General features: G+C 44.3%; 1 protein-coding gene across 2 annotated transcripts; it reads right to left on the minus strand.

The window, feature by feature from the left end:
• Positions 1 to 55,552: 55,552 nt before the first annotated feature.
• SLC6A15 (solute carrier family 6 member 15) lies at positions 55,553 to 117,824 on the minus strand. 2 transcript variants are annotated; one of them, XM_073556992.1, is made up of 12 exons: positions 117,710 to 117,824; positions 107,500 to 107,963; positions 106,663 to 106,820; positions 93,620 to 93,746; positions 92,274 to 92,455; positions 89,845 to 89,955; positions 74,066 to 74,307; positions 73,786 to 73,978; positions 66,448 to 66,640; positions 64,369 to 64,528; positions 60,583 to 60,745; positions 55,553 to 59,864 (listed from the first exon to the last, which is right to left on the minus strand). In XM_073556992.1, exons 2-12 carry the CDS (start codon positions 107,786 to 107,788, stop codon positions 59,487 to 59,489), a joined length of 2,196 nt encoding a protein of 731 aa, XP_073413093.1. In that variant the 5' UTR covers positions 107,789 to 107,963; positions 117,710 to 117,824; the 3' UTR covers positions 55,553 to 59,486. The 2 variants fall into 2 exon arrangements, with proteins under 2 accessions (XP_073413093.1, XP_073413094.1); XM_073556993.1 differs by lacking the exon at positions 117,710 to 117,824 and adding an exon at positions 110,422 to 110,789.
• Positions 117,825 to 144,179: the final 26,355 nt, after the last annotated feature.

A 144,179-nucleotide genomic window follows, 5' to 3' on the forward strand; every position in this document is an offset into this window, starting at 1 on the left:
ATAAAACCTTAAAGAAAAAGAACAAGGATTCTGCGGACATTTGTCTGTGCTCAGATCCCCAAGGGACCCTGTATCCTGATCAGGCTCCAGTCCCGCAGGTGGGTGAAGAATTGCACACATGCCGCATCAACACCAAGACACACTCCAAAGTTGTAGTATCGGGGCGCCCGGGTGCTGAAGAGTTAAGGCCCCCATTATACTAACTTCTCCAGCTGTACAATAATTGCTCACCCCCAGTCCCTGTTTTAAACACTCCTCCAACCTTCTGGCCATTTTTCCCCCAGCACAGCTGCACCCTCCCCATTCATGTGCAAACCCTAATTTCTACATAAATTCATGTACCACTTATTCACCTCCCCAATCTCCTGTAGTTTCTTTGATGTGGTACAGGCAGTATTTCAGAAAATATTACCTTTTGAGAAAGCATCTTTAAGAATCTTCCTCCAAAGTGCACCCGGACTACTGGGTTCTCACCCTACTCTCAAAGTAATTTGGCAGCCTGATCAACCATGTGCCAAATTCAAGCACCAGGAAGACACACAATTTGTCGATCTTTGTCTTTCTGACAGATTGCCCTATCTGTTCGCCTTATAATAGAGTTCCCCACTATCAGCACCTGTATGTCTTGCCCTGCACTCCTTTTCCCCTCCATACCGAAGCAAACACTCGCCTGATTTTCAAAGGACATGTCTTGCTGCGGCAGTGCAACTCCTGTACGGACACCCCCTCGTTTGCCAACTTGGCAAACTTCTTGGGATGTGCCAGATTAAGACTAGCCTCCCTGACATTCTTCCTTCTACACTGCCTTCTGTCACCCAGCTAGCCATCTCACTGTCCGAAAGCTCCATAACATGGTCCTCTACCCCAGCGAGCACCTGTTCAGTGAGCAGCAAACTGGTAATTAATACAAGTTACTCCCTTCTAAGCTCCCTGAATCCAAAGTCACTGATTCACAAGTCACAGGCTTAAGTCAATTCTCACTTAAAATTAAAACAAATCACACTTGCAAATTCAGTCACACTTGAGAAAAAAATGATTTATATAGTTACCTTTTTGTTTAGCTGTAATACAATTTACAACTCACTGCAATGTCTGCAAGGACATGTTTGTAATCTGATATTGGTGCTTACTCTGCACTATCAAGTTAAATGGATGCAACAATCTCAGATATTTATGTGTAACATTAGTGCCATCTATCTGGACTCAATTGTATTGCTTTATTAGCATATAAGAAGAAAAATGTAAAAGTTCCTCTATGTGTTAATGATCATAAAAATTCCATAGCAGGGTGAATTATCTTCTACGTGATACACTATGGAATTAATAAATTCAACTCTCCTGTTTAAAGGGAATCTGACAAGACGATTTCACTACTGAAACAAATCGTATGGTTGTATAAGTCCTAGTAAAGCAATAATGTCAGATTACTACAGCTATACCACTAGTTCCAGAAGTAAAATACTCTTGACAAGTTCCCTCACGTTACACTAAAGCTGAAAGTCAAATAATTTTGTGAATTTGTTTCACGTCAAAGAAAAGTACAGTATTATGTGAGCATAGAACCAATATAATGTGCTTATTGGATATCTTGCTATATTTTTGTGAAATATTGAAAAACATACTGTAGGTCTGGCCAAAGCAACAGCTAGAGTTGAGACTAGTTCAGCCTCTGCCCCTGTTGGCTTTACCCCTCGCTGCTGCAAATGATTGACAGGCTTCCCCCTATGTACACGCAAGGGAGACACCTGTCAATCGCCTCTAGCAGAGCTGGTAAGAGCCAGTAACTCTGGCTATGGTCCCCATCAAGATCTTCTATCTATGCTTTCTCTGCGATGAGAGAGTGTTACAGAGAAAAATATACATAACTGGAATACTGCATCCAGCCTCTGATTAATGCTGCATGCAGTTTGGGCAACATAAATTAGATGACAGTTTCCTTCAATATTTCCCTACTGAGTTTACAGATAACATCTGATCACAGATAATGGACACTGCATTCCAAGGCTATATTGGAGCCTCAGAAGCCATGAAAAATGGGATTTGGGCATATTCAACTTTAATAAAGTAGACAGAGTGACTCTGTGCTCTGACTTCATTATCGTCAGTTCCCGCCTTTTTGATATGGGCACAAAAGTGTGTTTGGCTTCATTAAAGTCCATGGCATCATCAGCAGGTACGCCTGAATCCTAGTTTTCAGGGCTTCAGAGGGAAGCAATGACACAGCCATTGATGTGTGGCAAAAACAATATGTGAACATAGTCTAATTGTCTGGCCAATTCCATGGTCCTTAGGTGGAAATGTTAGATTTCCAGTAAGAGCAATAGTTGACTCACTGAGCTCTTTCAGTTTTGAAATGACCTCTAGTCTGAAACCATAAACTTTACTTCAACTTTAGTATCTAAAAAAGAGGGTCTAGTTCAGTGTGAGGTGGGGGGGACTAAAATACACTACATTTATGAATGAGGTACATCAGCGTTTAGGAGCAAATTAATGGTCTATACTAAAATAGAAAATAATCAGTACAGCTTATAAAATACATAATTTTCCAATATGTTTACCTCTTTGAGACAAAGCCTGTTTTCACCTTAAAGGGAATCTGTCACATATTTTTTGCCAAATAGGATGCGACCACCGCCATCAGGGGCTTATCTACAGCATTCTGTAGATGACGTCCTCTTCTTTGCTTCCCGTCGCGGCTCCGGCGCAGGCGCACTGCTCTGCCCTGTTGAGGACAGAGCAGAGTACTGCAGTTCACAGGCACCAGACCCCTCTGACCTCTCCAGGCGCCTGCGCACTGCAGTACTCTGCTCTGCCCTCGACAGAGCAGAGCAGTGCGCTTGCACCGGAGCCATGACGGGAAGCTAAGAAGAGAATGTCATCGCTAGAAGATGGGAGGCGTCAGACCGGACCCTGACACCCATCGGACCCAGACTGAACCCGGACCGCCCCTTGGTGAGTATAATATAGCTTGTTTTGCTACTCTTTCAGGTTACATCGGGGGCTTATCTACAGCGGTGGCCGCTTCTTGTATACGAAAAAATAGGTGACAGATTTCCTTTAAAGACCAGGTCAATTTTTAAAATTCTCACCACAGTCACTTTATGAGGTCATAACTCTGGAACAAACTTCAATGGATCCCCGTGATTCTGAAACTATTTTCTCGAGACATATTGTGCTTTATGATAGTGGCAAAATTTATTTGATACAACTTGCGTTTATTTGTGAAAGAAATAAAAATTTGGCAAAAATGTTGAAAATATCGCAATTTTCAAACTTTTAATTTTTATGCCCTTAAATCAGAGAGTCATATAGCACAAAATAGTTAACAAATAACATTTCACACTTGTCTACTTTATATCAGCACCATTTTTGAAACATAATTTTTTTGTTAGGAAGTTATAAGAGTTTAAAGTTGACCTGCGATTTTTCCTTTTTACAGCAAAATTTGCAAAACTATTTTTTTAGGGATCACCTCACACTTGAAGTCTTTATAGACTGCCCAAGCGCAACGCACCTGCACAGTCTGGACCCAGAGTGACACATCCCCCACAGAGTGAACGCATCCTCCCAGGAAATCGCCGTATGCGTAAACACTGAACGCATACTGCGATCTCCGCAACACCTTACCGAACCTGGTGAGGCTGTTGCCGGTGGGGTCTTGCGTCTTCAGGTGATGCCTGGAAGTGGGCGTGTTATAGCGCCGGAGTCGGCGCCTGCGCAGTTCACGCTTACCGCCACCATTTTCTTGAAGACACACTGCAGTGTGTCTTCAAGAACATGGCGGCGGAAAGCGAGGACTGAGCAGGCACCGAGTCCGGCACCACAACACGCCCACTCCAGACATGAATTGGCGCAAGTGCAGTCTGCGCTTACCGCCGCCATTTTCTTGAAGACACACTGCAGTGTGTCTTCGAGAACATGGCAGCGGAAAGCAATGACTGCGCAGGCGCCGAGTCCAGCACCACAACACGCCCAGAATAGGACAGCGCTGGAAACAGGGAAGAAAGGTGAGTATAAATGGTTTTTTTAATGTGTGCAGTTTAATAGGGGTTAGGGGGATCATTCATATCAGGATTGGGGGGGTGAGGAGACCATGCATACCACGAAAGAGGGGTGGGGGACCATGCATACCAGGAAAGGGGGGTGAGGGGACCATGCATATTAGGATAGGGGAGTGAGAGGACCATGGATACCAGGATTGGGGGGTGAGGGGACCATGCATATCAGGATTGGGGGGTGATGGGACCAAGCATACCAGGATTGGGGGGTGAGCGGGCCATGCATACCAGGATAGGGGGGTGAGTGGATCATGCATACCACGATTGGGAGGTGAGAGGACCATGCATACCAGGATTGGGGGGTGAGAGGACCATGCATACCAGGATTGGGGGGTGAGAGGACCATGTATACCAGGATTGGTGGGTGAGAGGACCATGCATACCAGGATTGGGGGGTGAGGGCACCATGCATACCAGGATTAGGGGGGTGAGGGCACCATGCATACCAGGATTGGCGGGTGATGGCACCATGCATACCACGATAGTGATGAGGGGGTGCCATGCATACCAGGATTGGGGGTTGAGGGAACCATGAATACCAGTATATGGATAAGGGGGTACCATGCATACCAGGATAGGGATGAGGGGTGCAGCACAAACCAGGATGGGAGACCATATAAAAATATTGGAGAAAGAGAAACCAATCACTAACTAAAATGTTTCTATACTAATGCACAAAGCATGGGCAACAAACAAGGAGAACTAGAAGTACTAACACAGGAAAAGAAATATGATGTCATTGGAATCACTGAAACTTGGTGGGACAATACACATGACTGGAATACAAGACTAGAAGGATACAACTTATTTGCAAGAAACAGACTTGATAAACGAGGAGGAGTTGTCGCATTGTATGTTAGAAATGCGTATATCTGCACAGAGATTGAAGCTTCAGAGACTGGGAGTTCTGTGGAAACTGTTTGGGTAAGAATACAAGGACAGAACAATGGAAAGGACACCATTGTAGGCATTTACTACAGGCCACCTGTGCAAGCTGAAGATATGGATGAACTCTTTATGCATCAAATGGCCAAGTTCTCCAAAAAATATGACATAGTTGTCATGGGAGATTTCAACTATCCAGACATTTGTTGGGAATCTCTCTCAGGCAAAACTAACAGGTCAAGGAAATTCTTATCCTCTCTTGCTGACAACTTTATCTTCCAAAAGGTAGGGGAGAAAACAAGGGGAACTGCTACCTTGGATCTAATCCTTATAAACAGGGAGGAAATGGTTGAGGAGGTAAAAGTGGCAGGGACCCTAGGAGGTAGCGACCATGCTATTTTAGAATTTTGGATAACTAAAGGAGGAAGACCTGTGAAGACTCAGACGTCAAGGTTAGATTTCAGAAAGGCAGATTTTAAGGGATTCAGAAAGAGAATTGGAGGGATCCAATGGCTGGATATCCTTAAAGACAAAAATGTCCAGGAAGGATGGGAAATCTTGAAAAATGAAATTCTCAAAGCACAATTGTTAACAATTCCAAAGAGAGGGAAGAATAGGAAGCATTTAAGGAAGCCAGGATGGATGAACACAGAACTTAAGCACATGCTAAAAAGGAAGAAAAAAATGTTTATAAAATGGAAAGAGGGAGGCATATCGAAAGAAGAATATAATGCTGTCTGCAGAACCTGCAGGGCACAAATCAGATTACTAAAGCTGACAATGAATTGAGGCTTGCAAGAGATGTCAAAAGCAATAATAAAGGATTTTGGGGATATGTCAAAAGTAAAAGAAAAGTCAAAGATGCTATAGGATTTTTACAGGATGAAAATGATGAAATGGTAAGACAGGATGTTGAGAAGGCTGAACTTTTAAATTCCTATTTTGCATCTGTTTTCTCTCAGAAAGGAAATGTAACATCAACTGTTCTTCACTATCCTATTAAGGGAATAGAAGAATCCAGGATATCTATAAACAGAAAGATAGTGAGGAAACACTTAGCTAACCTAAATGAATTCAAGTCTCCAGGTCCAGGTGAATTACACCCCAGAGTACTGAAGGAGATAGCAGAAGAAATTTTTGAACCACTCTCCATATTCTTTGAAAATTCTTGGAGAACAGGAGAAGTCCCAGAAGACTGGAGAAGAGCAAATGTTGTTCCTATCTTCAAAAAGGGGAAGAAGGTGGACCCAGGCAACTATAGGCCAGTGAGTCTGACTTCTATACCAGGAAAGATCTTTGAACAAATAATTAAACAACATGTATGTCAGTACCTGGATAACAATGAAGTGATTAAACAGAGTCAGCATGGGTTTGTAACTAATAAGTCATGTCAGACTAACTTAATTTCCTTCTATGATGGAATCACTGATTGGGTGGATCAAGGAAATTCTGTAAATATCGTATATCTTGACTTCAGCAAAGCATTTGACAAAGTATCTCATACAATCCTTATTGAAAAAATGACTAAGTATGGAATGGACAAGGCAACTGTTAGGTGGATTCATAACTGGCTTAGTGATTGGACCCAAAGAGTGGTCGTAAATGGCTGCACATCCAGTTGGAAGAATGTTTCAAGTGGGGTACCACAGGGCTCTGTCCTGGGCCCTGTATTGTTCAACATCTTTATCAATGATTTAGATGAAGGAATTGAGGGTAAACTGATTAAATTTGCTGATGACACAAAGCTAGGAGGGATAGCTAATACTAGAGAAGAGAGAGAGAGGATTCAAAAAGATATAAATAAACTGGAGAAGTGGGCAGCAACTAACAGAATGGTTTTTAACAGGGAAAAATGCAAAGTACTACATCTGGGCAATAAAAATGAAAAAAGCATATACTCAATGGGAGGAATAGGGCTAAGCAACAGCACATGTGAAAAAGACTTGGGTATACTAATAGATCACAGACTGAATATGAGTCAACAGTGTGATGCAGCAGCAAAAAAGGCAAATGCGATTCTAGGATGTATTAACAGAAGCATACAGTCTAGATCACGTGAAGTCATTATTTCCCTCTACTCCTCTTTGGTCAGACCTCATCTGGAATATTGTGTCCAGTTTTGGGCACCACATTTTAAAAAAGACATCAACAAACTGGAGCAAGTTCAGAAAAGAGCGACCAGAATGGTGACCGGTCTGCAAACCATGTCTCATGAGGAAAGGTTGGAGGATTTGGGAATGTTTAGTTTGCAAAAGAGAAGACTGAGAGGAGACTTAATAGCTGTCTACAAATATCTAAAGGGCTGTCACATTGTAGAAGGGTCAACTTTATTCTCATTTGCACAAGGAAAGACTAGAAGCAATGGGATGAAACTGAATGGGAGGAGACACAGATTAGATATTAGAAAAAACTTTTTGACAGTTAGAGTGATCAATGAGTGGAACAGGCTGCCACGAGAAGTGGTGAGTTCTCCTTCAATGGAAGTCTTCAAACAGAGGCTGGACAGACATCTGACTGGGATGATTTAGCGAATCCTGCTTTGAGCAGGGGGTTGGACCAGATGGCCCAGGAGGTTCCTTCCAACTCTACGATTCTATGATATGCCAATAAAAATGCCCACCACCCAGGTGTAGAATGGGTTCATAGCTAGTATATATATATATATATATATATATACAGTATATATATATATATATGTGTGTGTGTTACTGACATATATATAGATATACACCTATTCTAACATGTCAGTGTGATTTTACTGTATAGCCGCATATGAATTACCAGCTTTTCAAAGGACACAGGTCCGTAAAAATCGGACAGCACTCGCATGGTGCGAGTGCTGTCCGATTTTTTTCTCACACCCATTGACTTGCATTGGCGAGTCTCATCTGAGAATCGCAGCAATACGCAGCATGCTGCAATTTTTTTCTCTGTCCGATTTCAGCTGAGAATAAAATTACAAATGAGATGTCACCCAATCAATAACATGGGTCCGAGTGCGATCCGATTTTTTATCGGATTGCACTCGTCCGTATTTCTCGCCAGTGAGTATGAGCCCTAACTCTAAATAAATTTTCCTTTTATTCAAGTCATCTGTGAAGATCGGATCTTTGCTGGATTTGCCATATCAACAAAGTAAGCCAAAGAAATGAGTTATTAGGAGAAAGATGTCTAACTTCTACCAAGTCTATTACATAGCATGGACCTTTGCGATAAATGTCTTCAGACAGCCTGGACTAAGTTTATATTATTAAGCAAGATTCTTATGTCAGGTTTTTTTTTTCTCATGTGAAAAACTCCGTATTTCCTTCAATGAGCTGGATTCATTTTTTATTCATGTCTCAGTTTTTACAATCCTTACTGCGTCGATTTTTCTGCTTTGCAAAAAAAATTTAGACACTTCTATGAAAATACAGACAGCACATTGATGACTGCCGCCGTGTGCTGTCCATATTTTTTCCATTACCATGGAATGATGAGTTTAAATTTTGCAGACAGTTGGTCAGCCAAAAAAAGTAACAGGTGAAAAGGCACATTTACTTTAAAGGGGTCTGGATTTATCTGCAAAAATAAAGGCTGTCACATGTATCAAAAAAATCTGATGTGTGGAATAACTCATTAGACAGCATTAGTAAATGTGAGACCTTGTGACCGGTAAAGGTGTACCAAATTCCAGAATTACCTTACACCCACTTAATAAAACAAGCAGAAACATAATATAACTAATGGCCAAGGCATGTGGGATACCTGGAGTACAAGTCCTGTACGGCCGGTTGCTCTGTCAATATGTTATACTGAATAATTATCTATGCCCGTATGTATAAAACCCAATGCCTAGGCAATTCACTGACTTTACCCAGGAATTAATAGTGTACACATTGTGTACTCTGGGAACAGTTTTGACATTTGCCAGAAATGCATATTTTCAGAGACAACCAGCTGTTGCCATTTGTGGGTTCTAAGCAGTACTTAGGTCATTCACTTGATGATTCCAAAGATTTTAATAATAGTTTCCCCTCAATTTAAATCTGTGTGCGTTTTGTACAGAAAATATTGAAACGAGTTAATTTTTGGAAATGGCACGATCATATTTTATTAAAAAATAAATAAATAAAAAATTAACTAAAAGAAAATGACCTCAAAGTCTGACTACACTATTAACACCCCTGAGAGCATGTAACTTAATTCTCCATGATTTACAGATGAAGTGCGTTTTTACCCTAACACAAAACACATTAAAGATGTTGTATGGGCCATGTACATAGAAAAGGAACTAGTTACATGGCAGACATTGTTGGACATCTGCCTCAATAATAGTCAGTTCATCAGTATCCTGTGATAAACAGTTAGAGGGGACTTTCGCATGCCTGCAACCTTTAATGGGTCTGTTTAAGACTTACATATTGATTGAATTTTCTGGGCACAAGAATAATGTTTTGCTGCCCCTATAGTGATCCCAGCAAATCCCCACTAGTCTTCTGCTGAGCACATCTGGGATGTCATTCCTCAGTAATTGCAAAGACATCCATAAATAACCTCATTGATTCCATTCCATGCTAAGGCATAAATGCATGTACATGGTGCTCATACTCGTTACTGATTAAATCATGATCCTGTGATTACATGGTGCTCATACTCGTTACTGATTAAAACATGATCCTGTGATTTCCATAATTCCATGACTTTTCCTTTTTTGTGTACAGGGTGCCCTGTAGGTATCTATATTGGGGAAACCATGCAAAAACTACAAACCAGGATGAATCTACACAGGCACACAATTAAGAACGAGCTGGACACACCGGTGGGAAAACATTTCTATGGACCTGGACACTGCATGACGGATTTAAAAGCCTTAAAAATAAAAAGGTCATTTTAAAGACAACAAAAAGATAATAATTTGGTAACACAATCTGATAAGGATGTTCAAATCTTTGACAATTGGACTCAATTTAACACCTGGATTTATGACTCACTACATGGACACAACTCACACCACCAGACAGACTCCAGATATCTAGTAGAACATTCCCACTGCCTCTCCATTTGTAAAAAAATATCCCTAATTTGATTTCCTTGGCTTATCTTTAGGAGGCATCACTCCTGCCACCTGATGAAGAAATGTCCTGTTGTAATATCTCTTAAATGCGCGCTTATATTTTTAATTCATTTGTAAACCTGTCTAAAGAAAAAAAAAAACTGTGCCTTGAAAGCTTGCAAATATATTTTTGCCTGGTTAGGCAATAAAGGTGTCACTCCTAAATTACTTTTGTCATCATTGGACATAAAAGTATTTACATCAACCTTCTTGGTGCTATAATTTCAGTGTTCAGTAGTATATATTTCAGCAACATCTACCTTCTTTTCTTTTGAGTTACAGGAGAGTAAATGTCAACTCTTCCTATATGAGCACCCAAAAAATTGTCCTTGAAAATAGAAACACAGTCCTTGTAAAGAGATGTATACAGTCCTTTTCTGGAAATCGATCAGTCCATAGCTGACAGTGAACAACTCTGCAACTGCTTAGATGCCCTTACTCCAACAGAAAGGGGTGTAATAGGAGCAACAAAAATAAAGTAGGTATAAAAATAAACCCTTCGTGACTTGGAGATCAAGGCTAATATGGCCCAAAGCGGGGGTAGTAGGGGCAATCATGTCACTCATTGACTCATTCCTATGGGACTGAGGAAGTTTCTGTGGCAGTTTCCTATTTTTGTGGCTTCTGTTGAGATTTTGATCTACTTCATGGCTGGTCCTGGTATCCTGGTATCAAGTGGTACCACTTGAACTTGATGTGCTCCTACCATGTACACTGCCATCACTAGACTATGTGCCACCTTGATAGTGTTTGGTCCAAATGTTGGGGTGGCTGCTGTATGGCTTATGTTCCTTGCAGTTAACTTTTCTCTGGTCAGTATTTGCCATAGCTGAGTCTTCCTGATTTGCGTCAATAATAATGCAATAACAGACTCTCATCTGCAGGCCACAGATGAATGTCTTTCACTTAAAATACTATTCTTTAAACACATTCATATTCCCAATAGAGAACATGGAATATAATACAGGAAATGAATTAAAAACCATGTGAGATAATTGAAGACTTATTTTAAATATTGAAATAAGCCAGAAGTCATATTGAAGTATCGATGGAAAATTGCCAACAGGATATACTAGGATAGCAATTTATGCATCATGTTTTATGTAAATGCTGTCAAAATGCTAGATTTACAGGTTAACAACAGATTGTTCCTTTGAACGTCCTGTACTCAGAATAATAATTGTCCTGTGGAAATATGTAAAGGAAATGGAGACAGAGGGGATAGAATAATTGCAACATGTCTGATCTAAATTCAAGCAGACAATAATCTTACACTATGACTATCTTACCATACATCTCACCTTAGGTAAACCCAATATTGTGGAAATTTATTTTATAGAATATTGTACATTCTATAAAGAATGTCCAATGGCAGAATTTATATTCACAACTTTGAAACAAACATTTACTAATTACCGGACTTCTAGGCTAACAAAACATACACACACATATTATACAGATAAATATAGACAAAAAAAAAACAATAAAAAAGAAGGCCTCTATCTCTAATAGATGCAAATTATATACAAAATCATCAAGTTAAAGTGATGAAAGAAATAAACAGAAAAATGGAAAAAAAACATCCAGCTATTGGAGAACTACAGTATATAAGGTTGGGACAGTTAAAAAAATGGATTATTGAAGAATAGAGGGAAATCCAATTCAAGATCATGCACAGTATCATCTATCTAAGCATCCAGAGTAGCGTTCAAGGATTAAAAGCCTAAAAAACTGATTTTCCCTAAATGAGAAGAAAAGGAAAGGGATGTATTTCATAGTCTATAAGAATGTAATCACCAAGATATCCCTTGTTTCATTGAGAAATGGGTTACTTCTAGTAATAAAACAGAAGCAGAATGGTCTTGCTGAAGCAGTAGAATCAGTCCAATAGAAGGGATTCTCTCATTCCTCCTATTACACAACTTCTACGTGAAGACATATTAAGTTAAGTGGGTAGTATGTCTAGAGCAATAATTAGCCCGAATAAATGAAGAAAAGTTTTGAGATAAATGAATAGCATTTGCTTATAGTACAGTGGGGAAAAAAAGTATTTAGTTAGCCACCAATTGTGCAAGTTCTCCCACTTAAAAAGATGAGAGAGGCCTGTAAGTAACATCATAGGTAGACAACAACTATGAGAGTCAAAATAAGAAGACAAATGCAGAAAATCACCTTGTCTGATTTGGCAAGATTTATTTTGCAAATAATGGTGGCAAATAAGTATTTGGTCATTAACAAAAGTTCATAACAATATTTTGTTATATATCCTTTGTTGGCAATGACAGAGGTCAAACATTTTCTGTAAGTTTTCACAAGGTTTCCACACACTGTTGGTGGTATGTTGGCCCATTCCTCCATGCAGATCTCCTCTAGAGCAGTGATGTTTTGGGCCTGTCACTGGGCAACACAGACTTTCAAATCCCTCTAAAGGTTTTCTATAGCGGTTGAGCTCTGGAGACTGGCTAGGCCACTCCAGGACCTTCATATGATTCTTACGAAGCCACTGCTTCATTGCCCTGACAGGGGTGCTTGGGATTATTATCATGCTGAAAGACCCATCCACATTTCATCTTCAATGTCCTTGCTGATAGAGGGAGGTTTGCACTCAAAATCTTATGATAAATGGACCCATTCATTCTTTCATGTACACGGATCAGTTGTCCTGTCCTTGTCCTTTGCAGAGAAACAGCCCCAAAGCTTGATGTTGCCACCCCCATGCTTCTCAGTAGGTATGGAGTTCTTTGGATGCAACTCAGCATTCTGTCTTCTCCAAACACGACAAGCTTTGTTTCTACCGAACAGTTCTACTTAGGTTTCATCAGACATTCTCCTAATACTCTCCTGGATAATCCAAATACTCTCTAGCAAACATCAGACTTGTACTGGGTTAAGCAGGGGGACACGTCTGGCACTGCAGGATCTGAGTCCCTGGTGGCGTAGTGTATTACTGATGGTATCCTTTGTTACGGTGGTCCCAGGTCATTCACTAGGTCCTCCATGTGGTTCTAGGAATTTTGGTCACCGTTCTTGTTATCATTTTTACCCCACAGGGTGAGATCTTGCATGCAGTCCCAGATCAAGGGAGATTTTCAGTGGTCTTGTATGTCTTCCATTTTCGTATTATTGCTCCCTCAGTTGCTTTCATCACACCAAGCTGCTTGCCTATTGCAGATTCAGTCTTCCCAGCCTTGTGCAGGGCTACAATTTTGTTTCTCGTGTCCTTCGACAGCTCTTTGGTCTTCACCATAGTGGAGTTTGGAGTGTGACTGTTTGAGGTTGTGGCAGGTGTCTTTTATACTGATAACAAGTTCAACCAGGTGCCATTACTACAGGTAATGAGTGGAGGACAGAGGAGCCTCTTAAAGAAGAAGTTACAGGTCTGTGAGATCCAGAAATCTTGCATGTTTTTAGGTGACCAAATACTTATTTTCTACCATAATTTGAAAAATTAATCTAGCCAAATCAGACAAGGTGATTTTCTGGATTTGCTTTCTTATTTTGACTCTCATAGGTGTGGTCTACCTATGATGTCAATTACAGGCCTCACTCATTTTTTTAAGTGGGAGAACTTACACAATTGGTAGCTGACTAAATACTTTTTTTCCCCAGTGTATATTGTCCAAAATTGTTTTTCTATGAATATTTAGGATTTTTTTCAGTTGATGTCACCACCTTGTACCCGCTTTGCTGAGCACCACAGAGCTTCAGAAAACACGTTACAGAGACTGAAGCAGCAGGGATACGAGGAGAAATGATTATTTATTTTAAATCAATGAGAACATTGCTAGGACCCAATATATTGTTTGGAATGCTATGGGGATGCATTATACTTTTCAGAGGACTATGTGGGGCCCATAATACTGTATGGAAATCAATTTGGGTACATCATACTGTATGGGGGACAATTTGGGCCCATTATACTCTATGGAAGGCAATGTGGGCTCATTATACTGTATGGAAGGCAATTTGGGGTGGCGTGTGTACATTCAAAAATTCGCTGGGAAAATAGCACTTGCCAATCATCCGCAACCATAACCGCATGCATGCGTTTGCATGCGTTTTTGCATGCGTTTGCGGTTGTGGACGATACGTTGCGTACTCAACTGCAAATGTGAACCTAGCCTAAGACAGCTGTCTTTAATGCAGGTAGCGAGTTGATTAGGAGCATCTAACAGGTCTGTAGGAGCAAGAACTCTTAATGGTTAGTAGGGAATCAAATACTTATTTCTCGCTGCAAAATGAGAATAAATTTATGTAATTCATATAATGTGATTTTCTGTTTTTTATTTTTGATATTCTATCTCTCAATGTTAAAATTATCCTACTCTGAAAATTAAAGACTGTTCATGTCTTTGTCAGTGGGCAAACTTACGAAATCAGCAAGGGATCAATTATACTTTATGTGTGCAAGGTCTGTGTAAGGCGTCGGGTCTCTTCCCCTGCACAGGAGGAATCCCCAGCCTTGCCTTCTGCGGTCTCCCATTCATTCCGGCCGCAGAGGAGGCCGCTCAGCAAGACGTCGATACCGGCGTCTTGCTCAGCCTGGTGCTGTCGGCTTGGTTGCTACTGCCACCCCTGGTTCAGCCTTAGCAATCCACAATTGCCAGCAACAAGCAACTCCTGGGACTAATTCCTTCTTTCGGTCAACTGAGCATGCCCGTGGGACGACTTCTTATTGGAGGTCGGAGGTCACATGCTCAGGTCCTGTTGATGCACCGATTGGTTCACTAGGAAGGTCCCGAAAGGCTGCAACTATAAAAGGTTAGCATGGCCACCCGGCTATGCACTATTATAGGAAACAATTACAGACCATGTGGAGTGAGTGTTGCATGCATGTATGAATGTCTTTGGTGAATGACTCATTAAGAAACCCTTACCATTGGTACACATGTGTTGTGTAGCCTTGCCTGTTAGCGCCCAGGCTGAGGTGCAGGTAGGAGGCAGAGTCTGAGACTAGCATCAGCTCCAAGTGGTGGCTTGTCTGCATGCCACAGTGCATTTGGTCGGCACTCCACGGTCACCAACGCTCATTAGTGGCGTCCGCAGGTGCGACGCCGCATGCTTATTAGGTCTAGAGGGACTCTGACTCCGTGCCCGTGGAGCAGAGTTCTGTGACCATATACTGAGCACTCACCTTGCCAAGCTCTGTGAGCTTTAACATTTATGTTCGGCTCTGTGAAGTAACAGAGTTCGCCCCTGTACACACCGGGTGATGTTAACCTGCGTGTGTTCCTCTTTTATACCGCCACATAGCGTCCGCTATTACCGATCACCAGTTTACCACCTCTGCACGGTGGACCCCGGGCTGCGAACGCACCTTATCACCATCTTTTATTATTTGGTGCGTTCCTCCAGCCCTAACAGTCTGTCTGGGGTCCATCATACTGTGTTGAGGGCTGTGTCTGGGCCATAATACTATTTGTAAGGCTATGTGGGGTCTATTATATGGTGTGCAGGGCTATGTGAGGGGTTATTATACTGTTTGTAGAGCTATTTGGGGGCTATTATGCTGTTTGGAGGCTGAGGGCAATTATACAGCATGAAAAGTTGTGTTGGGGCCATTATACTGTATGGAGTGCTGTGTGGGGGTTACAGTTGGGGCATTATACCATGTTGGGGTCACCATACTTTGCATGGGTGGTTGATGGGGGTACAGTAGAGTCATTTCACTGTGCATGTGGAGGGTACTGTGGAGGAATTCACTGTGAGGGTATCATACTGTGTTTTGGGGGTACATTTTTGTTGGCATCATTATGGGGACAATAAAAAAATGTAGGGGCTTCAATTGGATGAAAATCACTCTGTAAGGGCTACAAAGTAGTGATCCCACTGAATCTATATATATATACATATATTTTTTTTTTGGGGGGGTGGAGATGAAGTTGAGGGGACAAATTGAAACTTCTTCTATGGGGGGGTCTTATGATTTGTATGCATGCCCCTGGGGGAAGCTGTAGCATTTGATGTATTGACACCTTCATTGTTATAAAAAAACATATTTCTGGTTTTGGACCTAGCTTTATTGAAGGCCGTTTTATGGTAATCCTTTTAACATAGTCTGACACAGATGACAGCGTTCTTCCGGAGGAAGACTGTGTCAATGGAGCAGATATTTCTAGTACATGTTTGGCATTTGTTAGGTAAATAATTGTACCTTTATGTGATTGGTTCATAGAAGTTTGAAAAAGGATTTCTAAGGGTGTTGTGCTACTCCTGAAACGTGTTAGTTTTAATTATCTCACCAAGTATTCACTTGTTTTAATGGATTTTGAATAAAGGTTTTTCTATGTTTGGTTGTGCCAAAAATTTCCACTGAACTCTTGTAATTTGGCTGCATATCACCAACAGGTTATGGCACCCACTGGAATATGATTCTCAGTATCTACTCACAAGCGTTGTGAGCTCATTTTTCCCTTTTGTACCTATAGGAATGACAGCAGAGCTCAAAATATCAATAGAATTTGTCTTTTCCTTACAAAAATTGCAGACAAATGGAGAATCAAATTGTAATTAAAAGTCCACTGAGGTAAACATGCTAAATTTAAAATGAAGCAAATAACTCTTAATAAATTTTGGCACATCTTTGCTGTCTTCGAAGGGCATAAAGATCAGTCCTGGTTCTGGTACACCAATGTGTACATGTCTTTATATACTAAGGAAGGAAATAATGAAAGCTGCTTTATTACGAATACAAGCTAAACCACACACACACACATTTGTATTTTAATTCTTTTATAATAAGATAATCCTTTAATCGTCCCACCATGGGGAAATTCAGAGCATTACAGCAGCAAGGCAGGAACAAGTACAGATACAGATGCATAAAGGCATTACATTGACAGTAGGTAGGTACATATACGAAAAAAAAAAAAAAAAGATATAACCAGACTATCACAACTTTGGATCTATCAGTTCACTGTTTGGGTCGTTCTCCATTTTGGACAGTGCTGGTTATACAGCCTAACTGCAGAAGGAAGGAAGGACTTTCGATAGCGCTCCCTCTCACATTTAGGATGAAGTAGCCAGTCACTGACAGTACTGCACATCTTTGTCACGGTCTCATGCATGGGATGGGAATCATTCTGCACCATGTAGCTCACCTTGGCCTGTATCCTCCTGTCGCCTACTTCCTGAACTGGATCAAGGGGGCATCCCAGGACAGAGCTGGCCCTTCTAATCAGTTTGTTCAGCCTATTCCTGTCCCTGGTTGATATGCCACTACCCCAGCACGCCACACCAAAGAAGATGACTGATGCCACAACAGAGTTGAAGAAGGATGCAAGGAGTGCCCCTCTAACTCCGAAGGCTCTCAGCCTTCTGAACAGATAAAGCCTACTGTGGCCCTTCCTGTACACTGCATCCAAGTGATGGGCCCAGTCAAGCTTATTATTGAGGATCACACCAAGGTACTTATAGGTGTCGACTATCTCAATGTCATTTCCCTGAATGTTCACCACTACTGGTGGATTTTTTCCCTTGCGAAAGTCCACCACCAATTCCTTGGTCTTCCCGGAATTAATCCTAAGGTGGTTCCTCTGACACCACTCCACAAAAGCTTGGTTAGTATCTCTGTACTCTCTTTCATCTCCTCCTGTGATGAGGCCTACTATTGCAGAGTCATCAGAATACTTCTGCAAGTAGCAGCTAGATGAGTTGCACTTAAAATCCGCAGTGTACAGTGTGAAGAGAAAAGGGGCAAGAACTGTACCTTGAGGTATATATATAATGCTATATGTAATGTTTTTATTTCAGGAACTGGTTATTCATAAAATAAGACATGACATTATATGCAATATATAGTCATACATATCTTTCGTCACAAGATGGAGCATGTTGATTTTAAAAAAAAAAGATAGTTGGATTACAGCGACATCTAGTGAGAAATCAGGGTATTAAATATGTAAGGTGTGTGCAGCATTCATTTGTTGAAAATTACAGTTATTTTTCTACTTCTCAGGGGCCTTTTTTTCTGAAGAAAGATGTAAAAAAAATTGTAAATCCACCAGTTTATTTCTGTTTTACTCTCGTTATCCTAATTACATAATATTTTTATTATACAATTGATACCAAATATTATGTGATTGCTTTGGACATGTTTAATATTGTAGATTCTATTTGTTGCGAAAAATTTTATTCCATTTTTTTATTATACTTTCTTTTAACTTTTTTATTTTTTTGCATAATATAAAAATTAAGGCATTAAATGGGTCCATATTTGATACTATTAAACAGCAGTTACCCTAAGGCCGGGATCACATTACCGTGTGTGATGCGAGAAATACATGCAGCCGCAGCTCCGGTCATGAGAGCCTGCGGCAGCGTCGGGTGTTGATGTGAGAGACTTGTGCGAGTTTCTCGCATCACACACAGTAGTGTGATCCCGGCCTAAGGCAGAGAGTACATATTTTTCTCATACTGATCAAAGGGAATCTGTCGCCACATTGGACCTATCTAAACTATTAATATGGGCATACTGGTTATAGACTACTGAGAAAAGCCATACCTGTGTCTCTCATATCAGATGCCTTTTTGTTGACAAATTATCTTTTGTCCGTTTATGTAAATGACCTTTTCCTGACAATGTACTGGACTCAGCCCGGAAGATAACTCGGCCTCAGCACTTCATTTCCATATACCTCACCTCCGATCACCGTCGCCTCGCTGTGATGTTGGGCGCTTAAAAGGAAATCTCACACGTGCGCATTACTGTTCTTTGCTCCACAGTCTTCCACCCTTCTATGGGCACAAGCATCAAGTGCCTTCTGTGCAGGTGCTGTTCCCATAGTCCCCTGTGTGATTAGATGCGCATGCCAGAGAACACTAGGAACGGCACCTGTACAGAAGGCATTTTATGCCTGTGCCCATGGAGGGGAGAAGTGGCGGAAGACTGCTGGGGAAAAAGAAGCAAGCAGTAAGGCAACCTCATAAGATTGCTGGGACATCGGCTGCTTGAGAGGCAGTCTATAACCTGTTTGCCCATATTCATAGTTTAGATAGGTCAAATGTGGTGACAGATTCCCTTTAACCCCTTAACAACCAACGGTATTTTTGGTTTTGCATTTTCATTTTTCACTCCCCTTCTTCCCAGAGCCATAAATTTTTTATTTTTTGGTCAATATGGCCATATGAGGGTTTTGTTTTTGTGGGACAAGTTGTACTTTTGAATGACACAATTGTATTTAGCATGTCATGCAGTCGAAAACGGGAAAAAAATTCCAAGTGAGGTGAAATTGCAAAAAAAAGTTCAATCCCACACTTGTTTTTTGTTTTGCTTTTTTTACTAGGTTCACTAAATGATAAAACTGACCTGCCATTATGATTCTCCAGTTCATTACGAATTCATAGACAACAAACATGTCTAGGTTCTTTTTTATCTAAGTGGTGAAAAAAAATTCCAAACATCGTTAAAAAAAGTTGCGCCATTTTCTGATACCCGTAGCGTCTCCATTTTTCGTGATCTCGAGTTGGGTGAGGGCTTATTCTTTGTGCTCCGAGCTGACGTTTTTATTGATACCATTTTGGTATTAATGCAATGTTGCGACGACCAAAAAAATGTAAGTCTGGCGTTTTGACTTTTTTTCTCGCTACGCCATTTAACAACTCTGTTAATCCTTTTTCTAATTGATAGATCAGGCAATTCTGAAAGCAGCGATACCAAATATGTGTATGTTTTATTTTTTTACTGTTTTATTTTGAATTGGGAGAAGGGGGGTGATTTGAACTTTTATATTTTTTTATTGTTTTTCATATTTTTAAAAACATTTTATTCACTTTTGGTATGCTTCAATAGTCTCCATGGGAGACAAGAAGCTGCCATAACCCAATCAACTCTGTTGCATACAGGCGATGATCAGATCACCTGCATATAGCAGAGTTGCTGACTTGCTATGAGCGCAGACCAACATCTGGAAGGAGTTTGTATGTTCTCCCCGTGCTTGTGTGAGTTTCTTCCGGGTACTCCGGTTTCCTCCCGCATTCCAAAGACATACTGATAGGGAATTTAGATGGTGAGCCCCATAAGGGACAGTGATGATAATGTGTGCAAACTGTAAAGCGCTGCGGAATATGTTAGCACTATATAAAAATAAAAATTATTATTATTATCAGGGGTATAAGAGACCGGACGCCGCCCTGCTCGGCACATTCAGCTCTGGATTGAGATAGTGTAGGGAGAGCTGCTGCCAAGATAGGGTCAGAATTGGGGATTTATTAGTTAGTGTGGGGTCTACCATCCTAAACTACTCAAATCCAGCTAAACCAACAGCCCTTCTAAGGACTAATTCTGGAGTATATAGGTTCCAGTGTAAGGTAGGCAGGGTAGTGTATGTCGCTCTATACACATCAGTGCAAGGCCTGCAGGCACTGTATGTGTGTATATAGATCATTGCATACATCAAGCGGGTCCATTCCCTTCCTGTGTTCTGGTGCTGCTGCTGGTACCTGTAGGATATGTTGGCCCTATATAGCTAGCCCCAGGTGTAATTGGAATACAGACCACACATTTTTTGGTGTGGTATCTCTGTGCTAGCTCATATCTGTGTGTGCTCAAAGTTTGGCCAGTTTAGGCCGGTTTTCTTTTTTTGTCCTCGGTAAAACTGTACTTATATACAGCACTATTTAGCAAAAGAAACAAAAAACACATTTGTTGTAGTGATATCTCCATGCCAGCACATATCTGTGCGTGCTCAAAGTTTGGCCAGTTTACGGCAGTTTTCTTTTTTTGTCCTGGCTGTGACTGTACTTAAATACAGCAGCATTTAGTCAAAAAATAAAAAAAATACAGGCCACACATTTGTCGTAGTGGTATCTCCGTGACGGCTCATATCTGTGTGTGCTCAAAGTTTGGCCAGTTTAGGCCGGTTTTCTTTTTTTGTCCTGGGTGAAAATGTACTTATATACAGCACTATTTAGCAAAAGAAACAAAAAGACACATTTGTCATAGTGGTATTTCCATGCTAGCTCATATCTGAGCGTGTTCAAAGTTTGGATAGTTTACGGCGGTTTTCTTTTTTTGTCCTGTGTGAAACTGTACTTATATACTGCACTATTTAGCCAAAAAAAGAATAAAAAAAACACATTTGTTGTAGTGGTATCGCCGTGCAAGCTCATATCTGTGCATGCTCAAAGTTTGGATAGTTTACGGAGGTTTTCTTTTTCGTCATGGCTGTCACTTTACTTACATACAGCAGTATTTAGCAAAAAATTTAAAAAATACAGGCCACACATTTTTCAGTGTGGTATCGCCATGACAGCTGATATCTGTGCATGCTCAAAGTTTGGCCAGTTTTAGGCCAGTTTTCCTTTTTTGGCCTTGGTGTCACTGTACTTATATACAGCAGTAGTTAGCAAAAAAATAAAAAAAATACAGGCCACACATTTGTCTTGGTGGTATCTCCATGCAGCTAATATCTGTGCGTGCTCAATGTTTGCCCAGTTTACAGCAGTTTTCTTTTTTGTCCTGGGTGTCACAGTACTGATATACAGCACTATTTAGCAAAAAAAAAAAAAAGAAACAAAAAAACACATTTGTCGCAGTGTTATCTCCGTGCCAGCTCATATCTGTGCCTGCTCAAAGTTTGGCCAGTTTAGACCAGTTTACCTTTTTGTCATGGGTGTCACAGTACTTAGATACAGCACTAGTTAGCCCCCCCAAAAAACAGGACACACATTTGTCGTAGTGGTATCACCATGCCAGCTGATATCTGTGCGTGCTCAGAGCTTGGCCAGTTTAGGCCGGTTTTGCCTTTTTGGCCTGGGTGTCACTGTACTTATATGCAGCAGTAGTTAGTAGAGTTGAGCGACTTTTGGTTTTTTAGGGTCGCGTTTCGTGAAACCCGACTTTTCCAAAAGTCGGGTCGAGCAAGATCGTCCGATTATAGGGAAAAGTCGGGGTCGTCCCGAAACACGAAACCCAATGTAAGTCAATGGGGAATAAAAGTCGGCAGTGAGAGGAGGACAGGAAACACACCTACAGTGCCCATTTGAATGCCAAAAGCATCAATTCTTCTTTCTTAAGCTTGTCAACCTTAATTAACTTCATAATACAAGTTACGCACTGAAAAATGGGGGTTATTTGGCTAAAGTTGTGGGGGGGGGAGGGCTGGCTGCAGGTTTTCATGTGCCCTGGGCGAAAGAGCGCCCCTTTAGCACATACCACAACTCATCATGCTCCGATACGGCAGATAAATAGCGGTATAGTACAATGAAAAATACCTCACTTTTTACATCTCATGACGAGGCCCATCTATTTCTCCATACAGAATCATTGGTCCCATATAATGTTTGAAACAGTATATGATGAGCTCCACATAATGCTACAGTATATGTTGGTCCCCATGGATGAAGCTCCACTGTCTTATGGGCCCAAATAATGCTCCAAACATAATGGGCCCCATTTCTAATGCTCTAGTGTATAATGGGCCCTGTAAATGCTGCTCCAGTGTCTGATGTCCACCTTTGGAATGTTCCAGTGTATGGTGGGCCCCATCTATCATTCTCCAGAGTATAGTGCTCCCCAAAAATTGCTGTCCCAACATTGAAAACAATCAAATAAGTCTCCTCGCTAGGGAATCCCTGTACTTGTCTGGACAGGTGCTGTAGCTTGCTTAACAGCTCGCCAGCCGTTCTCACGCCCAGTATGGATTACACGTGATTGCACAAAGGTGAGAAAGGGTACCGTATCCCCAGATAACATGTATGGATAGCGTACACATTCAAAATATATGTCTATACAGCATGAGACAGGCTCAGACGGTGTTAGGCCCAGTATGGATTGCACGTGATTGCACAAAGGTTAGAAAGGGTACCGTATCCCTGGATAACATGTATGGATAGCGTACACATTCAAAATATATGTCTCAGGAGGCAGGCTCAGACGGTGTTAGGCCCAGTATGGATTGCACGTGATTGCACAAAGGTTAGAAAGGGTACCGTATCCCTGGATAACATGTATGGATAGCGTACACATTCAAAATATATGTCTATACAGCATGAGGCAGGCTCAGACGGTGTTAGGCCCAGTATGGATTGCACGTGATTGCACAAAGGTTAGAAAGGGTACAGTATCCCTGGATAACATGTATGGATAGCGTACACATTCAAAATATATATCTCAGAAGGCAGGCTCAGACGGTGTTAGGCCCAGTATGGATTGCACGTGATTGCACAAAGGTTAGAAAGGGTACCGTATCCCTGGATAACATGTATGGATAGCGTACACATTCAAAATATATGTCTCAGGAGGCAGGCTCAGACGGTGTTAGGCCCAGTATGGATTGCACGTGATTGCACAAAGGTTAGAAAGGGTACCATATCCCTGGATAACATGTATGGATAGCGTACACATTCAAAATATATGTCTATACAGCATGAGGCAGGCTCAGACGGTGTTAGGCCCAGTATGGATTGCACGTGATTGCACAAAGGTTAGAAAGGGTACCGTATCCCTGGATAACATGTATGGATAGCGTACACATTCAAAATATATGTCTATACAGCATGAGGCAGGCTCAGACGGTGTTAGGCCCAGTATGGATTGCACGTGATTGCACAAAGGTTAGAAAGGGTACCGTATCCCTGGATAACATGTATGGATAGCGTACACATTCAAAATATATGTCTCAGGAGGCAGGCTCAGACAGTGTTAGGCCCAGTATGGATTGCACGTGATTGCACAAAGGTTAGAAAGGGTACCGTATCCCTGGATAACATGTATGGATAGCGTACACATTCAAAATATATGTCTATACAGCATGAGGCAGGCTCAGACGGTGTTAGGCCCAGTATGGATTGCACGTGATTGCACAAAGGTTAGAAAGGGTACCGTATCCCTGGATAACATGTATGGATAGCGTACACATTCAAAATATATGTCTATACAGCATGAGGCAGGCTCAGACGGTGTTAGGCCCAGTATGGATTGCACGTGATTGCACAAAGGTTAGAAAGGGTACCGTATCCCTGGATAACATGTATGGATAGCGTACACATTCAAAATATATGTCTCAGGAGGCAGGCTCAAACGGTGTTAGGCCCAGTATGGATTGCACGTGATTGCACAAAGGTTAGAAAGGGTACCGTATCCCTGGATAACATGTATGGATAGCGTACACATTCAAAATATATGTCTCAGGAGGCAGGCTCAGACGGTGTTAGGCCCAGTATGGATTGCACGTGATTGCACAAAGGTTAGAAAGGGTACCGTATCCCCGGATAACATGTATGGATAGCGTATACATTCAAAATATATGTCTCAGGAGGCAGGCTCAGACGGTGTCAGGCACAGTATGGATTTGACGGCCCAGATTACACAGCGGAGGAGCAGGGAGAGGTAAAGATTGCAAATGCTGGGGCCCTGCCCAAGCAAGGGGGGCCCACTCGTGGGCGTTGGTACTGGCACTGGGCCCCTCATAGTACAGTGGTGTGTCTGACGGCGGGTGTGCACCACCACCGTCAGAGACACTTGATTGCACTATGAGGGACCCTGTGCCAGTGCCCGCGCCCAAGAGTCGGCCTACCCACCTGTCCAGGGCAACGGCACTCGTACGGTGTCGTGCGCTAGGTGGTGACCCCGGCCATGGGGGGGGAGGCAGCACAGTTAGGGAGTTTTAGAAAGTGGCATATGTTGATGTTGGACATTCAGCTGATGCAAAAGGCGAAATAGGTGAAGTACCAGGAAGAGGTGGACCAAAGCAAGCCATTTTTCTGTCACCCTATGTGTCATCAGGGGAAGGTGGGACAAAATCCTTGGAAACCCATGCGTGGTTCATTTTAATGAAGGTTAGATCATCCACATTTTGGGTTGACAGACGGGTCCTTTTTTCTGTCAGGATTGATCCAGCTGCACTGAAGACTCTTTCCGATAGCACACTTGCAGCTGGGCAAGCGAGCTCCTGTAAGGCATATTGGGCCAATTCAGGCCAGGTGTCCAGTTTAGCGGCCCAATAGTCAAAGGGGAATGACCTGTGTGGGAGAACATCGATATGGGAGGAAAAGTAGTTTGTAACCATAGTTGACAACTGCTGTCTCCTGTCACTTTCCATCGATGCAGTATTACCAGTTGTGTGAGCGGTATTTGAAAAATCAGTCCACAACATTGTCATGAAACCCCTGTCTCCAACGCCACTTCTGCTGTGTGCACCACGAACACCTCTGCCAAGCTGCCCCCGGCCCGTACGGCTCGTGTGAGAACCATCACCGCTGCTGTGTGCTGGGAATGCCTCAAGCAACCGATTTACCAGAGTTGCTTGTTTATTAGCCAATATTAGGTCAAGGTTCTCCTGTGGCATGATGTTTTGTAATTTGCCTTTATAGCGTGGATCCAGGATGCTGGCCAACCAGTAGTCGTCATCGTTCATCATTTTGGCAATGCGGAGGTCCCTTTTTAGGATCCGCAAGGCATAATCTGACATGTGGGCCAATGTTCCCGGTGTCAATGATGCACTGCGAGTGCTGGGTGGAGGAGCACTTTCTGGCTAATCCACATCCCTCTAGTCACGCACAAACCCTGTACCAGACCTTGCCATGCCAACATTTTCACTTGCCCCACGAGATGCATCCTCCTCCCCTAAGTAATCATCCCCATCATCCTCCTCCTCCTCCTCCTCTTCTTCCTCCACCACGTCCAGGAGAGGTCCCTGAGCAGACAATGGCTGAATGTCATCAAGGATTCCCTCCTCCTCTTCCTCCTCATCAACATTGGCTGCAGACGCCTGCTCCTTAAGGTGCGTCAAAGTTTGCATGAGCAGACGCATAAGTGGGATGCTCATGCTTAGGATGGCGTCGTCTGCGCTTACCAGCCGTGTGCATTCCTCAAAACACTGAAGGACTTTACAAAGGTCTTTCAGCTTCGACCACTGCACACCTGTCAACTCCATGTCTGCTCTCAAAGTGCCTGGCCGTGTATCCTCCCACAAATGCATTATGGCCTGCCTCTGCTCGCACAGCTGCTCCACCATGTGCAGGGTGGAGTTCCACCTTGTTGCAATGTCGATAATGAGGCGGTGGTTGGAAGGGGGAGCAATCGCTGCAGCTTCTGCATACGAACGGAGTGTACAGGCGACCGGCGGATGTGCGCGCACAGTCTTCGCACCTTCTGGAGCAGGGCTGTTAACTCCGGATAATTTTTGAGGAAGCACTGCACCACCAGGTTCAAGGTGTGAGCCAAGCAAGGTATGTGGCTGAGTTTTGAAAGGGCTATGGCTGCCACAAAATTACGGCCGTTATCACTAACTACCTTGCCTGCCTCAAGATGTACACTGCCCAGCCATGACTCAGTTTGTCGCTTCAAGTACTCGGCCAGCACCTCGGCGGTGTGTCTGTCGCCCAAACACATCATCTGCAACACAGCCTGCTGACGCTTTCCACTAGCTGCTCGATAGGGGGACACATCGTGTGCAACAGTGGCAGCTGCAGATGGAGTGCTCGTACGACTGCGCTCTGTGGACGAGCTTTCGCTTCTGGAGGAGGAGGAGGAGGAGGAGGGTCGAACGCCTACAGCCAACTGTTTCCTATACCGTGGGCTAGGCAGCACTGTCCCACCACCGCTGTCCCCTGTGGACCCTGCATCCACCACATTAACCCAGTGCGCAGTGATGGACACGTAACGGCCCTGGCCATGCCGACTGGACCATGCATCAGTTGTGAGGTGCACCTTTCCACTCACTGACTGCTTGAGTGCATGGACAATGCGGTCTTTCACATGATGGTGGAGGGCTGGGATGGCTTTGCGAGAGAAGAAGTGGCGACTGGGTAGGTCATAGCGTGGTACTGCATAGGCCATGAGTTCGCGGAAAGCTGTGCTTTCCACCAACCGAAAGGGCATCATCTCAAACGAGATTAGTTTGGCAATCAGGGCGTTCAAACCCAGTGTTCGCGGATGAGAGACTGAGTACTTTCTTGACCTACTCATAGTGTCTGGGAGGGTGAGCTGGACTTGAGAGCTGCATATGGTGGAAGTAGCGGTGGACAGGGCGGACTGAGAGAGGGTTGATGATGGTGATGGAGTTGGTGTTCTTTCTGATGGCCTAGAATCAGTCTTTCGTTGATATAACAGTGGGATTCCCTGACTGCTGTGGTCTTGCAACGACACCTCAAAATTTGCTGCTGTGCTAACCGGTGGGCTTACAGTGGGGGAAACAATGTAGCGTTGCTGACTACCTTCGTTGTGATCAGTTGCACATGTGGCACTTGAGGTTTGGTGTTGTGTCCACGCTTGCAAGTGCATGCTGGTTAAATGTCTAAGCATGCAACTGGTATTCAAATTTTTCAGATTTTTCCCTCGGCTAAAGGTCTTTGCGCACTTCTTACAGATAACCTTGGCCTGATCATGAGGATTTTGTTCAAAAAAGTGCCACACTGCACTCTTCCTACTTTGGCAGACATTTTGCGGCCTAGCACGCTGTGATCTTTTGACCCTCTGGACAAGCTGTCCAGCAACTCTTTTGATGTTTGGAACCTGTCTTTGGAGTGCTCCGGGCCTGCCAGATAACAGCTGTTGCGATGTCGATGTCTGCTGTGGATGCTCCTCATCTGAGCTATTGGAAGCAGCACCCTCTTCCCCCAATGGATGCCAATCTGGGTCAACAACTGGGTCATCCATCACCTCCTCTTCTATGTCATGTGCACCTTCCTCTGTGTCACCGTGTATGGTGGTATAGTGTGCGGGAAGGGGCACCTGAGTCTCATCAGGGTCAGAATCTGGCTCTGTACACTGCGAGGACAATGTAGTGCTCTGAGTGAATGTACCAGCAGAATCATCCATCAGCGGCTGTGCATCAGTGCACTCCATGTCAGATTCATCTTGGCCTGGGTAATTCACCATTTGACTTGATAATCCAGGCATGGTATGTGAAAACAGCTCCATGGAGTAATCAGTAGTATGGCCTGCGTCATCCTTCAATCTTGGTTGGGGTGAAGGACACAAGGAAAGGTGTGGTTCATGAACATGAGCCTCCAATGACGACTCAGTGCTTTTACTTTTTACAACTGAAGAAGAGGAGGCGATAGAGCTGGAGGCTGAGTCAGCAATGTAAGACAAAACTTTTTCCTGATGCTCTGGCTTTAAAAGCGGTTTGCCAACTCCTAGAAAACTAAGCATTCGAGGCCTTATGTAGCCAGACGATGATGCAGGGTCAGCACCTCCTGCATTCGGTCCTATTTTGCTCTTGCCACTACCATCAGATCCACCACCAACACCATCATTACCAGCTGCCAACCCCCGCCCAATTCCACGGCCTTTTCCACCAGCCTTCCTCATTTTTGGTAGAAATGTAGACAAAATCCAACAAACTATATAGTAATGTAAAACAAGGTACAAGGTGTCTATAGGACAGGGGAGATTTTGAATTTCTGCACACACTTGTGGACAGTGGACACTTTTGGATTGTGTGAGACCCACTGATATCTGAGCGCTATGTGACAGGCTCGATGGCACAGCTGTGACAAAAGTGACTAGAGGATAAGGGAGATTTTGAATCTCTGCACACACTTTTGGACACTGGACACTTTTGGATTGTGTGAGGCCCACTGATATCTGAGCGCTATGTGACAGGCTCGATGGCACAGCTGTGACAAAAGTGACTAGAGGATAAGGGAGATTTTGAATCTCTGCACACACTTTTGGACACTGGACACTTTTGGATTGTGTGAGGCCCACTGATATCTGAGCGCTATGTGACAGGCTCGATGGCACAGCTGTGACAAAAGTGACTAGAGGATAAGGGAGATTTTGAATCTCTGCACACACTTTTGGACACTGGACACTTTTGGATTGTGTGAGGCCCACTGATATCTGAGCGCTATGTGACAGGCTCGATGGCACAGCTGTGACAAAAGTGACTAGAGGATGAGGGAGATTTTGAATTTCTGCACACACTTTTGGACAGTGGACACTTTTGGATTGTGTGAGGCCCACTGATATCTGAGCGCTATGTGACAGGCTCGATGGCACAGCTGTGACAAAAGTGACTAGAGGATAAGGGAGATTTTGAATTTCTGCACACACTTGTGGACAGTGGACACTTTTGGATTGTGTGAGGCCCACTAATATCTGAGCGCTATGTGACAGGCTCGATGGCACAGCTGTGACAAAAGTGACTAGAGGATAAGGGAGATTTTGAATTTCTGCACACACTTGTGGACAGTGGACACTTTTGGATTGTGTGAGGCCCACTGATATCTGAGCGCTATGTGACAGGCTCGATGGCACAGCTGTGACAAAAGTGACTAGAGGATAAGGGAGATTTTGAATCTCTGCACACACTTTTGGACACTGGACACTTTTGGATTGTGTGAGGCCCACTGATATCTGAGCGCTATGTGACAGGCTCGATGGCACAGCTGTGACAAAAGTGACTAGAGGATAAGGGAGATTTTGAATCTCTGCACACACTTTTGGACACTGGATACTTTTGGATTGTGTGAGGCCCACTGATATCTGAGCGCTATGTGACAGGCTCGATGGCACAGCTGTGACAAAAGTGACTAGAGGATAAGGGAGATTTTGAATCTCTGCACACACTTTTGGACACTGGACACTTTTGGATTGTGTGATGCCCACTGATATCTGAGCGCTATGTGACAGGCTCGATGGCACAGCTGTGACAAAAGTGACTAGAGGATAAGGGAGATTTTGAATTTCTGCACACACTTGTGGACAGTGGACACTTTTGGATTGTGTGAGGCCCACTGATATCTGAGCGCTATGTGACAGGCTCGATGGCACAGCTGTGACAAAAGTGACTAGAGGATAAGGGAGATTTTGAATCTCTGCACACACTTTTGGACACTGGACACTTTTGGATTGTGTGAGGCCCAATGAATATCTGAGCGCTATGTGACAGGCTCGATGGCACAGCTGTGACAAAAGTGACTAGAGGATAAGGGAGATTTTGAATCTCTGCACACACTTTTGGACACTGGACACTTTTGGATTGTGTGAGGCCCACTGATATCTGAGCGCTATGTGACAGGCTCGATGGCACAGCTGTGACAAAAGTGACTAGAGGATAAGGGAGATTTTGAATCTCTGCACACACTTTTGGACACTGGACACTTTTGGATTGTGTGAGGCCCACTGATATCTGAGCGCTATGTGACAGGCTCGATGGCACAGCTGTGACAAAAGTGACTAGAGGATAAGGGAGATTTTGAATCTCTGCACACACTTTTGGACACTGGACACTTTTGGATTGTGTGAGGCCAACTGATATCTGAGTGCTATGTGACAGGCTCGATGGCACAGCTGTGACAAAAGTGACTAGAGGATAAGGGAGATTTTGAATTTCTGCACACACTTGTGGACAGTGGACACTTTTGGATTGTGTGACGCCCACTGATATCTGAGCGCTATGTGACAGGCTCGATGGCACAGCTGTGACAAAAGTGACTAGAGGATAAGGGAGATTTTGAATCTCTGCACACACTTTTGGACACTGGACACTTTTGGATTGTGTGAGGCCCAATGAATATCTGAGCGCTATGTGACAGGCTCGATGGCACAGCTGTGACAAAAGTGACTAGAGGATAAGGGAGATTTTGAATTTCTGCACACACTTGTGGACAGTGGACACTTTTGGATTGTGTGAGGCCCACTGATATCTGAGCGCTATGTGACAGGCTCGATGGCACAGCTGTGACAAAAGTGACTAGAGGATAAGGGAGATTTTGAATTTCTGCACACACTTGTGGACAGTGGACACTTTTGGATTGTGTGAGGCCCACTGATATCTGAGCACTATGTGACAGGCTCGATGGCACAGCTGTGACAAAAGTGACTAGAGGATAAGGGAGATTTTGAATCTCTGCACACACTTTTGGACACTGGACACTTTTGGATTGTGTGAGGCCCACTGATATCTGAGCGCTATGTGACAGGCTCGATGGCACAGCTGTGACAAAAGTGACTAGAGGATAAGGGAGATTTTGAATCTCTGCACACACTTTTGGACACTGGACACTTTTGGATTGTGTGAGGCCCACTGATATCTGAGCGCTATGTGACAGGCTCGATGGCACAGCTGTGACAAAAGTGTCTAGAGGATAAGGGAGATTTTGAATCTCTGCACACACTTTTGGACACTGGATACTTTTGGATTGTGTGAGGCCCACTGATATCTGAGCGCTATGTGACAGGCTCGATGGCACAGCTGTGACAAAAGTGACTAGAGGATAAGGGAGATTTTGAATCTCTGCACACACTTTTGGACACTGGACACTTTTGGATTGTGTGAGGCCCACTGATATCTGAGCGCTATGTGACAGGCTCGATGGCACAGCTGTGACAAAAGTGACTAGAGGATAAGGGAGATTTTGAATTTCTGCACACACTTTTGGACACTGGACACTTTTGGATTGTGTGAGGCCCACTGATATCTGAGCGCTATGTGACAGGCTCGATGGCACAGCTGTGACAAAAGTGACTAGAGGATAAGGGAGATTTTGAATCTCTGCACACACTTTTGGACACTGGACACTTTTGGATTGTGTGAGGCCCAATGAATATCTGAGCGCTATGTGACAGGTTCGATGGCACAGCTGTGACAAAAGTGACTAGAGGATAAGGGAGATTTTGAATCTCTGCACACACTTTTGGACACTGGACACTTTTGGATTGTGTGAGGCCCACTGATATCTGAGCGCTATGTGACAGGCTCGATGGCACAGCTGTGACAAAAGTGACTAGAGGATAAGGGAGATTTTGAATCTCTGCACACACTTTTGGACACTGGACACTTTTGGATTGTGTGAGGCCCACTGATATCTGAGCGCTATGTGACAGGCTCGATGGCACAGCTGTGACAAAAGTGACTAGAGGATAAGGGAGATTTTGAATCTCTGCACACACTTTTGGACACTGGACACTTTTGGATTGTGTGAGGCCCACTGATATCTGAGTGCTATGTGACAGGCTCGATGGCACAGCTGTGACAAAAGTGACTAGAGGATAAGGGAGATTTTGAATTTCTGCACACACTTGTGGACAGTGGACACTTTTGGATTGTGTGACGCCCACTGATATCTGAGCGCTATGTGACAGGCTCGATGGCACAGCTGTGACAAAAGTGACTAGAGGATAAGGGAGATTTTGAATCTCTGCACACACTTTTGGACACTGGACACTTTTGGATTGTGTGAGGCCCAATGAATATCTGAGCGCTATGTGACAGGCTCGATGGCACAGCTGTGACAAAAGTGACTAGAGGATAAGGGAGATTTTGAATTTCTGCACACACTTGTGGACAGTGGACACTTTTGGATTGTGTGAGGCCCACTGATATCTGAGCGCTATGTGACAGGCTCGATGGCACAGCTGTGACAAAAGTGACTAGAGGATAAGGGAGATTTTGAATTTCTGCACACACTTGTGGACAGTGGACACTTTTGGATTGTGTGAGGCCCACTGATATCTGAGCGCTATGTGACAGGCTCGATGGCACAGCTGTGACAAAAGTGACTAGAGGATAAGGGAGATTTTGAATCTCTGCACACACTTTTGGACACTGGACACTTTTGGATTGTGTGAGGCCCACTGATATCTGAGCGCTATGTGACAGGCTCGATGGCACAGCTGTGACAAAAGTGACTAGAGGATAAGGGAGATTTTGAATCTCTGCACACACTTTTGGACACTGGACACTTTTGGATTGTGTGAGGCCCACTGATATCTGAGCGCTATGTGACAGGCTCGATGGCACAGCTGTGACAAAAGTGACTAGAGGATAAGGGAGATTTTGAATTTCTGCACACACTTGTGGACAGTGGACACTTTTGGATTGTGTGAGGCCCACTGATATCTGAGCGCTATGTGACAGGCTCGATGGCACAGCTGTGACAAAAGTGACTAGAGGATAAGGGAGATTTTGAATTTCTGCACACACTTGTGGACAGTGGACACTTTTGGATTGTGTGAGGCCCACTGATATCTGAGCGCTATGTGACAGGCTCGATGGCACAGCTGTGACAAAAGTGACTAGAGGATAAGGGAGATTTTGAATTTCTGCACACACTTGTGGACAGTGGACACTTTTGGATTGTGTGAGGCCCACTGATATCTGAGCGCTATGTGACAGGCTCGATGGCACAGCTGTGACAAAAGTGACTAGAGGATAAGGGAGATTTTGAATCTCTGCACACACTTTTGGACACTGGACACTTTTGGATTGTGTGAGGCCCAATGAATATCTGAGCGCTATGTGACAGGCTCGATGGCACAGCTGTGACAAAAGTGACTAGAGGATAAGGGAGATTGGATTGCTTTTAAAAAAGCAGTTTGCGGAGCAGTGGGTAAACAGCAATGCCAGCCTGTCAGGAAGCCTTAAAAGGCAGCCCAACAACCAACACCACTGATACACCACTATATAGCCTCCCCTTGCACTGCACACACAGTGACTGGTGTGTTGTGCAGGCCAAATTGCTAGCAGCAGAAGCAGTTTTTTTTTCTTCTCAGCAGGACAAAAAAAAAAAATTGGGATTGCTTTTAAAAAAGCAGTTTGCGGAGCAGTGGGTAAACAGCAATGCAGGAATGTCAGGAAGCCTTAGAAGGCAGTCCAACAACCAACACCATTGATACACCACTATATAGCCTCCCCTTGCACTGCACACACAGTGACTGGTGTGTTGTGCAGGCCAAATCGCTAGCAGCAGAAGCAGTTTTTTTGTCTTCTTCCCTGCCTAACGCTCTCCCTACAGAATCAGCAGCAACCTCTCCCTATACTAAGATTGGCAGAAGTAAGATGGCGGTCGGTGTGCACGCCCTTTTATACCCCCTGTGACGCCCACCAAAGCAAGCCAATCACTTGCATGCCCTTCTGAAAGATGGTGGTGACCCGTGCCTATGTCATCACGTTGCCCACAGTGTCCGTGGATCCTGATTGGCTGAAAAAGAGCGCAAAACAAACTTTTGAAACGCGACTTTGGCGCGTAAGTCGCCGACCTCGCGGCCGACCTCATCCTAGGGTCGGGTTTCGTTTCATGAAACCCGACTTTGCCAAAAGTCGGCGACTTTTGAATTTTTTCGACCCGTTTCGCTCAACTCTAGTAGTTAGCAAAAAAATTTAAAAAATGCAGTCCCCACATTTATAGGTGTGGTATCTCTGTGCCAGTGGATATCTGTGCGTGCTCAAAGATTGCCCACTTTAAGCCAAAACATTGTGTTTTTTTGCAGTCTGTTCACGTGCTTATTAAATCTGATAAGGCAAAAAACATTTTTACCTAAGGTCCAGATAGGTAAAAGTGTGGTTTTCAAGTATCACATACAAGTTGCCTCCCAAATCACCTTTTTGTAGTGAACGTGTATAATATTCTAGTCATTTACAATGGGCAAGGTGCATGGCAAGGGACAGGGAAGTGGACATGATGGTGATGGTGCAGGCCGAGGCAGTGGGCAAGCTGAAATTGGCCCACCAAAAACACCCACATCTTCTCGCTGGACCTTAGTGTCTGAATTCTTAGGGAAGACAGCACTACTGAAGTCTGAGCAGTGTGAAAAGGTTCTTGGTTGGATAGCGGATAATACTTCCAGTTACTTATCTACCAGCACCCTGTCTTCAACACGGTCAAGTAACAGTAGCCGTGAATCTGGACCGCATATTCCGGACCCTGATCTTTCTTCCTCCCACCATGCTGAGTACCCTGAGACAACTGTTCCCACACTCGGACACTCAGAAGAGCTGTTCAGTTTTCCATTTGGAGATTCGTGCCTCTCGCCCGTCCACTTAAATCGGGTCAAGATAATATTCCACGTAGCGATGCACAAATCTTTGAGCAGGCACGGTCACAAGAGGTGGACGATGATGAAACACAATTGCCGTAAAGTCAGGAGGAGGACCAGGGTGGGGAAGTGGAAGATTAGGTGGTGGATGATCTAGTAACAGACCCATCCTGGCAGGAAGACATGCAGAGCAAGAACAGCAGCACACAGGGAGAGGTAGGCATTGCACCACTTCAGGCAGGAAGAAGCAGTGTGGTGGCTGCAGACAGAAGGCGTGCAACCGTTCCCCGCAACACCAACCTAAAGGAAGTTGCCAGTCCAACTGTTAGGTCTTCCCGAGTCTGGTTATTTTTTAAAGACTCTGCCGATAACCCCAAACAGGCCATTTGCAATACCTGTCATGCCAGCATCAGCAGGGGTAGCAAAACGACGAGCCTTACCACCACCGGCATGATCAGGCACATGACAGCAATACCCGACTTTGTGGGCCCAACCCCATGCTGCAGGAACAGTGTCTGTGGGTGACACCACAGCTTCTTCCAGTGTTGTGTGTGCAAGCCAATTCCCTGTCCACGGTGCATGCGTAGATGCCTCCGGCCCTGCACCTTCTGTTGCCCACAGTCAAATAGCACCGTCCACGTCCTTGTCCCAGCACAGCCATCAGTTGTCCATATCCCAGTCATTTGAAGGTAAGCAGAAAAATGCAGCCAACGCCCCACAGGCCACAGTAATTGTGATGGTGTGATATGGATATCATTTTGTGTATATTGCTATTTCACTAATTTGCATAGTGTTAATCTTGATGCCTTGTATGTCTGCAGCCTGACTTTTATCTATGACTCTTGATGACCCCCTGTAGTGTCATAATCCCCCAGGCACCTTTTGTCATGTCTGGGAGGCCTGAAAACCGGCCCCCAACCTGTTTTGACTCCCTGGACATAGTGAGGGGGGCTGGGGAGGATAGGGGTTGGGCAAGTCAGTTGCTGTGTGCAGAGCATGGTGTGAAGACAGGACTTCTGAGAGAAAGAAGAATATATGGAACATGTTATCACTGTCAGCTGGATTTTGGACTCTCATCTCCCTGGACATGTTATACTGTTACTGAACTGAATTCAGATTCTGGACTATCTTATCCTTTGTGTGGTGGACTGAATATGGACCTTTCATATTTTTGCCTAAATAAATGTCTTGGAATTGTTCACTCTCCTCTTGCTCTGTTGATTGTGTGATACCAGAGAAGGACCCCGTGACAACTGGTGGCAGCGGTGGGATCAACAGAGCGTCACCCAATGGAGAACCACCCACAGAGTGAGTACAGAAATTGGACTCTATGCAGTTTACAGGAGAGAGCCAGAGACCTGGGCCTGAACTACCAGGGACTGACTAAAGAGGCCTTAATCGATCTACTGGTGGGTGCTAGCCCGGCCACCTCCTCCCAGATGTCTGAAGGACGAGCACTGGAGACAGGGATCCCCATCCAGAAAAGCCAGTGGTTGGTGTGGTATGAAGAAGAGATGGCGGTTCTGGGCCCCAGCGTCTCTCAGGAGTACAAGGAGGAGGCTGCCCGCCGGGCACAGCAGAGACAGGAAGCAATGGAGCTTGAAAAAGGGAGTAACGCAATGTGGAATGTAACCCCAACAATCCGGGAGCCTGTACGGATCACCCGGACAGAGTTTAAGCCAGTTGATGAGGCTTCTGGAGATGTGGAGGGGTTCTTCAAAGACTTTGAGCAGCAGTGTGCTGTGATGGAGGTGCCCCACTCTAGCTGGATGCGTTTGTTAGTGGGGCTCCTGAACGGAAGCTTGGCGGAGGCTTACCGAACCATTGATGCACTGCGGAATCGGGATTATAACATTGTAAAGCGGACTATCCTGGATTACCATGCTATCACCCCAGACTCATATAGGGCCAAGTTCCGAGACCTCCCATGCACCACGGGGGGATCGTTTAGGATGTATGCACATAAGATGTCCGAGGCATGTTGGAGATGGCTGGAAGCAGAAAGTGCCTTTACTGTGGAAGATGTTATACAGGCGTTCCTTATAGAACAATTTCTTGCCAAGTGCCCTGCAGAGGTACGGGAATGGGTCTGGGAGCGCACGCCGTGTACCGTGGATAGAGCTGCAGCCCTGGCCGATGAAGCCCTTACTATCCGGCCGCAATGGAGGAGGCTTCTGGACAATGAACCACGGCTTGCTCCCACGCCCCGTCCCCCTCAGATTATATCTGCCCTTCCACCTAGTCGCAAGCCGCTGACTATCACGCCTTCCAATCCTGGGCCCCAACAGTTCCGACCACGACCTGGGGGTATCACAGAGAGGAGATGTTATGTGTGTGGGCAACCTGGACATTTGCAGTTTGGATGTCCCTCAAGGATTCGGAGGGAGCCCCGCGCAGCCCCACCTCGTCCAGTGCATCTGGTACACTCCATCCCGCCTGAGAAAGAGCTACCACCATCCCCACCAGAGTGGACCACCGACCACGGCACCATAGATACTCCTCCTGGAGTGTACGGACTTCGGCCTCTGTCCTTTGGCTACCCAGAGCAATGGCAACGCCACCTGCAGGAGGTCTTAATTGATGGATACAAAGTGTCAGGATTTAGAGACATGGGGGCATTTCTGACTATCGCTGACACCCGTGTGGTTCGACCCGACGCAATTCACCAGGGTGCAGGAATTCCCATTGTCTTGGCGGGGGGTGTCCGCAAATATATACAGCGAGCTCTGGTGCGTTTGGATTATGGTTTTGGGGAAAAACTGTGCTGGATTGGAGTTATGGGAGGAATTCCTGCAGATATCCTCCTTGGGAACGACATTGGGGAGTTACAGTGTCATTTTGTGGGAGCAGTCACCCGACTACAGGCCCTTCAAGCACCACAACATTCGGACCCCACTGAGGAGTAATCTGTTTGGCCAGAAGGTCCGTGGGCCTCTCACTCTTCTGAAAGAACAATTGTAGGGAGATATCGCAGACATTGGAATGCCCATCATTCTCTACATTCTAGAGTTCAGAAATCGTCTCTCCCAGCTAGTGGCTAATGATCAACAGCAAATGGCCCAGTCCAGTCAAGAAACCTGGTATGACCGTAATGCCAGGACCCGGGAATTTATGGAAGGACATCAAGTGCTTATAATTATTGCAACCCCTGCCACTGTACAAGGAACTATAAATGATTGAGCAATGTGGACTATAGTGAGCAGGCCAGAGGTCTGTGTAGACCTCATGGCGTGCTCACTTATTATGAGGGGGGAGAGGTTGTGATGGTGTGATATGGATATCATTTTGTGTATATTGCTATTTCACTGATTTGCATAGTGTTAATCTTGATGCCTTGTATGTCTGCAGCCTGACTTTTATCTATGACTCTTGATGACCCCCTGTAGTGTCATAATCCCCCAGGCACCTTTTGTCAAGTCTGGGAGGCCTGAAAACCGGCCCCCAACCTGTTTTGACTCCCTGGACATAATGAGGGGGGCTGGGGAGGATAGGGGTTGGGCAAGTCAGTTGCTGTGTGCAGAGCATGGTGTGAAGACAGGACTTCTGAGAGAAAGAAGAATATATGGAACATGTTATCACTGTCAGCTGGATTTTGGACTCTCATCTCCCTGGACATGTTATACTGTTACTGAACTGAATTCAGATTCTGGACTATCTTATCCTTTGTGTGGTGGACTGAATATGGACCTTTCATATTTTTGCCTAAATAAATGTCTTGGAATTGTTCACTCTCCTCTTGCTTTGTTGATTGTGTGATACCAGAGAAGGACCCCGTGACAGTAATCAATTCTCATATTTCTCATCTGCTTGCGGTGGAAATGTTGCCTTTTAGGCTTGTGGAGATGGAAACTTTCCGCAACCTGATGGCAGTGGCCGTCCTAAGGTACTCTGTCCACCACTATTTCTCCCGCTGTGCCATCCCGGCATTGCACAAGCACATGTCCCACAACATTACCCGTGCCCTCAACAATGCATTTACTGGGAAAGTACACCTAACCATGGACGCGTGGACAAGTGCTTGCGGCCAGGGATGGTACATCTCGCTGACGGCACACTGAGTTAACATAGTGGAAACCGGTACCCAATCAGACCATGGGATGGAACACGTCCTCCCAACACCAAGGATTGCAGGCCCTACATCAATCTGGGTTGCCCCCACTGTGTACTGCTCCTGCACCTCCTCCTCCTCTTCAGCCTCCATGTCTGAAATGAGCACATCAGTCACAAGCTGGAAGCACTGCAGCACTGCCAAAGCAAAGCAGCTGAAGCAATTTGCTTAGGTGACAAACCGCACAATGTTGAAAAGTTGTTGACAGCTCTGAAAGAGCAGGCAGATGTGTGGCTGACACTGCTGAATCTCCAGCCAGGCATGGTTGTGTGTGACAATGGCAGGAACCTGGTGGTGGCTTTGAGGAGAGGCAAACTGACACACGTACCATGCCTGGCCCATGTGCTGAATCTCATTGTTCAATGTTTTCTAAAAAGCTATCTGGAGCTGCCAGATCTGTAACAACAAGCAAAAAGGCAGCAACACTTTCCTGCCCAGGTCTAAAACAAATGCACTGCAGATCTGCTGGTTAAAGTATGCCGCCTGTGTGCACATTTTAGAAAATCAGCTACAGCTTCAGCCGCCATTGCAGTGCTTCAGCAGCGATTGCAGATTCTGGCTCACCGACTGGTGTGTGATGTCCCCACGTGGTGGAACTCTACACTGCATATGTTAGAAACGATTTGTGAGCAGAAGCGGGAAGTTGTTGAATACCAGCATCAACAAGGCCGTCATTTTTCTGGTTTGAATCCACACATAAGACCTCAGGGTGGACATGGATGTCAGACATATGTAGCATCCTCCAAAACTTTATGGAGTCCACCAAGATAGTGAGTGGCGATGATGCCATAATTAGCATCACTATCCCGCTCATCTGCATTCCGAAAAGCTCTCTGTTCACAATGAAAGAGTAGGCATTGCATGAAGAGCACGAGGACATGGATCAAGGAACCATACAGGGTGATTACACACAGCCCACCCTTGTGTCATCACATCGTAGATTAGTTGACAATGAGGAAGAGGAGGAGGAAGAACAGGAGATACTTTCATGCGCTATAGAGTGGACTACATCCACAACTGTCATACCGTCTGTTCCGTGTGGATGGCCTGAGGACAGGGAAGAAGAGGAGGAGAAGGACATCTTGGTCAGTTGTCCTGTTGGTGACGACACAGAAGGCTTGCCTGTTACCCGTCTGGCACACATGACTGACTTTATGTTGCACTGCCTTTCCCGTGACACTCGTATTGTCAAAATATTGGGTAGCAGTCTGTTATGAATGGGTCACCGAGGAGAAAAAAGCAAAACAAGCTAAGTCACAGAAAACCAGAGAGGTTGGTAACTATGCAGATTGCAGATCCCTGATCCTACCACACAACTAGCAGCAGCCGTGGAGCGTACCTACAATGTTCCTAGACGCTTTGTCACAGCCGGAGGACTAAATAAGCCTGAAGCATGAAAAGGGGAAAACTATCTGCCCCAGAGCAGACCCCAAAGGAATAGATAGCCCCCACACATGTATTGACGGTGAAACAAGATGAAGGCACAAACACAGGCAGGAAAATAGGCTGAGCAAACGATGGGGCCCAAACTAACTAGAGAGGAAAGGAAAGGAAAGACACTGTCTGCAAACTGCAAAAAGCCCTACAAAAATAATGTCCAACACTTCTGATAGCAAAATTAACCCTGAAGTCACTAGACTTCTCCCACTACATCAGCACTCTGAAATATTCTGAGACAGAGCAAAAAGAGACCAAACTAGTAAGGGACAAAAAGCAAATTGGCAAAACACTGATAAATAAGAGTGGAAATTCAGCACAGCCCCCAACCGAGGCTGGCTGACCACACCAAAAAACTGAATAGATCCACAAAATCAAGTGTGAACATTAGCAGAGAAACTTAGCTTTAGATGACTGGAACAGAGCTGAAAACCAAGAGCTGACAAGCCAGAAGGAATCACCAGCAACTGAATAGGGCGTCGGCTGTTTTAAATCCAATCTGAGACTCCTGAGGTCCAATCGTCATCCTCATTCTCAGGTGGCAGATCTCCACCGATCAAATCACTACCTCCTGTTACCACCAGAGGGAGTTTGGAAGGAGAACTCACAACTGGTGAACCAGAGAATGAACTCACAACAGCAGTCATTATTGGCTAGTGACACTTTTAGACCCACGGTACAAGGATAACTTTCAATCTCTTGTTCCAGAGGCAGACAGGTGTACCAAAATGGTGCAGTACCATAGGGCCATTGTTGCAAAATTATTAAAAAATTCCCATCTCAAAACGCTGCTGGCAGAGATATCAGTTCATTGGCCAACCAAGCAGGACAGGCAAGACAGACACAAGTCCACTCCAGCAGAGGCAGGGGAACACTGGCAAAGTTCTGGGACAGTTTTCTAAGACCCTCCCATAGACCATGCACTGAGGCGCGGGGTAATCTCACAAGGAATGCAATCTTCTCTAAGATGCTGAGGGGGTACCTTGATGACCGTACCAACACCCTCTGTGATTCCTCTGTGCCTTTTAATTATTTGTATCCAAGCTGGACACGTGGAATGAGCTGGCTCTCTACACCTTGGAGGTTCTGGCCTGCCCTGCCGCTAGCATTTTGTCCAAGCAGGTTTTTAGTGCTGCTGGTGGCATTATCACTGATAAGTGCATTCGCCTTTCTACGGAAAATGCAGACAGGCTGACTCTTATAAAAATGAACAAGGGATGAATTGGGCCTGACTTCTCGACACCACCAAATGATGACAGCGAAGCATAAACTCCAATGTAGTGTTTTTTTGGGAGGTGTATTCCCATGCACCTCTTCACAACCAAACATGGATATACGCTTCCTGATTTTGGCTTTTTGGTGTCCTCCTCCTCCTTCTCTTCATCCTCACTGTCCACCACCACTTGAACACCAGGGTGAACGTATTCAGTCATGCTCTGGCCACTCTATGTTTTGGCAAGGGTGTTATGATGCCGCCACCAAAATACAAAAAAAATGTACAGCCCGAAGGGGAAATGTTTGCCAGCCCATACACTAAGTGTATGGGCATTCCAAGTATAGGAGACACGCTCCTAGAAATTGGGCCTATTGTTTAATCAGGCCTTCCTCCAAGTCTCATAATCCACCACCACTAGATCACCAGCGTTAATGTGTTCCGTGCTGCTACGGCCAGTGTCAAAATCCTAACAAGGGTGGGAGTTTTTGCTGGGCGTTAAATACTTGTTATGGAAAAGGTTGAGATGTACCCCACAGGGGAGGGAAAATGTTTGTCAGCGCAAAACACTTAGTGTATGGCTATTACAAGTCTAGGAGACCCGCTCCTTTTTAATGGGACATTTTTTGTTAAGAGGCCCGCCTACATGTTTCTTCCAAGGGGGGATTGGGGTTATTGGGGTGCATATGACTTGGCAGCAGGGCAGGCCTTGCTGTCAATGCATAAGAAAACAGAATGGGAGAACAAAATTAATAATGTGAAGTGGATTTTCCTGGGCCCATCCAGTACCTGGCTTCAAAGGCACATCGGGGTGCAGATGACTTGGCAGCAGGGCAGGCCTTGCTATCAATGCATAAGAAAAGAGAATGGGAGTACAAAATGAATAATGTGAAGTGGATTCTCCTGTGGCCATCCAGCATGTGGCTTGAAAAGCTTATTGGGGTGCAAGTAACTATGGGGCAAGCCAGGCCTTGTTACAATGTTATTTCAAAATAAATGCATTTGTATTGGTTAAAAGCAATGTTAAAGTTGAAAAAGCTTCAAAAATGCTGAATCTGAACATAGTTCAAGTGGGGGAGGAAAATTTTTGTCTGGGGATAATTATTTTGAGTTATATGCAAGTCATTAACCTGGAAAGGATGTACCTTTACATATTTCCCAGCAAAATCCGTTTTGGATTCTTTTTGGTATGTTTTTGTGTGCAGCGGTAAAAATGGCATGAAACTCTGACAACGTTGTTTAAAGCTGTGAACTAGGAGTCAGGAATGCTTCCAGGGGCGATCCCCATGAGGTCCCCGTCTCATTTGAGCAGTGTTTCCATCATTTTCAGATGTTTTTAGACCTTAAAAGGACCCCCCAGGGGGGATCGCGGTAAAAATGCCCGGGTCAACCATAGGCTTAGATTGGGCTCGTCGTCCTGTCCGAGTACCCGAGTATTCAAATTTGCTCGACCCGAGCAATGAGCACCCGAGCATTTTAATGCTCACCCATTACTAGTATATACTTTACCAGTACCATTGCTGCAGGTTGCAGGTGGGAGTGTCCGGCAGTGCAGCGGGTGCCCAGTGAAGCTACGGGGGTGTCCGGCACTGCTGGGGTGTCCGGTGCTTCCTGTTGCTGCTGCAGGTGTATCCGGTGCTGTGGGGGGCTCTGCCGACATTTTGTGAAAGACCAGAGCTCCCGCAGTTCCATGGTTTCCTGTGCGGTGGACTCTGGAAAAATTGCCACCAGGGGAGGCGCATGCCAGATGGAGATCTCGGCACCAAGATCTCATCTCCCGAGATCTTGGTGCCGAGATCTCCATCTGTGCATGCACCGCCCCCAGCGGCCTTTTTACCGGAGAATCCTGTCAGCTCCTTGGCTTACAAATAGAGTTGAGAGAAATGGGTCGGTCAAATTCAAATATAGCCGACTTTAGCTAAAGTCAGGTTTCGCCGATCAAAACTCGACCATAGTGTGAGGTCGGCCATGAGGTCGCCGATCAGAGCGCCAAAGTTGCGTTTCAAATAATGCTTCCAGCATCTTTTCTCAGCCAATGATGTAGGACACACACTGTGGGCAACGTGATGACATGGGCAGCAGCCACCACCATCTTAGAGAAGGGCATTGAAGTGATTGGCTGGCTTTGTGTGGCGTCACAGTGGGTATAAAAGGCTGTGAACGCCAACCGCCATCTTACTTCTGCCGATCTTAGAATAGGGAGAGGTGCTGCTGCTGATTCTGAACAGGGAGAGCATTAGGCAGGGAAGAAAAAAAATCTGCTTCTGCTGATAGCGCTTTTCACTGTACAGTTAGTGTGCAGTGAAAGGGGAGGATTTTTGTTGTGTGCAGCAGCGCTGGTGGTGATTAGGCTGCCTTTTAAGGCTACCTGCTAGCTGCATTGCTGTGTGCACACTGCTGTTCAAACTGCTTTTTTCAAAGCACTCCAACTTTTATTATTTTGTCCTGGTGAGTTACTGAGTGTTCATTTTTTCACACACCGTATAGCGGTGGACGCTCCTCACACACTACCGTGTACCGGCTGGTATCACGGACAAATAGAAGTATTATCTGGGTGTGAATCTGGAAGAACAAGCCGAGGAGTTTTTCCATTTTTCCAGACCTACACCTTAGAGAGCTGTCCGTTTTTCAAACAATTTTGTATATCTGCTGTTTGAGTACGGTCAAAACTAGACAGAGACAGCGTGTGTCAGTCCCTATACAAATAGACGGAGATTGACAATTTTCCATACAGACACTGTATAGCGGTGTACGCTCCTCACACACTACCATGTACCACCTTGTATCACAGACAAATAGAAGCTATCTGTGTGTGACTCTGGAAAAAAAAGCCGAGGAGTTTTTCCGTTTTTCCAGACCTACACCTTAGAGTGCTGTCTGCTTTTCAAACAGTTTTGTATATCTGCTGTTTGATGACGGTCAAAACTAGACAGAGACAGCGTGTGTCAGTCCCTATACAAATAGACGGAGATTGACAATTTTCCATACAGACACCGTATAGCGGTGTACGCTCCTCACACACTACCGTGAACCGCCTTGTATCACGGAAAAATAGAAGCTATCTGTGTGTGACTCTGGAAAAAAAGCCGAGGAGTTTTTCCATTTTTCCAGACCTACACCTTAGAGTGCTGTCCGCTTTTCAAACATTTTCGTATATCTGCTGTTTGATTACGGTCAAAACTACACAGAGAAAGAGTGTGTCAGTCCGTATACAAATAGACGGAGATTGACAAGTTTCCATACAGACACCGTATAGCGGTGTACGCTCCTCACACACTACCGTGTACCGCCTTGTATCACGGACAAATAGGAGCTATCTGTGTGTGACTCTGGAAAAAAAAAGCCGAGGAGTTTTTCCAGTCCTACACCTTGGAGTGCTGTCCGCTTTTCAAACAGTTTCGTATATCTGCTGTTTGATGACGGTCAAAACTAGACAGAGAAAGCGTGTGTCAGTCCGTATACAAATAGACGGAGATTGACAATTTTCCATACAGACACCGTATAGCAGTGTACGCTCCTCACACACTACCGTGTACCGCCTTGTATCACGGACAAATAGAAACTATCTGTGTGTGACTCTGGAAAAAAAAGCCTAGGAGTTTTTCCATTTTTCCAGAACTACACCTTAGAATGCTGTCCGCTTTTCAAACAGTTTCGTATATCTGCTCTTTGATTATGGTCAAAATTAGACAGAGATAGCGTGTGTCAGTCCCTATACAAATAGATGGAGATTGACAATTTTCCATACACACACCGTATAGAGCTGTCCGTTTCTCAAACAGTATTGTATATCTGCCGTTCGCATTACAGTCACATCTATACAGAGTCAGCGTGTGTGTATGACACTCCATAAATACATATACGGAGATTGTTAGTTACACAAAAAATGTATACAGCTGTACACTTCTGATACAGTTCTGTATATCTGCTTGTTGGATTACGGTCCAATACATACTGTGAGAGCATCTGTGACTAACAAAATATATACGTAGATTTAATTTTTTTAATACACCTTACACAGCTGGACACTCCTCATACAGTACCATCTCTCTGCTGGTATTTTTGGTACATTTTCCCAAACATGAGGAAGTATGGTGGAAGAGGCCGCGGACGTGGGCAGGGTGGCGCAGCTGGTACTGATGGTGGTGGTGCATCGGCTGGTCCTGGCAAAAGCACAATAGCAGCTAAGGCAGGAGGTGTTGAGCCTGCGTCATCGTCTGGCCCAAAAAGGCCTGTAAGGTTGCCTTTTCTTGGAGTAGGAAAACCGCTTTTAAAGCTGGAGCATCAGGACAGGTTTTGGCGTACATTGCCGAAAAAGCCACCAGCTCTATTGCCTCCTCTTCTGAACGTTCAAAACCTGCAAGCACGGAGTCGTCAGTGCAGGGTTCTGGTCAGGAAAAACACCTTTCCTTGTGTCCTTCACCCCAACAAAAGTTAAGGATGCGGTGGCCCACACTTCAGATTATTCTATGGAGCTCTTTTCACATAACATGCCTGGGTTATCCAGTCAAATCCAGAATTCCCCAGTCCAAGATGAATCTGACATGGAGTGCACTGATGCACAGCCACTGTTAGATGATTCTGCTGGTACATCGACCCAGAGCACTACATTGCCCTCGCAGTCTATTGAGCCAGAATCTGACCCTGATGAAACTTAGGTGCCCCTTCCCGCATACTATACCACCTTACACGGTGACACAGAGGAAGGTAAATAGGAAGGTGCAGATGACTTTGAAGAGGAGGTGATGGATGACCCAGTTCTTGACCCGGATTGGCATCGATTGGGGGAGGAGGGTGGCGCTGTCTGCAACAAGCTATCGTTTATCCATGACCTTTTTATCACCAACAAACTCTCCTTCCTTGCCATCACTGAAACCTGGCTCACTCCCTCTGACACAGCCTCTCCAACTGCACTTTCCTATGGCGGATTCCATCTCTCTCACACCCCTCGCCCCAGCAACAAACATGGTGGAAGAGTTGGCTTGCTCCTCTCCGATACCTGCTCCTTTTCCCCAATTCCATTGTCACCCTCCGCTACTCTTCTCTTGTTTGAGGTGCACTCCATCCGCATCTATTCCCACTCCAACTGACTGTCATCTACTGCCCCCCAGAACTAGCCATCTCCACCTTTCTAGACCACTTCACCACCTGGCTACTCCATTTCCTTTCTGCTGTCATCCCCACCATCATCATGGGCGACTTCAACATCCCCATTGACACTTCCACCCCAGCTGCCTCTAAACTTCTATTGCTCATGGCTTCCCTCAGCCTCACTCAATGGTCCTCTGCGGCCACTCACAAAGATGGTCACACGCTGGGCCTTATCTTCACCCGTCTCTGTTCCCTCACTAATGTCAATAACTCACCCCTCCCCCTGTCTGACCACAACCTACTGACATTCTCTTCCCTCTCCTCTCCTACTGCGCAACCTCTGCTCCATAAACTCGCTCACCCTCGCAGGAATCTCAAACACCTCAATTTACAATCACTCTCTGAGTCCCTTCTCCCTCTTACAAACATAGCATCCCTTCATGACACAGATGCTGCTGCCACTTTTTATAACACCACAATAACAGCAACACTTGATTCAGCTGCCTCCCTCACGCAGAGCAAAACTCGTACAATCAACAGGCAGCCCTGGCTGACCAGCCTGACCAAAGAACTGAGACAGGTTTCCAGGGCCGCTGAGCAGAGATGGAAGAGAACCCATTCTACTGAGCACTTCAGCGCATACAAGCAGTCCCTTGCCAGCTTTAAGTCCATGCTCTCTGCCGCTAAACAAACTTACTTCGCATCTCTCATATCCTCCCTGTCTAACAACCCTAAACAACTCTTCAACACTTTCAATTCTCTACTCCATCCCACAGCACCTCCTACCTCTCCTCTCATTTCTGCTGAAGACTTTGCCTCCTTCTTTAAGCAGAAGATCGACAAGATCAGACAAAACTTTGACCCACAGCCCCCAATGTCCCTCTTAGCTGCTCAGCCCTGTTATGCAAAAGCCAGCTTCTCCACCATGACAGAAGATCAGCTCCCCACCCTTCTGTCAAGATCACACCTCACCACTTGTGCCCTCGACCCACTCCCGTCTCACCTCATCCCTAACTTGGCCACAGTTTTCATCCCATCTCTAACACACCTCTTCAACCTTTCACTTACAAATGGTGTCTTTCCCTCATCCTTCAAACATGCCTCAATCACACCCATCCTCAAAAAGCCATCCCTTAATCCATCCTCTGTGTCTAACTATCGCCCGATATCTCTTCTCCCTTACGCCTCAAAACTACTGGAACAGCATGTATATCTTGAACTGTCCTCCCACCTCTCCTCCTGTTCCCTCTTTGACTGGTTACAATCTGGCTTCTGACCGCATCACTCAACTGAAACTGCCCTAACTAAAGTCACTAACGACTTACTAACCGCCAAGAGCATGCGACACTACTCTGTCCTCCTTCTCCTGGACCTGTCCTCTGCCTTCGACACCGTAGACCATTCCCTCCTGCTACAGACTCTCTCATCACTTGGCATCACAGACTTGACCCTATCCTGGATCTCATCATACCTAACAGACTGAACATTTAGTGTCTCCCTCTCACACACCACCTCTTCACCTCGCCCCCTGTCTGTTGGTGTTCCTCAAGGCTCTGTCCTAGGACCCCTACTATTCTCCATCTACACCTTTGGCTTGGGACAGCTCATAGAATCCTATGGTTTGCAGTATCACCTCTATGCCGATGACACGCAGATCTACCTATCTGGACCCAACCTCGCCTCCTTACTGACTGAAATCCCACAATGTCTGCCTGCTATCTCAGCCTTCTTCTCTGCTCGCTTTCTCAAACTGAACATGGACAAAACAGAATTCATCATCTTTCCCCCATCTCACTCTACCCCTCCACCAGACCTATCCATCAATATCAATGGCTGCTTTCTTTCCCCAGTCCCGCACGCTCGGTGCCTTGGGGTGATCCTCGACTCTGCGCTCTCTTTCAAACCACATATCCAAGCCCTCGCCTACTCCTGCCGCCTCAAACTCAAAAATATTTCCCAGATCCGCTCATTCCTCAACCACGAAACCACAAAAGCACTTGTGCATGCTCTTATCATCTCCCGCCTTGACTACTGCAACCTCCTACTCTCTGGCCTCCCCTCTAGCACTCTGGCTCCGCTCCAGTCCATCCTACACTCTGCTGCCTGACTAATCCACCTGTCTCCCCGCTATTCCCCAGCCTCCCCCCTATGCCAGGCCCTTCATTGGCTTCCTATTGCCCAGAGGCTCCAATTCAAAACCCTAACCATGACATAAAAAGCCATCCACAACCTGTCTCCTCCATACATCTGTGACATGGTCTCAAGATTCCTACCCGCACGCAACCTTCGATCATCTCAAGATCTCCTTATCTACTCCCCCTTATCTCTTCTTCCCACAACCGCATACAAGACTTCTATGGAACTCTCTGCCACAACACATCAGACTCTCACGATCAACGGAAACCTTCAAGAAGAACAGGTTCAAGACCCACCTGTTCCGACAAGCCTACAGCCTGCAATGATCCTCGGTCTACTGAACCACCGCACGACCTGCTCTACCCTCTCCTACTGTATCCTCACCCATCCCTGTAGACTGTGAGCCCTCGCGGTACTTGTGTGTCCCTTATCTTACACATGTTTATTATACTTGTCTATATTTCCCCTTTTCACATGTAAAGCGCCATGGAATAAATGGCGCTATATAAATGCATAATAATAATAATAATTAGGAGAAGGATCCGCAGCAGGCATTGACATCGCAGCAGCGGTTATCTGCCAGGCCTGTAGATGTCCAAAAACAGGGAACAAAAACTAAAAGAGTTGCAGGACAGCTTGGCCAGACGGTCAACTTAGCACAGCGGGCAAGGCCAGAAAATGTATACCATAGTAGGAAGAGTGCAGTGTGGCACTTCTTTGTCCAAAATCCTACTGATGAGGCAAAGGTTACCTGCAAGAAGTGCGGAAGGACCTTTAGCCGAGGTAAACAACTCAGAAATTTGAATACCAGTTGCATGCTTAGACATTTAATCAACATGCACTTGCAAGCGTGGATGAACTACAAAATCTCACGTAGCACATGTGCACCTGCTCTGACTGAAGGTTGCCAGCAACGCTCCATCACTTCCCCCACTGTAAGACCACCGCCACCATTAAGCACACCACCAGCACTAAATGTGGATGTGTCGTCGCAAGGCCAAAGCACTCAGGGAATCACAATGGTTTTGCAACACAACACTGAATCTAGGCCATCACCACCAATACCATCACCAACCCCCTCTCACTCCATCCGGTCCACCACTACTTCCCCCATATGCAGCTCTCCAGTCCAGCTCACCCTACCAGAGACTCTGAGTAGGACAAGAAAGTACTCATCCTCTCATCCGTGTACACTTTGTTTGAACGCCTACATTGCCAAACTAATCTCATTAGAGATGATGCCCTACCGTTTGGTTGAAAGCGAAGCTTTCTGTGACCTCATGGCCTACGCTGTCCCACGCTATGACCTACCCAGTCGGCACTTCTTTCTCGAAAAGCCATCCCTGCCCTCCACTGGCATGTGAAAGACTGCATTGTCCATGTACTAAAATAGTCAGTGAGTGGAAAGGTGCACCTCACAACAGATGCATGGACCAGTAGGCATGGCCAGGGCCGTTACGTGTCCATCACTGCAAACTGGGTTAATGTGGTAGATGCAGGCTCCACTGGGGACAGCGGCGGTGGAACAGTGCTGCCTAGCCCACGGTATAGGAAACAGTTGGCTGTAGGCTTTCGATCCTCCTCCTCTATCAGCGAAAGCTCATCCACAGAGCGCAGTCGCACAAGTACTCCATCCGCAGCTGGCAGTGTTGCACACGAGGTGTCCCACTATCGAACAGCTAGAGGTAAGCGTCAGCAGGCTGTGTTAAAGATGATGTCTTTGGGTGACAACAGACACACTGCGGAGGTACTGGCCGACTACTTGCAGCGACAAACTGAGTCATGGCTGGGCAGTCTACATCTTGAGGCAGGCAAGGTAGTCAGTGATAGCGGCCGTAATTTTGTGGCAGCTATAGCCCGTGCAAAACTCACACACATACCCTGCCTGGCTCACACTTAGAACCTGGTAATTATCCAGAGTTAACATCCCTGCTCCTTAAGGTGCGAAGACTGTGCTTGCACATCCGTCACTCAAACGTCCTCTCAACTCGTATGCAGAAGCTGTAGCGATTGCTCCACCTCCCCAAGCACCGCCTAATCATAGACGGTACAACAAGGTGGAACTCCAACCAGCACATGGTTGAGAGGCTGTGCGAACAGAGGCAGGCTGTAATGCATTTGTGGGAGGATACACGGGCAGGCAGTTTGATGGAAGACATGGAATTGTCGGGTGTGCAGTGGTCAAAGCTGAAAGACCTCTGTAAAGTCCTTCAGTGTTTTGAGGAATGCCCACGGCTGGTAAGCGCAGATGACGCCATCATAAGCATGAGCATCCAACTTATGCATCTGCTCATGCAAAGTTTGACGCACATTAAGGATCAGGCATCTGCAGCGGAGGAGGAGGAGGAGGAGGAGGGAAGCCTTGTTGACAGTCAGCCAATGTCTGGTCAGGGAACTGTACTGGACGAGGTGGAGGAAGAAGAGGAAGAGGAGGAGGAGGAGGATGAGGGGGATGATTATTTTGGGCAGGAGGATGCTTCTCAGGGGGCAAGAGAAAATGTTGGCGTTCCAAGGTCAGGTACAGTGTTTGTGCATGACTGTAGGGATGTGGATTTGCCAGAAAGTGCTCTTCCACCCAGCACTCGCAGTGCATCATTGACACCTGGAACATTGGCGCACATGTGCGATTATGCCTTGCGGTTCCTAAAAAGGGACCCACGCATTGCCAAAATGATGAGGGATGACGACTACTGGCTGGCCAGCATCCTCGATCCACGCTACAAAGGCAAATTACACAACATCATGCCACAGGAGAACCTAGAGATAATATTGGCTAACAAACAAGCAACTCTGGTAAACCGTTTGTTTGAGGCTTTCCCAGCACACAGCAGCGGTGCTGGTTCTCCCACGAGCCGTAGTGGGCACAATGGAAGAGGTGTTCGTGGTGCACACAGCCGAAGTGGCGTTGGAGACAGGAGTTTAATGACCATGTTATGGAATGATTTCTCAAGTACTGCTCACACGACTGCTAATACTGCATCGATTAAAAGTGACAGGAGACAGCAGTTGTCAACTATGGTTACAAACTACTTCTCCTCCCATATCGATGTTCTCCCTCACAGGTCATTCCCCTTTGACTATTGGGCCTCTAAACTGGACGCCTGGCCTGAATTGGCACAATATGCCTTACAGGAGCTCGCTTGCCCTGCTGCTAGTATGTTATCTGAAAGAGTCTTCAGTGCTGCTGGGTAAATCCTGACAGAAAAAAGGACCCGTCTGTCTACCCAAAATGTTGAAGATCTAACCTTCATTAAAATGAACCATGCATGGGTTTCAAAGGATTTTGTCCCACCTTCCCCTTATGACACATAGGTTGCCAGAAAACTGCCTCGCTTTTGTCCTCCTCTTCCTCAGACTTACCCAATTCCGCCCTTTGCAGCAGCTGAATGTCCAGCCAACACATCAACATATGCCATTTTTTAAACCTCCCTAAGTGGGCTGCCCACCCCCCCAATGGCTGGGGTCAACACCTGGCACACCCGGGCAAATGCCGTTGCTCTGAACAGGTGGATGGGCCCACAGATGTCCGACGGCACTGGCACAGGGCCCCTCATAGTACAATACAGTGTGTCTGACAGTGGAGGGGCCCACGCGCCATCAGACATACAAGCGTAATATGAGGGGCCTTGTGCCAGTACCGTCAACCACGAGTGTGCCCCCCCTGCTTGGTCATGGCCACAGCACTTGCAAGTTGCAATACTTACCTCTCCCTGCTCCACCGCTGTGTAGTCTGGGCAGTTAAATCCTTCACAGGGACGGCCACTAGAAATTTGGTGTATTGATCGATGATGGTTAAGATGTAGCTATGCCCTGTCCTGCTGGCCTCAACCTTCAGATGATCAATGGCTACCATTTGTAATGGACGTCAACTTACAAGCGGATGCAGTGGTGCTTTATGATCACCTTTCACAGTTGTGATAGTCACAGACGTGTGATATTCCTGCCTCCATTTTTCAATGTCTCCTCTCATGCCAATCCAATAGAATCGCCTATGGTCTGTGGCTTCTGTCTTTTGCACTCCAAAATGATCAGACACATCATGATTGACAGTGAGGACCATGTCTACATCTCTCCCTGTGATCACAATTTGATGGAGATGAGTAATGGTGATGTGATCCACGCTACTGCGATAAAGCAATCCTTTCTTCACAAAGAACCGTTTTCACTGTTTCCACAGGCACAGTAATTGAGGGCCTGCATCGCCTCTGCAACATCTACCGGGAGGTTTTCCCGTGATGAGTAATTCCCAAATTTCTGCTAACACTCGACTTTCCGTCTGTACTTGTATCCATGTAGTTTCCAGCAGCAGAGAATCTGGACTGGCTTACTGAGATTGAAATATATACGAAGATTTAAAAGTACCACAAACTGTATACTGTTGTACGCGTCGAATACCTTTCCCTTTTTCTACTTGTTAAATTCTGGTGTAATACATACTAAGCCTGTGAGTGTCTGTGTCTGACTCCGGAAGTATAGACAGAAATTTACAATTACTCCTAGACTGGATATACCTGGTATGTGCTGATATAGTACCTTTGTTCAAAATTTTGTATTACGGTATCATCCATAGTGAGTGAGCATGTGTGGTTTACGCCTTCTATACAGTATATACAGTGAATCAGAGATACCAATTTTTACCCTATACTTGATACAGCTTGCATCTTGTTATACAGTACCTTTGTTCGACATTTAGTATTACGGTCAAATCCATACTGAGTGAGCGTCTGAGACTGACTATGGGACTATGTTTACGGAGATTTCAATTGTACCCTATAATATATATACTTGCTATCTTGTTATCCAGTACCTTTCTTACAACACTTTTTATTATGGACAAACCCAGACTGAGTGAGCGTCTGAGGGTGACTCCGGAAATATATACAGAGATTTCAAATTTGGCCAACACTGTATACAGCTGAACGCTTGTGTTACATTACCCATTTACAGCTTTTCATATTCTTGTGTAATCCATACTGGGCCTGAGAGCATTTGTGTCTGCCTCCTGAAATGTATATGGAGATTCAGAATGTTTACACTATACTATATATACCTTGTATCTGGTGATACTGTACCCTTTTTCACCTTTTTATTTTATTGTGTAATCCATACTGAGCCTGTGAGCATCTGTGTATGACTCATGAAATATATACGGAGATTTACTGTTATCTTTAGACTGTATAGAGCTGTATGCTTCTGATACAGTACAGTATATCTGCTGGTATTTTGGGTCAGTTTTCTAAAACATGAGGAAGTATGGTGGAGGAGGATGTGGACGTGGGCATGGGGGGGCCACCTGGTACTGATGGTGGTGGTGCATCTGGTGGTAGTGCCAAAAACACAATAGCAGCTAAGGCAGGAGGTGTTGAGCCTGCGTCATGGTGTAGCTTAGGAAGGCCTGTAAGGCTCCGTTTTCTGGGAGTAGAGAGACTGCTTTTAAAGCCGGAGCATCAGGAACTGCTTTTGGCTTACATTGCTGAAACAGCCTCCAGCTCTATCGCCTCCTCTTCTGAAGTTTAAAAAAATGCAAGCACCGAGTCGTAAGTGCAGGCTTCTGGTCAGGAGCAACCACTTTCCTTGTGTCCTTCACCCACACCAAAAGTGAAGGATGCGGTAGCACACACTTCAGATTACTCCATGGAGCTCTTTTCACATACCATGTCTGGGTTAATTAAAAATGGGGCCCATCATATACTGGAGCAATCAAAATGGGGCAAATCAGACACTGGAGCATCATCCATGATGCCCACCATACACTGGAGCATTCCAGATGGGGGACATCAGACACTGGAGCAGCATTTACGGGGCCCATTATACACTGGAGCATTAGAAATGGAGCCCATTATATGTGGAGAATTATTTGGGCCCATAACACACTGGAGCATCGTCCATGGGGACCAACATATACTGTAGCATTATGTGGAGCTCATCATATACAGTATGGACCATTATATGGGACCAATGATTCTGTATGGAGAAATATATGGGCCTCATTACTCTGTATTGCGCACTATGCGGTGCCCATAATAATGTATGGAGTAATATACTGTCCGTTTTTGGAGCTATTGGAGAATTTAAAATGGATATCAGTCATGTGATGTAAGAAGTGAAGTATTTATCATTGCACTATACCGCTATTTCTCTGCTGTATCACAGGATCATGAATTGTGGCATGTGTAAAAGGAGCCCATTGACACTCTTTGGCCCAGGGCCCATGAAAATCTGGAGCCAGCCCTACCCCCCACAACTTTAGCCAAATAACCCCCAGTTTTCAATGCCTAACTATTATTATAAAGTAAATTAAGGTTGACAAGCTTAAGGAATAAGAATTGATATTTTTGGCATTGAAATGGGCACTGTAGGTGTGTTTCCTGTCCTCCACTCCCTGCCGACTTTGCTTCCACATTGACTTGCATTGGGTTTCGTGTTTCAGTCGGCCTTCGACTTTTCACGATAATCGGCCGATTTTGTTCGACCCAACTTTTATGAAAGTCAGGTTTCATGAAACCCAACTCGACCCGAAAAAAGGCAAAGTCGCTCATCTCTAGTTACAAATACTGGGGTAAAAAACTCACCAAATACTGAATGTGTGCATGTGGCCTAATGCTGTGTTTTTCAGCCACTGTACCCTTCTAAATCATAGGTAAATGGCATTGATCAGGATGATGTGTAATGGCAATGTGTTGTGTCTACATAGAGCATAACACTTTAATTAAGTCATTAGAATTAGTTGCAGAAAACCAACACTGATATTTATAATTCCAGACTGATCTTGTATTAGGAAAGTAAGCACCAATTATAATAATGCACGCACATATCACACTTCTTGTTAATGTTTTAATAACACGTATATTATAATACAAATGAGGAATGGTGTAACAGAACCTGACATAAAGGTACATGCTAATAACAGAAAAGGTACTGAATGTATGGCTGACAATGAATACCAGAGTCACTAGTTTTATCTTTCAAGTTAGAAGAAAAAAAAAAGTACAAAAAATATTGTTTGTCTGTATCGCACTTTCTGCATGTTCTCACAGGAACTCCAAAATAAGTCCTCTATCAATAAAAGAGAAGATTTGCTTCTGCTGCCTGCTAATAACATGAGTCTGTTTTTAGTAATATACATATTTACAACACAAGTAGATCGTACAAATATACAACATATTAGACATGATGTAACCACAATAAATAGCAATCAAAGGCTCCATTAGGAACGAGACGTGTAAAAAACCTTTAATTCTCACTGTAGCTTACCATAACCCGATAGTAGATCATCTTGCAGTTAACATCAAAGTTCTTTACTCCAAATATACAATTTTATATCATACATCCACAGCCAAGGGGACAGATTGCACCCCAAAGTTACTAAGTGCTCTAGTTTTCATTTTTTACTACTAATATCCATAAAGCAAATAGGAAAATAAGAAGCATACTACTTTATGTAAATCTGACCTGACAGTGCTAATAACATAAGAGTATCTTTATATATTACAGTACAATGTGTAAGGGTCAATCATCTTTAGGGGTAAGGCAGCTATACTAAGATTTTAGGAGGAAACCATATAGATAGTTGGCTTTTTATGAAGCGTGGCCTATTCATTGTCATTAAGTGTTTTAGAGGTAGTGAATGCCATTACTGACTGACATTTACCTGTCACATTGACCATGTGGTCCAGTCTGCACAATGTTACAGGGCCGGAGGAGCTGAGCAGATTGATAGCTATGTGGGAAAAGACTCCTTATAATTTCTACTTTGCTTCAATGCTTTGAGTCCAGTGGGTAGACCAACACTGTGATTGACAGCTATCCAGTGTGCACAATCATACATGTACTGGTCGCTTAACCAGCATATAAATGGGACGAGTGCTATCCAATTTTTTTTATCGGATAGCATTCAGACCAATGTTATTTAATGGAGCAGTGCTGATGCACAATTTTCCGCTTTGAAATCGAACGCCACTCATTCGAGTTTATAAGTGGTGGAAAACCTCAGACTGCACTCGGATGATAGCTGAGTGCAGTCCGATTATTGTGGACTCTCAAAATGGTGTGCTCTGATTCACTAATCCAAGAAAGTTGGGTCACACTACTATGCTGACACTCTAATCAGAGTTTGAACGGAGTGTCGTTGGCATATTCGGCCAGATTATCTCACATGAGAGACTATCCGGTTGTGTGACTCTAACCTAAGGATGTGAGACATTCAGTAAGAGCATACACAAGACTCATTTAAGAAACTTACCAGGTATGGTGAATATTTTCCTACAATAGTGTCTAGCAATCATCTTAGCTTTAGCAGATTTTGTAGTACAGAATTTCCAATATGAAAGGTTACCTTTAATTTAGTTTATTAGGCATATCTTCCATCCTTCAATAAAGGGTTTTTTTCTATGTTCTTTTATTGATAAAGCTCTTTGCAATTTACTTGGCATTGAAATTTCTCTCCTTTCTTAAGAACAGAGGGATTTTGTAACTTTATTGTTTACTGCATCTTCTCTAGGTTACTGGTCATCTCAGTAGTCTGTCTGCTAGCAAAGTAATGCAGCGCTTACAAGCACTTTCCAATAAAGCTTGTAAGCACTGCGCTGAAGCTGACCGAGATCGCTGGAGTGCACGGTTAGCCTCTGATCCCAGTGAGCTATTGTGCTTTTCCAAGGCTGCAGAGGCAAAGCTGCCTTATATAGGAGGATTGGAGCGGTCCCAGTAAGGGCCAGCGGCGCAATGATGTCGCTAGTTTAAAGTGTCAATCAAACAGTAAGAAGGAAGAGGGGAGGATGTAGAGTGGTGGAATTCTACTATAGCAGATGGGAAAAACTTTCTAAAGACAAAAAAAAAGGTAACAAAAATAGCACAACTTCTAGCAACCTCTGTCCTAATACAGTAGCACAGCCTGAAAAAGGAATTTTACCATTACACCCTACAGAGCTTTTACTCACCTTTTTTTTCTCATTATGGAAGGCAACATTTACTAATATTTTTAATATTTAATGGAGGATGAAAGGCAGAACTGATGCATCAGCTTTGACATTTACTAGTATGTTTTTTTTTTCAATGGTAGTGGATACGTTTTTCAAAGCTGGCAACATGAAAGACAGTAAAGCAGACTACACCTGCCTTTAGGTCTGTATACTAGTTATTGTATCCTTTATTACAATCATTATGAGCTACGAATGCAAGTACAGGCATTAACAGTACCTGACGCTAACATGAGTTGATAAGTATTAGTATGTGGGTGAAAGCTACTGGAGCAGGGTTTCTATCATTTCAGATCATGGACGCAATGCCAAACTCAAGCACTTGACTCTTAGCCTATAATTGGCGCACAGTGGTTCATAGGTCTTGCTGTGTTAAAACTGGGGCTTGACAGTTCGCCTATAAAAAAAATCTGCCTGTAAACTGCAGCCAGTTTGTAATGAGCAATGAGCAATGTGAATGAACTTCTGTGACTAATTATGAACTCAACAGTGACCACATCCCCAGAATTGGAACAGACCCATCTGATCTAGGAGTGCCAAATACCAGACAGCAAGTGTGCGTGTAAGTGTTCCTGCTTCCCATACCATGCAGACTGACCAGTGTTCCAAGTAGTAGTATTTTACTTGGTCAATGGAACGTTCTGCAGAACTCTATGCACCTAAGAGTTGTACAATCGTCGTCATTGTGCAAATTCTATGAAATATTGCATGGCACCATAATGCAAGGAACTGAAGAATACACAAAAATATATCATCCTTTGCCCTGCATGTAAAAATAGAGAAGTCTGTTCTGAATTTGATGTCTATTACTGACAATGAGGTGGTACTTCTTGTATCTTGGCGTTAGTGAGCAGGCATACAGTAGCTTATTAATAATGATCCCTAACTGTATAGATTTACTTTGGAACATGTCGGTAATATCAGTGCTCATGGCTACTTTACAAAAAAAAAGTACGTCATTTTGGCACACATAGCTTTGTCTTGTGTATAGAGGCCTAATAATGTTTCTCTATATCGAATACATTCATGAGGAACTGTAGACATATGCATTTAGCATTTGTGCCATATAGGCAAATGCCAATTTTGGTAATTAAAAAAAAAAACATTCAAAATTGAGAAGAAAAACCTTCTGTTAGATTGTGACCACTGAGTGACCCTGACATAAAAAATAATACTGAAGAAAGAACATGGAAATAAACTAAAATAAAAATCACATAAAAAGGACCAACATGAAAATGGATCAGTTGCTTGATAGCCCTGAGCTTCAACTGACCTACATGCCGGAAAGGATCCGCACTAATAAAATACTGAGAAATATCCATAATACGTGAGAGTACTGCAGTTCACAACCCAATCACTTATATGGCTTCAAGGGAGCTTAGGGACCCACAACAATTATTCCCATGTAAAGCAATTTCATTTCTGGCACTTTTTATTTCATTGCCCTTACTGGTGATTGTATCGATAAAATGTTGAGATTTATGACATTTCTACAAATGTAAAGAAGACAGATGTCATTTTCCACTTGATGTTGGGACATATTAGGCACAGAGAGGTAAGACACATACAGTACTTAAGGTCCTAGAAAGTGCTAAGGGCTAAAGCCATATCCAGAACAAAATAGTGCCATGCCTTTTGGTAACAATCCATAATACCCTTCTCTCTCAAACTAGGTGTCCACAGTTATCAGTGCTCCTCAAGCATTAAAGCCAACCTCTTCACTTCAGAAGAGCTAGTGTACAGTGCCAAGAAGGAAAAAGTTGCATCTTGCCATTTAATTCACAAGTCTGATTCAGGCATGTCTGGCATATCTGCCATTAGGTACCCAATGCCATAACGTCCATTGGGGGCAGTATCTACTTTCAGAGTTGGAGAGCCGCTCTGCTTCCTGTAGATGCTATTTCCAATATTCGGTGACGGCATTTCACTTTGAATCTTCTCATGGATCAGGCTAGCGTCATCTTCTTCAGGATTAGATATTTCTTTTATAATACGTCCTCTTTTATAAGAGACTGAAGCAAGGCTCCCAGTACTATCATCAATGAGATTAAAGAATCGAACAATAAAGACTAGTGGAACGGGCAGTAAAGCGAGTACTATGAGCAACACACATACAAATAGTCCCCAGGTTGGATAGTTTAGACGCTCTTCTGTTGCCTGAAAGAAGAAAATGATTATACAAGTCCACAATGGAATATACACATATAAATGTCTTAACATTTATAATAGATCATCTAGACCTAGTTTCCTACAAACTAGTTGATGAAAAGCAATAATCAAAATATGTAAAGTGTAGAAAACATAAACATAAAACATGAACATAATGAACATGAACAAACATAAACATAAACATAAAACATGATGATAAAAGCCACCAGATAAACAATATAAGTTGCATATATTATTGCATGGATCTCTTGTAGAGCTAATAAGGCCGGTGTACTAACTATGAAAGTCCTTCTCAGAAATGCTATGTAATACTAATTTTGAAATGAGCGTTTTATGAGTCCTGCTTAAGCTCATTTTACTGTTGGGTGGAGAAACTTTCACAAAGGATTATAGTCATTCTGACATGGATTTTCAGAGCTGAATTATTGCTGAGGCTGCTGTAATCACAGAACTTTATAAAGTAGCAAGTTTCCCCTACAGACATGCAAACAGCTTACAATTACCTTCTACCATTTTATTTAAGTTTTTACTCTCTGAAATGAAAGTCGACAGCTTGTGTGGGAATGAAGCTAACACAAAAATGAAGAGCACCCGTTTTAATTTAGACACTGGTGCAGGTCTCAAAAGGCTTTTAAGTGGATCACTGGAGATAAACTTGAAGAAATATAAATCATTGTGTAAGAGAAGCAATACTACCATTACTTACCGTTTCAGCAATCCATGCATAATAACCAGGTGGAGTAATGCCCATCTGGACAACACTTGCTATAAGTAAAATAGTCAATAGCAAAGGAGAGATGTATTTCCACATATAATAGTAGTATCTGTAGGGAGTGAATCCGAGCATATCCTTTAAGTCATCCATAAACCTGAAAAAGCACAATTTAACTGGATATTTATATAATATGAAATAATAGAAATTTAAATTGACAGGTAAATATATACATCTGGAAGCTAAAAAGCAACAAGTGTATAAGAAAACAAATCTAAGTTCAATAGAGGCCTATAGAGCAATGGAGGCAAACCTGTTAGGAGTGGCAGAATGCACTAAATAAAAAATATAAATAAAGTGCGTTCGCCACTCGGGGTCCACCGTGCAGTAGGTGTTAAAACCGCTGCTAGATGATGGCAGAGCAATCAGGCGGTAGTGTGCACAGGGTTAGAAGTCACCCAGGTGCACCAGCAGGCTCTGTTGTACTCACAGAGCTGAAATAACAAAAGATAAGTATAATAACGCTGAGCCTGTTAATGACACAGGGACTCAGTGACACACAAGCGGTAACAGGTCACCGGAGTAGCCTTAGATGACGGCACTACATCCGCCTAGACCTACCGTAACTGATTGTGTGAACAGCGTTGCAACTGCAAGAGCAAAACAAAGCTGCTACAGCAGCGCGGCATGGGGAATGCCGCAGGGTTACACCCCAGTAACGCAAGCGCGACGTTGGACGTTAGCAGGTGTGTCTGTGGAGCAATAGCGCGCTGGCACTAATACTGGCTTTAACTCAATCCCTCACACGGTCGCAATATCAAAGGATAGGGGTTTTAAATGAGTCATTCACCAGATCATGCATCCATCAACATACACACAGCAGCAAGTATGACTAAACTAGCGCATGGCGGAGCAGCCATGCGTGCTTTTTATAGCAAACGGGACCTTCCGGAAGTCTCCAGAACTCTGAGCTGGACCAATGGGCTCAGGAGCAGGACCTGAGGACCTGACTCCCGAACTCCAATGGGAGATCGTCCCATGAGCATGCTCAGAAGATGGAAAGAAGGATTTAACCTCAGGAGAGAGTTGCTGCAAGGCAATCTCCTCTGCAATCTCCTCTGCAGCAGACAATGGGCAGGACACAACCGAATGTGAGGATCCAGATTCCTGCATAGCAAGGGCAGAAATCTGACTCCTTACTTTACCCCCCGTCCTAGGGCCCCCTCCTCCCTGAGCCTTCCGACCCACCAGCATATGCCTTACTGTGGCATAGGCCTCAGACTCGTCCAGAGACGAGCCTGGTGTCCTGGTAGGTGACACAGTAAACCGGGACACATGGAAGGCATCAGAGGAGGCTAGATTGCCAGGTTTCAGAAGGGACACCCAGGAGATGATGGGAGCGGGAGTTACAGTGGCACGCCGCCGTGTGTCGGTGGCCATCGCCACACTCCATCTGGGAAGGATATCCCGAGCACATGAGGTGCATGCCTGAATAAATTTCTTGACGTCCCGAGCCCTGTGCGGCCACCAATACGACCCAGCCAGGAGTTTCGTGGTCTGCATGTAGCCACGGTGGCCATCCGCACCAGACGCATATGCCCAGGTGAGAACCTTAGGCCTAAGGCGAGGCGGGACAAAGGTCTCACCGACTGGCGCAGACTCTGACCATTTCGGAACGCTGTCATCTTGAGAAGCAGCGTGCAGACGGTGACAACCGCAGATGGAATCTTGAGCCGGGCGTGTCTCAAAAATGGCATGAGACACATCCATGGGCTCTGGGGATGGAACCTCTGGCACAGGCAGCTCTAGAGGCTCGAAAAAATTGGGAGCCGGAGTAACTCTCCATTTGGAGTGAGCATGCTCCATACCGCGCTCCGAAAAACAGAGGTCAATATGGGTGGAAATGGAAATTAACTCCTCCAAATTGATGGGAATCTCTCTAGTAGAGAGAGCATCCTTTATGTGCTCAGCTAAACCTCTCCAAAAAACAGGGATAAGGGCCTTGTCGGACCACTCCAACTTGGACGCCAGCGTCCGAAAACGAACGGCGTACTGGCTAACCGAAAGGGATCCCTGGGTCAGAGCAAGCAGCTGCAGAGAGGTGTCATGCGTGACCCGTGGACCGAGGAAGACCTGCTTGATGGCTGTTAGCAGGTGAGCTGTGGTCCGAATCTCGGGGGCACCACGCTCCCATAAAGGTGTAGCCCATTCCAATTCCTTACCCGACAGTAGGGAAACAATAAATGCCACCTTGGCCCGTTCCGTAGGAAACTGCTCAGCTACCAGCTCCAGCTGGATTGAACACTGGCTGTTGAAACCCTTACAGGAGGCGCCATCACCAGAAAATTTATCGGGCAACGGGAGGCGGATAACTGTCGGCGCGGCTGAGGACATGGACATGCGACCAACCGCATCCGTAAGTGCCTTTACAGCAGCTTCAGTGGACTGCGCAGCAGAGAGAGCTCTCTCAAGAGTGGCCATGCGGCCCTCTAGCTGGCGAATGCACTGTAGGAGTTGCTGCTGTTCTGCCATCACTAGCCAGACCCTGGCGCTAGTATAATGTTAGGAGTGACGGAATGCACTAAATAAAAAATATAAATAAAGTGTGTTCCCCACTCGGGGTCCACCGTGCAGTAGATGTTAAAACCGCTGCTAGATGATGGCAGAGCAATCAGGTGGTAGTGTGCACAGGGTTAGAAGTCACCCAGGTGCACCAGCAGGCTCTGTTGTACTCACAGAGCTGAAATAACAAAAGATAAGTATAATAACGCTGAGCCTGTTAATGACACAGGGACTCAGTGACACACAAGCGGTAACAGGTCACCGGAGTAGCCTTAGATGACGGCACTACATCCGCCTAGACCTACCGTAACTGATTGTGTGAACAGCATTGCAACTGCAAACGCAAAACAAAGCTGCTACAGCAGAGCGGCATGGGGAATGCCGCAGGGTTACACCCCAGTAACGCAAGCGCGACGTTGGACGTTAGCAGGTGTGTCTGTGGAGCAATAGCGCGCTGGCTCTAATACTGGCTTTAACTCATTCCCTCACACAGTCGTAATATCAAAGGATAGGGGTTTTAAATGAGTCATTCACCAGATCATGCATCCATCAACATACACACAGCAGGATGGGAGAGCATATTGAAGGATTGAAGCATATACAAGGATGAGGGGCATACGCAAGGATGGGAGAGCATATACAAGGATGGGAGAGCATATACAAAGATGGGGAGGGCATATACAAGGATGGGAGAGCATATACAAAGATGGGGAGGGCATATCCAAGGATGGGAGAGCGTATAGAAGGATGGGGGCATATACAAGGATGAGGGGGCATATACAAGAATGAAGGGCATATACTAGGATAGGAGACCATATAATAGGATGGGGGCATATACCAGGATAGAGGGAGCATATGCCAGGATGAGGTGCATATTGCCTTATATCTGAAGTCTGGTACCCCTGCTCCTGTCTGTGGCTGCTCTGGTACAAGTTGTTTTTCTAAATTAACCCCTCAGTATTCAGGTTAAATTGCCGTGTTGGCACTTTGCGATAAATAAGTGGGTTTTGGGTTGCAAATTGGGCATTCGGTAGTTTTGCCATCACTGCTATAGAGAATACGTTACCTCTCTTCATCATGAATGTTACATGGAAACATGCAAAGGTTTTCAGGTGAGATCCATTTGGAGCTAACATATGACACTGCTGCTGTGACCTGTCCAGTTATTTTGTGAAGAACTTCTGCTCTGCAAACCTTGCTACAAAAATGACAACTTACTTGTCAATTCCATATATCCAAGAGATGGTGACATTCTCCAGGATGACCACAACAAGGAGAGGTAGTGTTGCAGAGTAGTCATCAAACATAGTAACAAAATAATTTCCGGATCTCTGCACAAAGAGTAAGCCAATGCAGAATGCCAATAGACAACATCCAACTGAAGGATAAAAGATAGACAGAATGAAATACTATACACAACAGCAATACAATAATAAGGTGAGGTTCTATCTTAAATACAAGTGAGGTACTAATGATACGAAGGTCCATTTACTCTACAAGACAATCATGAACGAGGAACATTTGTTTCATAATAATCTTGAAGTATAAACAGGTTTCCGATCACCCAACAACAAGCAAAACGTTCTTTCACAAGGTGAAATCATCTTTTGCACTGTGCACGAAATCATTACACTGGACAATGTTCTGCCAAACCAAACAGCACTCATGCTGCATAGAATAATGGCTGCCTATGCATACTGAACGATGTATTACAGAATTTAGGCAGGATCGGCCTGTGAAAGTAAACGCCAACCAGCAATAAGAAGCCGATCGGCGGTCGCTTAGTGCCCCGGGTCACTAAACAGACTAAAACAGACCCTTCAAGGTACATTTCAACTTTTAAAAATGTGCATCTATCTTCTAACTGAACACTCTTATTTTGATCTGGAGGCTAGACCCTGGTAAAGAGGTAATATTACTAACACACGAGCGTTTGCTACACTCTATCTTGTCTAAGCAATCCTCTTAGAGATAATTAAGCTTTGACTCCAGGCTGATATATTCTACCTGCACTCATTCATTGCAGCCAATTATCAGGAGCAGGGATTTCTGCTACTGAAGATTTTCTGGAGGTATCACATTGAAGCAAATCTTCAACTGAGAAACATATTAGATCTTTATAGAATTTTGGTTTTCAGCTCTAAACCATATTATTTTTTATTGATTGTAACTGAGATCTTGAACGTAAGGAAGAACTGATACCGTATTTAAGGTGTATTCCAGAAGTTGGCAGCACAGACTACTGTCTTTAAGCTACTGAGACTTAGGCCTAATTCACACAATGCTGATGTGATAAGTCTCACAACTGAACATAACTCATATCACTTTAGAACACAACAGTTGTCTAAGTTCAGTTCTGTAGAAGAGGTCTCCATTTATGCGGCCTTCTAATGCACCCAATAATGTATATTGAATCTGTTATTGCTCTATGAAATGGGCCTACAAACTTTTGGTCCAAATAAGCCCTTATGTGACGTGACATGGTTTCTATAGACCAGCTTTGTAAGTGGTTGTATCTGTGGCCTGGAAATTCTACTACCATATGATTTTTACTATATTGCAAATATAGAAAAATAGTAGATTAAATTGTGAAGCTCCTTCCCCAGTGCATAATTTCCAACATGTCTTACCATCGGCCATTTCTACGAATGGTTTCTGCTTTCGTAGCAGCATGTTTGGACCCCGCTGGCTCCCTGGCCCAAGTGTGAACTAAAATTATAAATTTAGATGAAGAAGGGTGGCATTTCTTACAGATGATGGATTTTTCATTATGCTCTGGTAGAATTCATTGTGTGAATGGAATTTAAAAGAAAATTAGTTTCCTAGCAAAATGCCTCTTTCATATTTTTGGTTCCTAATTTGCTCGTGTGCCAAATGGACTATACACGCAGCACACAGACCAATGTGAATTGGTAATACATAGGAATATGTGTCTATGCACACCGATGTTCCACGTGTAAAACATAACTGCATTTACTAGTCTCATCCATTGGTCAGATCAAACTGGCCCATTGAAGTAAACAGGTAGATTAAAAAAAATGGACACCGTCGACAAGACAGCCATTTTTGACAGATGTATTGCAATTATTAAATAGGAAACTGTCTAATGTATAATTTTTTAATTGACATCTAAAAAGGAATGCCAAACCAATATCGTAGCGATGTCAAAAACGTACATACAGGTGGGAATATAGATGACAAATTGTCCGTTTTTTTTTCTCTGAATCAAAAATGGACCATTTTTCATGCGTTCATCTGAACCCACACTTAGATGTGATTATAAATGCTTGGACTTACCAGTGAGTGGTTCCTTCCTTATTTTAAATGTGTCAACTAATGGTGTGGTGATACCTTCAATAGTCCCAAACATGCTACCAAGGCCCAAGTTTACCAACATGAGGAAAAACATCACTGACCAAAAAGGTGATGCAGGAAAATGTGTCATGGCTTCAGTAAAAGCTATAAAAGCCAAACCAGTGCCCTGGACAGACTGCAAAGTAAAGGAAACATTATTAGTAGTAGCACCAAAAGAAGATAGTACATGTTTTACGTGGGCACACAAGAAATAGATAGTGCAAAAACTTTAGGCAGATGTGGAAAAAATGCTGCAAAGTAAGAAAGCTTTCAAAAATTGAAGTGCTAATAGTTTTTTTTCTTGAAATGGCAACAGGCAAAGTAAATATACAAAAGAGAAATCTTAATCAATCATTGATATGACCACCATTTGTCTCCCAAATTAACATCAATTCTTCTGTGTACACTTGCACACAATTTTTGAAGAAACTTGGCAGGGAGTTTGTGCCAAACCCTTTGGAAAACTAATCACTGATTTTCTGTGGAACCACAGTCAAATATTGCAAATTTTGACTCCTCAGTCCAGAGCACCTGCTCCTATTTTACTGTACCTCAGTTCTAATGTTTTCATGCATAGTTAAGTTGCTTGGTCTTGTTTTCATGTCGAAGGTATACCTTTGTGGCCGCATATTTTCGATGAATACCACACCTGGTCAGTTTTCTTTGAGCAGCAGATGTGTGTAGCTGGGTTGAACTGATTGCTGCCCGTTCTGATCTTATGGTACGTCTGGGCATCTTCTAATTTTGGAGATAAGTAAACATGATCTGGCTTTCATCTGCTGCACTAAATTTCCTTGACCAACCACTGCATGTATTGTCCTCACACTTGCCTATTTCTTGGTGCTTTTTCAAAAGCGCTTGAGCAGTGCATCTTGAAACCCCAGTCTGCTTTGAAATCTTTGCCTGGGAAAGACCTTGCTGATGCAGTATAACTACCTTGTGTCTTTTTTCTACTGTGCTCAGTCTTGAAATAATAAAAAAAGAAATGTCCTGTAAGTGATTAAATGGCCCCAAAAATGACTGATCTCAACATCATCGAATCTGTGTGGGATCCCATGAAGAGACAGAAGGATTTGTGCAAAACTGAAATTCACAGAACCACAATGTGGTTAGTCAGATGTCAGGAACAGCCTCCCTGCCGAGTTGCTTCAAAAACTGTGTACAAGTGTACCTAGGAGAAATGATGCTGTGATGCTGTTTTGAAGGCAAAGTGAGGTCACACCAAATATTGATGTGATTTTATATTTCTCTTTTATTTAATCACTTTGCAGTTTGTTATTTGTCAAAAAAATAAACTAATAACACTTGTATTATTTCCAGCATTCTTGCTTTGCAGAATATTTTCCAAACCTGTCAAAAACTGTTGCACAGTGCTAAATCTGACACAGAGATCTAGGATGTCAAAGTTTGTTGCTCCCCAATTTCAAAAGGTTCTGTGTCCTGAATATTTTCCTTAAAATATACGATTCAGGGATTTAATATGATATTGTAGTCAGGGCAAGTATTTAAATTCATAACTTATTACATATCGACCTTGGCAGAGCAAGGGTGATGAATGTCGACCTGTTAACACTAGTGCAGTGGCTGTCACCTCAATTTTTAGGTATGATGGTGCATCTACAGTAATTACTATGCAGCTTCCATAGGAATGTTCTGCACAATGGACTTAGTTGTGGCATATCAAGCATTCATGTGAAAGCGTATCATGTGTAGTAAATATCCCCGAGCTCTGGTGAACTCCTTGCTTGTATTAGATTTCAATGCCGTAAACTAAAGTATTATAATATTGTACTTTTAAACACATTACATTTATTATTCCCAATGCCAGATGGTACATGTTGGCATAACTCCCCCTATCTGGCTCTGTAGAAGTAAGTGCCTTACAGCCAAAATCAGGTATCAACTCATTTAGTGACTATGTTCACATGTTGCATTTTTGCTGTTTTTTTTATGCAAATTTTAATCTGTGTTATATAATACCAGCAAAAGCTATGAGATTTCACAGATCTCATGCACACATATTGGTTCTTTTTCTGACTGAATTTGGAAACTGCTGTGTTTTTTAAAACTGCAGTATGTCGCTTCTTTCAGTGTTTTTGCAGCATTTTTTTCAGCCGTAGAAAGCTAAAAGTGAGAAAATGCAGAAAAAAAAACACAGCTATTAGTTTTTGCTGCATTTTTGGTGCAAAAACCTAAGGAAGTTGCATCATGTGCTTTTTTTTTGGGGGGGGGGCTCTAAACTTTATCAGCATGCACAAGAGAAAATAAAAACTCAGCATAACTTGCTTTTGGTAAGCAGCTACTTTACTGCCAAGAGAGGAAGTTTTGCCTGCAAAAAAAATGAAGCAAAAACACTACATGTGAAAAAAGTCTACCATGTCCCGATTCCTTTCAACCTGGAAACAAGTGCATCTCCATGCGAGTGTCATTCAGTAAGTGAATATGTTTAAGACGTTTCTTTATGATCAGATTCCTCAAAGTGGGAAGTTTCCTTTTATAGTGATCCTCATAACCCTTTCTAACAAATAAACAAATACAGGTGCTTTTCACAAAATTAGAATATCATCAAAAAGTTAATTTATTTCAGTTCTTCAATACAAAAAGTGAATCTCGTATATTATATAGAGTCATTACAGAGTGATCTATTTCAAGTGTTTATTTCTGTTAATGTTGATGATTATGGCTTACAGCCAATGAAAACCCAAAAGTCATTATCTCAGTAAATTAGAATCCTTTATAACACCAGCTTGAAAAATTATTTTAAAATCCGAAATGTTGGCCTACTGAAATGTATGTTCAGTAAATGCACTCAATACTTGGTCGGGGCTCCTTTTGCATCAATTACTGCATCAATGCGGTGTGGCGGCATGGAGGCGATCAGCCTGTCGCACTGCTGAGGTGTTATGGAAGCCCAGGTTGCTTTGATAGCAGCCTTCAGCTCGTCTGTATTGTTGGGTCTGATGTCTCATCTTCTTCTTGACAATACCCCATAGATTCTCTATGGGGTTAAGGTCAGGCGAGTTTGTTGGCCAGTCAAGCACAGTGACACTGTTGTTTTTAAACCAGGTATTGGTAGTTTTTCCAGTGTGGACAGGTGCCAAATCCTGCTAGAGAGTGAAATTTCCATCTCCAAAAAGCTTGTCAGCAGAGGGAAGCATGAAGTGCTCTAAAATTTCCTGGAAGATGGCTGCGCTGACTTCGGTCTTGATAAAACACACTGGACTTACCCCAGTAGATGATATAGCTTCCACCATCACTGATTGTGGAAACTTCACACTAAACCTCAGACAGCTTGGATTTTGTGCCTCTCCACTCTTCCTCCAGACTCTGGGACCTTGATTTCCAAATGAAATGCAAAATTTACTTTCATCTGAAAACAACACCTAAGACCACAGAGCAATAGTCCAGTTCATTTTCTCCTTGGCCCAGGTAAGATGCTTCTGGCCTTGTCTATTGGTCATGAGTGTCTTGACACAGGGAATACGACTCTTGTAGCCTATGTCCTGGATATGTTTATGTGTAGTGGCTCTTGAACAGTGGCATACATAGAAATCATGAGGGCCCCATAGCAAAAGTATGAATAGGCCCCTCCCCCCAAAAAATAAATAAAATAATCAACAGGTTCTCTCAACTCCAAGCATGCATGTTATAGATATAGGTCAAACATTGTCCAAGAAAGAGATTGCCTTGATTTAGAAGACATATACACAGATACGTGCACATGCAGATATACACACATATTTGAACACTGACATACACAGATATTCACATCATACATGCACACACACACACACACTAGAAATATTATTAATATGTGGATTGGGGAAGCTTGCATCAAGTGTCGCTCGCCTGCCCACAGCCTGTGTGTGTCCTGTCCAGCTCTTCAGACATGTGGTAGTACAGGACCGGCACAGTCACAGAAACGGCCATGTACCATCAGAGTGGCCCACTCGCCGCTCCCCCAGTATTTTAGTGCAGTCACTTCAACACACATGGCGACACGCAGTGCGGCTGTATCTGATAGTAATGACGTGGCCGGGGTGACACACAAGCACAATTAAAAGTGCAGTGTCGCCCCTGCATGTGCAACTACTTCTGGCCGGGCCCAGCATACAATGGTCTCTCTGGCTGGAAAGCTATGTCAGCCAGGAGGTGTGGCGTCCTTATGCAAATCTAGCCAGAAAGTTCAGCCAGAAGCAGTGCAGGACTAGAAAGGAGGAGTTAGGAGGAGCCAGTTACAGAGTGAAGCGGCACAGCACAGCCATTGTGGTCCAACTCCGGCGGGCAGGGAGCCCCATACTGGCAAAATTTTAGGGGCCCCCTTGAGACTCTGCCCAGGTTCCACTCCTCAAGCTGTCCACAGCTCCACCGTTCTGTCTTGGAAAAACTCCACTTCTCCCCAATCACACATTAACAGTTCCCATCACCAGATCACACATATAGCCAGCAGCTTTTGCCAAAAGATTTTTTAAGCCTCCAAAATGACAAGGTAGACTCTTTTGGACATGCTCTACTCTACTCTATCCTATAAGTCATTTGTTAAAATATCCAATACAATTTAGGTATATTTTTATTTATTTTTCAATTTTTAAAATGACTAATAATGTCACATACAAGGGACAAATACCACCGTACTATGACCAGACAGCATATTACCACCACATAGTGACCTATAATACCACATACAAGGAACAAATACCACCACAACATGTCCAAACCACATATTACTACCACAATGACCGACTAATATCACATACAGTACACAGGGACAAATGTCTCCCATCCTGCCACAGTGTCTCCCATTCTGCCACCATGTCTCCCATCCTGCCACCATGTCTCCCATCCTGCCCCAGTATGCTTTCAATAAAATGAAAAAAACTTTCTCCTTACCTGGCCACGCTCCTGCAGCGATGATCCCTCCATGCAGTTAAACGTACGCTTGCCAGCTAATGACAATGACGTCATACGCCGTTGACATGCATACTGACGTCAGCTGCCAGCCTCTGATTGGCTGGCGGCTTTTAACTATTGCTGTGCGGGCCCGCACGGCAATAGAGTTTAACTGAACCTGCGTCTCAGACGCAGGTTCAGTTACTGCACCGGCAGAAGCCTGCCACTGGGGCCCGATGAGCAGTAGAGACAGGGCCAATGCAGGCCCCCTCTGCCCACTGGGCCCCATACGCCAGTCAGGGCAGTAATTCCCTGATGGCGGCCCGGCCAGCGGGCACCCTCTCCCCTCGGGGCCCCATAGCAGTCGCGTGGCCTGCCGCCATGGTGGTACACCACTGCTCTTGAAGCAATAACTCCAACAGCAGTCTACTCCTTGAGAAGTTAACTCAAATTTTTGAATCGTCTTTTCTTAACAATCCTTTCAAGGCTGCGCTTATCCCGATTGCTTTTGCACCTTTTTCTACCACACTTTTTCCTTCCACTCAACTTTTCATTAATATGCTTGGAAACAGCACTCTGTGAACAGCCAGCTTCTTTAGCAATGACCTTTTGTGGCTTATTCTCCTTGTGAAGCATGTCAATGACTGTCTTCTGTACATTTGTCAAGAGAGCATCCTTCCTCATGGTTGTGGAACCTACTGAAACAGACTAAGAGAACTTTTTAAACACTTTGGAAGCCTTTGCAGATGTTTTATGCTATTTATTCTAATTTAGTGAGATAATGACTTTTGGGTTTTCATTGGCTGTAAGCCATAGTAATCATCATTAACAGAAATAAACACTTGAAATAGATCACTCTGTTTGTAGTGACTCTATATTAATATGATTTTCACTTTTTTGTATTGAAGAACTGAAATAAATTAACTTTTTGAGGATATTCCGATTTTGTGAGAAGCACCTGTACATTAGGTTGTCAGTTATCGACACTGGTGCTTAAGAGATTGAATGCCTCAGAGGTATTGGTCTGTAATCACGCATCATCCTCCTGCAACACTCACGCAAAACAGTTTGTAGTCACCTCATCTTCCAATAAAATGGAATTAAAGATAATTAAAAAGTTGTATGTAACATATATATTATATATTTTTACCACATGGTTTAATTTCCCATTTTTCATTGTAAAGTGATAGGTGTCTTTAAAGGGAATTGGTCAGTTGGATAAACTCTCCTAAGCCGTCTACATGGGCATGCTGATCATAGAAAGCTAAATAAAATGATACCTTGATATTTGGGATCTGCTTTCTTATTCCAGAGAAATGCATATTTTTCTTATATGTAAATGAGCTGTTAAGATATGGACTGCACCTAGATTTCCCTGAGAAAAAAAACAGTTTACTTTCCTAAACTACAGGTCTCACACTGGTAACGCCCCCTTTCATTTAAAATAAGCTTTGGAGGCAGATTCTCAGAGAGATCTTTGTTCGGCCCATAAAGCTTAACAGCTCATTTACATGCTGCATTGCAACCTTTCATCAATTTTTCTCTGCTGCTGATGTCCAGGGAGATTAGCTACAATGCCATGGGTTGTAAACTTCTTAATTATGTTGCGCACCATGGACAAAGGAGCATTAAAATCCGTGGAGATGAACTTGTAACCTTGAGAACCTTGTGGCACTTGCTGACCCACGATGCAAAGATTGAGTCAACTTCTCCCCTTTTACTTGGTTTCAGGTGTGATTTGCATATTGCTCATACCTGTTACTTGCCGCAAGTGAGTTTGAATAAGCATCACATGCTTAAAACAAAGTTGCTTACCAACAGTTTTGGAAAGGTGCCAACAATTTTGTCTGGCCCATTTTTGGGGGTTTGTGTGAAATTATGTCCAATTTGCTTTTTTTATCTGCTTCTTTGTGTTGTTCCAATGAAAGCACAAAATGCCAAAATTTGGTTGGCCTGCCATAAAAGGGCTAGTGATCCATTTAAACTGAAGCGTATAAAATCAATTCATTGTGTGTGAGAAAAAAGTGAAAATCTTACCCAAACAATATGTTACAACTTATTTGAAAATCTGTTGAATGATTTTTTGGCTTGTCCTGTGATCTTAGCAGCACTGTGTAAGAGTGGGAAAGTGGAGGAAGAAGAAATAGTAAATGTATGTGTGTAGAGAAGTTGATCATCATTGTGCTGCAGCTCCTTTCAGTTTACAAGAGAAAAGGACAGATTGGCAGAATACATGGGTGAGGTCTTAAAAAAAAGATTCCCATGTACAATATGTTTGTGGAACCGAAGGGCATCCTTTTAAGGCACCTAGCCTAGTCTAGTCTAATCTAGGAAATAAAAAAAACAGGTCCAGCAAGATAAATATTAAAACATGATGGGGTAAATGCTTACCTTGTCAAGTTCATCTTCGATCTGGCAAGCTGCCAACCCAAGCCCCTCAAATTCTTCTTCTTTCACCTTTTTAATAATATCGTAGACCAACTGGTAATCCTGTGCTGTAATACTGGAGAAATTCACATGATGCGGAATAACACTGTGACTGAGATTGCCCGCCTGTAAAAGTCTTACAATCTTCCCCGAGTTCCTACAAAAATAAAGGTACCAAAGCAGAATATTTCACAGGCTGATGTTACATTTTGTGACTAATATATGAAAAATGCCAAATTCTTACTCAGAGATGCAGCCTTCATTCATAATGTTGGCTTTGAATCCTAACACAGCGAACACAACCAAAGTTGCCAAAACTGATGTAAAGAAGTTGATTAATGAGACCAAGACGGCGTCAAAATGGCAATTGTTGTCCCGCTTGTTGTAACTTGAAAAAGCAATAACTCCTCCAAATCCCAATCCCAGAGCAAAGAACACTTGTGTCGCTGCTTCTCTCCAGACCTTGGGCTCTAGCATTATTTCAAGCTGAAATGAGAAAAACACGTTACTAAGAAATTATTGCAGTTGCTTTGCCCTTGAGTTATTTGTGCGTTCCACTTTCTACTTTTCTTTTTTTTAACATTTATTTTTTGGACTTTTTATTTAGCTTTGCAATGTCAAATGGACTATGATAAGAAAATTGATAGGACAATGTATTTGAAGTAACTAAAGCACATTAAGCCATGCGTCAAATATTCATAATTTACATTTCTTTTTATGGGAGAAGTAATTATGCTATGAGACACTAGGTGGCACTATATGCGGGTTTCAAGAATTGTCACTAACACCATCAGCATAAAGCAAAAAAGTTCCTGGTGGGTCGTATGAATAGTTACAATCTGCTATGCATCAGATATTTTCCACAAACATAAAAAATAGAATTCTTAACTATTATTTATGATTTATTATTTACGCTATTTTATATCCATAGATTTTAGCTTATATCAATTGTTTCAAGGAAAAATGCTAGAAAATTGTGTAAACAAGAGAATATATTGTAAAGTGCATAGGAAATTTTAAGGGCTTAATACTAAAGCAACCAGGAGAAACCGTGATATATAACAGGAGAAGTGTGGTGTTATGTTTTTACTTATTCTTAAATACACTATTAGAGCATCCGAGAAGCACAAGGAGATTGTTTCATTTAGGCAGTCGGGGCATTGAGTGACTACAAATAATGATTCTCTTTCCAAACAAACTTTTCAGACCATTTTTGGATAGTGAGATAGCAAAAAAAAGATATTTGCAAGCATAATATAGTGGGAAAAAGTAGAGAAAAAAATCTCCACTCATAGGTTTCCTAAAAGGGAGTACACCACTAGATAAATTACCCACAATATGAGCATGGAAAAAATTCTGGACCAACTGCAGAACAATTAAATACAAAAAGCAGAGCAGCAAAAACAGTCATGAAGTCCATCTGAGTAAATAAATCTATAACAATCTTTATTGATTTCATAAACAACAGACTAAGGGACAGATGGGGCTAAAAGCATAGACCAGCATCCATAGCATACCCTAGGGCAGGTTAAACCACATTTAGTAGTGGAAATATCAGTACACAGGCAATATAATAAATGAGATCCATGTTGTCACAATTCAAGCACATATATGTATACAGTAAGAGGCAATAAATACCTTAGTAAAGTGCAATGGCAGGATCTCCCGTGGTCTACCCGCCCACCCTGACACGCGTTTTGGATGTGATGGATGCTGGTCTCTGTTCATTATGCTTTTAGCCCCATCTGTCCTTAGTCTGTTGTTTATGTGATCAATAAAGATTGTTATAGATTTATTTACTCAGATGGACTTCATGACTGTTTTTGTTGCTCTGCTTTTTGCATTTTTGGATAGTGCTGCCGAGCTTATGACTTTGGCTACATTATAATGGAGATATTTTGGGCAGTATGCTGTCCGTGTTAGTCAGTGTGCAAATGCACAGGAATGACTTTCCACATAGACCGAACATCCGTTTGGATAAAATCGCAACAAACACTAATCTTGTCAGTTTTGCAGACAAGACAGCGTTTCTGTTAATGTCAAGCAGTTTGGGGACATTGTGAAAAAAGAGCCATCAGCTCACAAGTCCGGGTGCACTGAAAAATACTCCAGTAATGGTAAGCATCCAAACAATAGCCGCCACTTACATCTTCAGAAAATAATTGCTTTATTAATCCAGTAGTAGAAAAGACACAAAATTGGTTGAACAAAACAGTACAAAACTATGGAGGTCTGAAAAATGTTTCCTGGAGCGCAACGGTTATTTCTTTTCTGTCTTTTTAATTTTTGTGCTATGTGTTCAACCTTTTTTTGTGCCTTTTCTACTACTGATTAATTAAGTAATTATTTTAAGAAAATATGAGTGCCGGCTATTGTCTGGACTGTTGCTAGTTTGTGGACATTAATGGCGACTGGTGTAGGAACGCCAATGCTCCTCTGAATGTATAGAGTTATTCTCATTTTCTTAAATGGGTAAATATGCAATTTACCACTTAATAAAAATCCTCTCTATTCTAAAGAATGGAGGGATTTAAATTCTTAGAGTTAACTGCTTGCTGTCTAAGATATCGGCCATCTCTGCAGGCTATCAGAGGCGGCCAGTTTCCTAGGCTAGGCATGGACGTTTGCTCTAGAGAATGCAGGCGCTGCTGGATGAGGCCTGCTCTAACCCGATGCTGCAGTGGTAAGGCTGCCTCTGTTTGCAGCATTGGAGAGCACACAGTTCTGAGCATTGATAAGTGGAACAATGAAGACAAACTGGAGCGCACTGACCCCCAGGAAGTAAGACGCCGGGAGGCAGGGGAGAGCTGTGCTCCTGAACAACAATCATTTGACAACTAGTGATAAGCGCAAGTGTTCATTACTCGAGTTTGAATTGGGGACTCAGGTATGAACTGAGTATTGCAGGCTCTCAAGTGAGATGTTTGAGTCTCCATGGCCACATGTTTCGCGGCTGTAATACAGCCACAAAATATGCTTGCTTTTTGGCTTTCTAAGAGTGGACTCAAACATGTCACTTGAGTGCCCGCAATACTCTGTGCATATCTGAGCACCCTTGGCAAACTCAAGTAACGAGCACTTGCGCTCATCACCAGTGACAACCCCTTTAACCATATGGAACAGTATTCTATATTGCATATGTCTGCCATTGACAAGTAGTATACAGTTTTGTGCTTTCCAGTAGTAGACAGAAAATTAGCATGTTTTCTCTCAAGATCTCCTTCTCTACTCCCCCCTCATCTCTTCCCACAACCGCATACAAGACTTCTCCCATGCTTCCCCCATACTCTGGAACTCTCTGCCGCAACACATCAGACTCTCACCAACAACGGAAACCTTCAAGAAGAACCTGAAGACCCACCTGTTCAGACAAGCCTACAGCCTGCAATGATCCTTGGTCTACTGAACCACCGCACAACCAGCTCTACCCTCTCCTAGTGTATCCTCACCCATCCCCGTAGACTGTGAGCCCTCGCGGGCAGGGTCCTCTCTCCTTCTGCACTTGTGTGTCCCTTCTCTTGCACATGTTTATTGTACTTGTCTATATTCCCCTTTTCCCATGTAAAGTGCCATGGAATAAATGGTGCTATATAAATGTATAATAATAATAATAGTGTTTTTGAGTTCAGTTGAAAACAAGATATATCATGGTACACAAGATAAATCTATGCTTAAAGGGATGTTGTTTAAATGTCAAATTGTGAAGTGTAGAATCCATTACACTTACCCCAGCACAGCCTTATACTAAAATAGCTGGAATTGTGTTATGAATCTTGTATTATGTGTTAAGTAATCACAATCTCTGTCTTGTTTTATTAACGAAGGTCATCAAGCCTTTACACACAGTCACTTGTCTCGTGTTTATGATTAATTCAGAACAATTCTTCCTACAACACTTTATTATGTCTCCAGCCAAGGGAATAAATAAGCCAAAAACATTCTAATAAACAAGTAGCGTCATTATACTTTCTCAGCCACAATTTTGGGGAAAACTGTTTTGGGCATGATCTTTAGATAAAACGTTAAAAATTCAGGATTTGCAGCTTATCCACATCACAAAGTACATCCATTTCGACATAAATCTCTAAAGCTTATAGTAGCTAGCATAGATGCAGGGGTGCAACCCGTGCATGCTTCCCTCTCATACCCTCTGCTGTGTGGTGTCTTTCACACACTCCCTGACAAATTAAATGTAGATCACCATTTATCTCATATAGTATGATGGCATATATGCATTTAGTCAAATCTGTTCCATGAAAATATGAAAAAAAAAGTCAAATTAGGGATAAAGATTAGAGATGAGTGAATACTTCAATGTTCGATTCGGATTACGTTCGCCCAATTTGCATTATTATCTGATTAATTAGTCGAATATTCGCTGAACATAATCAAACGCCATTCACGTCAATTGGAGGAAAAAACAAACGCATGCACAATACCTTATAATGGCCCCAAATGCTGCCAAAACACATCAAATGAGGGACAAACACCAAGAAAATGGCCTCAATTTACCCACAGTACAAATTTTAACATGGCACTGCCGCAATCAACCAGGCATGAGGTATCGGGGTCTGGGACAGCATTTACATCTTTCAATGGAACATCACAAGGTGGGTGAGGGATCAGTGTAGGGCCCCTTTCCTGGGAGCCCTGATACCACATGAAACACCTCTACCTGTTTTCATGTTGAGCCACACTCAGGAGGCACAAATATCAGTTTTGTAGACTACCATTGTCAGAAAAATTTAAGTACAGTAACATGGGTAGTTGAGTCCAAGGGGGTGGAGGCCTGACGGTCTCAGAGGCCTACTGCTACAGGCAACAAGGATGAAGGAGACCCAACCAGGAGCGTTCAAATTTCCAAAAATTATTGGCAGACACCACCAAAGTGGCATCAATTTCACCACAGTAGAAATAGTATAATAGGGACTGACAGGTCTTTCACTACATCCAGTACAGCAGATGGACACCCAACCAGGAGTGTTCACATTTCCAAAAATTTTTGCCAGACACCACCAAAATGGCATCAATTTCACCACAATAGAAATAGTCTAATAGGGGCCGACACTTCTTCCACTACATCCAATGCAGCAGATGGAAACCCAACAAGGAGTGTTCACATTTTAAAGAAATGAGGGCCTTACACCACCAACGTGGCATCAATTTCACCACAGTAGAATTAGTATAATAGGGACTGACATTTATTCCACTACATCCAATCCAGCAGATGAACACCCAACCAGGAGGGTTCACATTTAAAGAAATGAGGACCTTACACCACAGAAGTGGCATTAATTTCACCACAGTAGAAATAATATAATAGGGACCGAGAGGTCTTCCACTACACCCAATACCAACGAAAAAAACTGCAGGAGAAATAAGCTCAAAATAGGGTCTTATCCGATGGATATTCAAGATGTATATTTCAGATGGTGCTCACCTGGGGCTGCTTTCATTAAGACATGAAAATACAGACAGATTATCAGCAGCAGCAGACCCACGGGCCAGCAAATGACTGAACCAGGAACGACAAAATAGGAAATATGTGGATATAATCCGCGCTGCTGAATAAAATTGGAATCCAGACATTTAAAATATAGATGATGGTGGTTTATTCTCAATGCATTTCAAAATCCATACAACTTCTTCCTCAGGAGACAACCAAATGTATATATACAGGTCTTTCAATACACCCAATACAGCAAATGCACTCCCAACCAGGAGTGTTCACATTTCCAAAAATTTTTGGCAGATACCACCAAAGTGGCATCAATTTCACCACAGTAGAAATAGTAAAATAGGAACCTACAGGTTTTTCATTACACCCAATACAGCAGAATGACACCCAACCAGGAGTGTTCACATTTTAAAAACTGAGTGCCTGGCACCACTGAAGTGGAATAACTGTCACGAGAATAGAAATAATGTAATTGGGACCGAGACATCTTCGACTACAGCTAACCCAGCAGACCAACCATGACTGTTCACATTTCCACAAATTTATGTTAACATCAGCAGCAGTACCAGAAGCAGCCACAGCAGGCACAAAAGCCACAATACAGATATCACAGAGAGCAGTTATGTTACTTGACATTAATCCATCACACTAATAAATGCAATATCACCTAGTCTGTACAGTCTGTGATTGGGGTGCAAAAGCCCTTGGAGATCCATGACATGTTCATCTTAATGAAAGTTAGGCGGTCTACACTTTCACAGGACAGCCAGCTGTGCTTATCCATCAGGACACCACCAGCAGCGCCGAAGACATGTTCTGAGAAAACGATATCTGCCAGGCTTGATAAAACCTCCAAGGAGTGTGAGGTGAGCTCAGGACACTCATAATTTTTGGAAGACCAAAATGTAAAAGGGTCCAAACCCTCCTTGATGGTATTGATATTCAGTTCTAGATACTCCTGCACCATCCTCTCTACTCAGTCAGCAAGTGTAAGATTTGGACTCTGTTGTGCTAGTGCATGAGTTGGCCTAAAAGAAGTGTCAAAGGACTCACAGAAATTGCTTCATCCACTTCCACCACTGGTGCTGCTGCAGCTAATGTTTTGGCATTGACGAATTGATGTGCCGCAGGTTGGAAGTATACAGCTGTGATGCGAACTGTGTGCTTCACTGCGCTCTTGAGGAAAAGCTCTCTTAAGGTTGTGTAAAAGCATGTTTCGATACTTCAGCATTCGCGGGTACCTTTCTGGGGTGGGAATCATCTGGCAAAATTTGGTTTTGTAACGTAGATCTAACAAAGTGGCAACCCAGTGATCAGCATTATTCCTAATCATAACTAAACAGGGTTCATGTTGCAGATAGTGTAGCAAGAAAGCACTCAAATGTTGGACTCTACCATGAGGTCCAATCCCTTGCTGTGTTGGTGGCTGGGTACAGGGCCGCCATCAGGGCATTACAGCCCTTACTTGTGTATGGGGCCCGGTGAATCGGGGGGGCCCGGCCGCCGGAGCATGCTGGCAGCCCGGGCCGCGCGCTTGGGCCCCCCCGATGATTTGATCAGGCAGCAGGCACTTTTATTTAGAATGCCCCGGGCCGCCTGGCAAAAAGAAAATGGGCAGGCACTGTAGCTTTAAGCTATGGCCCGCCCCAGTGCATTATGGGTCCCGTCCAGCCAGCCTCTCATGACATCACACGCTCTGCTCCACTTCCTCATTTCGGAGCAGAGCGAGCAGCGTGTGCGGTGCCGGTGTGAGTGCCACGTGGGTGGCTGGGAGTGGTGGATGGGCGGCGGACACCAGGAGAGAAGAGGTGGTGGCTGTGGCATGGGCAGCGGACCGTATGTGGAGGCGACAGGCGAGCGAGCAGGTGAGTGCTCTCAGGGCAGGGGGGGCCCAGTGCAACCAGCCATACACACTGCAGCAGTCCCACCACAGCCACAGGGCCCCAGGGCAGGCAGGGCCCAGGGGGGTCCTGAGCAGTAAGCTGGATGGCCTCAGTCCCACCACAGTCACAGGGCCCCAGGGCAGGCAGGGGGGGCCCTGAGCAGCAAGCCGCATGGCCTCAGTCCCACCACAGTCACAGGGCCCCAGGGCAGGCAGGGCCCAGGGGGAGCCCTGAGCAGCAAACCACACGGCCTCAGTCCCACCACAGTCACAGGGCCCCAGAGCAGGCCCTGAGCAGCAAGCCGCACGGCCTCAGTCCCACCACAGTCACAGGGCCCCAGGGCACGCAGGGCCTAGGGGGGGGCCTGAACAGCAAGCCACACGGCCTCAGTCCCACCACAGTCACAGGGCCCCAGGGCAGGCAGGGCCCAGGTAGGGCCCTGAGCAGCAAGCCGCACGGCCTCAGTCCCACCACAGTCACAGGGCCACAGGGCAGGCAGAAGCCAGGGGGGCCCTGCGCAGCCAGCTGCACTGCAGCAGTCCCACCACAGCCACAGGGCCCCCGGGGCATGGGGCAGAATGTGAGACATGGGGGCAGAATGTGAGACACGGGGGCCGAGGGCAGAATGTGAGACATGAGGGCAGAATGTGAGACATGGGGCAGAATGTGAGACACGGGGGCCGAGGGCAGTATGGACATAAGGGCAGAATGTGAGACATGGGGCAGAATGTGAGACATGGGGGCCAAGGGCAGAATGGACATAAGGGCAGAATGTGAGACATGGGGGCAGAATGTGAGACATGGGGGCAGAATGTGAGACATGAGGGGCCGGGGGCAGAATGGACATGGGGGCAGAATGTGACAGTGAGACACAGGAGGGGCAGAATGGAAACGGGGCAGAATGTGACAGACAGTGAGACACAGGAGGGGCAGAATGTGACAGGGAGACACAGGAGGGGGCAGAATGGATATGAGGGATTGAGGGCAGAATATGAGACATGGGGGGCAGAATGTGACAGTGAGACACAGGAGGGGCAGAATGGATACGGTGACAGAATGTGAGACACAGGAGGAGGCAGGATGGGAGACACATGGGGCAGGATGGATACGATGTAGACAGAAGGGGCAGGATCAGGAGATCGCATGGGGGCAGAATGGATACTCATGAGGGCAGGATGAGAGAAAATATGGCTGGAGCCAGGAATGAGACGGGATGGGGGATATTATTACCATAGGGGCTAATTTAGGAATATTATTACTGCAGTGATGTAATTATTTTATTTTTTTGAGGATACTGTTTTAAATGTGGGGAGGTCCTGTTACTGTGCAGAGCGACACTATGTCGCTTTTTTTCTTCATCTGGTGTAGTGTAGAAGTTGGGGAAAAAAATTAAGTAATGTGTTCTGCAAGTGGAGCTCTAGATAACTGTGTTATTTCCTGCAGAGACGAGCCCTGGCTGGAAGACGTGATGGCGTTCTGTGCTGGATGAAAGATGAAAAGTGAAGACAAAGGACTTCACCTAGACAAGTCACTGGTGAGTCAGTGTGTTGCCTGTACACTGACACTATATGCAGAGTGCCTTTGTACAATGTCACCAGTGATCACTGTATAACCTGTGCACTGACACTGAACACTATATACAGAGTTCCTGTGTACAATGTCACCAGTGATCACTGTGTTATCTGTACACTGGCACTACATACAGAGCTCCTATGTATAATGTCACCGGTGATCACTGTATTACCTGTACACAGACACTGCATACTAAGTACAGATCTCCTGTGTATAATGGCACTTATGGTCATAAAATTCTGTCACTGGTGGTAATATGTGGTCTGGGCATTGTGTAGCTGTATTTGTTCCTTGTATGTGCTATTATTCTGTCACTGGTGGTAATGTGTGGTCTGGTCATGGTGTAGCTGTATTTGTTCCTTGTATGTGGTATTATTGGTCACCATGTGGTGGTAATATGGTGTCTGGACATGGTGTGGTGGTATTTGTCCCTTTGGATGTGATATTATTGGCCATTTTAAAAATTGAAAAACAAAATATATATCTAAATTGTGTTGGATATTTTAACAAATGTTTAATAGGTTAGAGTAGCCTAGGGCCTGGCCAAAAGAGTCTACCTTGTCGTGGTGGCAGAATTAAAAAATCTTTTGGCCAAAACATGAGCTGCTGGCTATGTGTGTGATCTGGAGATGGGAACTGTTAATGTGTGATTGGTGAGAAGTGGAGTTTTTCCAAGAGAGAGCGGTGGGACTGTGGACAGTTTGAGGGGTAGAGGGCGGGGCTGGGGTGGAGCCTGGGCGGAGTCTCAAGGGGGCCCCTAAAATTTTGCCAGTATGAGGCCCCGAAAATTTTGCCAGTATGGGGCCCCGAAATTCCTAGTGGCAGCCCTGGCTGGGTAACAATGAGGCTCGTTTCCTCAGTCCCCTCCCGCCAACCACGAATAACAGTGTTAGGAGTGGCGGAAGGCACTAAATAAAAAATATAAATAAAGTGCCTTCGCCACTCGAGGTCCACCATATGGTAGGTGTAGAAACCGCTGCTAGAGGGTAGCAGAGCACTATGGCGGTAATGTGCACAGGGTTCGATATCACCCAGGTGCAACAAGCAGTCTCTGTTGAAGGCACAGAGCTGCTATAACCAATAATGAATAAAGTAACGCTGAGCCTGTTAGCAGCACAGAGACTCAGCGGCACACATGGTAGTTGGTCACCAGAGTAGTTAAATATAAAGGCACTATCTCCGAAGGACCTACCGTAGTTCTGGTGTGCGAAGCGTCGCAACCGCGGACGCACTAATAGGCTGCAACTGCAGCGCGGCGAGGAAGATGTCGCAGAGAGGCACCGCTACAAACGCAGGCGTGGTGACAGGCGCTAGCAGTTGTTGCTGTGGAGCAAGGAGCCCTGGCGCTGGCGCAATTACTGGCTAAAACACATTCCCTCACACATGCGTATTATCAGAGGGTAGGGGTTTCCAATGAGTCATTCACCAGATCATGCATCCATCAACAAACACACAGCAGCAAGTTTGACTATACTAGCGCATGGCGGAACAGCCATGCGCACTTTTTATAGTGAACGGGACCTTCCGGAAGTCTCCAGAACCCTGAGCAGAACCAATGGAATCAGGAGCAGGACCTGAGCACCTGACTCCTGAACTCCAACGGGAGATCATCCCAGGAGCATGCTCAGAGAACGGAATAAAGGACTTAGCCTCCGGAGAGAGTTGCTGCAAAGCAATCTCCTCTGCAATCTCTTTTGCAGTGGACAGAGAGCAGGAGACTGCAGAATTTGAGGGTCTAGATTCCTGCATAGTCAGGGCAGAAATCTGACTCCTAACAAACAGAGAGTGGATGATTATCCTCTTCATCTGACAGTTGCTCAACCATCACCTCATCCTCCTCCATTTGTTCCTCGGATCTTGCACCTTCGATAACAGTTTGGCTATTATCACCAGCCCCCTTCCATCATAGTAATACACCCTCCCTTGACACCCGCCTGTGTGATGACAGTCATGAACTTAGAGAAAATGTTATCCCTTCCGCATCCTTCTCTGCTTCCTCCTCTTCTTCTGGGACCACCATCTCCTCCCGCAGGCTATTCAAAGTCTGCTCCAGGATATAGATGATCGAAATAGTGATTCTGATGATGGCGTTATCAGCATCAACCATCTTAGTAGCCATTTCGAAACTGTGCAGAAGGTTGCAGAGGTCCTTAATCTGTGCCCAATCTGTAAACGTGATATGCGCCACCTCCATACTGCGTTGGCCCAGGCTATACAACATGACATACTGCGTCAGTGCGTATTGCTACTGCCACAGTCACTGAATCATGTGCAGAGTGGAATTCCACCGTGTTGGCACATTGCATATCAACCTGTTAACTGGCATGGAGAAAGACCTCTGTATCGATGCAAGTTGATGACCAGAGGGGTACGAACGCCGTAAATGAGCACACAGCTTAAGTGCTTTCTGGAGAAGCTCACCCAGGCCAGGATAGTGGCTGAGAAAATGCTGTACCACCAGGTTGAGGACGTGAGCCATGCAAGGTATGTGTGTGAGATAGCCTTGCCGTAGGGCCGCCACCAGGTTTGCACCACTATCCCTAGATGCAGATTCAGTGGAGACAGCCATTTATCAAACTCAGCCTGGAGAGCTGTCCACAATACTCGTGCATGGAGCACAATAGAAGCAGTGCACAAAAAGTGCCCTGCTTGCTTTGTCTGTGGACATCAGTAATGGCCCAGAAAAAAAATTCCAGAAGGTAAATTTTACAGCCATACTGTACACTATTTAGCTACACTATCTCACTATCTGACTGATATACAACCGCCTAACTAGCTAGCTAAAATATTGTTGTTAACAGTGCCAACATCAGGAGCAGCCTCTTTACTGTTACAGTGTCAAAATGGCACTAAAGCAAAATGTCCGCTTTTTATATGGAGAGGGACATGTAATTTGAGCAGCCAGTGACACAAGCCATTGTGGGTGCTTCCTGCACCCTGATTGGCTAACCACAATGTGCTCACATAAAGTTAAGAAAAAAAAATGACTGCTGTAATGCAGTGACCCCTGTGACAGCTAGGGGGCACTATGTGGGCTCCCCAGGTCATGCATACAGGCGTTCCCTCTGTGGTGATGCAGAAACAGTGACTAGCAAGGTTGTGAATGGCCGATATATGTCACAGGGATGGATGCTCCCTGAGATGCAACACGGAGTGTTTTATTATTAGTGCATGTGAGCACTAAGATAATGGTTAGTGCGGCTGGGTCCGGGTTGCGGGTAGCTATGAGAGATGGGAGGGCCAGGCTACCCATATGACCTCACCTTTGGGTGAGGGTGCTGGCTGTAACCCTGTTTTCCTTCAGGAGCTGCAGGTATATTCGGGACCTGCCGTGAGGTCATGACCAGGTGACCAGCCATGTGATCCATACCTCTGTGGCGCCCCTGAGGCTCAGTCGCCACAGAGGTACTGCACCTTCTCCTAAGGTGTGGTGCCCCACAATCCAGGTAAGTTGGAGGCTCCTGACCACGCTCCAACACTCGCACCCCACACAATAGAGTAGTTCAGCAAAACCACATTGCGGCTCCTTGCTTAGAGAGAGGCAGAGCACCTTTGGTGGTTCCCTGCTTGGAACACTAGACGTGCTGGGAGGTGGGTGGAGTTTAGAATACATATAAAAGAGCAGAACGGTTCCAGGATTGAGGTTCAGTTGAGTTCAGAGGTTGAGTAGGAGAGAGGAAGCCACTCGGGAGGAGTGGGGATCCCTGGAAGAGGGATGGAGGAAGGAGTGCTGCAGCTGCCTCAGTGATCTGAGCCAGCTGGCACGGGAAAGGAAAGAAGGAGAACGACATTGAACCGAAGCCTGAGCTTCCATAGAAGGGAAAAGACAAGTACGGAACATAGGAGTAAAAGGGAACACAGAGGACGTGGGTTAGAGGAAGAACCCTGCCTAGAAGTTCTAAGCGAAAGGCCGGGGCCCGGTCCCCGAGGTTGTATGGACACTAATGGTTCTTCAGCAGACACCGGTGGAGTAGTGGGCTGTAAATGCACTACTCCCATCTAAGACTTGAGGGCACAACAGCAACACGGCTAGAGAGCCGGGACTCAGGAGTAGAGAGTCCCCGAAGCAGGCTACAGCTGTCTGCCGTGCAAGTAGAGTTCTTGGGAACATCTGTCAGGAGGAACTCCAGTGTAACACAGTACTAGGAGATCTTCACACTTAAAGGCGCTATAGAGGAGATGTTCAGGAAAGGCACATAAGTTGGCGGAGTGTGGAAGGGAGCATTCCATCTTGCCTGGAGGTTGACCGAGTCCCTGACCCGGAGGACATGGCACAGAAGCGGGCACTACAGACTGTGAGTAAAGCTTTGGAACTACATGCCCTGGTGTCCTCCATTCCTTCCTGCGTCCGTCCGCCTAGCACTGCTACATCCCCTGCGCCCAACACTACACCATCTGAGTGTCTCCACATCTACACTGCCCTGGGACAACAGCCCTGCCTGTGGAGGGCTATAACATCATTGCTGCACCACACCATCAGTCCCAGCGGATCTGCATGCAGCGTCAGCTTAACACCTCCCTTGCCGAACACCATAGGTGGCATCACAAACTATTCATTTAACTACATTCCACCATTCAACATCTTCCTATTACTTGGGCGCACAGGGCCACGGTCCGGGTCACCGCCGCTGTGACACGTCCCACTGATACCGGCCCGGTACCGAGTACCCCACTGCCCTGGGTGGGCGACCCACCTCACCTGGAGGTGGGGTTACAGCCTACATAATGAAGGTGTGTTTAGCACATGAGAGAGTGTTGGGAGTCTGGATTGTGCACAGATTTCCATGTGTCCAGATGGGATACTACAGAGTTGTCTGTGACCTGGGAGGTAGAAGGCCTCCTGTGTGTGGCTCCAGGCCAACCCTGCTTGCTGGATATCACACAGCCTGGGGAAGCAGTGCTGGCCTTCCTGAACCAGAGGAACAAGGTCTGTGAGATACCGCCAGAGTGGACGGTCGGACAACCGTGAGTGGCACTGACCCCGGTCAGTAAGAGACTGTACTGTCCTATGGAACTGAGTGTTTAACGGACATTGCCCTGGCCTGTGTGTGAACAGGGTCTGAGGGAGCAAAACCCTGATTTTGGACATTATTATTTTTATGTTGCCGAACCTAAAGGCTGACTACTCTGTGTTTGTGCTGCTGGGGATATGGAGCAATAAACCCAGGAGAACTTTTAAGGAAATTGAGTCTTACTGTATGTTATAGCGCTACCAAGCGGGCATTCCCCAATACACTCAGTGAGCGCTACCTTACACTGCTTACAAGAACGCCGCGCCTCTGAGCTCTGCAAATCCCCTCCCATAATCAAACATATCAAATGCTCATACACCACCATTATCATTGCTAAAGTGCTGAAAATAATTTTGTGGGAACGCAAATATTTTTCCGCACTTTTACCGAATGTTACAGATTTTTACCGCTTTTATAAAATTTTGCTCGAATCCAAATGTGTCATATTTGTGCCGAATTTATGTTTGGCGATTATTTTACAAACAAATTCTCTCATCACTAATAAAGATCTGTTCACATCTGCTTTGTACATTACAGCATTTTTTAACCTAATATGCAAAAAGTTATGGGGCTTGTTGTCCATTACTCGGATAATCACTTCTGAATCACTATGTTTTTCCCCCAGTAAAATAATTACCATTCCAACAGTGTCAGCCCTTACTCTCCTGGGGAACGCGTGACATTATGTCATGCGATCACTGCAACAAATCAGCGCTGACTTCACTCCCCTCTCCTACAAACATAATTGACAGCTCGAGGAAATGGGTGCTGTGGCTGCTTTCTCGCTTCCTCTGGATGTCCTGATTTGTCTGAAGGAGAGAGCAAAGCCAGCGCGGATTGGCCACAGTGATCACATGACATAACAATGTCATGCGATCCCCAGGAGAGCATGGGCTGACACTGCTGGAACAGTGCTGGTATCGGATGTGAGTAAAGGTTTTATTATTTTACTGTGGGAAACAGATTTAAAAGGGGTTAAGTATACCATTTCAAAGAAAACTGAACAAACCATTGCTTGTTTCAGCTTAGGTGTCAAGTTGCTGTTTCTGATAAAAGATATCTTGCTGTATTGTGTTGTATAGGAAAAGCTACCTAGTACCCAATTTGAAAAATATATATATTTTTTTTTGCAATGGAAGTCTTTGGCACACACATGTAACTATATGCTGTACAGTTGTGTGTGTAGATTTTTACAATGTGCATACAGGATATACAAGCCAAACATAGTGTTAATAGAGTCTTACAAAGATAGAACAGCTTTATGAGCAACACTTGCATTCTTAGGTTTGATAATGCTAGTTTAAAGAGAATCTATCACCAGGTTTTCACCAAATATAGTATGGGGCACATATGTAAGCCCTTTGTTACAACATTCTAGAATGTTGTATGTATATCCCAATGTGCTCTGTATAATGCAAAAAAAACCTTTTATTATAGTCACCTATGGGTGGTCTGGTCAGATAGGGGTCAATGGTCATGATCCAGCCCTTCCTCTCTTCCTGCAATCTATGTCCTCCTTCTTGCTTCATGTGCATGACAAATCCTATGTCATCCACACAGTGTCCTCGATCATGTTCCTGTGCAGGCATACTCCTGTCTGCCCTGCCGAGGGCAAAGCAAAGTAATGTAATGTGCATGCGCTGGGAATGGACAAATAGGACCAGTGCATGTGCACTACAATACCTTGCTCTGCCCTCAGCAGGACAGAGAGAGGTATAACTGGGCAGGAGCACAATGGAAGACACTGTGTGGATGTCATAGGATGTGTCATCCACACGAAAAAAGATGGCAATCGCAAGAAGATAGGAGGCACTGGATCAACACCAGTGATGCCCATTGAACCAGACATCCCCATAAGCTATTTTTGTGTCGGCATATACTGTAGACATATAAACAGTATTCTGGTATGCTGTAACAAAGGGCTTACATGTGCTGGCCATACTTTATATGGGAAAAACCTCGTGGCAGGTTCCCTTTAATAACACCTAGTGAAAAATTAATTTATGTGGTTGCTTATGGCACACCATACAGATAATAAAAGAAATGAGAAAAAAGATCAAGTACTTATAATTCTGATTATCTGACTATAAACTCTTACCTTTGGTGTAAACATGTGTCGGATTCCATCAACTGAGCCATTTAAGAGCAAAGCTCGCACAAGGAAACACGTTAGAACCACATATGGAAAAAGAGAACTGAAATACATGACCTGGGAACACAAATGCAGAACATGTTAGACCATGTCACAGTCCTATTCTAGTTTTCATGGTCCTCCTTTCTGAGATTGTTGTTTGTTTTGATCTCATCCATGCTACTAGGGCCAGCTAACGTGCCTGGGCATGAGTAGGCAGGGATCGCTATAATGGTTGTCATACCCATGGGTACATTAGGCGCGCCAGAGGAATTGACTTTGAGGATCCACACCTGTACAAAACATTGTAACCTCCGTTCAACATGATACCTGCAGCACTGATGTCCTTCAATGCTGCTCAAAGAATTTAGAATTCAGGCTCTTGTCACACTGCGTTATTCCCTCCATATTTGTGTAGTGAAAAGTTATGACAAATGCTATACTGTGGCATCAGTCATTCACAGGACTTCATTGAGCTATTGCTTCGGTCTGGGTAAATGATGGTCGATGGATGCCAAAGATGAATTATGGAAGACCCTATGGAAATGAGCTGAATGTACACATTGGTTGCAGCTCTCAAACATGTTTAATGTTAAATCGGTTCATAAAGGGAAACCTCAGCTCTAAAATGCCCTCTTGGACTCTAAAAGGAAATCTGCTCTGTAAGCTCTCCCGCTTTGGTGGACACAAGCCTTCCATGTACTACATGGAAACCATTTATGAGAATGACAACTGTCAGCCACAGCAGGAGCCAGGACTGACTGGCATTACCAGGGTGGCATATGGAAGTGACAGATGAGCCTAAAGGGAACAAGTCAGGAGATTTTATTCTGGGTGAACCCCAGGCAGTACAAAATAAATAAGCTCCCATAATACCTCCACATTCTTCTACTTTTTACTCTAAAATGATGTGGAACTTCAGCGAAAACATACAACTGTTTATTAGTGAGCCAGGAACAAGAAGAAGAGTCAAGGGGCGTCTTGGTATCAACATCTACCCTCTTGGCTCAGGTTGATTGACAGGTCTCTATCAACATAAATAGGGAAAGACTTGTCAAACTCTGCACAATGGAGTGAAATATAGCTGTTTGCCAAGGCACCCTTTACCGGTATTGCAGCAGCATGAATCTCTTGACGAGTTCCCGTTATTTCATAATTCAGTCAAAGTTTTGGCTACTTTTTAATACTTTGATTTCATTTTTTTACCATTTCCAGATCAGCATGCTGTCTGTGAATGGCCATATTCATATTTAGAAACTGAAAATGGTAAAGGTTTACTAATTCGCAAGAAAGAATAGCTAATGTGTAGCGAAAATTTGCAGCTAAAGGGTTATTCCTAAAAAATACAAGTTATCCCCTATCTGTGGAAAAGAGGATAACCTGCTGATTGTTGACGTCCCAGGATTGGACACAGTGATCCCAAAATTGGGGCTCTGGAATGCCAAGAATGGCGCTCTGCAGCACCATCCTGAAGGTGCACATGATTGGCCTTTGATTTATTCATTGTCTATCAGACTGCCAGTAAAGCACTCAGCTACTTCCGGATGTCCCATAGACAATGAATATACAGTAGTGGAGGTCGAGCACTCACATCTCTACTCCACCTCCAGATCACTGGGAATTCCAGCAACCGGACTCTTAGCAATTGGCAAGAGATCCTATATCTTATGGGGATAACTTGTTTTTTGGGGAAATAACCTTTTAAATCCTTAATACAAGTTATTTGTGCATCTTATTATTTGTGAAATGGGTTTTTGAAAAAAATTCCATTTTCTTTTGAACACATTAAATATGCCCTCAACTACATGCTATGCAGTGACAGCGAAAGCAGTTTGGAAAATATGAAGGCTCCGCGAATCATCAGTGGTTACCAGAAAACTGGGTAAAACACTTTGAAAAGTCTCAAGGTTATTGCGCAGCAGGGAGTTGGCCAAAAATTTTGCAACTTTTGCCATTTACACGCCAGTTTCAGGCAGCTTCGCCAAAATGGGTGGAGACAGAGAGGAGGATGGAGCTTGGATATGACAGCCCGCCACATTCATCAGTAATGGCGGCATATATTTAGCCAAAAATGCTACTTCAGTTCATGACTGGAGTAGTTCATCTGAAGGAATTTGGTGCATTTTCTTCCCTCACACCTTTAATTAAGATTGGAGTACAAAACACAAGTCTTAATGAACCGGGCCATAATTTTTCTGTATATGGTACTTTGTTTATTTTATGCGAATGAGAATTGAATGATTCGTTACATTCTGAACATTTTCTGGTAACAATATATAGTAATCTCAATATAATTACAATAATATGGAATTAACAGTTCCCATGCCCCTTTTTATGAACCTATAAACCTGTGTCAGTACACGGAGGGTGTCACAGGACTGCTCATATATACTCACTTTGCCTGAAGACTGAATGCCTTTGATCATAGCGAGACACACCATTATCCATGCCGCTAGTAAGCACAGAGTCATCTTCCAGTTGAGGCCTCCACCTTCTGTGATTGAGTTGGAAATATTTAAAGCCTCTCTGTACCAATAGTAAGTAGTCGCAGAACTTTTCTCACATTCAGGTTCAATATCTGAAAAACAATAAAACTGTAGGATGAATGGTCTGAATTCTTCTAGGTGTGTAACACATGATAAGCTTGCTGGTGTTTGCAATTATTTAAACCCCACTTAGGCCATAATTTGTCCCTTATTATTGGACTCAGAGACGGGATAAAAACGGCAGACACTGAGAAAAGAAGGACTCTGTGCAGTCCAGTAACTCATCATAATGCACAAATCCAGGTACATTAAAGATGGTAATTGATCCCCTTACTTCTTGGGCCCCTGCTCGGCTGCACCAATTATGTATCCACTACATTATATTATGGTATCATCGTTACATTTTTAAGATATCAATATATCTAAGCTAACCCCTGGTAGGCAACTAGAAATTTGTGCCTTGATGGGAAACTGACATGGAAAAAACACTATGAACCTGCAGAAATTTGGTTAATCTGCAGGCTAATAGGATTCTGAATCTGCCTTGTGCCCGCACTTTCAGCCCCGATGCCTGGAGGAAAATAACTTTATTCTCCCCGCCACCATTCAGCGCTCAGTCATGGGGTTGGTTCTGGCATGGGTTCAGTCATCGATCTGTGTCTGTGTATAGAGAGCGTGGGCTGTATCCACGCCTCCCTCGCTCACTGACAGCCCACCCTATTGCTGAGCTGCTGTCAGTCAGTTTGGGAGGGCGCCGTTACAGCCGACGCTCTCTATACACAGACAAACCGAACTCATGCTGGCGCCGCCTCCGTGACTGAAACCTAAGTGCTGACGGGTCTCATAGTGCGGGTACTGGGCAGATTCAGGTATCCAATTAACCTGCAGATTCACCTTATATCTGCAGGTTAATTGCTTTTTTTCACATGACAGGTTCCCATTAAGAGGGTTGCCAAAAAGTAACTTTAAGAAAGTTTTGGTTTGGTGGACAGCAACAGACTCTGTTCCAAATCGTGGATTATGCTGCGTGAATGCTGGAGATTTACCATAGACTTCACACTTTGCATGATAATTTGCATCATAAATTGCTGTTGATCGTCTCTTTAGTGTATGAAGGAGAATTCATGTAGGTTCTTCCACAATGCTGGTAGTGAAGCGTTCAGATCTGCTCATCCTACCAGTGTGAATATACCCTTAATATCTACACCATGGGACGCATTTTAGTCCAAGGAAGTAAAAATATGTTAATATCTCACAGGTATAAGAAGCATTTTTCACCAGAGGGCATTGGTCCCAAGGCAGAGGATGTTGGAAGGACTGTGAGAAATAAAAGAGACTCCATCCAATAATGACGTTGTAGTAGAGAGACACAAACAAGCAGACCTGTAAAACAGAGCAAGTGCATGGTTAGTAATAGAAATAATACGTTTGCAGTCCGCAAACAGGTTTATTGCTGTGAAAACGATGAATGCAATAGATATCATACTGCAGTAATTGACCATGGTATGCTACCACAGAACATGAGCGCTCACACGCCATATCCTCCCCTCCAGATAACATCCTGATGATGAATTGTTTCATAAATCCTTCGACACCGGAAAATAAGCAGTTTTAATCATTGTTCCACTTTCACTACAGGAACTTTCCATTTAATCTAAAACTATTTTACTACTATGTGATCAGCTTATGTAATCAACTGAAATAACGTGCCCCGCACATTTCTTTGTGTTAATCTCCTAAAATTAAATTGATAAAGTTATAAATATTCTCATCAGCAGTTCAAGAAAATTCAGACTATAAACTCTGCAAGGTACTAAGCGGAGATACCAGAACCATTATCTAAGGGCTCGTGCAGATGATCGTATTTTCGGTCCTAGTGCGATCCGATAAAACATTGCACCCTGACCAAATCTTAAAATAAATGGTTTTTATTGCACTTATTAGGACAAATTCAGACACAAAAGGGGCAGTGGACAATGAAGTGCGGACATACGCAAACTGCATGGACATACAAAGGGTTGCTGGACAGTCAGAACCGATACATCATACATACTGTACATAAATAAATATAATACATAAAATATTACAAAGTGCATATAGTACATATATATGTATGGCCAAATAAAGGTGCACCGCCAGAGAAAATATATCATCATATCTCCATCATCCTAAATGGCCAGCTAGATAACTTAATCATAACCATGTCATAGGTGTACACTTCACCATGGCTTAAATGTCTAGGAGATGCCTAAGGACGGATACCAAATTAAGGAGCATAGATATTTACCTAGTAAATGGAGGGCACAAGTTCCAGCAGTCCATATGTGCGGCAGGACAATTATTGTTGGTAGATAACACATTTATAACAGTAAAACGTAACCAAATGTATGGTATGTCCTAATTATTATGCCATTTTTAATCAATACAGCAATCCAGTTCTTCTAGTGGGAACTCACATTGGTATTGACTTTAAGTAAAAAGTGGTGATGTAAAGCTTTGTGGAAGTGAATGGTGCTATATAAGTACATAAAATATGTAAATTACTTAAATAAAAAGTAAAAAGTAGACTCATACTATGACCTTTATGAGAGAAACCTACACAATTAATACACAAATACAGTCGCCTGACATAAAGGAGAAGAGTATCAAATAATGGACTTAAAGTACCCTTTCATGGGTGCGCTGAACAATGGCGTCCTTACCCTTGGACACCTGCTGGAGCTCTCTGGTTCTTAGAGGTTATGACTCAGGAATGCTTCACAATCACTCTGTTGAAGTCACTGGATGCACAACATTTTCAGATGCATGACCCAGAGCAAATCACATTTATCTGTCTGCTTACTGAGTGCTCGGCCCTTTCATCAATGGATTAGCGTCTTGACCTCACCATTATCTACTGATATGGCTAATTCACATACCAGAATATTGTAGAAGTAAAGAATCTTCTTTTGCTCTTTAGGTTTTCAATTAGCATTTATTATATGATGCAGAGTCATAGCTAGGATTGGTTCACCCTGGCTATAATTTGGTTTGTTGCCCAAACCTATGCAGCGAAGAAAATGAGTACAGTATTTGATACAGTAGCAATTTTGCAAGTTTTCCCACCTACAAAAAATGGCGAGATCTGTAATTTTTATCATAGTTACACTTCAACTGCGAAAGACAGAATCTTAAAAAAATCCAGAAAATCACATTGTGTGATTTGTACATAATTAATTTGCATTTTATTGCAAGAAATAAGTATTTGATACAATAGAAAAACAGAACTTAATATTTGGTACAAAAACCTTTGTTTGCTTCATCCATACTTCCTTCAATGTGGTGCAGTAGTCCTGTCCCCTTTGCAGAAAAGCACCCCCAAAGTATAACGTTTCAAAGTATAATGTTTGGTATTCTCAGGGTTGAACTCATTCTTCCTTTTCCTCCAAACATGGCGAATGGAGTTGATACCAGAAAGTTCTATTTTTGTCTCATCTGACCATGACGTTCTCCCATGCCTCCTCTGGATCATCCAGATGGTCATTGGCAAACTTTAAATGGGTCTGGACATGTGCTGGTGTGAGCAGGGGGACCTTGTGTGCTCTGCAAGATATTAATCCATGATGGCATAGTATGTTACTAATGGTAATGTTTGAGACTGTGGTCCCAGCTCTCTTCAGGTCATTGACCAGGTCCTACTGTGTATGTCTCAGCTGATTCCTGACCTGTCTCAGAATCATCCTTACCCCACAAGTTGAGCTCCTGCATGGAGCTCCAGACCAAGGATGATTGACAGTCATCTTGTGTTTCTTTTATTTTCTAATAATTGTGCCAACAGTTGTTGCCTTCTCACCAAGTTGCTTGCCTATTGTCCTGTAGCCCATCTCAGCCTTGTGCAGGTCTACAATTTTGTTCCTGGTGTCCTTAGACAGCTCTTTGGTCTTTGCAATGATGGTGAGGTTGGAGTGTGATTGATTGAGTGTGCAGACAGATGTGTTTTTACTGCAGGTATCGAGTTCAAACAGGTGCAATTAATACAGGTAATGAGTGCAGAGAAGGAGGGCTTGTTAGAGAAAAACTAACTGTGAGAGCCAGAATTCTTGATGGTTAGCAGATGATCAAATACTTATTTGATGCAATAAAATGCAATTTACCGTATATATTCAAGTATAAGCCGAACCGAGTAGAAGCCGAGGCACCTAATTTTTCCACGGAAAACTGGGTAAGCTTATTGACTCGAGTATAAGGCGGGTATGCATTGTCCCCTCATCCCTGTCCTGCTATGCGTGGTTCCCCCATCCTGTCCTGGTGTGTGGCTCCCCCATTTTGTCCTTGTATGTGTGGCTCCCCCATCCTGTCCTGGTATGTGTGATTCTCCCTGTTGTATGCATGGCTCATCCCCCCTCCCATCTTTGTATGCATGGCTCACCCTCCCCCAGTCCTACTCGCCTTCCTCTCGCCATTGCTGCACCTCCATTGTCCCGACGCAGCAGCTCTCCTGTGCTGAGCAGTCACGTGGTACCGCTCATTAAAGTAATGAATAGAGTTGAGCGAAACGGGTCAAAAAAATTCAAAAGTCGCCGACTTTTGGCAAAGTCGGGTTTCATGAAACGAAACCCGACCCTAGGATGAGGTCGGCCACGAGGTCGGCGACTTACGCGCCAAAGTCACATTTCAAAAGTTTGTTTTGTGCTCTTTTTCAGTCAATCAGGATCCACGGACACTGTGGGCAACGTGATGACATAGGCACGGGTCACCACCATCTTTCAGAAGGGCATGCAAGTGATTGGCTTGCTTTGGTGGGCGTCACAGGGGGTATAAAAGGGCGTGCACGCCGACCGCCATCTTACTTCTGCCGATCTTAGCATAGGGAGAGGTTGCTGCTGATTCTGTAGGGAGAGCATTAGGCAGGGAAGAAGACAAAAAAACTGCTTCTGCTGCTAGCGATTTGGCCTGCACAACACACCAGTCACTGTGTGTGCAGTGCAAGGGGAGGCTATATAGTGGTGTATCAGTGGTGTTGGTTGTTGGGCTGCCTTCTAAGGCTTCCTGACAGGCTGGCATTGCTGTTTACCCACTGCTCTGCAAACTGCTTTTTTAAAAGCAATTCAATCTCCCTTATCCTCTAGTCACTTTGGTCACAGCTGCGCCATCGAGCCTGTCACATAGCGCTCAGATATTCATTGGGCCTCAAACTGCTTAAGCAATCCCAATTTTTTTTTTTTGTCCTGCTGAGAAGAAAAAAAAACTGCTTCTGCTGCTGATAGCAATTTGGCCTGCACAACACACCAGTCACTGTGTGTGCAGTGCAAGGGGAGGCTATATAGTGGTGTATCAGTGGTGTTGGTTGTTGGGCTGCCTTTTAAGGCTTCCTGACAGGCTGGCATTGCTGTTTACCCACTGCTCCGCAAACTGCTTTTTTAAAAGCAATCCAATCTCCCTTATCCTCTAGTCACTTTGGTCACAGCTGTGCCATCGAGCCTGTCACATAGCGCTCAGATATTCATTGGGCCTCACACAATCCAAAAGTGTCCAGTGTCCAAAAGTGTGTGCAGATATTCAAAATCTCCCTTATCCTCTAGTCACTTTTGTCACAGCAGTGCCATCGAGCCTGTCACATAGCGCTGAGATATCAGTGGGCCTCACACAATCCAAAAGTGTCCAGTGTCCAAAAGTGTGTGCAGATATTCAAAATCTCCCTTATCCTGTAGTCACTTAGGTCACAGCAGTGCCATCGAGCCTGTCACATAGTGCTGAGATAACAGTGGGCCTCACACAATCCAAAAGTGTCCACTGTCCAAAAGTGTGTGCAGATATTCAAAATCTCCCTTATCCTCTAGTCACTTTTGTCACAGCAGTGCCATCGAGCCTGTCACATAGCGCTCAGATATCAGTGGGCCTCACACAATCCAAAAGTGTCCAGTGTCCAAAAGTGTGTGCAGATATTCAAAATCTCCCTTATCCTCTAGTCACTTTTGTCACAGCAGTGCCATCGAGCCTGTCACATAGCGCTGAGATATCAGTGGGCCTCACACAATCCAAAAGTGTCCAGTGTCCAAAAGTGTGTGCAGATATTCAAAATCTCCCTTATCCTCTAGTCACTTTTGTCACAGCAGTGCCATCGAGCCTGTCACATAGCGCTCAGATATCAGTGGGCCTCACACAATCCAAAAGTGTCCAGTGTCCAAAAGTGTGTGCAGATATTCAAAATCTCCCTTATCCTCTAGTCACTTTTGTCACAGCAGTGCCATCGAGCCTGTCACATAGCGCTGAGATATCAGTGGGCCTCACACAATCCAAAAGTGTCCAGTGTCCAAAAGTGTGTGCAGATATTCAAAATCTCCCTTATCCTCTAGTCACTTTTGTCACAGCAGTGCCATCGAGCCTGTCACATAGCGCTGAGATATCAGTGGGCCTCACACAATCCAAAAGTGTCCAGTGTCCAAAAGTGTGTGCAGATATTCAAAATCTCCCTTATCCTCTAGTCACTTTTGTCACAGCAGTGCCATCGAGCCTGTCACATAGCGCTGAGATATCAGTGGGCCTCACACAATCCAAAAGTGTCCAGTGTCCAAAAGTGTGTGCAGATATTCAAAATCTCCCTTATCCTCTAGTCACTTTTGTCACAGCAGTGCCATCGAGCCTGTCACATAGCGCTGAGATATCAGTGGGCCTCACACAATCCAAAAGTGTCCAGTGTCCAAAAGTGTGTGCAGATATTCAAAATCTCCCTTATCCTCTAGTCACTTTTGTCACAGCAGTGCCATCGAGCCTGTCACATAGCGCTGAGATATCAGTGGGCCTCACACAATCCAAAAGTGTCCAGTGTCCAAAAGTGTGTGCAGATATTCAAAATCTCCCTTATCCTCTAGTCACTTAGGTCACAGCAGTGCCATCGAGCCTGTCACATAGCGCTGAGATAACAGTGGGCCTCACACAATCCAAAAGTGTCCAGTGTCCAAAAGTGTGTGCAGATATTCAAAATCTCCCTTATCCTCTAGTCACTTTTGTCACAGCAGTGCCATCGAGCCTGTCACATAGCGCTGAGATATCAGTGGGCCTCATACAATCCAAAAGTGTCCAGTGTCCAAAAGTGTGTGCAGATATTCAAAATCTCCCTTATCCTCTAGTCACTTTTGTCACAGCAGTGCCATCGAGCCTGTCACATAGCGCTCAGATATCAGTGGGCCTCACACAATCCAAAAGTGTCCAGTGTCCAAAAGTGTGTGCAGATATTCAAAATCTCCCCTGTCCTATAGACACCTTGTACCTTGTTTTACATTACTATATAGTTTGTTGGATTTTGTCTACATTTCTACCAAAAATGAGGAAGGCTGGTGGAAGAGGCCGTGGAATTGGGCGGGGGTTGGCAGCTGGTAATGATGGTGTTGGTGGTGGATCTGATGGTAGTGGCAAGAGCAAAATAGGACCGAATGCAGGAGGTGCTGACCCTGCGTCATCGTCTGGCTACATAAGGCCTCGAACGCTTAGTTTTCTAGGAGTTGGCAAACCGCTTTTAAAGCCAGAGCATCAGGAAAAAGTTTTGTCTTACATTGCTGACTCAGCCTCCAGCTCTATCGCCTCCTCTTCTTCAGTTGTAAAAAGTAAAAGCACTGAGTCGTCATTGGAGGCTCATGTTCATGAACCACACCTTTCCTTGTGTCCTTCACCCCAACCAAGATTGAAGGATGATGCAGGCCATACTACTGATTACTCCATGGAGCTGTTTTCACATACCATGCCTGGATTATCAAGTGAAATGGTGAATTACCCAGGCCAAGATGAATCTGACATGGAGTGCACTGATGCACAGCCGCTGATGGATGATTCTGCTGGTACATTCACTCAGAGCACTACATTGTCCTCGCAGTGTACAGAGCCAGATTCTGACCCTGATGAGACTCAGGTGCCCCTTCCCGCACACTATACCACCATACACGGTGACACAGAGGAAGGTGCACATGACATAGAAGAGGAGGTGATGGATGACCCAGTTGTTGACCCAGATTGGCATCCATTGGGGGAAGAGGGTGCTGCTTCCAATAGCTCAGATGAGGAGCATCCACAGCAGACATCGACATCGCAACAGCTGTTATCTGGCAGGCCCGGAGCACTCCAAAGACAGGTTCCAAACATCAAAAGAGTTGCTGGACAGCTTGTCCAGAGGGTCAAAAGATCACAGCGTGCTAGGCCGCAAAATGTCTGCCAAAGTAGGAAGAGTGCAGTGTGGCACTTTTTTGAACAAAATCCTCATGATCAGGCCAAGGTTATCTGTAAGAAGTGCGCAAAGACCTTTAGCCGAGGGAAAAATCTGAAAAATTTGAATACCAGTTGCATGCTTAGACATTTAACCAGCATGCACTTGCAAGCGTGGACACAACACCAAACCTCAAGTGCCACATGTGCAACTGATCACAACGAAGGTAGTCAGCAACGCTACATTGTTTCCCCCACTGTAAGCCCACCGGTTAGCACAGCAGCAAATGTTGAGGTGTCGTTGCAAGACCACAGCAGTCAGGGAATCCCACTGTTATATCAACGAAAGACTGATTCTAGGCCATCAGAAAGAACACCAACTCCATCACCATCATCAACCCTCTCTCAGTCCGCCCTGTCCACCGCTACTTCCACCATATGCAGCTCTCAAGTCCAGCTCACCCTCCCAGACACTATGAGTAGGTCAAGAAAGTACTCAGTCTCTCATCCGCGTACACTGGGTTTGAACGCCCACATTGCCAAACTAATCTCGTTTGAGATGATGCCCTTTCGGTTGGTGGAAAGCACAGCTTTCCGCAAACTCATGGCCTATGCAGTACCACGCTATGACCTACCCAGTCGCCACTTCTTCTCTCGCAAAGCCATCCCAGCCCTCCACCATCATGTGAAAGACCGCATTGTCCATGCACTCAAGCAGTCAGTGAGCGGAAAGGTGCACCTCACAACTGATGCATGGTCCAGTCGGCATGGCCAGGGCCGTTACGTGTCCATCACTGCGCACTGGGTTAATGTGGTGGATGCAGGGTCCACAGGGGACAGCGGTGGTGGGACAGTGCTGCATAGTCCACGGTATAGGAAACAGTTGGCTGTAGGCGTTCGACCCTCCTCCTCCTCCTCCTCCTCCAGAAGCGAAAGCTCGTCCACAGAGCGCAGTCGTACGAGCACTCCATCTGCAGCTGCCACTGTTGCACACGATATGTCCCCCTATCGAGCAGCTAGTGGAAAGCGTCAGCAGGCTGTGTTGCAGATGATGTGTTTGGGCGACAGACACACCGCCGAGGTGCTGGCCGAGTACTTGAAGCGACAAACTGAGTCATGGCTGGGCAGTGTACATCTTGAGGCAGGCAAGGTAGTTAGTGATAACGGCCGTAATTTTGTGGCAGCCATAGCCCTTTCAAAACTCAGCCACATACCTTGCTTGGCTCACACCTTGAACCTGGTGGTGCAATGCTTCCTCAAAAATTATCCGGAGTTAACAGCCCTGCTCCAGAAGGTGCGAAGACTGTGCGCGCACATCCGCCGGTCGCCTGTACACTCCGTTCGTATGCAGAAGCTGCAGCGATTGCTCCACCTTCCCAACCACCGCCTCATTATCGACATTGCAACAAGGTGGAACTCCACCCTGCACATGGTGGAGCGGCTGTGCGAGCAGAGGCAGGCCATAATGCATTTGTGGGAGGATACACGGCCATGCACTTTGAGAGCAGACATGGAGATGACAGGTGTGCAGTGGTCGAAGCTGAAAGACCTTTGTAAAGTCCTTCAGTGTTTTGAGGAATGCACACGGCTGGTAAGCGCAGACGACGCCATCCTAAGCATGAGCATCCCACTTATGCGTCTGCTCATGCAAACTTTGACGCACCTTAAGGAGCAGGCGTCTGCAGCCAATGTTGATGAGGAGGAAGAGGAGGAGGGAATCCTTGATGACATTCAGCCATTGTCTGCTCAGGGACCTCTCCTGGACGAGGTGGAGGAAGAAGAGGAGGAGGAGGATGATGATGGGGATGATTACTTAGGGGAGGAGGATGCATCTCGTGGGGCAAGTGAAAATGTTGGCGTGGCAAGGTCTGGTACAGGGTTTGTGCGTGACTGGAGGGATGTGGATTTGCCAGAAAGTGCTCCTCCACCCAGCACTCGCAGTGCATCATTGACACCGGGAACATTGGCCCACATGTCAGATTATGCCTTGCGGATCCTAAAAAGGGACCCCCGCATTGCCAAAATGATGAACGATGACGACTACTGGTTGGCCAGCATCCTGGATCCACGCTATAAAGGCAAATTACAAAACATCATGCCACAGGAGAACCTTGACCTAATATTGGCTAATAAACAAGCAACTCTGGTAAATCGGTTGCTTGAGGCATTCCCAGCACACAGCAGCGGTGATGGTTCTCACACGAGCCGTACGGGCCGGGGGCAGCTTGGCAGAGGTGTTCGTGGTGCACACAGCAGAAGTGGCGTTTCAGACAGGGGTTTCATGACAATGTTGTGGACTGATTTTTCAAATACCGCTCACACAACTGGTAATACTGCATCGATGGAAAGTGACAGGAGACAGCAGTTGTCAACTATGGTTACAAACTACTTTTCCTCCCATATCGATGTTCTCCCACACAGGTCATTCCCCTTTGACTATTGGGCCGCTAAACTGTACACCTGGCCTGAATTGGCCCAATATGCCTTACAGGAGATCGCTTGCCCAGCTGCAAGTGTGCTATTGGAAAGAGTCTTCAGTGCAGCTGGATCAATCCTGACAGAAAAAAGGACCCGTCTGTCAACCCAAAATGTGGATGATCTAACCTTCATTAAAATGAACCACGCATGGGTTTCCAAGGATTTTGTCCCACCTTCCCCTGATGACACATAGGGTGACAGAAAAATGGCTTGCTTTGGTCCACCTCTTCCTGGTACTTCACCTATTTCGCCTTTTGCATCAGCTGAATGTCCAACATCAACATATGCCACTTTCTAAAACTCCCTAACTGTGCAGCCTCCCCCCCCATGGCCGGGGTCACCACCTAGCGCACGACACCGTGCGAGTGCCGTTGCCCTGGACTGGTGGGCAGGCCGACTCTTGGGCGCGAGCACTGGCACAGGGTCCCTCATAGTGCAATCAAGTGTCTCTGACGGTGGTGGTGCACACCCGCCATCAGACACACCGCTGTACTATGAGGGGCCCAGTGCCAGTACCGACGCCCACGAGTGGGCCCCCCTTGCTTGGGCAGGGCCCCAGCATTTGCAATCATTACCTCTCCCTGCTCCTCCGCTGTGTAATCTGGGCCGTCAAATCCATACTGTGCCTGACACCGTCTGAGCCTGCCTCCTGATGTATAGACATATATTTTGAATGTGTACGCTATCCATACATGTTATCCGGGGATACGGTACCCTTTCTAACCTTTGTGCAATCACGTGCAATCCATACTGGGCCTAACACCGTCTGAGCCTGCCTCATGCTGTATAGACATATATTTTGAATGTGTACGCTATCCATACATGTTATCCAGGGATACGGTACCCTTTCTAACCTTTGTGCAATCACGTGCAATCCATACTGGGCCTAACACCGTCTGAGCCTGCCTCATGCTGTATAGACATATATTTTGAATGTGTACGCTATCCATACATGTTATCCAGTGATACGGTACCCTTTCTAACCTTTGTGCAATCACGTGCAATCCATACTGGGCCTAACACCGTCTGAGCCTGCCTCATGCTGTATAGACATATATTTTGAATGTGTACGCTATCCATACATGTTATCCGGGGATACGGTACCCTTTCTAACCTTTGTGCAATCACGTGCAATCCATACTGGGCCTAACACCGTCTGAGCCTGCCTCATGCTGTATAGACATATATTTTGAATGTGTACGCTATCCATACATGTTATCCGGGGATACGGTACCCTTTCTAACCTTTGTGCAATCACGTGCAATCCATACTGGGCCTAACACCGTCTGAGCCTGCCTCCTGAGACATATATTTTGAATGTGTACGCTATCCATACATGTTATCTGGGGATACGGTACCCTTTCTAACCTTTGTGCAATCACGTGCAATCCATACTGGGCCTAACACCGTCTGAGCCTGCCTCATGCTGTATAGACATATATTTTGAATGTGTACGCTATCCATACATGTTATCCGGTGATACGGTACCCTTTCTAACCTTTGTGCAATCACGTGCAATCCATACTGGGCCTAACACCGTCTGAGCCTGCCTCCTGAGACATATATTTTGAATGTGTACGCTATCCATACATGTTATCCAGGGATACGGTACCCTTTCTAACCTTTGTGCAATCACGTGCAATCCATACTGGGCCTAACACCGTCTGAGCCTGCCTCATGCTGTATAGACATATATTTTGAATGTGTACGCTATCCATACATGTTATCCGGGGATACGGTACCCTTTCTAACCTTTGTGCAATCACGTGCAATCCATACTGGGCCTAACACCGTCTGAGCCTGCCTCCTGAGACATATATTTTGAATGTGTACGCTATCCATACATGTTATCTGGGGATACGGTACCCTTTCTAACCTTTGTGCAATCACGTGCAATCCATACTGGGCCTAACACCATCTGAGCCTGCCTCATGCTGTATAGACATATATTTTGAATGTGTACGCTATCCATACATGTTATCCGGTGATACGGTACCCTTTCTAACCTTTGTGCAATCACGTGCAATCCATACTGGGCCTAACCCCATCTGAGCCTGCCTCCTGAGACATATATTTTGAATGTGTACGCTATCCATACATGTTATCTGGGGATACGGTACCCTTTCTCACCTTTGTGCAATCACGTGTAATCCATACTGGGCGTGAGAACGGCTGGCGAGCTGTTAAGCAAGCTACAGCACCTGTCCAGACAAGTACAGGGATTCCCTAGCGAGGAGACTTATTTGATTGTTTTCAATGTTGGGACAGCAAATTTTGGGGAGCACTATACTCTGGAGAATGATAGATGGGGCCCACCATACACTGGAACATTCCAAAGGTGGACATCAGACACTGGAGCAGCATTTACAGGGCCCATTATACACTAGAGCATTAGAAATGGGGCCCATTATGTTTGGAGCATTATTTGGGCCCATAAGACAGTGGAGCTTCATCCATGGGGACCAACATATACTGTAGCATTATGTGGAGCTCATCATATACTGTTTCAAACATTATATGGGACCAATGATTCTGTATGGAGAAATAGATGGGCCTCGTCATGAGATGTAAAAAGTGAGGTATTTTTCATTGTACTATACCGCTATTTCTCTGCCGTATCGGAGCATGATGAGTTGTGGTATGTGTTAAAGGGGCGCTCTTTCGCCCAGGGCACATGAAAACCTGGAGCCAGCCCTCCCCCCCACAGTTTGTAGCCAAATAACCCCCATTTTTCAGTGCGTAACTTGTATTATGAAGTTAATTAAGGTTGACAAGCTTAAGAAAGAAGAATTGATGCTTTTGGCATTCAAATGGGCACTGTAGGTGTGTTTCCTGTCCTCCTCTCACTGCCGACTTTTATTCACCATTGACTTACATTGGGTTTCGTGTTTCGGGACAACCCCGACTTTTCCCTATAATCGGACGATCTTGCTCGACCCGACTTTTGGAAAAGTCGGGTTTCACGAAACGAAACGCGACCCTAAAAAACCAAAAGTCGCTCAACTCTAGTAATGAATATGCACTCCACGCCTATGGGAGTGGAAACGTGTGCATATTCATTACCTTAATGAGCGGTACCACATGACCGCTCAGTACAGGAAGAGCTGCCGAGTCTGGCAAGGAAATGCAGGGACGGAGATGCAGTGATGGTGCAAGGAGGGTGAGTATGACTCCTTCATGAAGCCGGCGGCTGCAGCTGTCATTGTGCCACAGTTGCCGGCTCCTGCCGCTGCTCCGCCGCTCCCCCTTGCCCCTTCCCTGCTGGTTTTCTGGACAATGACTCGTGTATAACCCGAGAGGGAGCATTTTCAGCACAAGAAAATGTGCTTAAAACTCAGCTTATACACGAGTATATACTGTATTTATTTAAAAATCATGAAATGTGATTTTCTGATTTTAATTTTTAGATTCTCTCTCTCACAGGTGAAGTGTTCCTATGATAAAAAATTACAGATCTTTCCATTCTTTGTAGGTTGGAAAACTTGCAAATGCATCAAATACTTATTTTCCCCACTGTGCCTACAGTAAATATCCTGACCAAGGCAGAGTGGCTTGTGCGCTTATTTCATGCTACTGCTCACTGAGTAAAAATGACTACCTGAGTGGGAGGAAATTTGACAAAGTTAGCACTAACATGAATACTTACAATACAGCTGGCAAATCCGATTCCACCCATTTTAGGACTGATATAATTCCAGACCCCAATACTTCCTCTACGTATTCTCTGGCCCACAGAAAGCTCCAGGAAGAAAAGCGGAATTCCAATAACTAATAGAAGTATTAAATATGGCACCAGATAAGCCCCTGGAATGAATATAAAAGTAAAATGAAGAATATTTAATCCTACTACATGGTGGAGATAATAAATATGAGCATAGATCTTTGTCATTTTAGCAAATGTACATACAAATATAGTTCATAGGAAAACAAACTGTAAAACAAATAGGTCTGGAGCCTGAAAGGGAACCTGTCAGCTGAATCATGCTGCCTGAACTAAGGACAGCATTATTCAGAGACTGGCTCAGTTATTACAGGAAAAATATAGAGTAAAATGTGTGTATAGTGAGTGTCCTGTCAGTCTAGGGGTGCGTGCAGAGAGAAGCTACCAGGGACCTACCTCTTGGACTAGACCTATTTGCATAGCGCTATCTCAAATTTTGTTTGACCGTTAAAAAAAAAAAAAAAAATTAGAATGATCTCCATAAAATAGTCTGAACTGCGTCTGTGATAGAAGCATGGTATAATATTGAATAAAGTAGAGGATTTACAGATGTACTTTAGCAAAAGTCAGATTTGTATTATTGTGTAGCGCCTGTTACTAGCATATGTAACATGACACTTTTTTTTATCATTCTCTACATTTTGTAATTTGTTCTTTACCTCTACCAACACTAATAAGGTGTACTATTTTACTTTTTATGCTGTTACTAATATACAACCAATATTTGTTAATTTACCATGAAAAAGCATATTTATTTCTTACCGCCTCCATTCTTCTGGCACAAGTACGGAAATCTCCAAACATTTCCCAAGCCAACAGAAAAGCCAACTTGTGCGAGGATATACTGTAGTTTGCTGTTCCAGGCTGGTCGTTCATCATCAATATCAGATCCGTCCTCAATATCTCTGTCCTTTTCCAACTCATCCTGGACCATCAGCTCACTCTTCTTAAAGCTTTCGTCGCATGAATCTTCATTGGACAGCAGATCCTTAACTGAGTCCACAACATCCTCGTCCAGCTCTCTTTTAGCTACCTTACTGTTCTTAGGCATCTGAAGTTATGATACAATTTCTGTATTGGCTCAAGATAGAAAGACAAATGTCCTCAAGTATGGGATCTTGACAGCAAAGTTGATTTGATAAAATAGGTTTACTTTTTAGCGCTAGTTAAGTTTATATTTGCGGCATCGCTGGTGACTTTCTCTAAAGATCCATAGTGGTTGGTATCTATAAAAGAAGTAGAATGTATATATTAACATATTAGAATATAAGGTTTTAGTATATGAAAGTAATCTTCTTGGTTATTTTAACACCCGCTTCATTGCTTCAATTTCAAAAGGAATTTTTAAATGGACTGTACAGAATATTTATTAACTGCTGGGGAAAAGCCAAGCATGAGATTAAAATGACTGTAATATTAGTTTGGAGGGATTATTTCACATTCACAACTCATTATGTGAGGCATAATGGCTTTATTCAATGTGGCCCCCTTCTCTGAAGGACATCGCTAGTACTGGAATATGCAGAATTGTTCCCACAGCACAAGGAAAGTTACCACACAAACCATTCCCAGATTACAGTAGACCTTAATATCGAGAGTCAAGGTTTTTATAGTTATCACTTATTCATAGGCTAGGTGATCACTTGGTGGTTGTAGGAGGTCTGACCAATGAATCTCCAACCGATTATGAGAAAAGGGCCCTGTAGACCTGGTGTTAATGGAGCGGAGGCCAGATATGCTCACTAGTGATGAGCGAGTATACTCGTTGCTCTGATGTCCCCGAGCATGCTCGGGTGACCTCTGAGTATTTTGGCATGCTCGGAGATTTAGTTTTTGTTGAAGTAGCTGCATGATTTGTGACTGACGGACAGGCTGAATACATGTGAGGATTGCCTGTTTGTTAGGGAATCCCCTCATGTGTTCAAGCTGACTAGCAGCCGCAAATCGTGCAGCTGCGGGGACACAAACTAAATCTCCGAGCATGCCAAAAAACTGGGAGGTCACCCAAGCATGCTTGGGAAAACACAAGCAATGAGTATACTCGCTCATCACTAATGCTCACCAACACTATACTTGGACTGCTGAGAAAAAGCAGAGAGCTGTATTTGGTAACTCTCGCAGTCCCATAGAGAATGAATGGAGAAGATGTTGGCATGTTTGGCCTCATCTCTGCTCAGACTTGACATTTAGAACCTCGATCTCATGATCGGTGTGAGCTAACTGATAATTTTTAAAGATAAGAATAATCCTTTCAGCTACCAAATGTACTTTAGTATACAGTAGGAAACAGAGTCAGGTATGACTGTTAGATCAGAATAGTTGTTGTCTGATACCAAAAACGGAACATGAAAGGGTCAAAATAGTAGCTGTATAAACAAAACAATAGGACTTTTTTTAACCAAGGCCTGTTGGAAAGTTGGTTCAAGCTTTATTTTAGATGCATTAAGATTGTTAAAAAATTGAGGCAAGAGTAGAAATAGTTTTTCATGCATTTTTATTTGTGCCACATTGAATTAGCAACTCCCCCCCACTTATCCCACCTAACGAGTTGATGTACAAAAAATAACAAGGTAAAAGTCTTTACAATACATATTATAAATTACAGTATGTACTATTCAAAGCTATACACTATTCTGCATTGTTAAGTTCTCGCAATATCATCTATATAAGTTTTAACAGCGCCCTTGAAGTTGGTCACACCCAAACCCAAAAAGTGACCAGCCAGTCTCTGGGAGAGGAGTGTTGTGTATTGTTGTTAGTAAGAGCAAGATTTCCAAGATTATTTTGTTTCTCTTTGGCCTCATTCACACATTAGTTTTATCACATAATAGAAAAAGGGACCGTGTTACATCAATGATTTTCATCTAAGTTTCATCAGAGTTTGGTCCGTTTTTTATCAGTGAAACAAAAAGGTTATCCACATTCTCCAATCTAACAGCCCGTGAAAATAATACGGCACTCGTGTGGTATTCAATTGCTGTCCACTTTTTTCACTGACCCATAGACTTGCATTGTCTATTTTGATCTGGCAATTTGGATCAAAATTGGACATGTCATTGCCATGAAAAAACATGGGCGTGTGAATGGCTCTATTCACTATTGTACGTATGAGAGTTATCCATGGAAAACACAGATAGCAATCGTAAGAGAAAAACGGACGTGTGATTGATGCATTACTGAGATTCAACCTGCTTATACGATACTAAAACCAATTTTTTCTTTTGACTTATGTTCCCCAAAACATGCACAATGGATGATGGTCTACAGCCCTCCCTAGTGAATGACAGAAGCCAGTAGAAATGACCGGAAGAACATACTGATGTACTTATGAAAATGGAAAATTATTTTTGTCCAAACAGTTATCCAGATAATGGCAAAAATATATGATCCAAGAGGACCCAAAAGGACCAGGATTTAGCGATAAGTAGATACTTGGCTGTAAATGTATAAGTGGAGGACCTCTTTCTTATGCTAGTTATCTAATATACCATTCTTCACATATACTTCATTTACCTTCTTTACTCATATCACCTCAGTTCCTAATGGAAAATTAACTTAATATATTTTTAACAACACTTTTTTCTTGACAAGAGAACAAATCTCACATCTTCTGCTTCAAAAATTAAAAGAGAATGTAATTTGGAAAGACAAATTATTCAGAATAATCTTAAATATCTTACTCACATGACATACGCAAAGAAACTTCAAAGCTATCAATATAGCTGTTTGAAAAGTTTGCCAAAAACGAAATAGCAGCAGAGTTTCCATCATGTGACAACAGTCCTTGCAGGATTAACGAGAAAAAAAAGTTAATTTCCATAGTTTCAGTAGCCATAGAAATCCAATGCCTCATATTGCGTATTTATCTGACAAGTGCACTTAGGCATTTGGAGGATATGTACCAAGAATGTGCATTCATCAACATTTATTTCCTGCTCTCCCACCTCTATGTCAAAATCTTAATATCACGAACCTTGGGTTTTTGAGATATAGTTCCATAGAAAGTAGGATTTAAGTGGGATTTTATTAGTCATTATTTTATTATTTCATATACTTTTATATATATACTCCCGTCTTATCCGCTATCTCTTTGATTACTCTCTTCTCGACCCTCTCCAATCTGATTTCCGCTCTTTACACTCTACTGAAACTGCCCTCACTAAAGTCTCTAATAATCTGCTAACAGCTAAATCAAATGGTCATTACTCCATGCTAATTCTCTTGGATCTCTCCGCAGCATTCGACACTGTGGATCATCAGCGCCTCCTCACTATGCTCCGTTACATTGGCCTCAAGGACACCGTTCTCTCCTGGTTCTCCTCCTATCTCTCTGACCGCTCCTTTATTGTATCTTTTGCTGGTTCCTCCTCCTCTCATCTTCCCCTTACTGTTGGGGTTCCTCAAGGATCAGTCCTAGGCCCTCTCCTCTTCTCCTTGTACACTGCCCCTATTGGTCAAACAATCAGTAGATTTGGTTTCCAGTACCATCTCTATGCTGATGATACCCAATTATATGCTTCTTCTCCTGACATCATGCCTGCCATTCTAGAAAACACCAGCGATTGTCTAAATGCTGTGTCTAACATCATGTCCTCACTATATCTGAAACTGAACCTGTCAAATACTGAACTCCATGTGTTTCTTCCTGCTACTAATGTACCTATACCCGACATTGCCATTTCGTGTGTGGTTCCACTATTACTTCCCAGCAACAAGCCCGCTGTCATGGGGTCATACTTGACTCCGAGCTTTCCTTTGCCCCCCACAGCATGGGGGCAGCATATGGGGGAATAATCTATGGAGCTTCTTCTGGGGTCAGCATATGGGGGAACAATCTATGGAGCTTCTTATGGGGGCAGCATATGGGGGAACAATCTATGGAGCTTCTTATGGGGGCAGCATATGGGGGAATAATCTGGAGCTTCTTCTGGGGTCAGCATATGGGGGAACAATCTATGGAGCATTTCCCACCCTCGGCTTATACTCAAGTCAATAAGTTCTCCCAGTTTTTTGTGGCAAAATTAGGGGGGTCGGCTTATACTCGGGTCGGCTTATACTCGAGTATATACGGTAAGATTTGTCATCCTGAGACAACCATTTTATATTATAATTTGTGTTCTTATTATAAGATAATCTAGAAAAATGGAAAACTTACTAGATTTGTTCCTCCCTTTTAAAAACATTTCATCATAAGCCTTCTACTAGCTGGTAATTGTGTCTTATTCTGGGAACCTACATAGACAGGATGACATGCGATGATTCCTCCTATTTCTATACGGACAGGCTGTACATTGGCAAACAAAGTCCCACATGGCTCCATACTGCAGAGTCATAATTTATCTGTCTAAATGAAATAACAGGCTATATATATAATGGAGGGTTTTCCAGTTTTATGGGAATAAAGCTTACTCATTGACTTTCGATTCTGCCCCATTTTCATGTTTTCAGTTTTGTGCCAGTAAAAAGAACATTGACGGTTGTTGAAAACTTTCCTACACACCATCTAAAGGTTTGTTAGGGTTTTTTCTGCAATTGTATGCAGTTCAGGTACATGCATCAGCGGCACAGGTCTCTCTCTTGTCCTGATCATTTCTGTCTATGTATCAGTGTATGACCACGGTCACACGTTCAGTATTTGGTCAGAATTTTACATCAGTATTTAGAAGTCCAATCCAGGAGTGGAACAATCAGAGAAAGTGTAATAGAAACATGTCACCACTCATGTATTTCACCCCTTACTTTATTTTGTCTTACAAAAACTGATACAAAATACTGACCAAAATACTGAAAGTGTGAACATGGTCAGTAAGATGTATGAGTCTGAAGAGCAGTTATTAGATTACAGAGAATTGACTAAACTTAATACAATTGCCGCAAACCCTTACTAGAGATCATGAAAGTGAGGAGCTATGGAAATATAAATTAAATGACAAAATTACTGAACTTTATTACACAATTAAACATCATCATTTACAAGACATGACACCTTTTAAGGCCAGTCTGACACCGTGATATTTCTCACCATTGCTTTTGGTTGGTAGGATATTTCGGCCCTGATTTATCAATCCTGGTGCTATTCACGCCAGTTTTGATGATGGGGTGTGCTGGAGCAAGAGGTCCTGGATTCATTAACAGGCACGTGCCTCTTTATGCACATTTTACTCCAGTCAAAGCCTGGAATAAGATATCTAGTATTAGGGCTCATACTCACTTGCGAGAAACTCGAACGATTCTCGTGCGAGTTTCTCGCATGAAAACCTGGCACTGCCGCCGGCACTCGAATCGGAGCATGTGGCGGCATAGAAATACATGTAGCCGCACGCTCCGGTCTCAGTGCCGGCAGCAGTGCCAGGTTTTCATGCGAAAGACTCGCACGAGAATCGTGCGAGTCTCTCGCAAGTGAGTATGAGCCCTAAGGGACTAATTCATGGCAAATTGTGTCTATCCCCCCCCCCCACACTAGCTCCATTCATTGGGTGAAACTAGTGCAAAATGTTCCAACTTTCAAAAGTCATTTACACCAGAATTCTGGCATAATCGCTCTGATGAATTTCAGCCCTCTGGTTTTGATAGCTCTAAATTTATGTTCACACTGCGTTTTAGCATTTTGACATGTTCGCGGACAAACAAGTTGTAATAATATTGTGGCTGCAGCAGGTATGTGTTTATGGTCATTCACATAATATTATGTTGCATGGACAGCACAGTGGCTTTGTGGTCAGTACTGCTGGGTTGCAGCACTGGTGTCTTGGATTTGATTCTGACCAAAAGCAACTTCTGCATAGTGTATGTTCTGACAATGTATGAATGGCTTTTCTCTGGATGCTCCAATCACTAAAATAAAACCCATACTGATAGGTAAGTTTAAAATTTACATTCTGAGCCACAGTGGTCAGAGATTGATGAGAGTAATGGAAATCGCTTTCCTGCTCTGTGCATGTTGGACCTACGGAGGTTGTAACCTACGGAGGTGGTAACCTACAGAGGTTGTAATCTATGGAGGTTAAGATTTTATTTTTATGGATGTGCATTGACATCATTTATAGACAACTCTGTGTGGATGTATGTAAATATGCACAGCACATACGTAGAGTCATGGTACCAGAGATCCTAGCCCAGGAAAGCAATACAAAATGATTGGACTAAACTAGAGTTGGGCAAAGAGATTCACAGGATGCTGGTACAGAGGCCACATCAGGAGTCCATGGCCATCAGACCAAAGGCGAATAACCAGCTGACATCCTCGGCTCCACTTCTACTTAGTAGGCCCAGCAAGATGTCATTGTAGTGTGAGACACGCATGACATTGCACCGGGAATACCAGCAGGTAGGAGGAGATTCACAGAGCTTTTGTCCAGCTGCCATGGACTATGGACAACGTCAAATCATTTTGTTCAACTCTAGACTAAACAATTATTCATACTGATATAAGTTCATGTCAAAAGAAAAGTACAGGGCCATTAAAAAGTAATTGTTGTTTTACTATTTATTTCCTAAATCAATAGTATATATGAAAATAAGCAACTTTGTAATATACATTATGGGAGAAATCTGCTTCTTTCACCTCCTGGGCTGATCGTTCATTCTCAGTTCTTGGGTAAAATCTGCATGTAATGAAGAAATATTCTCCCATTACCGAGATAGGAGGTGATGCTTTTAAAAAAAGTTATGGAGAGGGGGAGGAGAAAACAGACAATGTTATCTCCTACTGTATCTCACTGATGGGAGAAATCTGTGTTCACTGAAGACCAATTTTAGCCATGAAATTGAGATTTTTGAGAATTAATGGTCAGTTCAGGAGGAATAGAAGCAAAGATATTTTACAAAGTTGCTTATCTTCATGTGTACTATTCATTTATTGAAAATAAATAAGTAAATAATGGTGGTAACTCTTTAAAGAAGTCCTCCACTACTTTTTCATTGATGACCTATCCATAGTACAGGTTATCAATGTCTGATCGGTCGGGGTCTGACACCCAGTACCCCTGTGGATCAGCTGTTCTTGGCGACTGCGGCTACCATCTGGAACTGCTCGATTGTGGTGCTGCTCCGTCTCCTGTTAGTGTTCGCAGCAGGGTACTACACATTCCCATCCTATTCAAATCAATAGGAGGTGGATGTTCAGTACCGTGCTGCGGCCACTATCAGAAGACAGAGCAGTGTTGCAACTAAGCATTTTCGGTTAGCGGCCACCGTGGTGTTGGACCCTGACCGATCAGACATTAATGACCTATCCTAAGAATAGGTCATCAATCAAACAGTAGTGGACAAGCTTTTTAATATACCCTTGTTATATGTACTGTTATTAAGTGGCAGTACTCTTAATCAACTTTGTCTAAGGCAACTCATACAGCCAACCAGTGCCCTGTAGAATGGTCTCTCTTCCTTTTGGATGAATATCTGGTGTGGCTAATATAAGGCAGCTTTTTTCCTTCTGGAAGCCAGTTAATTTACATCTTTTCAGTATCCACATTGTCTGTAAATAAGTCAGCATTCACTAAAGTGTCTCTTCAATACGAGTCATTATCACTCTGAAGGTTTGCTATAATGGCTATATTGCATCATCACACAAATAGATTTGGTTTGCACTGTTAATGTACTCACTAAAGAAATCAATGAGCTTTAATCGCAGTAGAAACATACACAAACATACACTGGGTTCAATCATTGTTAAGGTAACTAAGTCAATCAATTGTTTAATTGATATGCACTATAGAACAAAGGTGTACAACATTTTCTCTTCTAAGGCCCACATCATCAGACTGAACCAATCCCAGGGACCAGAATTAAAATCTAAAACATTTCTGAAACATATACATACATAAAGTCATAAATATCTGATAAGGTGCTTAGCTTATACGAGTTGCTAAAATGACTTCAGTAAGTCAATAATCTATTGCCACCGGACTAGTGGAGAACCTCCTCTTTTTTACTACTTAGATGGTCTACCACGCCATTATCAAATAATGAAGCACTGGGCCTACTAATCAGAAGAGGTGCCTTACCAACTCATCAATCCCCCTCTAGAGTGTCACCTAGGTCAGAAGACCCCCAAACTACCAATGTATTTCTCTTCTGTCTGACATGAAAAATATATGTATATGGATACGGCTGCAAAGAAGGACAAGGGTCACATGTGACAAGTGTTGGACTAGGGTGCCAAGGGCCCACCAGTAACATTGACTTGGGGGGCACTTTTCATCTAAATACAAATATTACACATTACCCATTCACAAATTTAACTATATCTCTATATAATAATAAAATGGGATGTTTGGTAAATGAATGATGAGACCCTGCTATTTTTCTGTACATAGTGAATCAAGTGAATTATGCCAAGTACTGTCCATATAGGTAGTTTGTGGGCACAGATCTGCACAGGGGCCAACCGGGTGATTGCCCTGTTACCCTATGGGCCATTGCGAGCCTGCATGTGACTCCCAAGTTGGAGGTTTTGTACCCATACTAAAGTAAAAGCTAAGATGTGACAGCACAGTCTAGATGGTTGTAGATCGCGGACTTTAATGTAGCTACAGCATTTCCTCTTTAACCACTTGGCCACCCAGTACGTCGTATGTATAATATTCTAACCTAAATATGATGTGGGAAACCTATTTAGTTCAGTAAAACATATTCACTTACTTTGGTAAAACCAAAGTCACCAGAACCAGAGTATCCAATCATCTGAGAGGTGAAAGTTATACAATATAAGCAATAGTCTGACCAGTTCCCATAGTTTTAAAGTAGATTTGCTCATATTCACATGTACAGTTTGGGTATTGATGTATCTGTGATGTCTAGAACAGCCAAACAGTGACTGCTCTTTACCATAAAAAAGGTTGAACGTTCTTGGACATATTGCTTTATATTCTCTTTTGAAAGCAACTGTTCCCATGCTGGAGCACTCCTAGAGAGTTCATGTTTAAAAGATGACAAGAATACAATGAACAGGGGCGTTCCACTCAGATGAAAGTGGGCCTATCCTTGTCAATGAGGAGAATAGACATAAGAGGAATGGGAGGAGGAGGACACTTCTCTGCAAGCAAGGCAATCCACACAGCTTCATGCAGCAGCAGGGCAGGGTTTACTCTACCGTAGTTTACATGGAGGAAGGGGGGCAATGGAGGCTGCCCTTAAAATGCAACACACCACCACAGAGCATGGACCATACTGACTTTTCAAAATATTCTAACTTGTAGGACACATTAATCAATAATATTTCCTGCTACTATTTATTCTAGGTCTTTTGTTTCGTTGGCTGAGCTATGTATATCAGAGACGCTATAGCAGTGCAAGCACCCCCGTTCATCCCTTTATCCTCCCTTGTCAGCTTATATGATTAGGAACCTGCATGGTCCTAATGAGATTTACTAGGGCCATCAAAAAGGGTAATGACATCAAGACACAGTTCTACCTTTCGACCTTCACAGGCGCCTGAGGCTGATATCAGTAGAAAATGAATCATTCACATTGCGCAGACGTAAAGGGTTTCTTCATCCAGTCAATACAGTATACTCTGAAGTGAAATAATACATAGCAATTGTTTGACCTAGGCAACATCTCTAACCAGGTAGTGTGTTCATTTTTTTTAACAATTCCATAATATAACATCCATATGTCTAGTACTATACAATAGGTGCCGGCTCTCAATAGCTGCATAATGTAATAAAGCCGTGTCCTGCAAGGCGGTTGTTCATCTTCCTATGATTTATGGTCACCTCCATGGCAGTAATAAGAAGAATGCCACCTGATTCCCAACCACAAGCACACTGGCGGGAGCACCAGCTGCAGACATGTGGTGGGCGCACACTCTATCCCATGGTCGAGTCTGTTTAGGAATAAAATCCCATCAGCATCAGGCAGGCCTCCAGTGCTTTGTAAGGATCAGCATGCAGCATCACCACCGCGCATAAAATCCCTACACCTCCCCTCCACATCAATAAAATATTGGTAAGAAAATGATGCACCTTACCTCCCTAAGGAAAGAAGATGAGGATGATGGCTGATGTGATCAGGGAGCACGCCTGCTGTGTATACACTGTGTGATGATGACGGATCTGCACATGTTCCATCAGAGCTGGGTTAAGAGGAGGAATGAATGGGAGGAGACTATAGGGTCTGATACAAATCCACCTCATACAAGCTGTAGCAAGCTGCCTGCATCACGCTGGTCCAGGGAGTGGTCCATACACAGAACATGAGAGTCTTCTGAGCTCACCCGAAATTATCTGTTAGGTCTGGGCTAATAATTGATTGCGAAATAAAGTATTTATCCAAATCCTAAGTAATGCCTAATATGTTATTATAGCATAGATCAAATATCACTGTTAAACAAATTATAATTAAGACTTTTGTTATTGTCTGTTGTGTATTTTCCGTAGTTATGTGCTGTTTGTTATGACTCTTTCTCTTTTTTTACTGTACACAATGACATCTACAGTTGCCGGAGCAGAAGGCATAGGAAAAGGAGAATAAAGCTCAGATCTTCAGAAATAAAGACAAAATTGTGTTGAATTAATACATTTAAGTGCACAACTATGAACAGTTTAACTTTCAGCTAAGAAAAGTCTTTAAAAGTGCAAGTTCAACAATAGATATCTTTGGAATAATGGTGAAAAGTTAATAAAGTAATTAATGTACTACTAATGTATAAAGATGAATTTGGAGACAAAGAACTTGCCCTTTTTTTATCCTATAGGTGCTTCTTTTCTAATTTTGCTATCTCGTACACCATGGACCAGAATAGTAAAAGAGCTAAAATACCGACATCAATGTACAGTGGGTACGGAAAGTATTCAGACCCCTTTAAATTTTTCCAATTTATCCAAGCTTGTGCCTGCCGTTTTTCATTTTTTTCACCCCCCTTTGTGCCACCTAACTACAACCCTCACTGTTGATCCCTGCCCAATCTCTCTTCATCCACCCCAATCCCCCCATCCCCCTTCCCCCTATTTTTACCCCCCTCCACCCCACTTTTGCGCCACCTCCGTGCGCAGCCGCCGAGCGTTGATCGGTGACGCAGTTCACCGATCAATCCTCGTGCTCGCTTTTTTTCCTTAGCCCCCTTTGTGCCACCTCCGTACACATATCCCGCAGCTGCAAAACTTGGATAAGTGACACACGTCACTTATCCAAGCTTGTGCCTGCCGTTTTTCATTTTTTTCACCCCCCTTTGTGCCACCTAACTACAACCCTAACTGTTGATCCCTGCCCAATCTCTATTCATCCACCCTAATCCCCCCAGCCCCCTCTTTTTACCCCCCTTTGCGCCGTTTCCGTGTGCACATTTAGCAGCCGCGAATTTTGATAAGTAATGCAATTCATTAGCCCCCCCACAACATACACAGTTATAAATAAAGTACACCCAAGCACCATATTTACACAAAAAAAGTCCCGCCCATCACGTTCCTCCCAATAGCGCTATTCAATGGAGGAGGCATATGCTTTACTTGCCTCCGACACTGATAGCGAGGATGACTATCCGACTTTTCTTTATTTTTCGGATTCTTCATCCTCATCTTCCTCCTCGGGTCCTGCAGAACCGCCACGCAGACGCTCCAGGACAGAAGATGAGGCAGCGTCCACCATGCCCACAGCTAATTCAGCAGACCCAGTGTGGACCTCGCCCCCCCAAAATTACGAGTCACTGATTCCTGATTTTGTGGCAGAATCAGGAATCAAGTTTGACACCAACGGCCTCACAGAAATTGACTTTTTCAAAGTCTTTTTCTCTGAGGATTTTGTTAACCTCATGGTGGAGCAAACTAATTTGTACGCTCAGCAATTTTTGGAGCAAAACCCACGTTCATCCTATACTAACTGGTCTCCTGTGGACGCAGTTGAAATGACGAACTTTTGGGGCCTGGTCCTCCACATGGGTATCCTGAAGAAGCCTGAAATTTGGCAATATTGGAGTGCTGATATTTTATACAACACTCCAGTGTTCCGAATGGTCATGGTCCGGACGCGTTTTCAGGCCATCCACAAGTTTCTGCATTATAACGATAATGCACAGTGTCCGGCACGAGATGACCCCAACTTTGACCGTCTGTTCAAAGTTCGGTCTGTCATCGAACACTTCAACAAAAAGTTTGCTAAAGTGTACATACCCCAAAGAAACATCTGCGTGGATGAGTCCTTGGTCCATTTTAAGGGCAGGCTCAGATTCCGTCAATACCTGCCCAGTAAGAGGGCCAGGTACGGAATCAAACTCTATAAGCTGTGTGAGAGTACCTCACGGTACACCCACAGGTTTAGAGTGTACGAAGGAAAGGACACCAGGATTGAACCCCCTGAGTGTCCTCCTGACCTGAGAGTGAGTGGGAAAATTGTGTGGGATTTGGTGCACCCACTGCTGGATAAAGGCTATCACCTCTACACTGATAACTTTTATACCAGTGTCCCACTCTACAAATCCCTCTCTGCGCGAGGTACCGCAGCTTGCGGTACTGTACACAAAAATCAGAGAGGCCTCCCGAAGACACTACTTGGGCAGATGCTCCGAAAAGGTGAGAGCAGGGCCCAATGTAGTGACCACCTGCTGGTGGTCAAGTACAAGGACAAGAGGGATGTCCTTCTCTTGACCACCATACATGGTGATGGCAGCGCCCTCAGCACTGTACGGGGTACCTCTGCACAGGTCAGCAAACCTGAATGTGTGCTGGGGTACAATAAAAACATGGGGGGTGTTGATCGCTCCGATCAACTCCTCCAACCGTACAATGCTTTGAGAAAGGCCATGGTGTGGTACAAAAAGCTGGCCGTGCACATCGTCCAATTGGCAATGCTCAACGCATTCCTGCTGTCACAATGTGCATGCCCCAGCGATACATCGCACCTTGAGTTCCAGGAGGTAGTGGTTAAGGCCCTGATGTTTGGCACTCTGGAACGAGTGGGCCCCAGAACTTCCGGAACTGAAGGTGCTCGTATTGTACCAGGTCAGCATTTCCCAGGGGAGGTCCCGCAAACTGGAAAAAGAGGTAAATTGCAAAAAAGGTGCCGAGTGTGTTACAAAAATGGAATACGCAAGGACACCATTTATCAATGCGACACCTGCCCCGAAAAACCTGGCCTGTGTATGAAGGATTGCTTCAAATTGTACCACACCTCAATGCACTACTAAATTACTTTATTGGAAACACTAGATTAGTTGGGGCACATCTAGATAAGTTCCTTGGGGGTCTAGATTCCAAAACAATGTCACTTGTGTTTTTTTTTACTGTTTAGGCACATCAGGGGCTCTGCAAATGGAAAATGACACCCGCAGACCATTCCATGTAAGTCTGCATTCCAAAACGTCACTCCCTTCCGATCCCCGACGTGTGCCTAAACAGTTTTTTCCCACATATGGGGTACAAGCGTACTCAGGACAAATTGGACAACAACTTTTGGGGTCCAATTTCTCCTGTTATGCTGGGGAAAATTAAAAATTGGGGACTAAACGATCATTTTTGTGGGCACAAAATAGGATTTTTTATTTTCATGCCTGGGCAGTATAAACTTTAGTGAAACACTGGGGGGTTCAAAGTTATCACCACATATCTAGATAAGTTCCTTAGGGGGTCTAGTTTCCAAAATGGGGTCACTTGTGGGGGTTTCCACTGTTTGGGCACATTGGGGGCTCGTCAAACGCAACATGGCGTCCAATCTCAATTCCAGCCAATTTTAGGTTGAAAAAGTCAAATGGCGCTGCTTCCCTTCCGAGCCCTGCCGTGCGCCCAAACAGTGGTCCCCCCCCACATATAGGGTATCAGCGTGCTCAGGACAAATTGGACAACAACTTTTGGGGTCCAATTTCTCCTGCTACCCTTGGGAGAATAAAAAATTGGGGACTAAACGATCATGTTTGTGGAAAAAATATGATTTTTTATTTTCACGCCCGGGCGTTATAAACTCCTGTGAAGCCCTAGGGGGTTCAAGGTGCTCACCACACATCTAGATAAGTTCCTTAGGGGGTCTAGTTTCCAAAATGGGGTCACTTGTGGGGGGTTTCCTCTGTTTGGGCACATTGGGGGCTCGTCAAACGCAGCATGGCGTCCAATCTCAATTCCAGCCAATTTTAGGTTGAAAAAGTCAAATGGCGCTGCTTCCCTTCCGAGCCCTGCCGTGCGCCTAAACAGTGGTCCCCCCACATATGGATATCAGCGTGCTCAGGACAAATTAGACAACAACTTTTCGGGTCCAATTTCTCCTGCTACCTTTGGGAGAATAAAAAATTGGGGACTAAACGATCATGTTTGTGGAAAAAATATGATTTTTTATTTTCACGCCCGGGCGTTATAAACTCCTGTGAAGCCCTAGGGGGTTCAAGGTGCTCGCCACACATCTAGATAAGTTCCTTAGGGGGTCTAGTTTCCAAAATGGGGTCACTTGTGGGGGGTTTCCACTGTTTGGGCACATTGGGGGCTTGTCAAACACAACATGGCGTCCAATCTCAATTCCAGCCAATTTTAGGTTGAAAAAGTCAAACGGCGCTGCTTCCTTTCCAAGCCCTGCAGTGCGCCCAAACAGTGGTCCCCCCCACATGTTGGGTATCAGCGTGCTCAGGACAAATTGGACAACAACTTTTGGGGTCCAATTTCTCCTGTTACCCTGGGGAAAATTAAAAAATTGTTGCTAACAGATCATTTTTGTGACTAAAAAGTTAAATGTTAATTTTTTCCTTCCATGTTGCTTCTGCTCCTGTGAAGCGCCTGAATGGCTAATAATCTTCTTGAATGTAGTTTTGAGAAGCTTGAGGGGTGCAGTTTTTAGAATGGTGTCACTTTTGGGTATTTTCTGACATATAGACCGCTCAAAGTGACTTCAAATGTGAGGTGGTCCCTAAAAAAATGGTTTTGTAAATTTTGTTGTAAAAATGAGAAATTGCTGGTCAACTTTTAACTCTTATAACTTCCTAGCAAAAAAAAAAATTTAGTTTCCAAAATTGTGCTGATGTAAAATAGACATGTGGGAAATGTTATTTATTAACTATTTTGTGTCATGTAACTCTCTGGTTTACGGGCATAAAAATTTAAAGTATGAAAATCGCAAAATTTTCTAAATTTTCGCCATATTTCCATTTTTTTCATAAATAAACGAACGTTATAGCAAAGAAATGTTATCACTAAAGTGAAGTACAATATGTCACGAGAAAACAGTGTCAGAATCGCCTAGATCCATTGAAGCGTTCCAGAGTTATTACCTCATAAAGGGACAGTGGTCAGAATTGTAAAAATTGGCCTGGGAATTAACGTGCAAACCACCCAAGGGAGTGAAGGGATTAATAACATTTATAGCCAGTGTCTTTAAGAGTAGTCAGAGTGTTGTATTGTGGAATTGAAGCACTGTATACTGGGAAGAGGAAGATGCCATTTTCTTCTGTGTACTTCACAGGATACACGTGTTTATTTGTCCTCCTGCAACTCCCCAACTTGAGTTTGCTATCCTGGTAAAGCATATTTGGTAAGAGTAATATCTTTCTTGCAATGCAGTATTGTACAGAGACGATATTAACTGTATAGCAGCCAGTGCACAGTAGATGTAATTAAAAACCTGTGTATTTCCATGTAAAGTTTGCATCACACTGTATGATCATCTGCCCAATATTTATCTATGTTGTTTGTATTCTTATAGTTTTATCGCATGTTCTATACTATTCACCAATAAACAAGTTAGACTACAGAGAACAGTCTGCTTATTTGGAAGATAGAACAGTGGTTTATGCTGTGTGCTAAATGCATGAAGTTAGAACAGATATTTCAGTTTTTCTTTTTTAATAAATATGAAAACATTTCTACATTTCTGTTTTTTTCAGTCAAGATGGGGTGCAGAGTGTACATTAATGAGATAAAAAATGAACTTTTTTGAATTTACCAAATGGCTGCAATGAGACACAGAGTGAAAAATTTAAAGGGGTTTGAATACTTTCCGTACCCACTCTATATGTTGTTTTGGTCAGGTGTGCACAAAAAACTCTAGTGCTGCAAAAATAGGGTGCTAATTGTCTACAGATGCAACCTCAGTGCTATTTGTTGCAACAGCAATGTCAGTCAAAAGCCGAAAAGCACCTTGGAGGAGCTCCAAGTGAAGTACCATAGCAGCTAACCTTGGTGTGGCCATTAATATTATTGACGTGATGCAGTCTAAGGTGGTAAGACTGCAACATACTATAGTGTACTTGAAACCTTCAGAAACTTTGGCACCACTTAAAAAAGCACTAACATCAAAGCTGTTATCCTTTCAATATATTGCAGTCATCAATGTTACATGGCACTGTGTACTTATAATTGCTCATTTTGCCTTTCTACCCAGCTATTTCTTCTTTTTTCTCTATTCTATGTAGAGACTGGAAGACCTTTGAGAAACTGTAGCTAGGAAACAGGAGCTCACAGTTCCTACCAGAGTACACACTCATTGAGAAATACAGATTTAATAGAAAGTCTATGCTCTTCTTGTGGTCTATTGAGTAATGGTGGAGGACTCAGGTTCCAGACCACACTAAACTATAGGCAATTAAAGGGACAAGAAATGATTAGAAGTTTCTGCAAAAGTTTAGTTACTTACATTTTCTAACTAGTGATAAGCGAATATATTCGGCACTATTTGTTACTCGCACAAATAGTACGGTATTTGGGCTATTCTTACTCGGTGAATAATAAGCTATTCACATCGGTATATTAGAGTGACCCACTCAGCATCTTTGGCACTTTATTTGCAGCCAATGAACATGCTGGGCTTGTTTGCCAATCACTGTAATGCCGTCACCATCTTTGTTGTGGCATTACTGTGATTGGTTGGCCTTGCAGTGTCATAGGGTGATATTTAATCCCTGCCAGTGCCATCTTGCGCACAATACAGCTGGAAACAGAGTAGGGAGAGCGTAGTGTAAGCGTCAGGAAAATAAAAGCAGCCTTTAGGGAGAGTTTGTGATTCCAAAAAGCTCTTTTAAGAGCTACTTAGAGTGAAGATTAGTTCTCTGTTAGGTTGAGATAGCATTTCCTCTGGCTCACTTTCCACATTTGATCCCATCATAGAAGAAGAAGTCTTCAGACTCCTCTCTTCTACTCGACCGACTACATGCACTACCGACCCCATTCCCTCACATCTCCTCCAGTCTCTCTCCAGTTGTCACAACTCACCTAACTACAATCTTTAATCTCTTCCCCTCCTCGGGCATTTTCCCATCCTCCTTCAAACACTCTATCGTTAATCCATTACTAAAGGAATCCGCTCTCAACCCATCCTGCACAAACAACTATAGACCAGTCTCCAATCTCCCCTTCATCTCTAAACTTTTGGAGCGCCTAGTCTACTCCCACCTTACCCGTTACCTCTCCACTCACCCACTCCTAGACCCTTCACAGTCCGTCTTCCTCCCCCTACATTCAACTGAAATTGCACTCATCAAACTTACCAATGACCTTCTGACAGCAAAATGTAACAGTGAACACTCTCTGCTCATTCTTCTCAACCTTTCTGCAGCTTTCGACACTGTTGACCACTGTCTCCTACTCTCTAGGCTCCAGTCACTAGGCATTAAGGACACTTCTTTTCTTTCTGACCGGTCCTTCACTGTTTTGTTCGCTGGCTCCACGTCATCTCCTTTTCCTCTCGCTGTCGGGGTACCTCAGAGCTCAGTCCTTGGCCCCTTCTCTTCTCTCTCTACATAGCCCCAATTGGACAGACCATCGCAGATTTGGCTTTCAATACCATCTTTATGCTGATGACAACTATACACATCATCCCCCGACCTTACCCCCGCGGTACTACAGAATGCCAGTGACTGTGTGTCCGCAGTCTCCAACATCATGTCCACTCTCTATATGAAACTTAACCTCTCAAAAACTGAACTTCTTCTGCTCCCGCCGTCTACTAACCTCCCTAAATCTGACATTTCTCTCTCCGTGGGTGGCACCATAATAACACCCCGGCGCGCTGACTGGGTGTTATGTTTGACGCCAACCTCTCCTTCACATCCCAAATACAATCTCTTGCCCGCTTCTTGCCGCTTACACCTAAAGAACATCTCCAGAATCTGCCCTTTTCTCACCATGGAAACAACAAAAACCCTCACTGTTGCTTTGATCCACTCCCGCCTGGACTACTGCACTGCTCTATTAATTGGCCTCCCGTTACTCAACTTTCCCCTCTACATTTCATACTTAATGCAGCAGCCAGGGTCATCCATCTGGCTAATCGGTACTCGGACGTGTCTGCTCTTCGCCTATCGTTACACTGGCTGTCCATTCATTATAGGATCCAATTCAAAGTACTTGTTCTCACCCATAAAGCTCTCCACAGTGTGGCACCCCCATACATTTCCTCCCTCATTTCTGTCTATCGGCCTAACTGACCGCTGCGCTCTGCAAACGACTTTCGACTAACCTCTGCACTTATCCGCACCTCCCACTCCTGACTCCAAGACTCCCCCGTGCTGCGCCAATCCTCTGGAATGCAATACCCCAAGAAATTAGGACTATCCACAATTTGCACAGTTTGAGGCGCTCCCTCAAAACGCATCTGTTCAGAGAGGCCTATCACGTTCACTAATCAAAGTCATTTTATGTGTAGGTGTGCGTGTGTAGCCCATTCACTATATCTATCCCCCATTCCCTCAAGATGGCTGGACCATCATTGTAAATACATCCTTGCAAATACACACCTGTACTTTGTATCTCCCCCACCACATGGTAGATTGTAAGCTCTCACGAGTAGGGTCGTCTTATTTTGCTTTAATTATTGTATTGTTAACGTTGTTACTTATGACTTGTGTTTTGAAACTGTTAAACTGTAAAGCGCTGCGGAATATGTTGGCGCTATATAAATAAAGATTATTATTATTATTATTATTATTATTATAGAGAGAGATTTAATATGAGGGAGAAGGAAAGGCAGGCAGGGTGTAAACATTGCAAGTACAAGTTGCAGATCTCTGATACGTTGCATTGTGTATACTGTAGAACTAGATTGTGGGATTAGGGAGAGTTGAAGGCTTTCATAATCAGTACCATAATATACAAAACGGTTCTTTTTAGAGCAAAATAATGTTCCTCAGTGCTAGCATGAACTAAACATTTTTTATTAGATCTAAATAATATTCCTCGCTTATTGCTGAAATAGCGTATATTTATCTAGCAGTTGTGCGACTGGCACAAAGCCTGCTGAGATACGCAAACATGACTATTTACCATTAAATTTCCTGAATCTACTGTTGGCATAAAGGTGATATAAAAAAATTACTCTGTTATTGGTAAATAAATAGTGTATATTTATCTAGCAGTTGTGAGATTGGTGCAAAGCCTGCTAAGATACCCAAACGTCACTATATACCAGTAATTTTTCTGAGTCTGCTATTGCTGTATGTAATAAGGTTGATAGCCAAAAAAAATTACCCTCACATTGCTAGATACAGAGAATTTGTACACATCACCTCTGTGGGGGTACTTGTGAAAAATAAAGCCAGGAAATTTGTTTTCATAACGCATTCAATATTGGAAAGGGTGATGTTAAGGACATAGTGGTGCCCGCCAAGGCCGTGTGACAGATAAGAAGGTGGCTTTATCTCGTTCTAGCGTCCAGTTAAAATTTGGACCCAGGCAAGTGCGAGGATGTTGAGGGTTGGATGGCAGACAAAGGCTGCAGTATGTTGACAAGCAGCACCACCACGTATTCCACACGGTCCAGTCTCAGTAGCCAAGAGGCTGGGCCTCACAATCTTCAACCTGGTCCTCCTTCCTCCCCCCATCATGAGTCACAGCAGACATTTGATGCCAACACTGGCCACTCTGAGGAACTATTTACGGTCCCTTGTTATTATTCTGTCCTCTTACCGTGCACCATTAAATAGGGTCATGAGGATGTGGAGTGCAGTGAAGCACAAATATTTGAGCACCCACGGCCAGAAGAAAGTCACGTTGGGGAAGGTCAATTCATGTCTGAAGAGATGGAGGATAATCACTATGCACAGTTGCCATCAGTTAGGCCTAAAATCGCAACTTAAATGGTGGATCAGATTGATGAATTGGAAGACGACGTGGTCAATGATGAGGACACTGATCTGAACTGGCATGGTGGTACACATAGCGAGCACAGCAGTGCATAGCGGGATGGAAAATAGGCAAGAAGTAGTGGTTTGATCAGTGGGAGAACTCGGTCAACTGTTCCACAGAGTTCCCCCACTCAGCTAAATAATATGCAAAAGGTGTGTTGTTCCCATGTATGGCATTTTTTTCTAAAAGTCCTTCAGTCAAAACAACTGTAATTTGCAGCATCTGCCATAACAAGCTGAGAAGAGGCAAGAACACTGACAACCTGGTGCAGAAGCACATGGCAGCCAACCACTGCCCCTTCCCCTGTGTTATGGCCTTCTCAATCTGCTGTCCAGGAAGCAGGCGCTGATGCCTCCTGTCCACAACCTGCAGTTGCACATACAGTAAGAACATTCAGCAACCACGTCCACTTTTTGGACCGTGCAGTGTTCAGTTTTCCCTTGTTAATATATATGTCTCTTCCCAAATTGTTAGTTAGATAGGGAAAACATATCCGTTAGCACATTACATTGTCCGGTGCTGGACAAAGACCATTCCTTGCTTTTTCATGCTCCTAAATGAAGCTTGAGTCTCTTTATTAAACTGTTGCTTCCCTTATATTTTCTAAATTTTAGTTAAAAAAAATGGTGGTGGGGTATTGGCCAGTAGTGATGAGCGATCATATCAATGTACTCGGTGTACTCGGCGAGCACCGAGCATTTCTGGGATTACTCGGAGGGAACTCGGGTCTCCACCCAGCATTTTTGGCGGACTTTAGAGACCCAATCACGCTGCAGGGATTGTCTGCCAGGCTATGAAATGCCGCAGCCATCTTTGTTGTGGTAGTGCAGTGATTGGCTGGCCGCACAGCATCATCAGGGGTATAAGAGACCGGACGCCGCCCTGCTCAGCGCATTCAGCTCCGGATTGATAGAGTGTAGGGAGTGCGGCTGCCTTGATAATGTCAGAATTGGGGATTTATTCGTTAGTGTGGGGTCTACCATTCTAAATACTCACATCCAGCTAAACCAACAGTCCTTCTAAGGACTAAATCTGGAGTATATAGGTTCCAGTGTTAGGCAGGCAGGGTAGTGTACGTCGCTGTATACACATCAGTGCAAGGCCTGCAGGTACTGTATGTGTGTATATAGGGCATTGCATACATCAAGAGGGTCCATTCCCTTCCTGTGTTCTGGTGCTGCTGCAACCTGTAGGATATATTAGCCATCTATAGCTAACCCCAGGTGTAATTGGAATACAGGCCGCACATTTTTTCGTGTGGTATCTCCGTGCCAGCTCATATCTGTGCGTGCTCAAAGTTTGGCCAGTTTACAGCTTTTTTCTCTTTTTGGTCTGGCTGTCAGTTTTGGTTAAATTCAGCAATATTTAGCCAAAAAAAAAACAGGCCACACATTTTTTTGGTGTGGTATCTCCGTGCCAGCTCATATCTGTGCGTGCTCAAATTTTGGCCAGTTTATGGCTTTTTTCTCTTTTTGGCCTGGCTGTCAGTTTTGGTTAAATACAGCAGTATTTAAAAAAAAAAAAAGCTGCAGGGCCATTAAAAAGTAATTTTTGTTTTACTATTTATATTATTTAGGCTGTTTTCAATAGATGTAGAGTCCCTGTATTCTAGAATACATCATGTAGCAGGCCTTAAAGCAGTACAATATTTTTTTAAATACAAGAGGAAATATTTTTGTGTTGGAAATTTTGGAGTATATTTTACAACATAATTTTTTTCTTATTAACGGCAAATTCTACCACCAGCTCAGGGCACAGCAATGGGTAGCCCTTGTGCACCAACTTATGCTAATTTGCTCCTGGGCTGGTGGGAGGATAAGGTGGTCATTGGTGACGAGGAAGTCTTCTGGGGGCCCCCATATTCAATTTTGGGGCCATTATATAGATGACATCCTCGTCTTTTGAACAGGAGGGGTGTCTACTTTCTACAGTATGCTTTCATGGAATCCCTGAATAACAACTCATTTGGGATAAAATTCGCATTTGAGGTGAGAGGAAATAGTATAGCATTTCTGGATGTGAAAATTTCTAGTAATAAGAATAGATTAATTAAAACAACACTTTTTCGAAAACTCACGGCAGCTAATAGCTTGTTAAGATGGGAGAGTTTTCATCCTACTTCCTTAAAATGTGGCATACCAAAGGGACAGTTCCTGAGATTGAGAAGGAACTGCTCTTTGGGGACTGATTACAACAATAAGGCAAGAGATCTCAAAAAGAGGTTTGTCGATCGAGGGTATCCTAAAAGAATTCTGGATGAGGCATGTTATGCTAGAGAAACTGATAGAGCCACCTTACTTAATCCACGTACTAGAACAAGTGGGGACTCAATAACAAGACTAATAGGAACCTATGATGATCAGCATATGAAAGTTATGGGAATTCTAAGAAAATCAGATCCTGGTTTGGTAAATTGGATTTCCCCTTACACCTCTGTAACGTATAGGAAAGGGAGGTCTATTAAAGATCATATAGCGAACAGTCACAATAACCCCCCTAAAAAAGCAGAAACTTGGCTTGCGAATAGAGCTGTGGGCACCTTTAAGTGTGGCCACTGTAGTTTTTGTAAGTGTGTTACACCATCTAATACATTTCAAAGCTCAGTGACCAAATGTGTTTATAAGAAGACGTGTTTTGTGAGGGGGTGATTTATTTGTGTTCATGCTCCTGTCCGATGAACTATGTGGGGAAAACAAAAAGGCAATTACGTGTCAGAATAGGGGAGCATCTGGGTGACATCAGAAATAAAAGAGATACCCCACTGGCTAGAGATATAAATTCCCAACATAATGGTGATGCTGATAATATCACCTTTAAGGTCACAGAGGTGGTCTATCCTTCAAGTAGACAGGGGGATTGGGACAAGAAGATTCTCCAGAGGGAATGTAGATGGATCTTCTGGTTGGAAAGTATGAATCCCGGAGGTATAAATGAGCTACAAAATTTCACCTGCTTCATCTGAAGTCTATTCGTACATTATTTGTGATAGTTTAACCCTTTTTGTCTACACTGAATTGATTGAGAGTTCTCTTTGGGCTGCAGCTGTATTTTCTGCCTGTAGCTTGACATGCACCTATTGTCTAAAAGAGGGTATTTATAGTTCTTGGCGAATACCCCTTTTTTCTGTTATAGCCTGATAAGTAATATCACATATCTGTGTGGATGTGTGGTATTTATATTTTGGGAGAGCTTTTTGAGATGGAAATATATATCAATATCTTTTGCCCTTTGACCGATAAAAGCGGGATGCAGAAAATTTCAATATTGAGTCTCGTCCTTGGGATGCATAATCTATCACTGCCGTGATTCCATTTTGTTTAGAGGAGTCTGTCTTCCGTTATGCCCACGTCCCCGGGCAGGAAGTGGGCCAGTGCGCTTGTCTGTGAATGTCTGAGGCGCATTTGCGTTCCAGGTCTCGGAAGTTCGGGCACGATGTGGGCGGTATTGAGTTAATGTACATGTCATTGATGGTGGGATGCATTTGCGTTCCATTGCCCAGAAGTGATGGAGTTTCCCGCTCCATGCTAATTGGTCTAAGTGAATGGGAGGCATGGACATTAATCCGGTGTGTGTTCCATGCAACGGAGCCTCAAGGAGGACCGTATATGCTTGAATATGTGCACCCCTGTTTGTCTGAGGTTAGGGGGGTCTTTGGTTGGAAACCTAGGTGGAATATACTCATATTTACAATCATTATGATAGACTTCCAATAGATAAACGTCATCTCTCCCCTTTACCTACATCCACCATGTGACGAGCATCAGCTTACGCTGAGTCGTTTTCCTTTTGAATGAGTGGACCCTCTGGGCCGTGGCACCCACCTAGGGCGAGCTGACCTAGTGAGAATCCACCCCTATACAGGGAGTGTCAGGGGCAAGACCAAGGGGGTGAGCCACCACAGCAGCTGGACCAGAAGGCCGGCTCAGGGAAACAAGACAAGGCGAGACAAGACGTTAGTTCAAGGAAACTTCATTAAGGAACACTTCTGGGTACAACAGGTGCAAAACGTGAACACACAAAGAACATAAAGCAAGGTGCGTGCAAGAGCACGCCGAGGTCCAAAGCATGGTATGTGCAGATGGTAGACAGAGGCACGAGGACATCGGACTCCGGACAGCAGGAAACGATCAACCGGGACATCAGGTTCTGTAGCTATGAAGGTGATCGACAGGTTCCGGACATCCGGTAAGCAAACCAGGGTTCTATGCAAGGAGACAAGACAAAGTTAGAAACAGGATGCGTGTCAACGAACACGCCCGGGTCAGGTTCACAGGACGGAGGCCTGCGCATGCCAAGGCGCATGCCAGAGACAGGTATAGGGACGGTGACCTGCGCGTGCGAAGAGACATGCCAGGGAGAGATACAGGACGGAGGCCTGCGCGTGCAGAGGACACACCAGGGACCAAGATAGGGTATGGTGGCATCGGAATCCGGGGTGCTGGCATCGACCGACAGGGTCCAGGAATCACACTGCGGAAATCAGCTCCGGACATCAGGCCGCAGTCATCTAGGTCCGGACCTCTGGCAGCGGTCGGCAGGTTACAGAATCAGGCAGGCAAGACAGGGTTCAGAGCAGAGCAAAGTAAGCAAAAGACTTTGTGCAAGAGTAGCACAAAAAGGCACAGTGCGAAAACCAGCGTGCGTGCTATGGAGCACGGAATCCACGGCTGGGGCACCAGCAGGTGGTACCGACGGTGGCATAAGCAGGCGGGCACGACTTAGAGGCGGCACAGCTGCGGCTCACACAGCCGGTAACCACTACAGCACTGGACGGCGGGCATGGCTCAGGCACACAGGCGAGCACAACTAGAGGCGGCACAGCTGAGGCACAACAGGCAGGCACAGGGCGACCAGGCGTGTGCACGAGGGCACGGAGCCACAAGGCAGGGCTAGGCAAAGGTACAGGACAGAGACACGTGCGAAACAGCACGGCAAAGCCTAGTACGAAAAGTGCAAGGGCGCACGAAACATCAGAGACAAGGCATAGGGTAAGAGGCAGAGTCCTGCGCATGCAGAGGGCATGCCAGGGGCAAAGTACAAGATGAGGCCTGCGCATGTGGAGAGACACGCCAGGGACAGGGACAGAGTCTAGCAGCGGAGCGTAGGCCGAAGCCCAGAGCCGGGCCAAGGGAGAGCCTTGGGACTAGACAGAGTACAGAGCGGAGGCCTGCATGTGTAGAGAGGCACGCCAGGGACATTGTACAGAACGGAGGCCTGCACATGTAGAGAGACACGTCAGGGACAGGGTACAGAACAGTGACCTGCATGTGTAGAGAGACACGTCAGGGACAGGGTACAGAGCGGAGGCCTGCACGTGTAGAGAGACATGTCTCGGACAGGGTACAGAGCGGAGGTCTGCACGTGTAGAAAGACACGTCAGGGACAGGGTACAGAACATAGCATAACAGGGAAGCATAGCGAGGACAAACAAAGCACGAAGGACAACACGAGACAAGAGACGGAATACGAGCACGGAGCGTGTGCAGAGACGCACGACAGAGCAAAGTGAAAGGGCACAGAATAGAGGGAGCGACCTAGCAGACCAAGCAGCCATGCAGTGAAGCAATACAATACTCAGGCCCTGAGCATAGGAAGGGGCGGTCTGATATAGGGCATAGCACCTCCACGTCAGGACCAGGGAAGAACTTCCAGTTCAGATCCTCCAGGATCACAGGGAGCAGTCACATGATCAGAATTCCAGACATGCAGAGATGAATGCAGAACCAGCCTCTGCTGGAACATAGGAAGGACACATGATCAGGGGTTCTAGACATGACGAGACGATCACAGAAGGCAGAGCAGAAACGCAGGCATCCCGCAGCTCAACACTCATGAGGTGAGTGTGCACACTGCTCTAAGGAACATGCAGGATAGCAGACATGAGATGTGCGTGCACACCGCTCCAGGGGTCATGAGGCAAAACAGATATGGCGGACATGACAGACATGGCGAGCATGACACACCATTATGCCTTTATGGCGTGCTCCTATCTGTGGTCCTTTGATGAGCCCTTATACTAGGAGGGGGCGAAACGCGTAGAGACAATGCTATTGGGACAAATAATGCTATCTTCATTCAGATAAGTGACCTATTATGTTGTTTTTTGTGGCATGCTTTCTTTGAATTGCGGCACTGTCTGCCTTGTCGCTATATGACATGAGACCATGGATCGTATAGCATACCTTATTATGTTTGTTCGCTGAGTATCTGATATATTTAGGCATTTTCTGTGCACAGTTGCACTTTATTATAGGTGCACTTCATAACTTTATACTTTAGGGAAAGCTTTTAGACTAGGGCTTGACATTACCAAGTTAATAAATGTTTTTTGAGGTAGTGGTATTTTTGGTGGTTAACCAGTATTTATATGGCCCAGTCTACGGGATAACTGGCTAGCCCAAAAATACAATTGTGTGTTAGGGTCAGTCCAATATTCATGATTATATTGTACATTGGACTAAACTGATACAATCTATCACCTTAAAATAATACAGTTAATTTTTAGCTTTTCCTACTTTGGGTATATGTGCAATTTATTATTTGCTACTCAGCGTTATGTGTTAAAAACAAAACCAGTGTGCATAAAAATGCACAGGATGACATCACCACCTGGTGAGCCTCCCAGCAAACAAATACACCAACTCTAATAGATTATGCCATAACAAGAGAAACTGGAGTACGCGGTGACAGCAAGAAAAATACTTTTTTATATATAAATATAAATGTTTATTATGCATACAAAATATATAAATAATCATACATGGTAAGATAGTGCACCAAGGAGCATACAAGCAAAACACAAGGGCCGCCCCTCTGGCAAAGCAATCCTGTTGTAAGCAAATACTCAGGTCAAGTGACCGAAAGAGGAAATGTATAAAAGGCTGGTCAGGGAGTTCCCATCGCGGATCACAATAGTACCGTGATATATCCTGAACAGCCAAGTTTAACAGATGAAAAATGCAGCTTACCGGGATCTGAGAAGCCAGAGAGGGAGCCCCAGGGCCAGATGTCCACCCCCGACGCGCTTTTCGCGGGCTCTGAAGCCTGCTTTCTCAAGGGGATAGTGAGTGGTGAGGAATAGGACCTTAAAATAGCTCATGTAATGGGTCACGTGATGCAGAAGAGCCAATGGCAGTGGTTTGTAATGGCGCATGCGCGGTGTGCGCGCCAGGTCCTCCACACAGCCCGGGCGTCATGCCATCTCATGCACAGACGGGACAGAAAATATCCCGGTGTGCATGGAGGCATAGAGACGCCCTGCAGCCAGAGAACACAGGCGCCCACCACCGCGGACGCGCACAGCCACCTTGGCTCAGCAAAATCTGCCACCATAGAATATAATAATAAATATGGGTGAACCCAAAGGTACATAATACGTATAAGGGCAGATAATCCGCCCCAATAATAATATAACAAAATAAACACCCAAAAAATAAGAAAAAGCTACAAAAAAGACAAGGCAGAATAGACAATAAAGACAAAGACAAATGCGAATAAATGCACCAATCATGACAACAATACAATATAGACAATAGACAAATAATACAAAGTGATATAAAGCTCGATACAAAAATATGTAAATAAATAAAGCAAGCTGCAGAGGAGATAAGGAAGAAATCATCACAGTATATCCATCTGTTTTTGTATTTTTCAAAATTTCTGCAGCCGTTTCAGGTTTAAGAGTTCTAAATATATCACAGGAAGGGAGGGAAGGAATCCTATAATCACACAAAAAATTCAAAAAGTTTAAAAACAATAATAATAAAAACAAAATAAAATAAAAACAGGGACATATGGCAGTGATGGAACCAGCAGATGACAAACATAAGCCATTTTTACAGAAACTAGAACTCATAGGAAAGGTGCAAAACTGAGATGGCTTCTCAGATCCCGGTAAGCTGCATTGTTCATCTGTTAAACTTGGCTGTTCAGGATATATCACGGTACTATTGCGATCTGCGATGGGAACTCCCTGACCAGCCTTTTATACATTTCTTCTTTTGGTCACTTGACCTGAGTATTTGCTTACAACAGGATTGCTTTGCCAGAGGGGCGGCCCTTGTGTTTTGCTTGTATGCTCCTTGGTGCACTATCTTACCATGTATGATTATTTATATATTTTGTATGCATAATAAACATTTATATTTATATATAAAAAAGTATTTTTCTTGCTGTCACCGCGTACTCCAGTTTCTCTTGTTATCAGCGTTATGTGTGTATCAGTGTGTCTTTTGGGTTGGGTTTTGTTTGGTAGTAAGTAGATATTTTGAGTGGAATCGCCATAATGATGTTTGGCGTTATGTTCCTATATATATAAGGAACTAAGGGGGGATTAAATATAAACTCTAATAACTATCTCTTCTGTCGGTGAGATTTTTTCACCTTTTTCAGTCAAAACCTACCCTGGTTTTTTGGTGTTAGTGGTATTATTTTGGTGAAAAATTTTTTTTTATGATATTAGGAATAAAATGATATTTTTATGGGTGTTTTTCTCTATGGTATTCTAACTAAGTATACCCATGTGTAATATTTGAATTTGGCATTCTGTGCATTCCTACGGAAGTCACATCTTGACTTTTAGGCTATATTCACACGTTGTTTTTTGGCTGCTTTTTTTTTCAGCAGCCAAAACCTGAACTCTTGGCCGGAAAAAAAAATGCTCCAAACAAAACGCAGGTTTTTTATGCTTTACATGATCCCAAAGTTCAGCTTTGCTTCCATCCTACAAACATGAATAATGCAAGGTGATAGGTAACCAATGAAAGTTGTATGTGAAACTATTATTTAGCGGAAAAAAGTTTTTTATGTCTGAAAAAAATAGTGACTATTCTGATCAAAAAAGTTCAAATGAGTTGTAGAAAAAATAAACAATTGCAAATGTTAAACAGCAGAGGGAGTTGAAATGGTTAGGTATAGTTTACCTAAAGGCCCCGTTACACTATACGATGCACCAGCAATCCCGACAACGATATGACCTTGTCAGGATAGCTGGTGCCTCACTACATGATCGCTGGTGAGCTGCCAAACAGGCAGATTTCACCAGCAATCAGGAACAGCGAGCACACTGGTATCTAAGGTAAATATCGGGTAACTAAGCGCGCGCGGCACTTAGTTACCCGCAATTTACCTTGGATACCAGCATCCTAGCGCGAGCACGCAGGTATCTAAGGTACACAGCGGGTAACTAAGTGACGCGCGCGCTTAGTTACCCGATATTTACCTTAGATACCAGCTCCCAGCAATGCTGCTGGCCAGCAGGAGACCAACGATCGAAAAATGGCCCATGACATTGCTGCACGATCAGCGATACCCAGAGCGGTGGCTGGTCACTGATGTGTGTCACACACAGCGAGATCGCTGGCGAGATCACTGTTGCGTCACAAAATCAGCAATCTCGCTAGCGATCTCGCTGTGTGTGACGGGGCCATAACACATTGGCAAAGCATTGAGTAGGTCAGGCAATGTTTACTTTCACACAATGGTCAGAGCCATTGAGTTGGTCAGGTAGGGTGGGTCATTGTTAACTTTTACAAATTAGTTGGGCATTGAAATGGTCATGCTATGTTTACTTTAACACATATCACTAATTTATTTAAGCTGTTCTAAAGCTAACTACCATGCTCATGTGAGGGCACCAAGACATTTTTGTTTAAACTTGGGAATATCTCAAAAATAAATGGGATTCACATCCTGTTGTGCCTGCTTTTTTTCACTAAAAACACTGCAAAAACTGATGACAACATTTTTGCTGCTTTATTGTACTTCCATGCTGCAGTTTTAAAAAATACAGCAGTTTTCCAATTCAATCAGGAAAAAAACAAGCGTGTGCATGAGATTTCTGAAATCGTGTATAATATAGCTTGGCACTACTGCAGGGTGCGCAAGTAGGTTACCTGTCATGATCCATGCTGGATCAGGACTGATAAAAAGCACAGGTAACCTTTGTTTTTTTCTTAAGCTTTGCTTAAGTTTGGTTTCTGCCCCCGGTGGCCATTGGGATTATTGCGCTGTGATGCCGTTTGTTCTAAGTTTGCCCCGGTGGTGGTGAGCATCATTGTACTCTGGTTTCTTTAGTTATGTGCACACGATTATAATGCAGGTGTGATTGCTGGCTCTGCTATAAAAGAGTCACAGGTGTTGCAATCAGGGTTGGTGATAGTGTTCATTTCAACCATCCATGGTGGAGGAAGGAGCTGGAGAGCGTTCCTTGCAGCACTGTCTTAGCCCTGGTGTGGAAGGAGTCATAGGGGATTTCCTTGTAGCTCTGACAGAGCTTGGTGCAGCAATTCAGGAGGAGACCTGCATTCTAGTGGTGGACTCTGTTGCTAGGAGCAAGTGCAACAGAGTAAAGCTAAGTGGTGTTTCCCTGTTTGTGTTTTTCCTTAGTGTGTATTAGTACAGCGGTGGGGCTAGTGCCTGCGCCACCCAGCTCCCTAGTAAGGGATAGGTGTAGGGTGTGATAGGGCGACAGGTTCCTGATCGGCGCCCGGTGCGGAACCGGCATAGGGAACCTTAGGAGTGTTAGGGATACTGACTCAGGGGAGTGCAGGAGGTCTCCACGTCCCCTTTACCTATCGCAGGGCCCACAGTTGTAACTGTTTCCCCTTTCCCCGTGTCTTGTTTTAGTTACCGGCTGGTGGGCCGTGTCACACAGGACAGTATCACGTGCCGCCTCTTGTTGTTTTAGTTACCGGCCTTCGGGTCGCATCACACAGGATGGGTCATCGTGACATTATCCCCAACCCTAACCCTATTTTTTTCTGCTGAGCCAAGGACCCAGTTCAGACCTTTGCCCAAATGCTGCAGACCTGAGGAGATTAGGGGGCTGTGCGGTGAGTTGGTGCAGCAACTGCAGCAGTTGGTGGGCTTTGGGGGCTTGGTTCAGAGACAGGCTCAGCCAGAACCCAAGATATCCGTCCCTGACAGATTTTCTGGAGGGAGAGATCAATTCTTGGTGTTTCAACAAGCCTGTAAATTATATTTCAGTCTGCGCCCTCATTCATCAGGGAGTGAAGAGCAACGGGTGGGAAACATTATGTCCCTTCTTAAAGGGGATCCCCAATCCTGAGTCTTCTCCCTACCGGACGATTCTCCATCATTGGTGTCCGTGGACAAGTTTTTTGCAGCTTTGGCGCTTGTGTATGGGGATCCTGATGGCATCGCCCTGGCGGAATCCCGAATCCGTAAGTGTAAACAGGGGGCCCGGGTTGCTAAGGAGTACTGCTCAGAGTTTAGGAGGATGGGCAACTAACAATCAGTGGAATAACCCTGCACTTAGGAGTCAATTTGTGCAGGGTTTTTCTCCAAAGTTGCAGGATACTCTGGTGCAGTACGCCGCCCCCAGGTCGCTGGAGGCCGCCATGTCCCTTGCCATCCAGGTGGATAGACACCTTAGGGAAAGACATATACAAAAAGTGCCCCCTGATGTCCTCGCTAGGGAGGAGGACCCACCAGTGCGGACAGAGGAACCCAGACAGCCTGGTGTTGTTGATACAAAAAAGGGGGTGTCTGCGGCTCGTCGTGGTGGGGGGGTATGCTTTTCCTGTGGGAAGCCTGGCCATTTTATGGGAGCCGGCCAGTTCATGCCAATTCTCCTGACGAACCAATGCAAGTAGGAGGAGCTAGTTTGTAATCGGAGCTGCTTATGGTTCGGGGAGTGGTGTCGGCATGTTTGTACTGTGGGCAGACTGGTCATGTCCTGAAGGCTTGGCCATTGCGCGCCAAATTATCTGTGCCATCTGAGAAGCCGCAGTCCTCTGGTCGCTTGGAGGGAGGCAACCAGGGAGTATACATTTCCTCCATTTTTCCCTCCCAGGGTACCATGGCAGCAGAGGTGCTTTTGGACAGTGGAGCAGGAGTCAGTCTGGTGGATGCTCGCTTTGTCCAGACTCATGGTCTGAGGTGTAGGACACTAGCCCAGCCTATAAGCGTCCAGGCCATAAACTCTGTTCCACTGAGCCAGGGGAGCTTGACCCAAGTCGTAGAGAGTATCCATCTGCGTATAGGACATCATGAGGAGTCCTTGTCATGCTACGTCTTGGAGGGAATGCCAGTACCTATTGTTTTAGGCCTCCCTTGGCTGAAAAGACACAACCCGGTAATAGATTGGCGGGCGAGGGAAGTGGTCAGCTGGGGGCACTCGTGTGAGGGCTGCTGCCTAGGAACTACTGTCTCTGCCGTCTCTCTTCAATGGACCCCTTCCTCTCCGGTGAGAGCAGCAGATGTGCTGCAGGTGAGTAGGGGCAAGGCTCAACCCTCGCCATTAGCCAACCCTGGGGTTCGTGGTGGAAGGGGCTGGAGGGTGGTTTACCCCTTGATGAAGTGCGGGGGTGTGAGTGTGGTGACACGGGAACGCCTCTGTTGTCAATCCCAGAAAGAGTTCTCCAAGTGGTGTCAAACGAACGAGTGGCAATAAACGTTCAGGTCCGGACCAGTGTATGAACGAGCGTGTATGGATGGCCACCAAAAAACATCCAGTGGAAGTGTGTTGTGGAGTGTTACCAGCTCATACTAAACATACACAACTCCTTTCCCAGGCCAGCGCTTCGGCGATGTGTAGTGCCTCCAGAAACGTTGCCAATACCAGCGGGCTCGTTTGTCATCAACCTGACATGCAGGTAGTTGCTGGGGTGAACTCTGGGTCTGGGCGTCCCCGCTGTAGGTGGTTCCCTGATCAGGAGCGGTCTTGAGAGTCCAGAGGCCCCTCATTAAGGGGAGGGTACTGTCATGATCCATGCTGGATCAGGACTGATAAAAAGCACATGTAACCTTTGTTTTTTTCTTAAGCTGTGCTTAAGTTTGTTTTTTGCCCCGGTGGCCATTGGGATTATTGCACTGTGGTGTCGCTTGTTCTAAGTTTGCCCCCGGTGGTGGTGAGCATCATTGCACTCTGGTTTCTTTAGTTAAGTGCACATGATTATAATGCAGGTGTGATTGCTGGCTCTGCTATAAAAGAGTCACAGGTGTTGCAATCAGGGTTGGTGATAGTGATCATTTCAACCATCCTTGGTGGAGGAAGGAGCTGGAGAGCGTTCCTTGCAGCACTGTCTTAGCCCTGGTGTGGAAGGAGTCATAGGGGATTTCCTTGTAGCTCTGACAGAGCTTGGTGGCTGCAATTCAGGAGGAGACCTGCATTCTAGTGGTGGACTCTGTTGCCAGGAGCAAGTTGAACAGAGTAAAGTTAAGTGGTGTTTCCCTGTTTGTGATTTTCCTTAGTGTGTATTAGTACAGTGGGGGGCAAGTGCCTGCGCCACCCAGCTCCCTAGCAAGGGATAGGTGTAGGGTGTGCTAGGGCGACAGGTTCCTGATCGGCGCCCGGTGCAGAACCGGCATAGGGAACGTTAGGAGCGTTAGGGACACTGACTCAGGGGAGTGCAGGAGGTCTCCACTTCCCCTTTCTCTATCGCAGGGCCCACCGTTGTAACTGTTTCCCCTTTCCCCGTGTATTGTTGTTTTAGTTACCGGCCTGCGGGCCGTGTCACACAGTACAGTGTCACGTGCCACGTCTTGTTGTTTTAGTTACCGGCCTGCGGGTCGCGTCACGAGACAAGCGGCGGAAACCGCGTTCAGCCTGACGCCCATCACCATTGACCTCCCATGCCTCATAAGGACCTGCTATACTACCACACGGCAACTAATATAACTACAGAGAAACTGGTAATAAGCCTTCTTTTCAACGTAACAGGTATCCTCATGTACCACTTTTCATACTCACGGAACTGTCACCTCCTAATTTTGGGGTTCTAATATTGACAATCTTATTTGTGGCCTCACAAGGTTCTTCCTACAACTATTCTGTATTAATATACGATAGTAGGGAGCCGGACAGCTCACCTACAAGTTTTCCATTGCAGACTGATGAAGGCCATGTAGGCCGAAACGTTTTGCAGACTGCATAATAAAATTTTCTTCTATGGACCCTTAAGTTGAGTGCCAAGTTACTTTTCACTATTGAGATTTCTGAAATGTCATAGCTTTTGCTGGCACTGCAAAAAGCAGCTTTTAATTTGCATAAAAATGCATCAAAAATGCATCGTGTCAACATAGCTTTAGTCCGTGTTCAAACGTATTGAAAATGAATTTTTTTACATGATTTTTTCAAAAATGTGGTGAAAACACACTGTTTTATCATGTCTTTGGAAAACCATGCAAAAAAAATGGAAACGAAGAGAAAGCATCATGTGAACATGGCCATATAAGAATACCTAGAGAAATTGAATTTTGGCCACATATAAAAGCTGACACAACCATATATCTTCAATGCATATTTTATAATGATAAAAACATTATAAATACAAAATATTCCTTAGTATACTGTTGGAATGAGGTTTGTGGTGAGCGGCACACAGAGGTCTATGCCTCTTCATGAATTTGAAGCGTCTGACTCCAGCCCACCTCATCATCAAGACCGGCATGAACAACATCAGTCTTAATGTATTACGCCCATAGTGTCTGCAGCTGCTGTGATGTTTTGTGAATCTGAAGGGGGTTCAAGGCCAGTGCTGTTGGACGGTTCTGACTTCTCTTCACCCTCTTATAAATGGATATTATTTTTCCCATATGTGCTGTGCTTTTGTGCCCGCTCTGGAATTACTTGTGAACTGGAAACCTCTGCTACATTTTTCTCCTCCGAATCAAGATTAGTAGCACACAGACCAAAAGACCTTGAGTGGGGTTCAACAGGTTCGTTTTTTCTATATAGTTCAGATTCACATGCAGTATGGGGCAGAGCCCCCTCTGGTTAATGTTCCCATAAAACAGTACACTTCAAGGTCCTATCTCTAGTCGACCCAAACTGTCCTCACCTCAACAGCTCCTGTTGGCACTAGGGACTCCCTGTCCGGCCACCCAAATTTCTTGAGGCCTGCCACCATTTCCACTTGCACTTCCCCAACAAGCCCCTTCCTTTTAGGAGAGAATGAGATATGGATTCCAATGCCTCTTCCGGGTCATAGGCCCCTGACTATCCAGGGATCAACACTAGACTCTCGGTGCACCCTCCTGCTGTTTGGAAGCTTGGTACTGTTAGGGCCCATTGCAGCTTGACTACCACCCCCTATACAGGAAGTTCTTCTCCTTGTATTAAAACCTTACCATGCATCATCCTGACATCTGTGTGAATAAGGGGTGAGCAGGACTGAGTTCTGAACATGAACACACAGCAATTGGGAAGCTATTTAAATGTAATGAGTGATTGCGCGCCCATCAGGCGCACAGTGGGATTATGAACCACGCAATAAAGTGTAACCATGCAACAAACTGACCTCGCAATGGGGTGTAACCACGCACCAGACTGGTGTATGTGCAGACTAACAGCAAAGATAAATCATTGTGAAGGCTCTTGTGAGTGGGTTAATTGCTTTCATTTTCTCTCCAAGAGATGACAGCAGTGCTGGGAGGCACTTTTTATTTGCTTGACTTCTTGTATTTAATGCTTCTTCACTATCCAAGATATAAATCTGGGCATTCTTGGGAGTACTACCCACAGTGGGATGCAATGGGGCAGTTCTGTGGTAACTTTGTCCATGAATTCGAAAACAGTATGGACCATGCCCAGTAGGTGGCGCTACTTGTGCTCCCATTGATGCCAAAGCAAGTGAGCTATTGTGTTGCCTTATATTAGCCATAACGTTATTGGAGTTCTGATGCTCTCCTTTCATCAACTTGACTAATCGATCATCCATACGAATGGGACGTAATTGGATGCGCCCTCTCTTGCAGCAGGAAGGGAATGTTTTGTCCTGCTCCACTTCGTCTTTGAAATTTTTAGATTGGCAGAACTGACATCGAAATGTCAGTTCGCCAGCATAGTGCTCTTCAATACGTGTCTCATCAATTTGATTAAGAAGCCCTCTAGCGGCAAATGTAACTTCCCGTCGTCTAGTGGCTCTTGCATTTTGGACACGACTTCTATCTTGTTCTCGTCTTTGTGAAATTTGTGTATTGCGTGTTGCTCGTTGTCGTGCAGCATTAGATGTTGTATGTGATTCAGTTACTTCATTTGTTTCTCTTGCTCTGGTCGCCCTCTGTCGGGCTGCATCAGCAGTTCTTTGACAATTTAATTTGTCTTCTGTTTCATTAAGATGCAGGTTACGCATTCGGATGCGATTCGCTTCTCTACGTGCAGCAGCGAGATCAATTTTATCCATCTTTGCAATGTTGCCTCACACTGTTACCTGAGTGTTGCCTCCCAATGTTGCCTCACAATGTTGCCTTACAGTGTTGCCTCACAGGCTAACATTCAAAAAAGGCTTATGCCTTAACTCGTCCCCAGGGAGATCTCTCCTTATTAAATATGTCACTTAACTCATATCCAGGGCCTTACAGTACTTAGGTATCCATAGCTACGCCGACGCATATAGTCAGTTAGCTGCTAGTGGTAGTAACTATAGATACCTAAGTTACTGTTGAGCT

Source organism: Dendrobates tinctorius, unplaced genomic scaffold, assembly GCF_039654945.1.
Source record: "Dendrobates tinctorius isolate UK_male_01 unplaced genomic scaffold, ASM3965494v1 ptg000241l, whole genome shotgun sequence".
Lineage (NCBI taxonomy): Eukaryota > Metazoa > Chordata > Amphibia > Anura > Dendrobatidae > Dendrobates > Dendrobates tinctorius.

What these genes read in the sequence shown, in the direction of transcription:
- SLC6A15 (XM_073556992.1), bottom strand. Translation starts at nt 107,788, where the DNA reads ATGCCTAAGAACAGTAAGGTAGCTAAAAGAGAGCTGGACGAGGATGTT. An exon ending in AATGAAGGCTGCATCTCTGA is followed by an intron (nt 73,979 to 74,065) that starts GTAAGAATTTGG and finishes TTATTTTTGTAG; the next exon opens with GAACTCGGGGAAGATTGTAA. An exon ending in AAGGAAGGAACCACTCACTG is followed by an intron (nt 64,529 to 66,447) that starts GTAAGTCCAAGC and finishes TTTATCCTTCAG; the next exon opens with TTGGATGTTGTCTATTGGCA.